Raw genomic sequence first — 144,179 nt, forward strand, 5'->3', positions numbered from 1 at the left:
CGAGTCCTGCATCCTATCTAGGTGAGGCCTGCATGCTGTTTTAACTTTTTCGAGCGCCGTCAAAAAAGCCAAAATTCAAAATGCATAAAAATTTGTGCGCGCTTCCAAGCTCAATTTTTGTTTTCTGGAGCATGCTGCGCCATAAAATTTGGGGCACCCCTGCCGCCATCAGCTCCGGCAGCACACTGTGCTCCGGCCATCGAATTACTCCCATTTTACCATTTTATTCGTCCTCTCGAACTGAGAAAAAAAAAAAAAAACATAAGAAAAGGAGAGCGAGCCCAGACCAGCAAAAGCTTTGCCAGGCTTAAACGAATTAAAAATAAATAAAAAAAAACAGCAGAAGCTCGAGATAAAAAAAAAAAACACTTTTTTAAAAAGCGAAAGAAGGCATTGAAAAACAAAACAAATAAACGAGGTCCATGTCGCAAGGCGGTCCACGCTGGCTTGAGAAGAAGTAAAAACCCGGAAGGTAGCATCCAGACCTGCAAATGAAACAAAACAGGAACGAGAACCAGAAAATAAGGGAACAGCAGCAAAACAACAGTCATACAAAATGACAAATAACATACGGAGAGAGAGGCAGACGTACAAAACCCAAAGCATAAAAAAAAGGAGACTGAGGTAGAATAGTAAATAGGACTGTCCCCAACAAATAAATAAAAATCGAGTGAACAATAGAAATTTACAGTCTCCTACGACATTGTAATCGTTGGTCCACAAATTCACAAAGAGGGAAAAAATACTAATTTTAGGAGCAGAAGAATCAAACAAAAAAATTGAGAAAGTGCCGACACCACATACAAGAGCGAGGGGATGAGAAAGAATTGCAAAATCTAGACAAAACATTCAGAGAAAAAAAAACTGTTAAATCTAGTGTGATGCGAAAGACGTCCGTCAATAAACCATATTATATTAACTGCAAAATGCACGGGTAAGAGAAACGATGGAGGAAAATACATAAAAAAAACCTACTTCACCACTATACCACACTCGTGTGACAACCGCAGCAGAAAAGACAAAAAAGTAAAGTATCACAGAGGAATAAGAAAAAAAATTAATAACTCCACTCATTTCATAGCAGTATGCATGCTGCCCATGCGGACCTGGCTCTGTAGGCAAGAGTGTCTGCAGTCACGGGCACATCCAGAAAAACTGAAATCTATGCCTTAAGCCCTCTGCTCAGCACAGGAGCACGGAGCCCTCCCCTGTGCAGAGCGTGGTAGGAGGTCTTCAGGACCCTCCGTCGAGACCCTCACCCCCCACCACCGTCAGGCTCAAGCACAGGGTCAGCAGGTCATTCGCTGGTGCTTGTAAAAACCAAGATGGACAGTTGGCGGCACCGAAGGGCACGCCACGACGAAATACCAATGGACACGTAGAAACGTGATCCAGTAGGCATAAGTGACCTGCGCACTACAGCCATAGGCGCCTCCATGCAAGCAAGTGGGCATGTCCGAATCAGACACGCTGAAAGGAAGAGCAATCTTCCTCCTCTGTACAGAGCGTGGTTGGGGGTCGGCAGGATACTTCGAGGAGTCCCTCATCCCCAGACTCAAGTACAGGATCTAACGGAAATCCACTGGTGTTTGCAGAGCCAAGGATGGACTGTTGGCAGCAGCAGCGTGCATGTCACAACAGGAAAGAGGTGAAAAATGCACCCAAGTAATAAGGCAGCCGGAAAAACAAAAGAGAGAAATAAAGGGTACCTAAGAAGAAAAACAATGGATTCAAGGAAAATATTAGAGAGAAAAGAAAAATAAATCAACTCTAAATGATTGCGTACGTAATTGGAATGCATGTTTTGAAAAGAATATATATATATATATATGTATATATATATAATGTATTAGGACAGATATAAAGAGAAAAAGAAAACAACATAGGTAACCTTTCAGAGGAGATACGTAGAGAAATAAACCCTAAGGCATATAATTTACAGAATGCGAAATAGCAAGAAAATAGTTCACTTAACAGAAGAATGTCAGCGACAATAGCCAGGTATAGGGCTACTTATGTGTGGAACCATTTGAATTAAAATTGCAGAAGCGACAGCATTCCGAAGCAACGTCGGGAATTGAGACGACGTTATATCTGATGAGCAAAAAGACTTCAGGCGAGTAACAAAAGCAGCAGTAAAGGAGCAGTCTTGGAAGTAGTGACGGACGTCATTACACATCTTGCCACAGGAACAAAGTGAAGAGGAGGATAGACTCTTTTAAAATAAAAAGGAAATCTGCCATGCCCTGTATTAGAGTTGTAATCGCATTACGGGGCGGACATATGTGTGGTATATTTAGGGTATCAGGTATCCAAAATAAATAATTCTGTGCCGCTATTATTTTCGCGCCAATATGTGCTCCACAAAACAAAGGAAGAACGATGTAAGCGTGAACGGACATAACGTCTTGAAAGGGTAGAAGGATGTAAACGGCCGTACTGGCTTGCGCTACCAGCTGCTTGGTCGGCCAACTCATTGCCATAAATGCCGGAGTGGCCCCGGATATGGAATAACATGAATGGAGCGAGAGACGATAAGTGCGACAGGTTCTTTTTAATGGTAAGAATTGTGGGGTTAAACGAATTTACTGAAGAGCTCGCAGAGAGCAGAGACAGAGAATCTGTATAGAAATTCATTTCTATACAGATTCTATACAGATAGGTGTAGTGGGAGGGTTGTTAAGTGCATATTCAACTGCAGAATTTGCGGCTACAAGTTTCGCATCATACGCACGAGAAGGTGGCTGCAAAGAAAGGCGATGAACAAATAATATGTTTTGGGTTGAGTTAAGCACTACAAAAGCTGCGCCCGCGGAGTGGAGTGTGAACGACCCATCAGTATAGATATGCAGGGCGCGTTGGGAAGAACAAAACATGACTTCCTGGTAGGTGAGTTTACTCAAATGAAATTTAAACTTCATTGAGGGATGATCAGTGCAGGGATTGAACGATGGCTGTGTTTCAGAAGGGTTGTATGTAACGTTGCCATATACTATAGGTTGCCGGAGTGTGAAAAGCTTGAACTCGGCACATAACTAGTTTAGATGAATAGAGAATGGAACAACATTTGCAAGAGCACGAGTTGCAGATGTTCGCGTGGGTGCGTAGGCGCCGGTAAGAGCGAGAAGTGGTATTCGTTGTTGTGATAGGACGCGATCTCTTAGTAGAGAGAGGACAGTGATACCACCATGCTGGGTCAGCATATGTAATCGAGGGAAGAATGACTTGGTGATAAATTTGACGCAAATGAGACGGTGAAACGCGAAAGTGTAAATTAAACCAATTAAGGAGCTTAGTTGTAGAGGCCAAAGTTTTAGTTTGCAAGTGATTTACATGGGAAATAAAGAAATAAACCAATTAAGGAGCTTAGTAGTAGAGGCCAAAGTTTTAGTTTGCAAGTGATTTACATGGGGAATAAAGGTAAGGTACGAATAAAAAACTACCCCTAGTAATTTGATAGTTGGCTCGCACTTAACGCTGTGAGATCCACGACGGATGGTGGGTTTGCGCTTATGTTATGCTAGTACTCCATTATGAAATAAAACATAAGAACATTTTTGTGCGTTTAACTGAACACGATTTTCGGTGCACCATTGCTGGACTAAAGTTAGAACGCTGGTTGCCGTTGTTGATAACTCGCGACTTATCTTACCAGGTACAAGGATAATGGTGTCGTCGGCATATGCCTGAATGTGAATTGGGGAAGGAAGAGATATATTTTGGAGGTCATAAAGGACAATGTTCCAAAGTAATGGGAAAGAGGCGAACCTTGCGGACTACCAAGAGAAGAAAGAGCCGAAATAGAACAAGAAGGATATTGATATGTTAAATGCCGGTCATCTAAGAAGGAAGCTAAAAGGCAATATATATTTTTTGACATCGATGCTGCCTTAGAAAACGTAAAATGAAAGGGTGCCAAACACTGTCAAATGCACCTTTAAACTCCAGAGAAATTAAAACCACAGTGTGCTTCTGTTGTTCGTAATCCTGTAATAATTCACGTAATTTATAAATGGCCTGGACAGAATTCCGGCCGTGAGTGAAACCATACTGATTCCTGTGAAGCAAGTTATCTTTTGATAAAAAGTAGTACAGTCGACCATAAAGCAAGCGCGCGAGTACTTTACCAAATGAAAAATTAATACAAATCGGGCAGTATGAGCTCGAAAGGTCCGGTGGTCTCTAAGTTTGGGAATAAAAATAGCTGCCTATTTTCGGTGGTTGAGGGAAGTGACCCAAAAACTGAGAAGAATTGAAAATGGAGGAAAAAAAAGGGATGAGCATTAAACAAGAAAACGACAAAACGAGGAGAGATAAGATCAGGGCCAGCAGAAGACGTTAAATCCATTGAAGTTATAAAGGCCTCAATTTCTTCAAGAGTGAACGGTGGATCCTGAATTGAGTTCATATAAGACTGCTTAATAATATCCCTAACGTCAGTATGTAAAGGTAGATCTAAAGAAGAAATGTCCACAGCGACATGCGTATTCAGCAGAAGCATTATAGTGTCTTGAAACGTCTCTGTATAGGTACCGTCTGGGTATCTCAGCATAGGAATTATTGAGGGGTCTTGAGCTTTCCAAAAGCATACTTGTATGGCTTGCCAAAAAGGAATTTCCTTGTAGCATTTGAGCAAAGTCCCTTTACATAACTGTCATGTGTGCGCCTGATGTTAGCTCTATAGACAGCAAGAGCTTTATAATAAATTGAGCGCTTGTAAATTATCTGTGTAGGGTCGGAAATATGTTGAAAACGACGTCGAAGAGCCGGAACACGTGAGCGCTCCAAGCGTGAATCAACCGACCACCAAACAGATCCCTCAGGAAATGTAGATTTAACAGAACGTAAGTTTTCGTTGTAGAGTTTGATAAGGATCTGATTAAATTTTGAAAGGACGCTATCAAGGGCAGGCGCTGGATAGATCTGATGATTGTAAAAATGCTGAAACAAATTCAGACGCTAACTGGGAAAATAAGCGACATGAACTGACTCTAGTAAGCCTCTTAGACTGTGATGAAGGTTGAGAAATGACAAAAAAAAAGAAATAAATATGTGCTCTGAAAGGGATGAATCTGGCATAACTAACCAAAAATAAGCCTCGTTAAGTCATTTTGGGGAAGCCAATGCGACGTCAATCCAACTTTAAGCGTACGGAGTTTCATATGTTGGCAAGGAATTTGGATTATAATTGTCAGACACGCATCGTAAGTGCGGTGGTAAAGGGAATGCCCCGCTTTATTCCGATGATGTGCAATATATACAGAAGCGCTAGTCACATGACTTTTGTGATAGGTGCTGGATGTCCGAGCCAACGAAGTGTGCTAGTTTTTTTTTTATCTGAAGGCTGACGTTACATCTTTCCCTTTTTTCAAGCTCGGTACAGTCAAATTGACTCAACAACACAGTTCAAAGTTAATCATTAACTTCAAGTCGTTTCGGCGTCTTGATTATGTGACCGTAACGGTTGGTTCTACGATGTCTGGTGGCTTCGCTCGCTTGTTGACCATCCGACGGCTGCTGCACACCGGCATACTTCACTGGCGTCGTAGCCGGTGATTTGGCTGGCGACTCGGAAACTTTCGGCTTCGGTGTTGCGTCGATCCCTTCTTGATGCCGATCCCGTTGAACCGCCGATGGAGCATTGTCGTCGTCTGCCGTCTCTGGCGTCTGTTCCGGCAAACGGCGCCGTTGTCGGTCCCAACCCAGTAGGACCGTGGTGTTTGGGACGGCCTGAGGACAGTTCCGGGAGGACGCTTGTCTTTCAGCCACACTCGATTTCCTGCAAAACGTCTGGGCAGAGACCTGGCAGCATGATGTTTGTCAAAGTATCTTTTCTGCCTATATGTGTATTCCTCATCCATTTTCTGCATCGAAGGACTAACGACACAGGGTTTTAATAGAGATTGAACACAAGGTACTCTTGAGCGTAATCGACGGCTCATCAAAAGTTGTGCTGGGCTGTAACATATAGGACTCGGCGAGTTCCGGTTGTTCAGCAAAGAAATGTAGGGGTCCTCTGCTTTCTGAGTCATGATTCTTTTATTTGAGCAGGAAATAGAATAGGCTAGATACGCCAATATTCAGTCACAGTCTGCGCATGAGGTGGCTGGAGGGTTTTTTTGGAGGTGGGGTTATGTCAAGTATAATCGCACACATCACACCATTAAAAGGTGCCTGCTGCATTTTTCATTGTGTGTAAGGAACAAAGCATTGCAATTTTGTTGTTTAAAGTTTCGCTGATTTTTTTGTAATAACTGTCACCGATACTAACCCTACCCTTCGATGCAGTCCATTCTTGGCTCTTAAGATAGAGCGCGTGGGTTTAGACTAAGACTTAAGGTATGGCGACTCTCCCGCGCGCTCTCATCATTGTAGGGCACCAAAAATTTCCACCCAGTCTTTATTACAGCAATAATTGTGGACATTGAACTATTTACAGTCCTAGCAGTGCAAGCATTTCAGATCCGTGCTTCGCATCGGATCTCGATGTTATTCGCTTCAAAGAATGAACAAATATACTTCAATCCTTCAATTGCTAGTCGTTCGCTGTTGAAAACATGCAGGTGTCGAAACGCTTAGCCTTTGTTTCTCTATAGATGCGTTCAACAGCATCACCTTAAATAACGGGGCATTATATTTCGCGACACAGGGGCACTTTGGTCGACAAAGTTCCTCACCATGGAGCTGTTGAACAATTACTGTTCCGCAAAAGGGCAGTAGGTAGGTACTGCACGCGTTCTATGCGCTTAACGCGCGCATAATCCAAAATCCCAAAGAATGTTAGTATAGCAGAGAAGTCGTTCATTTTGCTGTCATATATTTAACCTCCACTAGCGATGTTTCAACGCAGGTGAATCTTATTTGCTAGACGGCTCACATACTTCGCCTCGGTCTTCAGGTCGGGCACTAATTTGCAGAAATGCCTTCTTTATATCGGCAACAAGTGCTACCTCATGCAGGCGTAATCATGCGCACCAATCACTGATCAGTTTCGGCCCTTTTTCTAGAGGGTCATTCAGTGACTCTGCCGGGAACGTGTGATGAGGCATTGAATACTACGCGCAGTTTGGTAGTGTTCGATTCATTTCTGAAAACTGGTTGGTGTGACATATAATACACATGGCCGGTCTTCGTTCCCTGAGGTACCCTTTCCGCAGGTCCTGCTTCCATGTAGATTCTAATTGCTGAGTCATACTTTCCATCATTTCCTTGCTGCGACTAAGGCGCTTTGTCAAACTGCTTAGTCGATGCACCGCCATAGTTTTGTTATCCGCCAGCTCGGCACAGTCTTCTTTCCATGGCATCGCAATTATGCTTGTGCACGCTTGTGCGTGCAATATCTAGAACTGAAGGTGTACATGTTTGCTTCTCGGGCTTGTCATTAATGCCGATTGCATCCAACTCCCAAAATTTCTGTAGTGTAGTTTGGTCTGCGGATTCGATTCCAATTTTCAGCACACACACGTTGGTTACCAAAGTGAATGGGCTGGTGACGTTGAATGGACCTTGGAAACTCGACCCTAAGGTGGTGTTCACGGCAGTTATTCGTTCGTCCTCTTTGAAACGGCGAAGTTCTCCTGTTACGAATCTCCACAGGTGGTCTGACCCGATTAGTATTCCAATGCCAGGCACTGCTGGCATGCCGGTGCATAGAACTTTATTGGCTATCAATGCCCCATTCTTCTCCATCTCTCATACAAAGTTGCGCTGCCCCGGGACCTGCATAACATCGCTGCATATAAATGGTACCTCGACAGCGTCCACCTTCATTTCGTTTTAGTCGCATTGTCCCCGTAGGCGAAGCTCGACAACTCTGCATTTTTGGACATCTGTGTTAGCACCGCCGAATGTGTTTAGTTGGAAGTCCTTCTCTCCCAAGACTCTCAGTTTCAGCGTTCGTGAGACGTTTTCTTGGATCAAGGTGCGCTGACTTCCTTCATCCAACACTCCGCGTATGTATCCCTGCATACTGTCCCCAACAGCCCGTGCGCGGAACATCTGCAGAGCCACTTCTTTATTTTCTTCTTTGTCAATAGCAGCGTGTACGTTTGCTGTGATATGAGCAGGTGCCAAATTTGTCTCTCCTGCTTTCGTTATGCCGCTCCCCGATATCCAATTGGGATCGCAAACTGACGACGCGTGCCGTTTTTTGCAGTGCATGCAACTAATCTGTCGTCTGCAGTCTTTTGCTTGGTGGCCCCACTTTGTGCAGAGAAAGCATCGTCTTGCCTCGGCTAGTTTGTTCCTTTTTTCACCAATGGAGAGGGCTGATGGGCAGCCTTCTGTATTGTGCTTTTGAGATGCACAAAATAAACAGTTTTCGACCTTGGAAGAATTAGCATGCAGCACCGCGCCACTTGCAGTCGGGAAGAATTTCCGTACGCAGGTTTGGCGGTCGTCTTGGGCACTGCGCTGGGGTTTGTGATTTTCTTGCACACAATTGGCATTTCCCATGCATCTCTCTCTGCTTTCTGTTTTCAATACGAGAAATTCTAACCCTTCTTTAAGTCTTATCCGCGATGACGTCGGTATTATCCGCGATGACGTCGGTAGGTTCTCCAGAAGAGACAGAGCATTCATCTCTAACTGGAAACACTCCAGCTGAGTCAGCCTTATCCAGCATTTTTCAGCGTCACGTATCTCCGCTGTTATGAGGTATGCATGAGGGGTTTTATTTTCAGTGCGGCAGTTTTTCACAAATCTCATGACCCATGCACTGACTCTCAGCAAGCGAGTGTAATTGCTGAAAGTGTCTGCCTCTAACAAAGGTGGCAGATGCGATGCCTCAATCAGGAGCTGGCTCGACTGCTTCTTTCTTTCGTCATCTATAAGTACGTTGTCGCACTCGAGCAAACGTTTTGATGGCCAGTTACCTCCGGATTTTGCGAGCCAATCAGAACCTTTCCACCAATATCTACTTGTCAAGAGTGTCTCTGCTTTCATTCCTCGAGTGAGGCAGTCAGCTGGATTGTCCGCACCCGGGCAGTGGATCCATTGTTCTGGGTAGCTGGCACTTTGTATTTCTTCAACTTGATTCCGCAAGAAATGCTTTCAGTTTTTCGCTAAGCTCTTGATCCAATGTAGAAAAATTGTTGAAACAGACCAAAAATACGTTTCAACTTTCTGAGGAACAATATCTTGTAAATATGTTGCCATTCTTGTTCCAATCAGGGCTGCCACTAATTCGAGTCGAGGTAAAGACAGAGCTTTCAGAGGCGCCACTTCTGACTTTGGAAAAAGAAGGCTGACGCACACTTTCCCATTGTCGTCTTGAATCCTCAAGTAGGCGCAGGAGCAGTAAGCCTGTGGGCGTGCATCGCAGAAAATGTGCAACTGCCAAGAAATTTCATTACTGGGCACGTTGCAGCGTGGGAAATCAAGTTGCTTGAGCTTCACGAGATTTGAACACGAATGTGCTCACTCAGCTTCCGAATCAAGGGGCGAAGGCTCGGCCCAACTTAACCCCTTTTCCCACATTCTCTGAAACAATATCTTTGTCCGGAGGACAAATGGCGACACAAGACCCAATGGGTCAAACATTCTTGATGACGCCTGCAATATCGCACGTTTAGTTTTGTTGCCTGTGCTCACGTTAGTTAGCACGCTTGTGAGCGATATTGTCATGTTGTCATTCGCGGGCACTCAGTGAAGGCCAACTACCTTTTGTGTCTCGTCAGAGGCAGCGCAGTCCTCACTGCTCAGGGCACTTCGTACCGCGGCCGAATTTGAGGTCCAATTTCGCAGGCGCATTCCGGCATTCAGCTGCTTCCGTTGCAATCTTTAGTGCCTCGCCGTCTGATTTAGTTCCAGTTACCAAGTCGTCTACTAGAATGATTCCTTCAGTATGCTTGCTGTTTCTTTCAGAGCGCCCGTTTCCTTATCGAAGTGATGGAGAGTTGTGGCTGTGAGAAGGTAGGGGCTTGCTGTAGTGCCAAACGGCACTATATACATTCTCCATTCTTCTACACTTGGGCAATGGTTCTCCGGCAATAGGTAGGCTGCTGTACCAAAGGAATCTCAATGCATCTCGGTCTTCAGGTCGGGCACTAATTTCCAGAAATGCCTTCTCTATATCGGCAACAAGTGCTACCTCATGCAGGCGTAATCATGCGCACCAATCACTGATCAGTTTCGGCCCTTTTTCTAGAGGGTCATTCAGTGACTCTGCCGGGAACGTGTGATGAGGCATTGAATACTACGCGCAGTTTGGTAGTGTTCGATTCATTTCTGAAAACTGGTTGGTGTGACATATAATACACATGGCCGGTCTTCGTTCCCTGAGGTACCCTTTCCGCAGGTCCTGCTTCCATGTAGATTCTAATTGCTGAGTCATACTTTCCATCATTTCCTTGCTGCGACTAAGGCGCTTTGTCAAACTGCTTAGTCGATGCACCGCCATAGTTTTGTTATCCGCCAGCTCGGCACAGTCTTCTTTCCATGGCATCGCAATTATGCTTGTGCACGCTTGTGCGTGCAATATCTAGAACTGAAGGTGTACATGTTTGCTTCTCGGGCTTGTCATTACTGCCTATTGCATCCAACTCCCAAAATTTCTGTAGTGTAGTTTGGTCTGCGGATTCGATTCCAATTTTCAGCACACACACGTTGGTTACCAAAGTGAATGGGCTGGTGACGTTGAATGGACCTTGGAAACTCCACCCTAAGGTGGTGTTCACGGCAGTTATTCGTTCGTCCTCTTTGAAACGGCGAAGTTCTCCTGTTACGAATCTCCACAGGTGGTCTGACCCGATTAGTATTCCAATGCCAGGCACTGCTGGCATGCCGGTGCATAGAACTTTATTGGCTCTATCAATGCCCCATTCTTCTCCATCTCTCATACAAAGTTGAGCTGCCCCGGGACCTGCATAACATCGCTGCATATAAATGGTACCTCGACAGCGTCCACCTTCGTTTCGTTTTAGTCGCATTGTCCCCGTAGGCGAAGCTCGACAACTCTGCATTTTCGGACATCTGTGTTAGCACCGCCGAATGTGTTTAGTTGGAAGTCCTTCTCTCCCAAGACTCTCAGTTTCAGCGTTCGTGAGACGTTTTCTTTGATCAAGGTGCGCTGACTTCCTTCATCCAACACTCCGCGTATGTATCCCTGCATACTGTCCCCAACAGCCCGTGCGCGGAACATCTGCAGAGCCACTTCTTTATTTTCTTCTTTGTCAATAGCAGCGTGTACGTTTGCTGTGATATGAGCAGGTGCCAAATTTGTCTCTCCTGCTTTCGTTATGCCGCTCCCCGATATCCAATTGGGATCGCAAACTGACGACGCGTGCCGCTTTTTGCAGTGCATGCAACTAATCTGTCGTCTGCAGTCTTTTGCTTGGTGGCCCCACTTTGTGCAGCGAAAGCATCGTCTTGCCTTGGCTAGTTTGTTTCTTTTTTCACCAATGGAGAGGGCTGATGGGCAGCCTTCTGTATTGTGCTCTTGAGATGCACAAAATAAACAGTTTTCGACCTTGGAAGAATTAGCATGCAGCACCGCGCCACTTGCAGTCGGGAAGAATTTCCGTACGCAGGTTTGGCGGTCGTCTTGGGCACTGCGCTGGGGTTTGTGATTTGCTTGCACATAATTGGCATTTCCCATGCATCTCTCTCTGCTTTCTGTTTTCAATACGAGAAATTCTAACCCTTCTTTAAGTCTTCCTCGCTTTTTTCGCTTGTCGTAGCTGAGGAATCAGTAGCCAATTCGAGCTCAACATTTTTCCTTGTCGCTCGGCTAGCCTGCCGATGAAATTCGACACTAGTTCTCCCGGCAGAATCGACAAAATAATTTCAGTCAACATTGCCTGGTATGTTGACGGGCTGACTCCTTGTCCTTTGGGTCCGCTAACGTTAGCTTGCACGTGATCATGCAGACGGCGGAGCCCACGTACATCGCTTGACGACAAAACCGCTGGCAATGCTCTTAATCTTGAGAGGTGCTCCTGCTCAATTCTGCTCTTCTCGACGAACCTTCTTGTGATTATTTCTACAGTATCGCTGTAGCAGGCTTCTGTGGCCTGCAGCCCCTTGATGGCTGCCAAGGCGGGTGTAGAGAGCAACGTTCCCAAATAATGCATTTTCTCAGCTTTGGAGAGGCCCTCATTGTCATGCACAGCGCTCCTGCAGCATTTCCAAAATGGTTGCCAATTGCACAGCTCCCCGTTAAATGTCTTTAGTTGCAGCTTTGGAAGCTTGATCCCGCTTTGTGGCGGCGCTGATGTTATCGCTTGTGTCGTGGGCACGTCGCGCGATGAAGCTGTAGTCGTCTCCACTGCAGCTATTCATTTCAGCTGTCCGATGGCGTGAATCGCACTGTCGTCGTAATGGGTGGTCTCGATGCATTCCGACTCGAACGTCTCTTCTGGGATAGAAGCCTCTAACTCCTCGTTGATTCTTCGCAGTTTGTTATTATTGCATTCCAGTTGGTACAACAGAGTTGTCATGGTCTCGACGCTGGCATCCCGGCTCTGGACTGTTGTCGCGACCTCGTTGATCAGGACTGTATTCTGTCCCCGCCGCGCTCTCCTCTTCACTTTTAAGTTTCTCCATGGTTCTCGGTCACTTCACCGTTGTCTTCGTTGAGGCTTTTCCAAAGGGGCAGCCGGTACGATGTTGTCCGCTCACACACAATGATTAAAGGCTCACAAGGAATTTTGATCAAATTCACGGGTTTTGGCACCAATATGTGAGATAACTTTCGAGCTTGGGTTTGACATTAGATAAAAGTGAAGAGACAGCTACGTTTTTTGAAGAAAACAAAACAGAGGACTATATTACGCACGAATACATGGCGCGTCCGAAAAGGACGAGGTACAAAAAGCTTCTGGCTTGTGTCGCCGACTTGAAACGCTTGGCCGCCGTCTTCCTCCTTTTCCTGTTACTGCCGACGCTCGCCTCTTCAGCTCCGACAGTCCTGTGCCGGCGCCGCGGCCTCACAATGTATGAGCGCGGCTGTTTACAGAGCGGCGTTTGTGAGTAGCCTTCGTAGAAAGCGCTCCCGTTGCTCCCTATACGAACGTGAACGCCCTTTTCGTGTTCGAGGCTCCCTTTCGGCTTCGCTTCTTCTGAGGTGGTCGCTGCTGGCTGGAAAGATGGAGGCCTGCAGCTGTTACATGTGTCTGTTTCACAACAGTATCTGTCTTGCCAGTTAGAAACGGATGGCGAGGCGAGCTTTCTGCGGCGCTCGCACACGAGCTTCTATGTTGTTTGGAGGAGCAGACTTGAGATGCCAGTCGGGCTTTATTACACCCCCCCTTCTATTCCTTTCCCACGTCTGAAGAATCATGTATTTGAGCTTATTTTGTTTAAGTGCCTTATGATGTTTTTTATAGTGCTATTGGTCTGGGGGTAATGTGTGTTTTTTGTATGTATGTACGTAATAAATTCTTTTAGTGTAACATAGAGATAATGTTCAAGGGATATATGTAGAAATTAGAGAGTTACTGATAAGGTGAACGTAATGCATTTCGATGTTCTTTAGCGAAAGCTGACTAATATTTAAGACAGCACCTTTTTATCGCATATTTTTATCACGTAAATGCATATTTGTGACAACTTCTCTTTTCCTTTAGCTGTTCGATGAACTGCCACTGTCGTTTCCCGTTTCCCGACAGATTTCCTGGGATTGGCTTTATCTTTATCGCATACTTTTTCTTTTTAAATAGTATTTAAATAACCGGGCCTTGTTGAATAATACTACTAATGATAATATTGCCTTGATATATATTTTGTTGTCACATTCACTCTTAGAACCTACATATAAGCCCTACTGGTGATTTATACAGAATTTAAAGTACAGTGCAGAATCTGCATTGGAGTAATGCGAAAGAAACCCAAGCAGCATTGGCCGACTGCCGACCTATGGCCGGTCATCGGCAGCTGGTCGGCAACCGACCTGCCGGCATTCGGGGCTCGGTCGAATGACGGCCCATGGTTGGCCATGTGCCAGGTAGGGCGGAAGTCGGCCATCAAGCAAGGCCCAAGCTCGAGCACCCGACTGAACGCCGACCAATTTGGCCATGGTAGCTCGGCCATTCGGCGGCCCATGGTCGGCCATGTACTAGGTTGGGCAGAAGTCGGCCAGCAACCATGGCCCGAGCTTGTAACCCCAACTAAATGCCGACCTGTTTGGCAACGGTTGCTCGGCCATTTGGCAGCCCACGGTCGGCCGCGTGCCATGTTGGCCAGGAAGCCGGCTAGCAATTCCGACCCAATATGCTTGTAGTGGACGCTGATTACATTCCTGGATCTACTGAACCTCTAGTACAAATCCAGTTGTTAGTGAGAACGCGCATACAAAACGAAACCATGTGGCCATAGCACGATTATGTGACATTAAATTTGTGATTAGAAGGTAGCTTTTTCATTGCCGAGAAAGAAAACGTTGCCGCAAGTTGATCGAACAAATGACCGTTTTCTCAGCCGTTTTTTGTCCTAGTGCTTTTGCATTATCCATAAGGAACTACGCGCAGCATCGTCTGTTTACTTGGGGAAAGGAACGAATACGATGTGTGTACTTTCTAGACGCAATCCCTGGAAAATGAAAAGCTGGAAGACCCGAGTTTGCCATTTTAGTTTTGGGCATTCACACGGTGGTAAAAAAAGAAAAAAATTGCAGTTTTTCGCGCAGACTGCGAGCAGGACAAGCCCCGGTACATTTATATGGCGCGCAACATATATATCGGCAATAAATAACAAATTAGTTTGTTCCGCCTATTAGTTTAGAGTCCGATCATTCTAACCGCGCTAGGTGGTGGAAAAGGAAGAAAAAATAGTAGAATGTTTCCACGTAAGAAAAAAAAAGATTGTCGGCCGACCTTTTATATTTATTTCCAAACTTTATATAACATTGTCAGATAAATGGAAAGAAGAGATCTGCAATTGGTTTTGCTGCCAAAACATTTTTCCGGCTTCACGAAATTAATAATGAAGAGGCGGAGTTTCGCGCTTATCTTCTCTGCTCTTTTGGACAACTTTGGTTTTGCATTACGCAAAATATGTTACAGTTAATTAAAAATTATCGGACTAAATATATGCATGTTTTTATTCGTATTCAGTTATTTTTCGCTTTTCAAGGTAGTGTAGATATTTTTATAAATTTTCACAAAATCGGCCGAAGAAACGAAATTTTTCCACTTTGCAGACCTAATTATTTCAAAAAAGGTTTATGGCAGGGCAGCAAAAAATCCACACTATGTTCTCAGCATAGTTATGTATTAAACAGCTAAAGCTTATATTTATATAACGTTTCAATACAGATACGATCGCGCTATATTAAAGAAAACAGCGAACATTGAACATTTCTTAGGAAAGTAAAAATAGTTTAAACATTGTTTAAACTTTTACTACGTATTCTCCACTATACCCCAGCTTTTGAAATCATTAAAACACCTTACATAATTTTGTTGCGCAAGTAACTACGGCCACTTCAATAAGGCCCTGGTGCAAGGCGTAGCGCACCACGCAGATCTGAAGATTCTACGGCATTTGTGAATCGCCCACGACCTCATCGAGACAATGCTTCCTGAGGAGGGGGGCAAATGACACATAGAAGGCGAAGCAAAAGATGACATATGAGACGACAAGCGCGAGCCTGGAAGAGAAAGAAGCTTGAACGCAAGACTCGCTCTGGTCGACCATCGAAACCATCTATCGCTAGGCCCTCCTTGGCGTTCTACCGAGACGTGACAATATTATTGTAACAGGGAGAAATATATTTACAAAAGAGGAATAAAGATAAATACAATGAGAGACAGCCAAGGAGCTAGGCAATGGGGGCCCCCCGTTCGACGCACTTTTTTCTTAATCTTACGCAAACGAGCGCGCCACTTCGTCTTCATCATTCTCATCATCATCCAGTAACGTTTTGTCTCGACATTGCAAACTAGCTGTGACAGGCACGGCAAAGAATGGTTCGAAGTCGGGGCAACTGCACAGTGCAGCACAACAGCAGCGGAACAGCGCACGCGTGCGAGTCACGGCAGCAGCGTCGCCTTCTTTGTCAAAGCGATCGCGCCTCTTGTTCGGGCGCTACAATATGCATTTATTTGCTGTCACGAAGAAACGCAACACAAAAACACGCGTAACGGAATCCATAAGAGTAATATGACAACAGTTCAAACCCTGAAACGCGAAAAGGAGGAAAAATGCAAACTCGACTAAATAAGCGAATAAGCATCAATATCTATATATTACAGCCAGTAATAGCGAGATTATATATCTAGACAAAAAAAAAACGAAAAAAAAACGCACTCGGAGAGAGAACATAAAGGGACTACGGCGAAAGCGAAAGGTTCGGCGATTGTCGACATCGTGCGAGCTCGAAAGCGGCGCGCCCAGTAGGATGAAACGCGCTCCTCGGCGCCTGTAATTTGGCCTCAACGCGCCCGCAGAGTAAACATCCACCCTCTTCCTCCGCCTGTTTCCCACCGACTGTGCTGGCGCGTCTCACATGCGCTGTTGGCTTGCGCACGCTCTGCGCAGACTACCGGTGAACAGCAGGGAGGCGAGAGAGGCTGATAGAGGCAAGAACCTCCTTCGGTTTCACGTTCCAGCTTTAGTTCCCAGCATTGAACCAACACGTACAGCTTCGAGCAAACCGCTACGATTGCTTTTTTTTTATTTTATACAAAACAATGCGCCAGACAAAGTTGTTTGGGCAAGATGGCAAGTACATTTAGGAGAGTACCTTATACAGAAATAACCGCTTCACCGTCAGAAAAGGCGGACGTGCAGACTTTTCAAAACGCGTGGCCCCTCCACTTTTTCTCGCAGGTGTGCTTACCTCGCTAACACACGTCTCAAAAGGAAGGTCGTTTTGTCGGCTTGTGGCCACAAAAGTCTCGTAAATTGCCTCTGCTCAACTGTTTTTAATGCCTATGCTCAGTTGGTCCGTCGCTTCCAGAGTGAGGCCTATTGAGCCTTAGAAAGAACGGCGAGAAATTCCGCCTATGCATGCGCGCTTTCGCTTTCGGGACCCATGATAAGTAGAACATTCGCCCACAATCCACAAGGATTCCGCAAAATGTCTACAAAATTGATATGCGAATCTGAAGCATATAAGGCGTGATGGCTCAGTGGTTACGCTCGAGTTCTGAATACAAGTGCGAAGGTACTTGTATTCAGCCAAGGAGCCAGGCAATGAGTTCGACGCACTTCTTTTTTTTTATTCTTCTACAAACGAGCGCGCCACTTCGTCCTCATCATCCTCTGTCATTTTTTGTCTCTACGTTGCAAACTAGCTGTGACAGACACAGCAATGAATTTATCGGAGTCAGCTTTGTATGCGCAGAGTTCCTGATGCGCTGTGGCATAGGGCAGCCCACAGACGTTTTTCGCAATCACCTTCACCATTATTACAATGAAAATTTCTGAGGAGAATTTCACCATTATTACAATGAAAATTTCTGAGATAGAATAAAAAAAAACGTTTATGATATCTTTTTAAACTTTGTTCACGTATTCTTCTCTACAGCAATTTGCAATGTCAATAAAAACACATTGCACAATATTGGTGCACTAGTATTTACGACCAGTCCAATAAGACCCTTAAACAGGAATTTGCAATTGCTGTAGGTCTGACTTCTTGGCCACTAAGCGAATAAAATGCAAGCAGGATTGGATTTCAGGTTCTAAAAATATGTCCAACAGTAGGCAAAAGATGTCCACGGAAATGAGGACAGTAATGTTGAAATGTTGAGATGGCCGGAGCGGCCATGAGCGCGTGGGTGTGCTCACCCTAGACGTTCGTTTTAAGAGGCGGTGCAGTGAGAGCTCGTTTTTGCGTCTTCAGACCGACAGACTTCGATACATATATTATGGTGAAGCTACCCAAAACTAATAAAAAATACTTCCTTGTAGCAGTTCAACGCATCGGCACTAGAGCTTCACTATTCTATCCGCCTGTTGTTCGCACCGCAACCGGACGCCAATAACACGGGGTGAAGTTAATGAGATGCGACCACTGTCGGGAAGCCCGCTTCACCAGCGCGGGCGACAGCCTTTGCCGCATGAGAAACTGCTGCGCCAGATGCGATCGGTGGAAAGCATAACTGGTGCTGCAGTGGCAAAGCAAGGTATCGAATGCTAAAAAAGGCAAAAAAAAAACAATTGGTAACCGGATGCTCGTGCCTCTCTCAGATGACGGCATCCAGACGGCCTGAAGTGGGCCTTTTGCCGCGCGTTCGATCTGCTGATCACACTTCATGCAGGCACGCTAGCCAGGACTGCATGGAAGAAACTGTACAGGAATGAAAATAATGTGCGCTGTCGAGTCATTCGAAAAAATCTAATGCAGCCCAGAAACACTGTGTTTTACTGAGGCAGTTTTCCATGCCCTTCACAATTTTTCCATTCTACTAAAATGCTTTGGAATACGTTGCTTGCTCATTTAAGGTGAAGGTGATTGCGAAAACGTCTGTGTGGTGCCTGATGCCACAGCGCATCAGGAATTCGACGCGTACAAAACTGATTCTGAATCATTCATTGCCGTGTCTGTCACCGTCAATTTGCGAAGTCGAGACAAACAATAACCGAAGAAATACTTTTATAGCTGGAGAATGATGAGGACGAAGTGGCGCGCTCGTTTGTGGAAGATTAAGAAAAAGAAGTGCGTCGAACTGGGGGCCCTCATTGCCTGGCTCCTTGGCTGTTTCTCAATGCATATATCTTTAATCCTCTTTTATAAATGTATTTCTCCCTGTTACAATAATATGCCAAAATTTAAAAACCTTGAACGATTCACAAATTCCGGAGAACTTCAGATCTGCGCGGTGCGCTATAATTGGACAAAGGCCTTATCAAAGTGGCCATAATTACTAGCGCTACAAAATTATGTGCGGTGTTTTTAATGATTTTGATAGCTGAGGTAGTGTAGAATAGGCGGAAGAAGTTTAAACAGTTAAAACAGTTTTTTTTTTCCTAAGAAATTTTCAATGTTCGCTGTTTTCTGTAAATTAGCGCGATCGTATCTGTATTCACATGTCACAAAAATATAAGCTTTACCTGTTTGCGGATAACTATGCTGAGAACGTGGTGTGGAATTACTGCTGCTCTACCATGAACCTTTTCTGAAACAAAGGCCTGCAATTTAGGAAAATTTCGTTTCTTGGGCTGATCTTGAGAATTTTTATAAAAACATCTACTCTTACCCGAATAACGAAAGTTAACTGCATACAAATAAAAACATGTATATATTCAGTCAGATAATTTTCAGCTAGCTAACTTGAACATAGTTTGTGTAATCTATAACTAAATTTGGCCAGAACAGCAGAGAAGCTCGAAACTCCGCCTCTTCGATATTATTAATCAGTCATCATGCAACAATATATAATATTTTGAAGTAAATATAAAAGGTCGAACGACCGTCTTTTGTTCGATCATAGGTGGAAGCGGGACGGGAAAGATGACGTGCGCATTTGTCGATGCACCAACTGTATAGATTTACGCAACGTTGTGGATGGTAGATGGGGAGGCTTTCTATTTTTTTTAGAAAATGTTATGTCCGCGGTTGGCTTGAAGAAACAATGCTTTTGCGAACAGAAAAAAAAACTATGTATTAGACCTCGACTCGAGCGGTGCGCGCTGGCGGCCGCTCATCGGCGCGGTCCAATCTCTGGGCACGGCTGGCCGATGCAGACAGGAAAGGCTGGGGTAAAGGAGGAATGGAATGTCGAGAGGGTCGTTGGTCCTTCGTTCCCACGCGCAGCCCTTGCGAACACAACACCGCGGCAGGAATCGAAGCGCACTGGTTGAGCAGTTCATTGTTCCACCTCGTCTACGAATCCCCCCTGCGTGGCTGTGCGGCCTCCTCCCGAAGCGTTCATTTCAGAGCTTGATGAAGACGCTACAAGACTTGTCACTGCTTCTTATACCTTTCTTTAATTGCTTCCCTCATTAATTTTCTTATTCATTGTGCTGTGTATAATTTTTTTTCTTGCGCCTATATACGTTACATGTGCTTCGGTTTGTGCTTGCTACATATCTGTGAATAGTAGAGCTGTGAAATGTCGCCGGAGTACGGATTACAGCAACGGCGGGAAACCATCGGCATTCTCGGACTCAGTGAAAGCCGTGATCTTAGACCTTGAGCATATCTTTGCAGCATGCCATTGCTTCATAATTGCTTCTATATAATCTCCTACCAGTCCCAAATGTTCTCTTTCCGTATTCTCCTCGAAATAACTGCGCGAAACATGACTTCAAGAACAAAGCGAATTTTCGTCCGGGTTACATGCAAGCAAGTGCGTGGATTTGTTTACTGGCTGCGATATGAACAACATTTGCGCCGAAAATAGAGAAGCCGTGCATAACAGGTGTGTGTGCCACCAACGCGCGACAGAACACTGCAGGCAGCCATTTGCGAAGTTTTTTTTTCTGTGCAGCGTGCCACAATCAATTAGTAACCAGATACTATGCGCCCGGCTTTGTACATATATTTTGGACAGCGTCTCTTCTGCGCGCAGGAAGCCATGTTCGCTCAGGTTTTGGATTTTGTTAAGAGTTAAGGGCAGTTTTTTGTTTTCAGATGTACAGACGAAGTTTTGAAAACTGTTCGTGCCGTCTGTGCAAGCGAATTTTACAGTGGGGCGCACATTATGTGCGTGATGCCGCTTGATGATTAGCCTATAATTAAGTCATAATGAACCTCCACTTTTATAATGGTTAATATCATATTGAGGATTTGAAAGCCGTGAACAGCGCAAGTGAGCCCCTTTTCAAAATTTTCTTAATCGTCGCCCCCTTTCTGAGATCGCACCTTCAGGTGAGGGCGCGCTGTCATGAAGCGGCGACAATAGGAAAGCGGTTTCGCAGACGCGCTTCGAAGGTGGAGGAAAATAACAAAACAAGCAAAAAGGCGCATCAGCCGTGTGTGCACTGCGCCCCTGTCACTGGAAAGTAAACAACGTGCATGTGGGACACATTGTACAAAAAATTGACGGCCGGTATCAGGAGACCATATCGTTCGAGATATATAGCTCGCGAAGCGCTCGATCACGGCGCGCACTTTAAATGGCACAGGACGTCAGGTCCGCCTGTTCGGCAATTATAGCTCTTTGTGCCTCACGTACTGTATGCATGAAGTGCACGTCATAGCCATCGTACAAAAATTTTAAAACGAAGCAGCGACCCACGTATTCTAATTGTATAGGAAATCATTTGGGAGTAGAAAAGAGCAACTTAATAAGATGTGCATGGTTCTTTAATGAACAATATGTATAAATGGACGGTTGAATAGTTAGAGTAATGGAGTATTGTGCTAATTCTTTACGGCCGTGACCGCTATAAATATTACTCATATTGCTCTTAGCTTTAAGCTCTGGCATTGACAACCCTATCCAAAGAACCGACTAGTAGTGACAGGTTGTTTACAGCTGTTGATGAAAAGGTAGGTCATCATGCTATTATTGCAAGCATATTTGCTCCTTTTTGTACCTTTGTTTATTACAAGCAGAACTTAATTTTGTTCCCTATTCCTAGGGACGCTGCACCTCTTACAACACCCACTGTTCAGTCGCTTTCATTCAAGGTACAAAAAGGAGGAAATGCAGATGCACTCATAGGATAGCCTGTCTTACCGTTAACAGCTGCAAATAACACGCCGCAGCAACCTTGGATGAGGTTTTCAATGGGGTTACCTGAGATGCCTAGCAATTTCTGCGATATTTATACCAACCGCTGCAGTGAAACAAAAAAGGTAACACTGCATCACTGTAATTGCTGCATGCACCTTTAAATGTGCCATAATTTTATTGCCTATTCTTATAGACGCAGGACCTCTTGCTATTGACTTTGTTCAGTAAGCAACCGTCTTTCATTGCTTCAATTTCTATCTCTCCATCACTTTATTGTTGCTCCGGGTGTGATCATTTGATTTTATTGTTCAAATAATATTGTTTTATCATGTGTGAATGATTTAGCCTACACACACATGCTTTCATTTTTTTAGATGTGCATCGGAATGTTTTCTACGTAGAAATGGATCGATTGAGTTGTATCACTAGTGCGAAAACCGACAGTTTGGTACCCCCAGAAGATCTGTGTCCTCTGGTTGGAAGGGGAATAAAGAAGAGGATAATCAGCGGAAAAGCCTGCCTAGCAAAAGGTAGCACTGCATCACTGTAACTGCTGCATGCACCTTTAATGTGCCTTATTTTTATTGCCTATTCTTATAGACGGTGGACCTCTTGCTATTGGCTTTTTGCAGTAAGCAACCGCTCTTCATTGCTTCAATTCCTATCCCTCCACCACTTTCTTGTTGCTTCGAGTGTGATCATGTGATTTTATTGTTGAAATCATATTATTTTATCACGGGTGAATGATTTCGCCGAAAAATACATGCTTTCATTTTTTTTAGGTGCGCATCGAGAGTGTTTTCTACGTAGAAATGGTTCGATTAAGTTGTATCACTGGTGCGAAAACCAACAGTTCGGTACCCCCAGAAGATCTGTGTCCTGTGGGTGGCAAGGGTATATAGAAGAGGATAAGCAGTGGAAAAGCCTGCCTAAAAACTTACAAAGATGATGCAAAAGCGAAATGCTGATCAGGGTGAGTGTCTGATTAGTTCTGTTATCCCACTTCACTTGCTAGGTGATGTGACTATATATGAAGCACCTTAGTATATTTTGTGGTATACTCGCTGAAAATTGTGTAGACATTAAATTTTTCCTCGTTCAATTATTTTCAGTAACGCACGAATTGGAATAAAGCGAAGTCATCCACGCATCTAATGCCCATAGACATTAGATGCGTGAATGAGTTCATTAATTGTGTTCCTATGTGAACATGCAATAGTTTGTCGAATATATTAATATGGTAAAAGTCGACTTTTTTACTGTTAACCGGAGTAATACATATGCTCCGTATCATAGCCTTATTTTCCTATAGTTTGTGACTGCTCTTTCTTAAATTGTATTCTGCAGAGTACACGTGTGTCATGCCGTACGCCTATTTAACTCGCGAACAATTTGCAGTCGAATTCCTTTTGTGATGTTGTTTCAGCTACAAATAACGACTGACAGTTGTGACAATATACGTAGCTTTAGGTACAACGTGTAGCGCGGAAATCTTTAATATATATGATCATATTTTTATTCACCGCATTGCCTAAACCAGCCTGTTTGAAGAGACGAAATGAAAACAAATATGGATGTCTTTGGACAGGAACAGTAATCGTGGAGTCATGACCATTTTGTTTTAATTAAATTTCCCTATGTCGTGGGCTAATCTCTCGACACAAAGGTAGACCCTTAGGTTTGCAAGATGCGGCGTAGTTTCCTCAGAAAAAAAAAAACGCCCATCACTTAAGCTGGAAAACCCCGTTTTTGTCATTTCAAAATGTTGCACGTTTGGAGGCCTGCTGCTTGCGCACTAAACTTTTGTCATCCATTGTTTTTTACTCACCACATCAACATAACTTTTATTTGTATAAGAAGTATTGAAACCTTGTTTCATTGATGCAGTTGATTTAGTAAAATATTGCAAACTTTACTTCAAGCGCAATGCGCTACAAAAATGTTTATTTTCAACCTTACATACTGGCGTGATGCGTTACGTTGTTTGAACTAAAATATTCTGTCTTTATTACGCAGGTTATATTGTTAATTTAAGGCAGAATCTGGAGATCTAAGCTGGTATGTGTGTTTTATGTAACGCTGGAAAGCAATTTGCTTGTGATTGCATTATAAAAAATTACACATTTAAAAACCATCTTCAAAAATATAGTATTGTTAGTTATGGTCAAAGCTGAGAAATGGAATAATATATTAATAGACTAGATTGAATACTACTGTACCTAGAAATAAAAAGGTATGAAAGACAGAGAAAAAGTGCAGCCTTCACTTGCGTTCTGCCATGAAATTGACAGAAATAGCGAATTAATACCAATTTAAGCTAGATTATGTCCTTGCTGACAAGCAGAAAAAGGTTTTATTAGCGCTGACAAGGCTTTAAATTTTACTTACAGTAAAATGTAACCAAATTCAGCAAATACTAAATTGAAGTTTTGATGCCTACTCTATAAGGGGGAGTCATATAAGCAAATCTTTAGATTAAAAACAGGCATTTTTATATTTCTAATTTTACATTTTGCAGAATTCAATATATTTACAGACTCATATTAGCAAAGTACTTTGCATTGTTTGCAGAGATTTCGATAAAAATCGATGTTGCGGCATTTTCTTCAGTCCTAATCAGTTTTCCTTATTTTACCGCTTTTTTTTTTAATTTTGGCCAATTTAAATATTATATGTAGAAAAAAAAAACCTAGAGCTTCAAGTTTTTCCAGAAATAAAGAATGGAACCTAGATAATGCAGAGAAATAGTTTCAGTGCCAGGATAATATTGGATCTTGCAAGAATGCAGGCTGAATTTGGCCATTATCAGGACAAGCACTTGGTTTAATATTTAATGTTATATTTTTAAACAATATAACGCAACACATTTTAGTCCGCGATATTGTTGAGGTACTGAAGATTCTTGAGAGGTATTTGAAGATCGAAGATCTTTTTATTAATCGCAGCAAATTTACCCTTTACTGCTGTTTTCGAATTTTGGGCAATTTTTATGCGTTGTGTAGAACACACCTAGCGGTCTGGAGCTCCAAATATTGCCTGGAATTAAGAATATGTGTTAGGAAGTGGAAACATATTTAGTGCAACCGACCTCATGCATCACATTCCAGTATACAAGGTTAAAAATGCATATTTTTTACAGCGCATTGCTCCTGAACCAAAGTTTGCGATTTTTTTTAACTCAACTGCAAAAACAAAACGGGTTCCTAATACTGTTTGTAAATGTAAAACCTGCATATATTTAGTGAGTAAAAAATAGTAGATGACAAAATCATGGTATCCAAATTTGCAACATTTTGAAATGGCAAAAGCAGCGTTTTCTACCTCTAAAGATATACCGTAGTATTTTTTTTTGTTTTCGAAGAAACTACGCCGTATCTTGCAAAACTAAGGTTAATTCATTTGTGTCTAGATATTTGCCCACCACACATAAAAATTTCATCTGAAACGAAAGATGGTCATGGGACCTCTATTATGTTTCTTGTTAAGGCACCCATATACGCTGTGAGAAAGCCACAATCAAGGGCTTATTTTTAAAATTACATATTTCGAACGGTTGGGCCATCTAAGAAAATTTGAAAGCTAGGCACACCTTCGGTGTCGCCAGCCCTCACTTTCTGTTACAGCTGCACTTGCGAAGCTGAATTAATACGTTGAGTACTTTATTTTAGCCACGTATATTGGTGTCAATTTTAAAGAAAGACCGCAGTGACGCGATTCTCGTAATATATGTAAGTGAAATCTGTAAAGCTTACAAATATACCTATATGTATGATCTCATGCAGGTTTTATTCAAGTTACATTACACCTGCTGTGCTTGATAGCTTGAGCCAAGGGTTAGAAATAAACCATTAGAAACAGGCGATGGAAATCGATGACGCATTGCCGGCAGCCTCTTAGGACAGCACAGTAAAGTTTTATTTTGTACGTAGGGAAGTGAGGTTATTCGCTCCAAGTACTAAATATTCACTTCAGACAATAAATACGACTTACAGTGTCGGTGAGCACGTTCGGAAACCTCTGTTTCGATATTTGCGGTTAGAAACCTCATGTGTACCTTTGATTCTATCTTTAGTGTTATGTAGATACCGGTTATGTAGATACCGAAACCGTTACCAGCCCATTCTCACACCTCAATTGTGCTGCTCTCAACATGATTTTGAGCGGACGAAACAACCTGCCGCTATGATGGCTGGTCCCATGCATGAGTAAGGGTGATATGCTGGCGATGGTTGCCTCGCGTCAGCCCTTTGGCGCACATGAAGGCGCGAGTTACACTGAGCGCGCTGAACTTTGCAGTGCGGATAATGACTACAAAGCGGTAAGGATACAAATGAGTGGAACATTATTTTTCAGCTGTAAAGTACAAATACGGTCTTGTTGAAAGGTTGGGCTGGCGCGGACAAAGAAACCATCGGCAACTTATAGGTCTAACGCTACACAGGGATGTCGAGCCAAGCCAAGGCCTCAATTGTGTTGTCCGGCAATCTGATTTTTGTATTTTCGGGGTTTTCTGTTGTATCTGGGGAACGAAATGCAGACGTGATGGTTCTTTATCGCTAATAATGAAACGTGGTTTGTGCCGGTACTCTTCAAAGTAGCAACACCATTTATTGTGTAAGTCATTAATCGGTTATTTAGGTAAATAATGTCAATTAAGGATTCCAAACAAAACCTTTTCTCTGGCGCTCAAGGTAGCTTCCAGCAATATGTATCTGGTTTCCTTCCCCTGCCTCGGAAATGTCTTTTTTATCCCTTGGATCAAATTTGCTTGGACAAGCAGTATATGTGTAAAAATGGTGCACCTCATATTTCAAATGACTTCAGATATCATCGGATGACTACATCACTACTGATACCACTGAAGGTCCTTATAATTGCTTGAGTGACAGCCTTTTATCATTTTAACAGGCTAGGAAACTCATATGAATACGGAATGAAGGCTGATATTTTCTTTCGTATATTTTCTAGGATGCCTGAGGAGAGGCAGCATGTACCTGAGTGACGTCCTCTCCAGGAAGACCGCGGCAGCAATCAAGCGATGGCTCGTGACAGTGATGTAATAGGACGGCGGGCACAACGAGCAGGGAAACGTGACATCTTCAACTCAGTCTAGAAGCTGAAAGCCAGAATAAATTGATGTGAAGCCTCACAAACTTAGCTGTAAGTGCCATTTTTTTATTAGCAGGGCTTTGAGCATGTTTCGAATATTTAAGAAAAACCAATAAAAAGTGCTGTTTAAACCTACATTTACCGATGCTCAGGCTTTTTTGAGCTACATACGTATGGGTTGCTTTTCACCTGCCCGGAGTACACCATTACTGATGCCACAAAGTTAGCGCCCGCTTGGAGGAGAAGATGCGCATCTCAAAATACTGCCGCAGCGTAATTTTCCATGCACAATTGAACTGCAGATGTTTTAATGGATACACCATAGTCCATGGAAGAGTAGACCACTAATTATACATGGATAAACCGCCTGGCAGCGTGTACCGCCGAAGTGGTTGGGCCATGTGTGGGTAAGCCATGGCCTATATGCATGACCCTAGCGTGGCAGTAGGCTGGCCAAGTCGGCCATACTCGTCGGCCCGAGGTCCACTGCCAACGGTGGATAAACCACCGGCCAGCCAGTACCGCCGAAGTGGTTGGGCCATGTGTGGGTAAGCCATGGCCCATTCATGACCCTAGCGCGGCAGTAGGCTGGTCAAGTCGGCAAGCCATGGCCCATGCATGACCCTAGCGCGGCAATAGGCTGGCCAAGTCGGCCGTACTCGTCGGCCCGAGGTCGATTGCCGATGATCGGCCGTTCTTAGGCCATTGTCAATCCCCGACCTCGGGCGGAGGTAGGTGGCCTAGGTAGTCCCGGTGAGTTTCAGTCGGCCATATTGGCAAGGGCCGAGTGCGGGCCGACCATAGGCTTGCCGCTTGGGAAGGATGCCGCTGTTGGTTGGTTCTGTTCGCTTCTAGTTTTCTAATTCATTTCTTGTTACCCCATTTTAATCTTTGGAACTTTCAAATTGCGTGCCAATTCTTCCCTACGCCCTTTTTTGGGTCGACTTCAGGTTGCGTGACATCACATTCTTGACGTCACCTTAATTGACAAATTTAGTTACCGAGTTTAGTATTTGATACATCCAAATGTGACACCAAACAATTGAGTAATGAGACAATTTTCCTCTTTAATTTTACATTATTTGCCTTTCATCAATTACCTAATTACTTATAGGCAAATAATTTATTTTATACACAACATTATGTCACCCGTTTTCGACTGACACCACTCATTAGCCTCTATTGCTTCTCAATCACTCACAACTTATTTTGCTGATGCGGTCTGTGGACAGAAATCTGTGATCACTGCATCTTGCTTGATTGCGTGTAAAAAAAAACAAAAATTGCTATTAGCTAGCGGGGAGTGTCAGCTGTTAAAAGAACAGCGAAAATAGGTGAGGGACTGCCAAGATGTTTCCCTCGCCACGGAAGATGATGACGTAACATGGCGCTGCTCCTTGTCTTGGTTGCGGCTCGAGCGGTCACCTTCACATTGATTGTGACTGTACGTAAACATGGGTCCGTTAGAAGGCTTGGCAACCCAGGTAGCATATGCGACCGGCCCGATATTGTAAATTGATTGGCGACGTCTAGTCCACCAGTGGCCCGGCGTTGCCAATGCGCTACCAATAATGGTACAGCCATGGGATAATATTGTCCACTCTTGGACCAGTGATGTACATGTTCCCCCGTGATTGGCATTCATGGGCAATCAACGGGCCATAACGACCTTGCGTATAGAATTGCGTGCCAACATTGTATACACAATTATATAAGATGACCAATATTACCCAGCCATTGACAATGTCTTGCCCATAATTCGCAAATCATGGCATACATTGGTAAATCTTTTCCTGCCAGTATATATGGCTTGTCGACATTGAATATAACTTGCCATTCATTGGTCAACATCATTCCGCCAGTCTTAGTGGCTTACCAACATTGTATGCATTTTCAGTTCTATTGGCCGATATTGCCCAACGAGTGGTGCCCTTGACCTACATTAAACATATCACGGCATCGAATGGTAAATATTGTCCAGCCAGTATTGCCGGCTTCATTCTCGGTTTCATTCTTTCTAACTATAACCGAGGAGCAAGTGTCACAGAAATGAAAACTATTTTGCGTCTTCCATCATTGGCTTCACGACGAAAAGTTTGCCGGCTAACCCTATTCCACAAGTTATATTATCATTCCGTCTTACACAGCAATTTTTTTCAGACACCCTATTACATATTGCATCGCATTGATCATTCCTGCAAAGTAGCCATCCCTTTATGCAAAACAGATTCTTTCTTACGCTCATTTGTTCCCCGTACTTCCAAAGAATGGAACGATCTTCCTAATGAAATTATATCTAATACTGATACAAATAACTTTCGCAAAGATTTAACCTGCATTGTATAAGTACTACTAGTTTTGTGTCTACTAATACAATTATTGCCGATTTCATAGCTAATATTGTATATATAGGATGTATTATTTATGTACCCGATTTTTGCAGTGTTCCTTTTTTTCCTGTATTTCTTTTTGCCCACTCCCCTCTGAAATGCCTGTACGGCCCTGAGGGTAAAGACAAATAAATAAATAAATAAATAAATAAATATATCTTGGCATACCTTGGTCAATATCTTCATGCCAATCGTGACGGCTTGCCAACATTGCGTATATCTGCCAATTAAATTGTTGATGATGGCATAAAATGGTAAATATTCTCATGCTAGTATAGCTGCCTTGTCGACATTTAATATTTCTTGGCGTATATTGGTTAATGTTATCCCACAGGTCTTAGTGACTTCCCAAAAAATGTATACTTGTTAGTTCCAGAGGGAAATATTGCCCAATAAGCTCTGGCGACTGGCCAGAATTGCACCTATCATGGCATTCATTGGTAAAGATTGCAATGCCATTATTGATTGCTTGTCAACATCGAGTGTGTCTTGGCATACATTGGTCAATATCCTCCCGCCCGTCGCCTTGGCTTACCAGCATTGTATATCGGCAATTACAGAGGTCAATGTTGCCTGATAAAGTCTAATGGCTTGCCAAAATACCGTGCATATTTTTATAGGTTAATCAATATTCTCTTGCCTGGCCTGTCAACTTGAAATATTTACTGCCAAACGATAGTCAATATTTTACTACTAGTTGAGATGGTTTTTCAGTATTGTATCCATCATGGGTTATAGTGGTCGATATTTTATGGGCAGCTGCGATGGCTTGCCAACATTGCACACATCATTGTATGCATGGATTCATATGATCCTCTTAGTATAGCTTGGTTATCTACATTGAATACATGTTGGAACACAGTGCTCCATATGGCCTCGCCAGTTTTTGGGACTTTACAACAATGAATATGACTGGGTTATAGGGGTCGATATTGCCCACTGAGTTCTGTCGGCTGGAAAAACATTGCACACAACATGACATATTGGCCGAAATTGGCTTGCAGATATTAATGGTCAATTCTCAACCCGCCCTGATATATTTTAACGTCTCGAACGATACTGTCGTGTCCTTCGCGAGGGCTTTCAAGTATGTTTTATAGATTGTCAACAATATAGTAAAGTAGTAGAGAACATTTATTCAACAAAAATGGCTTAGGCGGTAAGGGCACGGTTGGTATAGGGTCCTCCCCGATTGCTCCGCTGGCTTAACCCCTGCCGGCGCACGACTTCATTTTCATGACAAACCCATGCCATGAGGTACAGGCAGAGATTCTTTAGCCAAAACATTTAGAAAACCCCGCAATGAATGATTGCGGGGCACTAGGTATGCAAGCAGGGCATGCTTCGTGCAATGTTGCCGTCGAGTCGGACGCGTGGCGTACGCTGTCTACGAAGCGCTTTGAAATACCCGACTGTTGCGCTATTCTCCACTGTGAAGACGTTTAGTACTGAGGTGGAACGCGCAGCCGTTACAGGCCCTGGCAGTCCTATACTTCTTCAGCGTGATGCATGAGACCACTTATACATCAAAATTTTTATGAATACTTCGCCGCCTTCCGCGATAAAATCACTACGAAACAGACACATAATTCTTTAAGGCTGACAACGGTTGCTGCCTATGTATAGAAACATAATACGGCGCAGTATACAAGCATATACACTTCTGCAATCAGCAGTAGGCCAGTAAGACGTAGCACCTTCAAAACCATATATACTATAGGCTGTTATCCCGGCTTAAATTGTTTCGATGAGGTTTTACATCCGCAATCGTGAAAACTTCTGTCCATGACTAGAAATAGACACATAAATGCTCTATTTATGCATTAATTTATTTGCGTGGTGAAAGAAAAGATCATATGCTGGAAAACAGGTCGAAGAAATTGTGCTAGTGGAGGCAAATGCTGCTTGGTTACGTCATGTACGCTAGCGGACTCCTCAACGAGGCGAGGCGCCAGCACCGACTGATTGCGCCATAGTTGGCCTTGTAAGTACAGAAGACGGGATAGCTGAAGCATATTTTGTGTTGTAATTTACATCAGCCAGAAACTTGCCCTTGATACCTATATGCCGGCGTGCTCTGCTTTGAGCACTTCAGCAAGGGGCGATTGATGAACAAACCCTTTATGCTGTTGATGCATAGTCAAAAGGTAGATCCCCCCACATAAAAAAATAAAAGCATTATTTTCTATACGCTTTCTACCTTCGCCTAGCAGAGAAAAAGTCTAGCTTTCTCAGATGTTCTGGAATGAAGTGCATTTAAATTCAACAGCATTGCACGCTGCCCAACCTTTTACTACAAGTTGTGTACTTGCAGTAGCAGCTGTTAACTACCTCGAACTTAACATTTCCTGGCAAACACTTAAAAGAGAAAATATTGAAGAAGCTTGAGGCATAGCAACTCCGCAATTAGAGACTGGAATTAAGTGTCAATGAATTTTTTGTTTCATGAAACAGAAAAACATAAATGCGTGCTCACCACCAAAACTATTTGTCATGAAAATATTGTTGCCTGGTCATGCTGCTCTTCAAGGAAGTTATTTTGTCTGAAAGCTGTATAAGCGCGTGCGTGTATAACTCTCATGACCTGCCTTCGAACATTTTTGATAAGTCGGCTTAACATCACGCGCTTAAATGCTTGGTCCTATGCAGTATTCTGGGAAGATTCCCCATGCTTTTTAGGAATATTATCAAAACACATCGCAACCACAGCGAGGTTATTTCAATCCAGAAATTACGTTAGTTCGCTCTAACAGTTTAGAAAAAACGTACCCCGGCGGAATTCCAACTTGCGGTGTCATATGAAACCATGCGGACAGCGCTGCCGCGCTCACACGACTGGCGCTGGCGCGGTCTCTCTCTTCGCTCTTCCCTCCTCTCCAGCAGCGCAGGTGCGTGCCTCGCGGCTTGTCTGCTGCAGCTCCACTCGCACTCGGAGAATAAACAGTAGAACCACGATATGCCCCGTCCCATCTCAAGGAACAGTCTGCACCTCAGTGGGAGTACCACTGACACTTTATTTTAAGATATATGTTCGTAACAGAGTAGGGTTTTGGGAGCCTTTGTTGATTTATTTGCCTCCCATGTTGCTACACTTCCCTGTAGGAGGAAAGACTCGAGATTACTAGGACGGACCTTTGCGTGCCAATTTCCTATTGGGCTGCTTCGGCTAATGCTGCATGCAAGGCTGTGCTGGACGACCGGTAAGATATCAATTTTTTATACAATGCGGCGTATTAACTGGAAATTAATCATTTTGTCAGCCATTGGCACCTGATAATTAAGGTTAACAGAATGTGCGTATCTGCTGTTTATGTAAGAGTAAGAAAAGCTTTTGCTCTAACTCTATTGCGCCAAACAGAAATTATGCATTTTTCATGAATTCCGATTTCAGCACACTGACTTGGACGAACTAATTTTGTAGTAGTGGCAAATTTTACTGCTCATGAATAGTTTGCCCAAGTTGTACTAAAAAAACAAATCTGCACAATATTGTCTCCTATTTTTGTTTTCGCTTACAGATGTTTGTACGAAAGAAAGATGGTGATATGCAAGCTGCTTGAGCATACATAGGCAAGGGCTGCTGAAAGCTACTGTCCTTATAACTGAGAGCAAGAGGCGCATGCTAGAGATGCTGGCTGGGCAGACACCTGAAGCTGCCTTTAATGCGGCGTCTTCATACAACCTGGAATCTGCCGACACCTTGTCAATGAACCTAACCAGAGGTAAGTCCCGGAAGTCTGAAAGAATTCTGCTTATAGTTTTGAGTTTCACTCTGTACCACATGCGCACGTAATAAATATCCGTGAAACTAACAATTCTGGCTTTTTTGTGTAAATGCATGTATACTTTCAGGATACTGTATGTATATTATTAGTTGCATGTAAAATACCTGCACAAAAACAAACTCAACCCTGTGTTTGGCGCATGATGGCCTTAGCTTCCTCTGCGCCGTAACACCCATGAAATCAAGAAATACTAAAAAAAGCAACATTAAGCAATACTCTGATTGCCTGGATGCCAATTATGCAAAGCCAGTAGACAAGTTTGGGTGGGCTATGTTGGGCAGCCGATGAGCCTAGCTGGATAGCAGTTATTAAACGCCAGTAAGTAAGCTTGGTTGTAAGTATTGGATAGCCAGTTAGAGTGGCTGGATGTACGTTATATAGGAGCAAGTGGGTATGCTTGGGTGGAAGTTATTGGGTAGCCGTTGAGTGAGGCTACATGCCAATAAGTAACCTAGTCTGCCATTGGTGGCCATTGTTGAAAAGCCAGTCTAGTAGATTGGATTAAATCTTGGCACGGGTAGCGCCCCAATAAAACACCATTATTGGTCCCAATATTGGGGCCGGTTTCCCCAATATTGAGCTGATGGCGGTCCAATGACGGCGAGCTACTTGGGAAATGGAAGCCATTACCCACTCGCGTCATAACATTAAAGGTGGAATGCAGGTCTCCCTCAAGATTTGACTCTGCCTACCGCAGATCAAGAAAAAGAGAGCCATCGCGGAAGGTCTATCTAATGATAGCTTTGAATTCTTGAGGCACACATTAACGCTTTGGCCTCCTGTACGCAAAGGCCGAGCTTAACTCTACCGCCATAACGGGGCCATCGGGGGAAATTTCAGCGTGGGGCAAGTTTCCCAGTATTGAGTATTGCAATCGTAATTCTACCCTTTATTTCCCTGAAACAGCTGTCACACTAGTCTGCAGAAATGAAAGTTTAGTTTTATGTTTATTGAGGACGGACCCTTAGAGCTACGGAACAGAAAATGGCGAGTTTAATGTTAAGAGATATAAACGTGAAGGCTGAGTCAATATCTCAAATTAATGACATTCTAGTCGAAATCAAGAAGAAATGACCATGGACAAGACATGTAGTGCGAATATAGGACAATGGATGATCGTTAAGCTTAATAAAATGGATTCCAAAGGAAAACAAGACAGCGGGGGGGGGGGGGGGGGGGGGCAGGAAATTTGGTGGGCGAGTAATGGTAATAAGCTCGCAGGAGTCACATGGATGCGGACAGTCAAACACATTGTTAATTGGAGGAATAAGATACAGGCCTTCACCTTGAAGTTCGGTATATTCAGTTGAAGATGATAATTTTATCTTTTTAAGATACACTCATTGATCCCAAGACAGAAAATGAAGATTTTTTTTATTCGCGCCGATGACCACAGTTAACCCGCAAGACAATACTGAGATTGATGGCGCAGCCAGCTCAAAGTTCAGTCTTTATTTAGTCTTGCAGTAACTTTTGCACCAGTGAGCTCCGCTGTCGCAGTAACAGTCTTTCGGGCAGGTATTTCGAACGCCGCAGAGCTGCAAAAGCGGTGTTGTAACAGTAAATGCGGGCTAAGAAGTGTTCGCTTAATAATTGATAACGTCACGTTGAGGGAATCGGAAAAACAAAAAGCAACCTAAAGAGACTGGTAGTTCTATCCTCCGCTCAAAATGTGAGGCATAGAACTCTGTACACCAAATACAAACAACAGAGAAAGCATTCGTCCTAGCATCTCTAAAATATGCCCCAATACAAATTGCAGTGCCTAAAAAGCTCCTAAAATAATGGTTAAACTATGCCTCTTAGATAATTTCGCTAATGATGAAAATGATATAATTTTTAAGTTATCGTCATCGACAGAATAAATTCAGTCACTGCAGAACAAACAGAAAATGTAGAACTTAAGCCTCCCTACGCACTGTAAATGCGCCAGCATTGTTCGCGATCATGTTGCCGTTTTTAAAAGCGAAAGCTTTCACTACTCTCCTCCGTAGCTTCGCAGTGTGGGCGTATTTCACCTTGAACCGAGGAGGAACCACGTGGAAGCTATGACGTCACTCAGTCACCGCCACCGAAATCGAGGTAACCGCACGGTAGCTTCTTCCTAGTCATGTGACAACCAAGATCTCACTTAACTGCAGTTACGCCGGAGCTGTGGCGCTTGCTCTGCATGATTCCTTTGCGTCCTGTTAGTCATTGCCAAGGCATCACCACAGCTCTCGACAATATACCTGCAGCAGTTGTCATGGATGATCCAGGCGAGACGCATCGGGAACTGTCTGCATCTCAGCGGTTGTTAAAGCGACAAGCCGAATCCGTTTACCAGTGCACGTAGGTCGCCGAAAGGTGGCCGCCCAGAGACGAAGAGAGGCGGGACGAGCGAAACATGCGTCGAGATCTCGGATGAAAACGAAGTTCGTCTCGCCAGATGTCGCAATTACAATGTCGAATGCCGCCGAAGACGAGCCGTATCACCTAAGCCATTATCATCAATCACAATCAAGTCTAGCCAAGCTTTATCGGGTTTCATTTTCAAGCTTACGATTTGGCGGTTTAGGTTTAGCGAGGTTAAAACTTTGCCCTAATTTTAACTCATTGCTCCTACATTTCAATTTGTAATTGTATTGGGCAACACCGGAATTCTCGTCTTCCCGTTTCTCGCAGTACTTGCGATTTTAAAGCACAATCGTTAGTATGCCCTTCCGTAGCTTGGTCTGCGTGTTTCAGATAATCGAGCATAGCGCTCTAAGTTAGTACTGGCAGGTGACATGACTACGCACTGACTGGATGTCAGAATCAGCCTCCCATAACATTTGAATCCACGTTACAGCTAGGCTGCGCAGGCGGGTTCACACGGCTTGCTTAAACATACTGGGTGGTAGCCTACGCAATCACATCATATCCTTAAAGGCGGAATTCACTTCTTCTGTTGCTTCGCGTCTCCTACATTGCACACCTGTTTCATGTCTGGCTGCGGTGTTTCTTATACGTGAGGTGTATTCGGTGATACCAGAATTCATATTGTTACCTCATGGTATTGTCCCCATGGTTTTGTGATGCACCGCTAGTAGCTGGCTTTGGCGGTTCCTTTTTAAGTGCTTTTAATTGCCCGTGCTTCGACGACGGCGTCTAGCTGTGCGCAAGCTGACGCTTTATCGCCCGGCGCAGATTGATGTTTTACACTATATATATATATATATATATATATATATATATATATATATATATATATATATATATATATATTTGCCCACTCCCTATTCATATTTCAATGGCGATACATCATCCTGTTCCGATCCCTACACATTCCTTTCTCGGTACAACTGTTGAACGGCCATCATCATTTCCTTCGTATTTTGCGGCCACACACCGCTCACTTCACAGAATGGTCTAGCAATGCTTACGCACTGAAATTTCAAGTAGACTTGAGCTCCGATTTTGAGGCTCTGACTCGACAGCTCGAATGACTGCAATTTGCCGCTGCTCTTCTGGTTCTTCGTATTCGTGCACTCTGCTTTCCCCGTCATCCATAGCCCCTTAATTTGCGTCTTTGTTATCTCGCACAAATTTATTAGTCTAGAAAGGTCATCTACCGTGTTACGAGAGACACTGCCTGGCATAGATATAAATCTCGGCTTTCATCTAATTATACGAATGTGCCTACAAAGCCTAAATGAAGCATGTCAGAGCCGGGACGCAGCAGACCTGATTTCGATTTTCATCTTGATAGAGTTGCCCGTGTTGGCAGGTTCTGACAGTTCACCCATTTCGGGTGGTGTCGTGATGCCACACAGGTGAACCACCACTCAGTGGCCGCATTGAAAGCATCACTTAGCATGCTCGGGATTTTTCGCTCACAACGCCGATAACGCTGAATCTAGATTACGTGGAAAGGGCTGTCTTCTTTAAGGCACTCAATATCATCATCATCATCATCAGCCTGATTATACCCACTGCAGGGCGAAGGCCTCTCCCATATTTCTCCACTTAACCCGGTTCTGTGCTAGCTGCATCCACTTGACCCCTGCGAACTTCTTAATCTCATCCGCCCACCTAACTTTCTGCCGCCCACTGCTACGCTTTCCTTCCCTTGGAATCCAGTTTGTTACCTTTAGCGACCATCCGTTATCCTCTCTTCGCACTACATGACCTGCCCATGTCCATTTCTTCTTCTTAATTTCTACTAGAATGTCGGTAACTTGAGTTATTTCTCTGACCCACTCTGCACGCTTTCTATCTCTTAATGTTACCCCTACCATTTTTCGTTCCATAGCCCTCTGGGTTGTCCTCAACTGAAGTAGAACTGTCTTGGTTAGCCTCCACGTTTCAGCCCCATAGGTGAGTACAGGCAAGATGCAACTGTTGTATACTTTCTTCTTGAGCGATACCGGTAAGCTGCTAGTCATAATCTGCGAGTGCTTGCCAAATGCGCTCCATCCCAATCGTATTCTTCTTGTTATTTCCTTTTCGTGGTCCGGATCTGCGGTTATTACCTGTCCTAAGTAGACATATTGGCCAACTACTTCCAGTATTTCGCTACCTAATGTAAACTGCTCTTCCTTCCCGAGGCTGTTGAACATTACCTTAGTCTTCTGCATATTGATTTTCAAGCCTACCTTTCTACTTTTCCTGTCTAGGTCATCAATCATTATTTGCAGTTCATCCCCTGAGTTGCTTAGCAAGGCAATGTCATCAGCAAATCGCAGATTACTGAGGTATTCTCCATCTACCCTTATCCCTAACTGCTCCCATTCCAAGCCTCTGAATACTTTCTCTAAACAAGCTGTGAATGGTACTGGGGAAATTGTGTCTCCTTGCCTAATACCTTTCATTATGGGAATTTTGTTACTTTCTTTATGCAGAACTATGGTTGCTGTGCAGCCACTATATATATATCTTCCAGCTCTCAATATAAGCAGCTTCTACTGTGACCCTTAATATATCTTCTACCTAGTGGCAGCTGCGCTCCCTTTAGCTTCTGCCGCCGCGAATGATGTTTTCCTTCTCGTGAAGCCTTCTTATTTACACTTAATGACTGTTCATTATCGTGCCATCCTTTCATCATTAATAATGATAATAATAATAACATTTGCTTATGCACGAAAGCGTATGGGACTCGCTGGCCTGAAGATGTGTCACCATTGCCTTAGACCAAAATTGAGATATCGAGTAGAAAACGTGTCGGAAGAGTTCTGTGCCGCTGGCATGCGGCTGCCACCGGAACTCGGTTGACATCTGGTACGTTATTCCCACAACAGTGGGCGCCCGCATGATATAATTTTGAAAGAGGCCTTCTCAGTGCACACTGCGCGTCTAGGGAAGTATTTCAATGCGGAAGCGCCCATGAGGGCAAGAGACTGGTATCACGTCACACTGTTAAGACTAAGCTTAAATGATCCCTTAAATTTCTAGCAATTTGATGAGTTTGCGAATTTCCTCTGAACTACCATGATTTTCACTGTCTCCCAACGGAACCGATGTCATTTTAATTTCCATTGCTGCCTGCGTCTTTCAAAACTTAAGATCGATTTTTTTCTTCAACCTAGATGTTTTTGCACCATATAAACGTACTGGTAATAGACAGCAACTATACACTTAAGCCTAGAAGAATAATGGTAAACGGCTTTTCATCACCAAGGACAGCTGCTAAATTCAACTTCACCCTAATTGTTATTTGGTTAATGTTTTTAACTTTCATCGCACAAATCTGCGAGTGCTACCTGTCCTATACAACTAATTCCTTTACTCTTGAAGCGTTTAGCTGCCTATATCCTCCTACCTCTGAAAATTTGAAGCACAAGACTGCCATTTCCTACATAAGGGTTTTACACTAATCACTCTCTTCTCCTCTTGTAGTTTCAATGTCACTGCAATTTCTTTGGTGTGGTACCGAAAATGTCAGTTAATTAGAGAAATAAAGATGATAGAAGTATCCTTGATTAATGTTTACTCATAGTGTTTAAAAAATTATAATCCGCCCCTTGCAACCACGCGGTAAAGAGCTGCAAAGAAATCCTGTCCCCTTGCCTAACGCGCTTCTTTATTGGAGCAAAACAAAAGGGTTGAGGGTAAGGACGTCCCACCGCTGGAGAACTTTTCCACTAAAGGAGCGTATCAACGTTTTGCTTGAGTTCTTGGCCAGTTGATTTTGGGTTCTGTTAGACTCCACATGTAGCCGCCATCTGTGTACTATAAAATATTCACAATAATTATACTATCACCTTTAATAGGGCACTTTGAGTCCGCTGTTTACGTATTTACCGTATTTAGTTAGGCAATGGCTGCATTAAAGCAGACATCTGCTCAGATTAAGTACTTTCTCTCATTCTATAATAGGTGGCATACATATACCAGGTGTTTTAGTGAATCTTTCACAATTTCCAGATAGCAGTGAGTTCAGGACAGAAAAGTAATCAGAGGAACAAACTATCAGCCACGGTGGGAACAAATGAAATCAAACTCTTCAATTTATTCTGCTGATTAACAAAAACCAACTAACTTTTTATATGTCAGAGGTGGTCAGTTAAAATAAATAAGGACTTCAAGCCCGTTAGCAAGACGATCTTATATTAGTTTTTGAGACGAAGAAAAACTGATTTTATAGCACCCTGCTGCACGATAAACCCGATTCTTTTTTCGTACAACATCCAAACCAAGCGTAAGAGACGCCCACAAAGCTCGGCGCAGACGTGACATCCGCTGATGACTTGTGCGAGAACTACGGTGCCAATTCTGAACTGCCTGCTGTGCTATGACGCGCGACGCTCATTTAGTCGCACCGTGCTGTCACTAACAGCGGCCACGTAGTGCATATGACTGTCCCTTCCCGTGCAACAAGCTGCAAATGAAAACGTAGTTGCAGCACGGGCTGAGCGCCATGGCCATTTTACACGCCGTCACTGGACGTCGCGCCTGTCCTGACCTTCCTGTGCTTCTCTTGCGCACATTTTCCGCTTAGTATGGACAAAGCGTCGGATATTATCGCGCGAGAGGACTTCAAACAATTACTTTTCCTTCATTTCGAAAATTGATATGGCATCGCCCTGCCCAGGGCTTCAAACTAGCCGTTATGACTACCTCCGAACTATAATAATTAAAAAGTGAGTCGTGGAGTTTTGTTAATTAGCTTGGTAATTAGCAGAACAGTGTAGCGTACTGGGTCCGCCGTAGCTTATGGTTTGTTTCTGCAAATCATTTCTTCCAAATTTCATTTCCTTCTTCAAGAATTTTTGAAAGCATTTACTGAAGCCCCCGGTGTATACAGGTGTACGGCGTATTTCAGAGAACACTATCATCAATCATTGCCAATAGAAGATAAAACATGATGTATATATTAAATTACTCATCTGGCGCACAACACGCGGTAATCGTAGGTCGAGATAAACCAGGTGTTGCATCCTATAACTTTGCATTTAGGAGCCTCAGTTAAGAGCTAAACTGCACGAGTTAATTGCTAGGAGTTAGCAACTAATTGGCTTGAAATCTGTTTCTACGGGCGAAAACTGTAGGGACAATCAAAGAACTTCGTAATGTTTGATGACGTCCGTAAAATGGAGGCCACATTCCTGGCCTCGCTTTCATTCGGGTACACAACTAGTGACTATGAATTGCTGCTTTGTCGAGGTGGCGTTTAGTTGTGAGAGCCATGGTGTGCTTGCAACCATTATGCGCTGCACACGCCTGATGAATCTTAAGGGCTAGTAATGAGCATTAGTCAAAGGTGTTTCGAGGTAATGTGGGACGGTAAGCGACTGTATATATTTATAACTTACTCTAATCGAAACTGAAATAGGACACTGAAGCAAGGGTCTACACCGTTTGACCTCTGGTCGACGTTGCGCAGAATTATTTTTATTTCCTACGCACGGCATGAGTAAGTCATTACCAAATTCTTAGCTAAAATTCATTCTACTGTTAAACATTGCGTGAGCAAAATTGCCACTTCCGCTACTGTTCTGTGGACCTCATCACTGATTAAGAATTTTGTAAATCTGTGTTTATTTGTATTCCATATAGGAGGGAAGTCAGGCAGGTCCCTTGCTCTGCCCCTCTGGCATTCCCCGACGAAGCTCGACCACACTTGGCATATCTTGATTATTAGGAATTTATTTACATATTGCGCGCATATGACACGTATCACTCGGTGTGCGGCCTCTCCGCACGGCACTCCGGTTCAGTCCCCTCTGTCGTCTTCTCTCCTCGTTGCGTCCACCGTGCTCCCTCCGATCCTTCTCTCCCTCCGAGAGTCCTCCTCGCCAGGTCCACGGCTGTCTTCGCGTCCCAAGCTCCCAACACCTCGGAGGTTCGAACGCTTCCCAGAAGCCGGCGACCGTTGCAGGCTGCCGCCCCCAGCCGCGAGCAGCGGCCAGCTCGAATGACACGGGCAGTGCGCCTTGCGGGAGCCCATAAATTTCTCCTCCTCGCCGTCCTCCCGGCGCCGATTCTCCGGTCCCCACCGTCGCGTCGCTGCTCTGCTTTCGGGAATGTGTTTAGTCCGCCAACACTTCGCGGGATGCACGGCATACACAAACACTCAAAAGCCGACCGTTCGTTCTCGCGGTGCTTGGGGCAACACACAGCGTGCACGACACCCCCATTGCCACTGTGATGCATGACTTCTAGGAATGCAGCACACTTCAGCACCGGTCGCGCGGCACTCAAACAGGGTAGATGTCTCGTGGCTCCATATTCAGCGCACCATGGCACCCCAAACAAGGCGGACACACAAAACACAAATAACAGAAAAAGACGACCAAGAGGCATTCGTTCTCCCTTTCGCCTTCTACTCTCAACAATGGCACTGTCGTCACCAGCATTGGTGCTGACCGTTACAGTTCCAGCTGCGTCTACGCTCTCCTCTCTGTTGTCATCCTGCCCGCTTAGTGCGGTCTCCCCTACTGACGCTACGGTTGCACCCTTTAACTGCTCCGGATGTGTATCATTATCAGAGATCGCATCAACCCTGGATGCCTGCTTACCCGTCACTGCACAGATACTTACAGTGTCTAACACGTCTGAATCAGTTCCCTTCAATTTACCCTTTTCTACCGCGCCGTGGCCAACCGCTCCGACCTGCCTCCGCACGCCTCTCAACATAAAGTCCTCCGTGTCAGTGCGACGAAAAACCTCACGTTCAGTAGCACCATGTGGCTCGCTAGTCGTAGTAATAGCCTCGGTCGCCGCCACGACTCCGTAAAAATCATCACCACTGCTGCCCGCTGGCGTGGTCTGATGCGTTGTCACTGTGGTTTCTCCCAGCAACTGCGCGTGCGTGTCTGGGCTGATAAGTGCGTCTATCCCTGGGGCTAACCTGTCTGTCAAAGCGCAGAGAACTTCTGTGCCAACCGTGGCTGCACCGACGTCTTTAGGAGTAGCCAACAGTTTCAAAGGGACGCATACCAATTTTGCCAGCACTTGCTCTCCAAACGCACCAGTTAATTTTATGCTTGAACCGGTAAGTGACACATGGTCTCCCAGAATTGATCGTCTGATGACACTGACCTCCGCTCCTGAATCCAAGTGCCCCACGAATTTGGCCTTTCCACAACAGAGTGCGATCGTTCTGAGGGCGCGAAACGGGCGTTTTCCACTATTTACGTTTGCATTCCCGAATTTAGTTCCCGCAACACGCGCCACCAAACCTCCGTCATCTGTTGTCATTTCCACGAGGTTCGCCTGTGCTGACCGCCGTTTCGAACAATCGCGGGCAAGATGATCAGGAAGGCCACACTCGTAGCACAGCCTACGCGCCCTGGCATAAGGAGCCGATCGTCCGGCACCGTCATAGCGCGTCCTAGCCGAGTCAGTTGTTTTTCTCTCTCTCCTTACCGTGCTCGCTGTACCACCCACCGATTCTCCTGTGCTGCTATTAGGGTCTTTAGCGATCTGGCTTTCATCAAATTGTTCCGCGAGGTTGGCTACTTCATCCGGGCACATTGCCTTCCCTGTAGTCTCATTTTGAACAATAAAGGCCCGGGCATCGGGACTTAACATCTCCTTCAATTTGTCTACCACTACGAGCTCTTGCAGCTCTTCCAGGGAAGTAACGTTATAACTGTTGCAATAATAGGCAAAATAATTTTGCAGTCGCGTTGCGAACTGGTCCCATGATTCATTTGAACCCTTTTTTGAGTAGTTAAAAAGTCGCCTGTATTCAGCTGACGACAGCCTGAGCCCTTTGAGAATCGCTTCTTTGAGCGCTGCGTAATCCCTGCGCTTCTCCGCCGAGAGCCGACCGAGCAGTCCCCTAGCCTTTTCGTTCAGTCTGGGCAGTACCAAGCCCGCTCTCCATTCATTTGGGACGCTGTAGGCATCCAGCGTTGCTTCAATGTCATCAAACCAGCCTGGGACAAGCGCCTCTTCCGCTGGCATGTCTAACAGCACTCCCTTCAGCATGTTTGTGTATTTTAGCCTCCTATCTTCCTCCGCGCTCAGAGGCGCCCTCAGCGCAGCACCGGCACTGCCGTTGTTAGACAGTCTTGCGTGCTCTAATTTTGTTTCCGCAATTTTTAATTTCATTTGTAACAATGCCATCTGGTCAGCGACGGAAACTACTGACCCTTCGCTGACGCTTCGCACCTCGGCAGTCGACACCAGCTCCATCTGCTTCTCCCCCTCTTCGCTTCGGGCCCCTACTTCGGCCTCGCGACTCCGCAGGTTATATCCCGTGGTTGCCATAGTGCCCTCAAAACAGGAGCCAACAAGACACCCACCTGTCCAGACTTGCGCTGCAGGAGAAGACTGCAAATTCGTCGACGCCCCCGGTGCGCGCTCAGCTGTGGGCCCACATCCTCCGTCCGGTTCCCGGCCGGTTCCGCTTGACGTCGGAGATCCTGTTGGCTGCGCCAGTCAGGCAAGTCCCTTGCTCTGCCCCTCTGGCATTCCCCGACGAAGCTCGACCACACTTGGCATATCTTGATTATTAGGAATTTATTTACATATTGCGCGCATATGACACGTATCACTCGGAGTGCGGCCTCTCCGCACGGCACTCCGGTTCAGTCCCCTCTGTCGTCTTCTCTCCTCGTTGCGTCCACCGTGCTCCCTCCGATCCTTCTCTCCCTCCGAGAGTCCTCCTCGCCAGGTCCACGGCTGTCTTCGCGTCCCAAGCTCCCAACACCTCGGAGGTTCGAACGCTTCCCAGAAGCCGGCGACCGTTGCAGGCTGCCGCCCCAAGCCGCGAGCAGCGGCCAGCTCGAATGACACGGGCAGTGCGCCTTGCGGGAGCCCATAAATGTCTCCTCCTCGCCGTCCTCCCGGCGCCGATTCTCCGGTCCCCACCGTCGCGTCGCTGCTCTGCTTTCGGGAATGTGTTTAGTCCGCCAACACTTCGCGGGATGCACGGCATACACAAACACTCAAAAGCCGACCGTTCGTTCTCGCGGTGCTCGGGGCAACACACAGCGTGCACGACAAGGGAGAACACAGCATTCGGTTCGGGTAAGCGTGCGTACTATATTTTTTAAACGCAGATTACTCCTAACCACTTCCCATCCCTTTACAGTAGATCTCCTTGCAATCATAACCGTTTTATTTCTGAGGGCCAGCAGCAGACGTGTATACTTTCGTGGTGTTTGTTCCTAATTTCGTATGCAATGCTTTGAACGCAAGTAGTTGCATTGGATTAAATATATTAGGCTCCACTAAACTTTGTTGCACGTGCCAGCATCTGGGCGAGCGCGCCTGGCAGTAACACTAACAAACTATTAATGCTTCAGAAAAAATATATAAGAACCACTGCTGTTTTCAACTCTATGGCTGACGCTACAGAAAGTTTTCGGCAGTATCAAATTGTTGCATTAATGTATTTCTAGAATAAAGGTTACGACACATTCTTAGATTCTCTACTTGCTACAATACTGGGTTCATTAATAATTTTGCCAAATGGAAAACCTAGGACGAATTGCTTTTTTACCTATTCCAGTTATAAAGTGATTATACAACGTACATGAACTAACTATGGGAGACAATCGCGTGACTATTTGATTCCATATGTATGTATTCAATAAAGCAGTGATGAAATGACCTGTTTTGCTCATCTCCTAAAGGTCTAAAATAGTTTATTGACTGCAGAGTTTCAGGATGATGGTATGCTCACGACGGCTCTGTGTGCTGCATGTAACTTAAAATGCATTTTGGTTGCTTTTACTTATGTGTCGGCTGCCTTGCAATATTTTACTTCTGAGGCAAATCATGCTCTTCGTGCTCTTTCAAAGTGGTAAATAAAGGAATATGCATTCATTATTCTTTCTGTATTTTATGCCTAAGTGTGTGACGTATACCAATAAATATGCCAAAAATGTGTACGATTTTTTTTTCTAGCGCAAAATATATTTATTGTGATAAGTAAGCATTTAAGAAATTATTTATGTCTGCCAGTTGTAAGAGGTCTCCATTCATTCCGCACTCTTGTCAGCTAAATATTTCTAGGAAAGTTCAAGTATAGTGCTGGTGCATTTCTACATGACGTTTGTCTCACCAATTTCACCGAGGTGAAACGCAATTCGAGATTGTGCATATATTTCTCTTCTACTGCACACCCTGTGTTTTCATTCCGTGCTACACTGCTTGATGGCGCAACAATACCTCATGCAATGAACATTTTATCGTGAAAAAAGTAAAGTTAGCAACTTATATGCGTAATTTTGGCAACGGGTTTCGCATCCCTTTATATGCTGTGGCTTCATGCAGTTATAATTGTGAATTATCGTACTTTTTCTGCAAACCACTTATGGTTTTCTTCCTAAACTCAGACACTTAACACAGACTGCCTGTTAACGCGGTAATCACTGATGTCGCAGTGGCTATGTTGTGACGCAAATCATATAACACCACATGTGCTCCTCAACTCATGTATAGTGCGGTGCCCGCAATGTTGTCTGAGGTTTTTATACTTCGCCAGCGCCGATATTCCCCATTCATTGCCTTCAAACAATGAATTGGAAGCCGCCAGAATAAAAAAAAAAAAAGATAGCGAATGCTGTCTCATCAGGTGAGCCTAAAATTTGCAGATGCCTTACTTTCACAGGAATGCATATTTTAGGGCATGCAAGAAAGCACGTGATCTTGCTGAATTTTTAGGCAGCTTTTCTTGAATATAATTTGGATGATTGTGATTCTCACGTGTCACCTCACTGTTCGCCTGGGTTCGCTTATTTATTGCTCGAAAGATGTGCCTCATACTGAAAACATTAAACACCTGTGATTATAAATTCAATTTGCATTCATAGGACAAATTAAAATAGACACATACTTCTCCGCCACACTCATTTATGTTGCTAGGCTCTTCGGGACAGTGGGTGCTGGCTGTCGCACTGAAAAGGAGCAGAAACAGTTGAAGCGAAATTCGAGGATATACCAAACATTCATGATTGTGAAGACTGTGGCTGAAGCCGCTAGTATTTGTAATTTTATTATCATGAATTTGTTTGATATATGCGTTTTCTCATCTATCACTTGGTAGCGGGCACCAATGCAATTTTATTCCTCCTAATAAACCCAGCGGAGAGGTTTCAGTGCTTAAAACCGTGACGAACACGCGAGGGGCCAGAGTATCCCGAAGAGGAAGAGGGGTGTGTCGAGTGTAAGAGCACAGTATGTGATGTGCGTAAATTCTGACAGGTATAAAATATGGGACTGTGAAGGCATGGAAGAGGTTGACAGAAAGAAGGTAACAATAAGTCGAGCTATCAATGGAATACTCGGTTGGGTTGCAATTGAGAAAAACGTCATCTAAGGCATCTGATGCTACAACACATAACCTAACGTTATTATTCGAATTTAGTCCACGAACTGTAATTTAATATATAGGGGTAGCTTATGAGGCTGACGCATTCTTCAATATCTTGTTGAAAGTGTTCCAATTTAGCGGCCGGGTAGTTTTACCACACCTTGCAATCGCTATACCAAAGTGTTTATTTGAAAAAGTTTCGATCATTGCTTATCTGACCTCTTGTCTTATTAGCCTCGTTTCCTGTGTTGCGCATAACCGGATAATGGATATTTTACACGGATCTTTTAAAATGTTTGGTGTTTATTATTAAATTTAAAAACAATTCACCAAGGGGTAGAATCTATAGCTGCTCTAAAATATAGAATGAAAAACGCCCTGAACTGCGTATCAGGGGTCCAGTAACAGAGTACATGCAATTTTTATACAGTATATTGACGAATGTGGCATAGCGGATGAGTATCCATATTCTAAGACTACAATCTATACCCTTCTTTTCTACAAAAAGGGTCTAGCTTCCACAATATACGTGCTTAGCTAGTTCGGCCAACTGTACATGCAATGGAGTAGATGCAATTTTGCTACAGTATAGTGACGAACGCAGCATAGCAGATGAGGGTGCAGATTCTAAGACTAAAATGTGTACCCTTGCCTTCTACAAAGAGGGCCTAGTCTCCAAAGTAAGTGCGCATACCTTTCGTTCGCCCAACTGTGCATTTCGTTAAGTCTCGGCGAACAGGGAGCAGAGGAGAACCCATAGTCATGGCCATGAAAACATGGCGACCACTCGGCAAAAAAAAATGCCGGAAATGATGCATTTGGGTAACCACGATATATATCGCTATCTCAAGAAGCGTAAAATCCCCATCCTGTGCCTGTTGTCGCTCAAAACAAATTAATCTTGGATCCCAACTTTTATGTTTTGCAGAACAAAAGCCAACAACATATTGAACCTGCAAAAGGCATAGAAACACAAGGAGAAAACAAGAACAGAAGTACAACTTTTCTTCTATTTATGTCTCTTGCGCTTGTTCAATATGTTACATTGGAACCAACTAGCCCAAATGGTCATCATGTTGAAAAAACCAAAACGACCGCGATAACAAAAACTGCCATAAAACATAAGCAACAGCAAGTATATTGATGATGTGCGCCTCAAAAGAGCTACACATGTAACAGCACCGCAACCGGCTCAGCAGACATGACACCTCAACTTTTAACGCCATAGCGCTAAAAGCTGTTAGGAACATTTCCGGGAAGTAATTTTTGTTTAAAATATGGTCCCTTTGTTATAAGAGAATCCGGCAAAAAATCCAGTGCCGGAATTCCTTGCTGCATTTGTGACACAAAGTCAAAGGACGAAGCGACCTTCCTCAATAGCAAGTAGTGCAAGGGCTCCCTGCGACTGTTTATTACCTCTAAAAGCTCATCCAAATATAAAAGCGCGTTCGAAAAATGTACCTACTTTATAGTGGCAGACAACCACGCCGGAAGCAAAGCGGAGACAAAAGCAAAACAAAAACTTTACTGCACTCCAAATGAACACTCCACCGACGAAGTCAAAATGTGAACTGACTTCCAGAAGCTACCGTTACTGAGCTACATGGATGTGAAGACGTCTACCTTAGCACGGAACAATAACGCTTATTTGGTAATGGAATTATTTCTAAGCCTTGAGGTTTCGCCATTTTCATCTCTTCTCTTATGGTTTTCATGTCCAGCGTACCTGCGCAAAGTGGCGCCCCGCAATGCAACACTTGAAGTTTCCGAAACAAACCACTGAGGTCATGGAGTACATATATTGAACAGAACGATGTAGTCAATTAACGTACCAAAAGCAGCAACTATCTTCGGTCCTTCTCCCGCTACCTCCGCTTAGGTCGCGGTAAACAAGAAAATGGCTGCTTAGCATTGGTTCAACACACCGGTCGATGCAGATTTTGTTTTATTAGCACATGGGGTGTTCCCGTGTTGGAAATATTGACATTTACTACGTTGCGAGCAGTTTCAAAAAGCCTTCTGAGGTTAAACGATAGCTCGCTTGAGGATAATATTGCTCCGTTCCTATCTTATGATGTCAGCGCTTGTAGTCATGTCATTATCAGGATGGATAGCTCTTTTATGGCAATTGTCAAGGCGGAAAACTGGGTGTCGGGTCTGCTTTTTGTAAGGTTATTCACCTTAATCTTTTCCGCCTTAATAGGCCGAGGTGGCATAAAAAAACCTTTTCAACTCTCGTTTGAAAATCTCTGCCTCGAAAAGTTTAGGATGTGCCTGGCAAGAGGTAGGTAGTAATTGGCAGGTAATATGACGAGCACTGATTGCAAAACGGTGCAATTGTGTGCTTGCGCTCATTTCAGATTCACTCGTGAAACTAAAAGGTCATGCTTTGCTAATTTCTTTGTCGTCACGAAGTCAGACGGCATGACCAAGAAAGAAGTAGCTGCCAATTTTGGCGACCTCGTTCAGTGGAAGGATGAGATCGGATTCGAACATACGAATGATTAAATCAAAGATGGCCAGAAGGGTGTGTTCTGACTGGCGGTGATCGTAAAGGGCATCGGTCGGAGAGTGCTAAGCTCTTTCTGTGGCTCGTACGGCGACACGTTGGTTTGAAAACAGGCGCTCTATATGGCGTTTATCGATGAAAGGACCAAGTACAGTGCAAGTCACAAAGAAGGCAGACAAGACGCAGCAGAATATCGGCGCAATGCTCTCTATTTCGCGGTAAAATATCCCCTTAAATACCTTTGTGCACGATTCTCGGTTACCTTTAACACGTCAATCAGAATCAAGCTTCTTATGCACAATCAGGGCGTTTAAGCGTAGGTTCAGTAGGCCAATAGCACGCTGGTGCAATCAAAATTGGTTTTACTTTGCATCATATGCAGTCCCCAAAGCCATTAAGAGTTTCCTTATAAGACTACAGCCCCACGAGCAGACCCTAAAAAGTGATATTCTAAACAATACAGCAGGCAGCAAGGGTGGTACGGGCAGCAGCAGTCGCTGTCTTCATTCTCTATTTGTTTCTGGGGTATCTGTTCATCCTTGCGCGGCGAATCTGCGAATGCCTATAGACCAGAACCCTTGTCAGAACACAGAGGGCTCGTACTGCTGACTAACCGTGTGGCCTAATTCACACGCATCAACACACAAATAGCTCAAGCGATGAAATTTGGATAGCCGGTGGTATCTCGCTGGACGCGCATGACAACAGTGAACAAAACGGGAAAACAGGAGCCCCTGTCTGATGTCTCGATGCCTTTAAAATATCTCGAATATATCTCTCGAAGGCGACACGAGAGTGGCCACTTCTGCGACTACAATGCTATGATTAAATGCTTAAGCTGGAAACCTTGATATGAAAAGTTCGACGGCTGTAGCAGATCCGATGTGGCTTAGGGCTCCGAAAAAGAAATGTCATGTGCACAAAATGTTTCAGAATCGACGAATAAAACCTCCATCATTTCTTTATAGCAAGGACACAGTCATGTACCATGCTGGAAAAGGAACGTTCTCGCGTATATGACACATAATTATCATTTGATCTGTGAAATGTGTCCTCTGGGTTAGTCCCTGCAATACTGACTTGACACCCATACGGGTTCTTTGTGGCGACGGTCACTCTGCCTTGTCCAGATCGATCCCACAGGAGGACGAGCTGAGTACTTTATGGTCACCCCCCCCCCCCCCGTTGTAGCCTTTGAAATACATGCCATGAACTTAAATGTACCAGTACTTTAGCGTGTTCGTGCATATTTAGGAGCACCGAATTTGTGCAGAAACGGGCCATTAGCAATTTCGACCTATTAGGTGGACGGCTGGACCGCAAGAAAGCTGTAAGCGAAAATACAGCAGCTAGACGAGAATGGGCGGTTGAGGAGGAACAGGCAAGTATTCTCCAGGCAAAGAGGATAATGAGAATACAGCTAAAAAGCGTTTTAAACAAAATAAAATAAGGGGTCGAATATCTCAGAAAAAGGCTGGCCTTGAGAGATCACGTTCAACTAGCACTAGCATGCAGTCACCAGATATTAGGTGTATGACTTTCTTAAGTTTAAGTTTTGTTTCGTGCTTTCCCTATTTAACTACTGGCTTGTTTTACACAAGGGTTTCCGGCATTTAAATCATGAGATGCGCATGTAGCTGATTTTGCACATTACTTATTAAAATTAGTGCCAAGCGATTCCATAGCGAAGTGTTGAATTTGCATCCCAAATTACTGGGAGTAAGAAGAGTGGAGTATTGCAATGATGGTGCAGTGTAGGCCTTTTTACCACGATTGTGTTGTGTGAAGGGCGTGACATCCAGAAAATCCGCATCGCCGGTTTCGGCGTCAGCGACGTGGGCGAAAATCACGGAAATTGCTCTGGCAGGTCTTAGTTTGTGCCTGGTATGGCCGAAAATTCGATAATCATACAGTTCCTGGACACAAGGCGACTACATGGCATGGCCGACACGGGTCTGTCCTTACAGATGGAAAGATGAAATAGAATATGTTTCTCAGGGCATTAAAGTCTCAGTTAGGCACTCCCGCCCAGGCCACGCAGACGCGTACGTCCGGCCTAGTTATGCGGGGCGTTATACCGGTGTCATGTGGCCGTTCATATATTACCGTATGACACAGAGTTTGTGTGACACAGAGGAACAAATAAAGGCATTTTTGCTAGGTGAGTAAGAAAGTTTATGTACGCAAACAAGAATTCGAAAGAAGAGTTGGCAAAAGAAACCCAATAAATCTGTCGCAACATGTCCTTAAAAATTGCTTATTGTTTTACCAACTATTTAGTATTGGAACAGGCAGATATTTCTACATCCCGGGACAAGTCGGACAAGAACTAGTTATAACAAAAAGTTATGATGCTTGTCACTTTTGGCCTAGAATAAAGCTGGTGGCGTCGGGCAAACATTTTGTATAGCACAATAACCGTACTCATCATCATCATCATCATCATCAGCCTGATTATACCCACTGCAGGGCGAAGGCCTCTCCCATATCTCTCCACTTAACCCGGTTCTGTGCTAGCTGCATCCACTTGACCCCTGCGAAGTTCTTAATCTCATCCACCCACCTAACTTTCTGCCGCCCCCTGCTACGCTTTCCTTCCCTTGGAATCCAGTTTGTTACCCTCAGCGACCATCGGTTATCCTCTCTTCGCACTACATGTCCTGCCCATGTCCATTTCTTCTTCTTAATTTCCACTAGAATGTCGTTAACTTGAGTTATTTCTCTGACCCACTCTGCACGCTTTCTATCTCTTAATGTTACCCCTACCATTTTTCGTTCCATAGCCCTCTGGGTTGTCCTCAACTTAAGTAGAACTCTCTTGGTTAGCCTCCACGTTTCAGCCCCATAGGTGAGTACAGGCAAGATGCAACTGTTGTATACTTTCCTCTTGAGCGATACCGGTAAGCTGCTAGTCATAATCTGCGAGTGCTTGCCAAATGCGCTCCATCCCAATCTTATTCTTCTTGTTATTTCCTTTTCATGGTCCGGATCTGCGGTTACTACCTGTCCTAAGTAGATATATTCGCCTACTACTTCCAGTATTTCGCTACCTAATGTAAACTCCTGTTCCTTCCCGAAGCTGTTGAACATTACCTTAGTCTTCTGCATATTGATTTTCAAGCCTACCTTTCTACTTTTCCTGTCTAGGTCATCAATCATTATTTGCAGTTCATCTCCCGAGTTGCTTAGCAAGGCAATGTCATCAGCAAATCGCAGATTACTGAGGTATTCTCCATCTACCCTTATCCCTAACTGCTCCCATTCCAAGTCTCTGAATACTTCCTCTAAACAAGCTGTGAATAGTACTGGGGAGATTGTGTCTCCTTGCCTAACACCTTTCTTTATGGGAATTTTGTTGCTTTCTTTATGTAGAACTATGGTTGCTGTGCAGCCACTATATATATCTTCCAGCACTTTCACGTACGGCTCGTCTACCCCCTGATTTCGCAATGCCTGCATCACCGCCGAGGTTTCAACTGAGTCAAATGCTTTTTCGTAATCAATGAATGCTATGTATAAGGGCTGGTTATATTCCGAGCATTTTTCTATCACCTGATTGATGGTATGGATATGATCGATAGTAGAGTACCGTTTCCGAAACCCTGCTTGATCCTTTGCTTGATTGCAATCTAAGGTTGTCCTGATTCTATTAGCGATTACCTTAGTAAATACCTTATACGTAACAGACAGTAAGCTGATTGGTCTGTAATTTTTAAGGTCCTTAGAGTCCCCTTTCTTGTGAATGAGGATAATGTTTGCATTCTTCCATGCTTCCGGTACCGTCGATGACACCAGGCACTGCGTATACAGGGCGGCCAGTTTTTCTAGCACGATATCCCCCCCGTCCTTCAGCAAATCTGTAGTTATCTCATCCTCTCCAGCTGATTTCCCCCTTTTCATAGTTTCTAATGCTTTCTTGACCTCGTCCTTCGTCACTGGTGGAACGTCTGACTGTTTTTCCCTACCGCCAATCTCATTACGGTCCTGACTACTTTGGCTACTGTAGAGATCTGTATAGAACTCCTCGGCTACTTTGACTATCTTGTCCATATTAGTGATGACGTTGCCCGCCTTGTCCCTTATCGCATACATCTGGTTTTTGCCTATGCCCAATTTCTTCTTTACCGCTTTAAGGCTTCCCCCGGTCTTTACAGCATGCTCAATTTTCTCCATGTTATACTTCCTTATATCGGCCACCTTGCGCCTATTGATTAGCTTTGATATCTCGGCCAATTCGATCTGGTCTGTTGGATTGGAAGCTTTCATACTCTGCCGTTTCTTAATCAAATCTTTCGTCTCCTTAGACAGCTTACCGGTATCCTCTCTAACTATCCTACCGCCTACTTCTATCGCGCACTCAGTAATGATATCTCTGAAATTATTGTTCCTTGCCTCTAGGGTAGTGTCGCCATCCTCAGTTAGAGCTGAATACCTATTCTGTAGCGAGATCCTGAACTCTTCTGCCCTCCCCCTCACCGCTAATTCGTTGATGGGTTTCTTTCTTACTAATCTATTGCGTTCCTTCTTCAGATTTAGGTTAATTCGGGACCTCACCATCCTGTGGTCACTACATCGAACTTTCCCGATTACCTCTACATCCTGCATAATGGCGGGGGTTGAACACATTATGAAGTCGATTTCATTTTTAGTCTCTCCGTTAGAACTTTTCCATGTCCATTTTCGGTTCTTCCGTTTGCTGAAGAAGGTATTCATGATTCGTAAGTTATTGCGCTCTGCAAACTCAACTAGTAACTCCCCTCTGCTATTCCTAGAACCAATGCCATAGTCACCTACTGCCTTGTCTCCTGCCTGTTTTTTCCCTACCTTGGCATTGAAGTCGCCCATTAGTACAGTATACTGCGTCTTTACTTTTCGCATTGCCGATTCTACATCTTCATAGAAGCTTTCAACTGCCTGGTCATCATAACTACATGTAGGTGCATAGGCCTGTACAACCTTCAGTTTATACCGCTTATTAAGCCTAATTACGATGCCTGCAACCCTCTCATTAATACTATAGAATTCATCTATATTACCCGCTATATACTTATTGACAAGGAAACCTACTCCTAGTTGTCGCCTTTCTGGTAAACCTCGATAACACAGTACATGCCCATCTTTCAGTACAGTATATGCCTCATTCGGCATCCTAACCTCACTAAGCCCTATGACATCCCATTTCATGCCCTCTAGTTCCTCTAACAGCACTGCTAAACTAGCTTCACTAGCTAGAGTTCTAGCATTAAACGTTGCCAGGGTCAGTTTCCAATGGCGGCCTGTCCAGCGGAGCCAGGCGTTCTTAGCACCCCCTGCTGCGTCACAGGTCTGACCGCCGCCGTACTCACGTTGGCACAAAAATGTGAAGGCCAAGTAAACAGAAAATTAAAACTTATCCGTGAATCATTGTATTCATTTTTGACGCCTTCAAAATTACTTGCTTCCGTTACTGCAACAAAATGCAGTGCAACGTAATTCATAAATTCGCTTATCCCAAACGAATATATAATCGCCTACGGTTGTTCTTAAACTGTATTACAATAGCAGCAGCGAAGGCTATTGAACAGCAATGAAAGTGATTATTGTGATGTCATCTTGTAATTCAGAATAATAAGGCACTCATGAGCAGTATTCATAGCTAAAGTGATACAATATCTAGCATGATTCCGCATGTTTCTCTATATCTCGAAAGGTCCTTACCCCTTTATCATTGAACTGGTAAGTGTTCTACACTGGACAAGCACGCACTGACACGGGTGCTACCAGCTGGTATTAGAATTAGCGAGCATATTATAAAAAGAGAAAAACTGGTAGCTCTCTTGTCTAAATCCCAAAACCCAGAGCGACCTACTGGTACGGCTAAACGTGGGAGGAAGTTTGCCCCATGTGCTGAAACACCAGCTACAATTTCTAACAGGAGTATGTATATTGTTACAATCGTAATGGTTCATGAATGCTATCGCGCTTTTCCAATCCGCCAGCCAGCGTGAATAAGTTTTCAAGTTAGTTGTATAAAAAAATATACATTACCTCTCATGAAGTCCCGAGGGGCAATCTTCTAACGCCGAAGCAACGGGCAGCTAAAATTATCGTAAGTCGAAATCCTACAGATAAACATGCGACACTGCGTGTGCAGGCGAGTAGATCGTCGACATAAATACTGACTGTCTTGCACTCTCACATTTATTACATGGCACATGTTTTTCGTCTTTCCGCTAAGGCAGCACCAAATGAATTTAAAATACAACATTTCGCTTTTGTATACCCGGCGGACAATTGCTAATTAATGATGGTAGCTGGCTGATGTGAGCAGTGCTGAAATAGGAAAAGCAAAATGTTCGCTACAAACAGCATTAAATTAATAATATATGTAATAAATTGGTAGGTTTCGTTGCATATCTAATGGGTGACATGTACGATGTACTGTCAGGAGCAAAAATATTGCATGACGCTCAGTCTTTGTGTAGACTTCATTATGCAGACCCGAGGCTTTTATGGGTATCTATACCCGGGAGGGATGCGACAAAAAAAGAGGGGAGAAAAAAAGGAGAGGGTTTGATATCCACGTATATCAATGAGCAGAGACGGAAAAAATGAAATTACCTTCCAAAGAAAACATGAGGGCTTTAGGAACAGTTGCAATGAGAAGTGCTTTACGGTCCATAGCGACAACGCCAAGTGGCAATAAGAGCTAGCGGTAATTTGGGTTCAAATCGACCATTCCATATAAATCTGCCTTAATTCGAGATTTCCAGGATAGGTTATTTATTGAAAGAACAAACGTGTTAACTATATACACTTGAGGTATGTAAACGAACTTGTTTTAGTTCATGTTATAGTTTATGTAGATAAAGTATTTATCTTTACAAAGGCACATAGGCCATGCGTCGTGACGAAGTAGGGGGCTCCAGTGGCTTTCCAACCCTAGATTATCTTTACAGCGCACCTTTTCAGGGAGAAGTCTACTTCATTGGGTTTAATGATAAACGCCATGGAGAGCAAATTAGAGAAATCGAGATCGATTAAATAATGAGTGCTCGATGCTCACTTATATTTCGCTTCATACTATGCCTGGCCCCACTGACAATACCTAATAGTGTGAATAGCCAAAACTCGTATGCTAGCGGTCATAGGCGGCAATAGCCGCGGTTAAAACCAAAAATGCTCGGAAAAACAAATATTGCCATTCAATCTCTTCTGCCTCGCATGGAGCCTATTTTAAATAGATGCAGCCATATATTGTTCGGTCAGGGGTGCCTGCTACGATATATTGTTTGCTTTTTGAAATAGTATTCCCTCAGTGCACATTAAGTCGAAATGAGTGATTTCGCGAAATTTCCTTGCCGGCAGGTTCTGTGAGACAGGCTAGTTTGTGGAGTAAAAGCCACAGTTTCTATCGCTGTAAGGTCACTTCGGCGGAATGCATAACAATGCGGCTTTCTGCAACCTTTTCAAACTACCCGCTCACCTCTAATGTGAAATTTTGGCATTTGCATAGGTAAAGTGAAATTGTTCTAAATTATCAACACCAAAACTGAGGCGCTCGTGAATTATTATATCCTGTCCTTACTTCAGGGACGCTTCTCCCTCATTAAGCCAGACACAACTCAGGAGGGGGTGTTTAGTTTTTTTTACGTATACATAAACAGCAGTGTTAGCCAAGGTGTTAAAACATGTCTAGTTAATTGCGTCATTATCACTATGTGAAGACTGAATTTGTTCTTTTGTGTGTAAAGCCATTCCTGCAATGAAGCTTTATTTCTGAGTATGAATGCTTAAGCTGTGTCTAAGATGTTTAAAATATACGGTGAATGCACATAACGCAAACCGCTTCTCTAAGATAGCCCAAACGCATGATTCTGGCAGCTCTGAGCTACGTGCGTAATATCTAGCAATAAATCCTGGTTCTAGATGGGACATTCATTGCCATCATAGTCGTTCGCTGTGTAAACATGCAAGTGTCGAAACGCTACTGCTGGCTTTTGCTTCTCTATAGATGCGTTAAACAGCATCACCTTAAGTAACGGGGCATTATATTTCGCGACACAGGGGCACTTTGGTCGACAAATTTCCTCATCATGAAGCTGTTGAACCATTACTGTTCCTCAAAAGGGCAGTAGGTAAGTACTGCACGCGTTCTATGCGCTTAACGCGCGCACAATCCAAAATCCCAAAGAATGTTAATGTAGCAGGGAAGTCGTTCATTTTGCTGTCATATATTTACCCTCACTAGCGATGTTTCAACGCAGGTGAATCTTATTTGCTAGACGGCACACATACTTCGCGTATTTTTGCACGCACTCGGGTTGATGTCTGTTTGCTAGAAACTGCGCACGTAATTCATGGTGCATCGACACGCCCCATAGCAAGAAAAAAGAAAGAAAGACTGAACTCACAAGAGCTGTTTCAAACCTGACCCTAGCGACGTTATAGTTTCGATAATTCAGTGGTGGCGTGGCACGTTGCTAAGTTGGCAGGCAGCTGAGGAGGTCAAGTTGTGCCTTGAAGGCAATCAAAAAGATAATTTCTTCAGAACATTGAACGTGCGATAAAAGGATTATGCACGAAATAGAAAACTCTCAATCCGCTGATGAGCGCAGCCATGGCACGAAAAGCGGCGTGCTCCGTCATACTGTCGGCTTGCTTATTTTGAAACTAGGCGGCGCTGAGTGTCTGATTTTAAGCACGCCCCCTGGGCAGCGCAGGTCCCCATAGCAACGAATTAGTACTGAATGGCCAAATTGCCGGCGGCTTTTCGATTACGCGGGAATTGCGTCAGGGATGCCCACTCTCGCCGGTACTCTTCATACTTTCACTCGGCCCGCTCCTGCGTAAAGTCGCCGCGGACAGGCGTATTCGAGGTTTTACATCAATTGGACAAGAGTCAGTTGTATCTGCATACACGGACGACATTTCATGCTTTTTGTGTGAAATTGACGGTTTTATTGTTTTCTTTTTTTAACATCTTTTCAGAATACGATGCTGCGTGGCCAGAGATAGTTGCTCGCTAGCAGCGGTGGCTACCATCCCCGCCCTGCAACTGCAGAGACAGCTGCACCTGTCATTCCTGGGTTCTTCCACCACGGCGGAGCTGCTGGGCCTACGCCTAGCCCTGGATCTACTGCTTAAACTGACACCGCCGCCACCCAGGTGTGCTGTGCTATGTGACTCCCGCGCTGCCCTCAGCCGCCTTCAAACCACCGGCCGGGGAACTCCGGTGCTGTGTCAGAATTCGCGCGCGTTTCAAGCGCTTGGCGGAGCGTGGCTGCGCTATACGGGCACAGTGGATCCCTGGGCACTGCGGCATAGAGGGCAACGAACGTGCCGAAGAGCTCGCGACCGCAGCACATGAACTCCCTCCTAGCGATGCACATGAACTGCAAGTCGATGCACCGCCATAGTTTTGTTATCCGCCAGCTCGGCACAGTCGTCTTTCCATGACAGCGCAATCTCGTAGCGGTCGCTTGTGCGTGCAACATCTAGAACTGAAGGTTCACATGTTTGCTTCTCGGGCTTGTCATTAATGCCGATTGCATCCAACTCCCAAAACTTCTGTAGTGTAATTTGGTCTGCGGATTCGATTCCAATTGTCAGCACATACACGTTGGTTACCAAAGTGAATGCGCTGGTGACGTTGAAAGGACCTTGGAAACTCCACCCTAAGGTGGTGTTCATGGCAGTTATTCCTTCGTCCGCTTTGAAACGGCGAAGTTCTCCTGTTACGAATTTCCACAGGTAGTATGACCCGATTAGTATTCCAATGCCAAGTACTGCTGGCATGCCGGTGCATAGAAATTTATCGGCTATCAATGTCCCATTCTTCTCCATTTCTCATACAAAATTGTGCTGCCCTGGGACCTGCATAACATCGCTGCATATAAATGGTACCTCGACAGTTTCCCCCTTAGTTTTTTTTTTGTCGCATTGTCCCCGTAGGTGAAGCTCGACAACTCTGCATTTTCGGACATCTGTGTTAGCACCGCCGAATGTGTTTAGTTTCCTTTTTCTCCCAAGACTCTGTTTCAGCGTTCGTGAGACGTTTTGTCGGATAAAGGTGCGCTGACTTCCTCCATCCAACACACCGCGTATGTATCCCTGCATACTGTCCCCAACAGCAAATGCGTGGAACGTCTGCAGAGCCACTTCTTTATTTTCTTTTTTGACAATAGCAGCGTGTACGTTGGCTGTGATATGAGCAGGCGCCATATTTGTCTCTCCTGCTTTCGTTATGCCGCTCCCCGATATCCAATTGGAATCGCAAACTGACGACGCGTGCCGCTTCTTGCAGTGCATGCAACTAATCTGTCGTCTGCAGTCTTTCGCTTGGTGGCCCCACTTTGTGCAGCGAAAGCATCGTCTTGCCTTGGCTAGTTTGTTCCTTTTTTCACCGATGGAGAGGGCTGATGGGCAGCCTTCGTTATTGTGGTCTTGAGATGCACAAAATAAACAGTTTTCGACCTTGGAAGAATTAGCATGCAGCACCGCGGCACTTGCAGTCGGGAAGAATTTTCGTACGCAGGTTTGGCGATCGTCTTGGGCACTGCGCTGGGGTTTGTGACTTTCTTGCACACCATTGACATTTCCCATGCATCTGCCTCTGCTTTCTGTTCCAAATACGAGAAATTCTAACCCTTCTTTAAGTCTTCCTCGCTTTTTTCACTTGTCGTAGCTGAGGAATCAGTGGCCAATTCGAGCTCAACATTTTTCCTTGTCGCTCTGCTAGCCTGCCGATTAAATTCGACACTAGTTCTCTCAGCAGAACCGACAAAATGATTTCAGTCAACATTGCCTGGTATGTTGACGGGCTGACTCCTTGTCCTTTGAGTCCGTTAACGTTAGCTTGCATGTGATCATGCAGACGGCGGAGCCCCCGTACATCACTTGACGACAAAACCACTGGCAATGCTCTTAATCTTGAGAGGTGCTCCTGCTCAATTCTGCTCCTGTCGCCGAACCACCTTGTGAGTATTTCTACAGTATCGCTGTAGCATGCTTCTGTTACCTGCAGCCCCTTGATGGCTGCCAAGTCGGGTGTGGAGAGCAACGTTCTCAAATAATGCATTTTCTCAGCTTTCGAGAGGCCCTGATTGTCATGCACAGCGCTCCTGTAGCATTCTCAAAATGGTTGCCAATTGCACAGCTCCCCGTTATATCTGTAGTTGCAGCTTTGGAAGCTTGATCCCGGTTTGTGGCGGCGCTGATGGTATCGCTTGTGTCGTGGCCACGTCGCGTGATGAAGCTGTAGTCGTCTCCACTACGACCGAGCGTGAATCACTCTGTCGTCGTATTGGATGGTCTCGATGCATTCCGACTCGAACGTCTCTTCTGGAATAGAAGCCTCTAACTCCTCGTTGATTCTTCGCAGTTTGTTACTATTGCATTCCAGTTGGTACAACAGAGTTGTCATGGTCTCGACGCTGGCATCCCGGCTCTGGACTGTTGTTGCGACCTCGTTGATCAGGACTGTATCCTGTCCCCGCCGCGCTCTCCTCTTCACTTTAAGTTTCTCCATGGTTCTCGGTCACTTCACCGTTGTCTTCGTTGAGGCTTTTCCAAAGGGGCAGCCGGTACGATGTCGTCCGCTCACACACAATGATCTAATTCACGGGTTTCGACACCAATATGTGAGATAACTTTTGAGCTTGGGTTTGACATTAGATAAAAGTGAAGAGACAACTACGTTTTTTGAAGAAAACAAAACAGAGGACTATATTACGCACGAATACATGGCACGTCCGAAAAGGACGGGGTACAAAAAGCTTCTGGCTTGTGTCGCCGACTTGAAACGCTTGGCCGCCGTCTTCCTCCTTTCCCTGTTACTGCCGGCGCTCGCCTCTTCAGCTGCGACAGCCCTGTGCCGGCGCCGCGGCCTAACAATGTATGAGCGCGGCTGTTTATAGAGCGGCGTTCGTGAGTAGCCTTCGTGGAAAGCGCTCCCGTTCCTCCCTACGAACGGGAACGCCCTTTTCGTGTTCGAGGCTCCCGGTTGGCTTCGCTTCTTCTGAGAAGGTCGCTACTGGCTGGAAAGACGGAGTCCTGCAGCTGTTACATGTGTCTGGTTCACAACAGTATCTGTCTGGCCAGTTCGAAACAGATGGCGAGGCGCGCTTTCTGCGGCGCTCGCTTACGAGCTTCTATGTTGTTCGGAGGAGCAGACTGGAGATGCCAGTCGGGCTTTATTACATCCCCCCCTTTTTATTGTTTTGCCCTGTCTGAAAAAGCATGTATTTGAGCTTATTTTGTTTAAGTGCCTTATGATATTTTTATAGTGCTATTGGTCTGGGGGTAATGTGTGTTTTTTGTTTGTATGTACGCAATAAATTCTTTTAGTGTGACATAAAGATTATGTTCAAGGGATATATGTAGAAATTAGAGAGTTACTTATCATTCGAGCAGCTAAGTTGATGTACAGTCGCAATCACTATGAAGATGATTACAGGAGCCTCGACTGGTGGGCCTTTCAAGCTTCATAGCGGCCGATTTTGGAACTGTGAAGATAATGATTTCGCTGCCTTTTTGCCCTCCTACACTCTTCCGGGCTTCAAGCATCACACTACTGACTAACTCGCTGGCATTTTTTTTCTGTTTTCTTATCTATCATAACAATCTTGTGTGTCTGTCGTTGCTTCATATATTGGCTAACAATGACGCTTCTGTGCGCAAGCTGATAAGGTGAACGTAATGCATTTCGACGTTCTTTAGCGAAAGCTGACTTATATTTAAGACAGCACCTTTTTATTGTATATTTTTATCACGTAAATGCATAATTGTGACAACTTCCCTCTTCCTTTGGCTGTTCGATGAATTGCCACTGTCGTTTCCCATTTCCCGACAGATTTCCTGGGCTTGGCTTTATCTTTATCGCACACTTTTTTCGTTTTCATGAGTATTGAAATAACCGGGCCTTGTTGAATAATACTACTAATGATAATAATGCCTTGATATATATTTTGTTAACACATTCACTCTTAGAACCTAAATATATGCCCTACTGGTGATTTATAGAAAAATTATTGAGCACTGCAGAATCTGCATTGGAGTAATGTGAAAGAAAGGATGCTGCTGCTGGTTGGTTCTGTTCGCTTCTAGTTTTCTAATTCATTTCTTGTTACCCCATTTTATTCTTTCGAACTGTCAAATTGCGCGCCAATCCTTCCCTATGCCATTTTTTGGGTCGACTTCAGGTTGCATGACATCACATTCTTGATGTCACCTTAATTGACCGATTTAGTTACCTATTTCAGTATTTGATACATCCAAATGTGACAGCAAACAATTGAGTAATGAGACAATGTTCCTCTTTAATTTTACATTATTTGCCTTTCATCAGTTACCTAATTACTTATAGGCAAAATATTTATTTTATACACAACATTACGTCACACATTTTCGATTGACACCACTCATTAATCTCTATCGCTTATCAATCACTCAACTTATTTTGCTGATGCGGTCTGCAGACAGAATCTGTGATCACTGCACCTTGCTTGATTACGTGTAAAAAAAGAAAAATTGCTATTAGCTAGCGTTGAGTGTCAGCTGTTAAACGAACAGCGAAAATAGGGGAGGGACTACCAAGATGTTTCAATCGCCACGGAAGATGATGACATAACATGGCGCTGCTCCTTGTCTCGGTTGCGGCTCGAGCAGTCACCTTCATATTGAGTGTGACTGTACGTAAACATGGGTCTGTTAGAAGGCTTGGCAATCCAGGTAGCATATGCGAGCAGCCCGATATTGGAAATTGACTGACGACATCTAGTCCACCAGTGGTCCGGCGTTGCCAATGCGCTACCAATAATGGTACAGCCATGCGATAACATTGTCCACTCTTGGACCAGTGATATACATGTTTCCCCCATGATTGGCATTCATAGGGGATCAGCGGGCCATAATGACCTTGCGTATAGAATTGCGTGCCAACATTGTATACACAATAATATATGATGACCAATATTACCCAGCCATTGACAATGTCTTGCCCATAATTCGCGAATCATGGCATACATTGATAAATATATGGCTTGTCGTATATATGGCTTGTCGACATTGAATATAGCTTGCCATTCATTGGTCAACATCATTCCGCCAGTCTTAGTGGCTTGCCAACATTGTATGCTTTTTTAGTTCCATTGGCCGATATTGCCCAACGAGTGGTGGCCCTTGACCTACATTGAACATATCCCGGGATGCAATGGTAAATATTCTCCAGCCAGTATTGCCGGCTGGTTCACGTCGAATATATCTTGGCATACCTTGGTCAATATCCCCATGCTAATCGTGACGGCTTCCCAACATTGCGTATATCTGCCAATAAAATTGTTGATGATGGCATACAATGGTAAATATTGTCATGCCAGTATATATGGCTTGTCGACATTGAATATAGCTTGCCATTCATTGGTCAACGTCATTCCGCCAGTCTTAGTGGCTTGTCAACATTGCATGCATTTTCACTTCCGTTGGCCGATATTGACCAACAAGTGGTGACCCTTGACCTACATTGAACATATCACGGCATGCAATGGTAAATATTGTCCAGCCAGTATTGCCGGCTTGTTCACGTCGAATATATCTTGGCATACCTTGGTCAATATCCCCATCCCAATCGTGACGGCTTCCCAACATTGCGTATATCTGCCAATAAAATTGTTGATGATGACATACAATGGTAAATATTGCCATGCTAGTATAGCTGGCTTGTCGACATTTAATATTTCTTGGCATATATTGGTTAATGCTATCCCACCAGTCTAGTGATTTCCCAAAAATGTATACTTGTTGGTTCCTGAGGGAAATATTGCTCAACAAGCTGTGGCGACTGGCAAGAATTGCACCTATCATGGCATTCATTGGTAAAGATTGCAATGCCAGTATTGATTGCTTGTCAACATCGAGTGTATCTTGGCATACATTGGTCAATATACTCCCGCCCGTCGTCTTGGCTTACCAGCATTGTATATCGGCAATTATAGAGGTCGATGTTGCCTGATGAAGTCTAATGGCTTGCCAAAATACCATACATATTTTTATAGGTTAATCAATATTTAAAATATTTACTGCCATACTATGGTCAATATTTCACTTCTAGTTGAGATGGCTTTCCAGTATTGTATCCATCATGGGTTATAGGGGTCAATATTTTATGGGCAGATGCGATGGTTTGCCAACATTGCACACATCATTGTATGCATGGATTGACATTATCCTGTTAGTATCGATTGGTTATCTAGATCGGATATATGTTGGAACACAGTGGTCCATATGGCCCCGCCAGTTTTTGGCACTTTACAACAATGAATATAACTGGATTATAGAGGTCGATATTGTCCACCGAGTTCTGTCGGCTGGAAAAACATTGCACACAACATGACGTGTTGGCCGGAATTGGCTTGCAGATATTAATGGTCAATTCTCAACCTGCCCTGATATATTTTTAACGTCTCTAATGATACTGTCGTGTCCTTCACAATGGCTTTCAAGTATGTTTTATAGATTGTCAACAATATAGTAAAGTAGTAGGGAACATTTATTCAACAAAAATGGCTTAGGCGGTAAGATCACGGTTGGTATAGGATCCTCCCCGATTGCTCCGGTGGCTTAACCCCTGCCGGCGTAAGGCTTCATTTTCATGACAAACCCATGCCATTAGGTAAAGGCAGAGATCCTTTAGCGAAAACATTTAGAACGCCCCGCAATGAATGATTGCGGGGCACTACGTATGCAAGCAGGGCATGCTTCGTGCAATGTTGCCATCGAGTCGGATGCGTGGCATACACTGTCTACGAAGCGCTTTGAAATACCCGACTGCTGCGTTGTTCTCAACTGTGAAGAAGTTTTGTACAGAGGTGGAACGCGCAGCCGTTACAAGCCCTGGCAGTCCTTCTAACGTCTTCAGCGTGATGCATGAGACCACTCATACATCAAATTTTTTATGAATACTTCGCCGCCTTCCGCGATAAAATCGCAACAAAACGGACACATAATTTATTTAGGCTGACAACGGTCGCTGCCTATGTATAGAAACATAATACGGCGCAGTATACAAGCATATACACTTCTGCAATCAGCAGTAGGCCAGTAAGACGTAGCACCTTCAAAACCATATATACTATAGGCTGTTATCCCGGCTTAAATTGTTGCGATGAGGTTTTATATCCGCATCCTGAAAACTTCTGTCCATGACTAGAAATAGACACATAAACGCTTTATTTACGCACGAATTTACTTGCGTGGCGAAAGAAAAGATCATATGCTGGAAAACAGAGGTCGAAGAGATTGTGCTAGTGGAGGCAAAGGCTGCTTGGTTTCGTGATGTACGCTAGCGCACTCCTCAACGAGGCGAGGCGCCAGCACCGACTGATTGCGCCGTAGTTGGCCTTGTAAGCACAGAAGATCGGATAGCTGAAGCATATTTTGTGTTGTAATTTACATCAGCCATAAACTTGAGCCCTTCAGCAAGGGGCGAATGATGAACAAACTCTTTATAATGTTGATGCATAATCAAAAGGTAGATCCCCCCACATAAAAAAATAAAAGCATTGTTTTCAAAAAGCTTTCTACCTAAGCCTAGCAGAGAAAACGTCTAGCGTTCTCAGATGTTCTGGAATGAAGTGTATTTAAATTCAACAGCACTACACGCTGCCCACACTTTTACTACGAGTTGTGTCCTTGCTGTAGCAGCTGTTAACTAGCTCGAACTTAACATTTCCTGGCAAACACTTAAAAGAGAAAATATTGAAGAAGCTTGAAGCACAGCAGCTCCACAATTGGAGACTGGAATTAAGTGGCAATGAATTTTTCTGTTTCATGAAACAAAAAAACATGAATGCGGGCTCACCACCCAAACAATTTGTCATAAAAATATTGTTGCCTGATCATGCTGCTCTTCAAGGAAATTATTTTTGTTTGAAAGCTGTATAGGCGCGTGCGTGTGCAACTCTCATGACCTGCCTTCGAACATTTTTGCTAAGTCGGCTTAACATCACGCGTTTAAATGCTTGTTCCTATGCAGTATTCTGGGAAGATTCCCCATGATTTTTAGGAATATTATCAAAACACATTGCATCTAGAGCGAGGTTATTTCAATCCATAAATTACGTTAGTTCGCTCTAACAGTTTAGAAAAAACGTACCGTCTTTGCCAAAAGTTACCAGGCTCCAGGGTTTCCTTCTCAACCGTGTTTGGAGCCCTTGATCCATTTCAAAAGGCAAGAATTTGTCTTTACAGATAAAAGTGATGGGCTTTTTTTCGCACAGGTGATTACTAATTTGGTATGTCCTGTAAAAAGCTTAACTACAGGACTAAGAAGCAAACCGGTCAGCCTGGTTGCTTTTGGCAAAGACGGTACGTTCTTTCTAGCAGTGTTAGACAGGCGGCTGTTTGCGAGGCAGCGGCGCCAGCCTTCGCCGTGACAGCGTACGCAATCTTCACTCCCATGCCTCAGCAGCGTTCACTGAACCCCGGCGGAATTCCAACTTGCGTGTCATATGAAACCATGCGGACAGCGCTGCCGCGCTCGCACGACTGGCGCTGGCGCGGTCTCTCTCTTCGCTCTTCCCTCCTCTCCAGCAGCGCAGGTGCATCCCTCGCGGCTTGTCTGCTGCAGCTCCACTCGCACTCGAAGAATAAACAGTAGAGCCACGATATGCCTCATCCCGTCTCGCGGAACAGTCTGCACCTCAGTGGGAGTACCGCTGGCCCTTTATTTTAAGATATATGTTCGTAACAGAGTAGGTTTTTGGGAGCCTTTGTTGCTTTATTTGCCTCCCATGTTGCTACACTTCCCTGCAGGAGGAAAGACTCGAGATTACTAGGACGGACCATTGCGTGCCAATTTCCTCTTGGGCTGCTTCGGTTGATGCTGCATGCAAGGCTGTGCTGGACGACCGGTAAGATATCCATTTTTTATACAATGAGGCGTATTAACTGGAAATTAATCATTTTGTCAGCCACTGGCACCTGATAATTAAGGTTAACAGAATGTGCGTATCTGCTGTTTATGTAAGAGTAAGAAAAGCTTTTCCTTCTACTGTATTGCACCAAACAGAAGCTATGCAATTTTCATGAATTCCGATTTCAGCACACTGACTTGGACAAACTAATTTTGTAGTAGTGGCAAATTTTACTGCTCATGAATAGTTTGCCCAAGTTGTACTAAAAAACAAGTCTGCATAATATTGTTTCCTATTTTTGTTTTCGCTTGCAGATGTTTGTACGAAAGCAAGACGGTGGTATGCAAGCTGCTCGAGCATACATAGGCAAGCGCTGCTGAAAGCTGCTGTCCTTATAACTGAGAGCAAGAGGCGCATGCTAGAGATGCTGGCTTGGCAGACACCTGAAGCTGCCTTTAATGCGGTGTCTTCATACAACCTGGAATCTGCCGACACCTTGTCAATGAACCTAACCAGAGGTAAGTCCCGGAAGTCTGAAAGAATTCTGCCTATAGTTTTGATTTTCACTCTGTACCACATGCGCACGTAATAAATATCCATGAAACCAACAATTCTGGCTTTTTTGTGTAAATGCATGTATACTTTCAGGATGCTGTATGTATATTATTAGTTGCATGTAAAATACCTGCACAAAAACAAACTCAACCCTGTGTTTGGCGCATGATGGCCTTAGCTGCGTCTGCGCCGTAACACCCATAAAATAAAAAAATTGTAAAAAAAGCAACATTAAGCAATAATCTGATTGCCTGGATGCCAATTATGCAAAGCCAGTAGACAAGTTCGGGGGGGCTATGTTGGGCAGCCGATGAGCATAGCTGGATAGCAGTTATTAAAAGCTAGTGAGTAAGCTTGGTGGTAAGTATTGGATAGCCAGTTAGAGTGGCTGGATGTATGTTATATAGGAGCAAGTGGGTATCCTTGGGTGGAAGTTATTGGGCAGCCATTGAGTGAGGCTACATGCCAATAAGTAACCTAGTCTGCCATTGGTGGCCATTGTTGAAAAGCCAGTCACTAGACTGGATTGGATTAAATCTTGGCGCGGGTAGCGCCCAAATGAAACACCATTATTGGTCCCAATATTGGGGCCGGTTTCCCCAATATTGAGCTGATGGCGGTCCAATGACGGCGAGCTACTTGGGAAATGGAAGCCATTACCCACTCGCGTCATAACATTAAAGGTGGAATGCAAGTGTCCCTCAAAAGTTTACTCTGGCTACCGCAGATCAAGAAAAAGAGAGCCATCGCGGAAGCGGAAGGTCTATCTAATGATAGCTTTGAATTTTTGAGGCACACATTAATGCTTTGGCCTCCTGTACGCAAAGGCCGAGCTTAACTCTACCGCCATAAACGGGGCCATCGGGGGAAATTTCAGCGCGGTGCAAGTTTCCCAGTATTGAGTATTTCAATCGTAATTCTACCCTTTATTTCCCTGAAACAGCTGTCATACACTAGTCTGCAGAAATGAAAGTTTAGTTTTAGGTTTATTGAGGACGACCCTGAGAGCTATGGAACATAAAATGGCGAGTGTAATTTTAAGAGATATAAACGTGAAGGTTGAGTCAGAGACATATCTCAAATTAATGACATTCTAGTCGATATCAAGAAGAAATGACCATGGCAAGACGTGTAGTGCGAATATAGGACAATTGATGAACGTTAAGCTTAATAAAATATGGATTCCAAGGGAAAGCAATACAGCCGGGGGGGGGAAGGAAATTAGGTGGGCGAGTGATGCTATTAAGCTCGCAGGAGTCATATGGATGCGGACAGTCAAACACATTGTTAGTTGGAGGAAAGATACAGGCCTTTATCTTGCAGTTCGGTATATTCAGTTGAAGATGATAATTTCATCTTTTTAAGGTACACTCATGATCCCAAGACAGAAAATGAACATTTTTTTTTATTCGCGCCGATGACCACAGTTACCCCGCAAGAGAATACTGAGATTGATGGCGCAGCCAGCTGAAAGTTCAGTCTTTATTTAGCCCTGCAGTAACTCTTGCACCAGTGAGCTCCGCTGTCGCAGTAACAGCCTTTCGGGCAGGTATTTCGGACGCCGCAGAGCTGCAAAAGCGGTGTTGTAACAGTAAATGCGGGCCAAGAAGTGTTCGCTTAAAAATTGATAACGTCACGTTGAGGGAATCGGAAAAACAAAAAGCAACCTAAAGAGACTGGTAGTTCTATCCTCCGCTCAAAATGTGAGGCACCGAACTATGTACACCAAATACCATCAACAGAAAAAGCATTCATTCTAGCATCTCTACAATATGCCCTAACACGAATTGCAGTGCCTAAAAAGCTCCTAAAATAATGGTTAAACTACGCCTCTTAGGTAATTTCGCTAATGATGAAAATGATATAATTTTTAAGTTATCGTCATCGACAGAATAAATTCAGTCACTGCAGAACAAACAGGAAATGTAAAACTTAAGCCTCCCTACGCACTGTAAATGCGCCAGCATTGTTCGCGATCATGTTGCCGTTTTTAAAAGCGAAAGCTTTCACTACTCTCCTCCGTAGCTTCGCAGTGTGGGCGTATTTCACCTAGAATCGAGGAGGAACCACGTGGAAGCTATGACGTCACTCAGTCGCCGCCACCGAAATCGAGGTAACCGCACGGTAGCTTCTTCCTAGTCATGTGACAACCAAGATCTCACTTAACTGCAGCTACGCCGGAGCTGTGGCGCTTGCTCTGTATGATATCCTCTGCGTCCTGTTAGTCATTGCCAAGGCATCGCAACAGCTCTCGATAATATAACCGCAGCAGTTGTCATGAATGATCCAGGCGAGACGCCTCGGGAACTGTCTGCATCAGAGCGGTTGTTAAAACGACAAGCTGAATCCGATTACGTAGGTCGCCGACAGGTGGCCGCCCAGAGACGAAGAGAGGCGGGACGAGCGAAACATGCGTAGAGATCTCGGAAGAAAACGAAGTTCGTTTCGCCAGATGTCGCAATTAAAATGCCGAACGCCGCCGAAGACGTGCCGTATCACCTAAGCCATTATCATCAATCACAACCAAGTCTAGCCAAGCTTTATCGGGTTTCATTTTCAAGCTTACGATTTCGCGGTTTAGGTTTAGCGAGGTTAAACCTTCGCCCTAATGTTCGCGCATTGCTCCTACATTTAACTTTGTAATTGTATTGGGCAACACCGGGATTCTCGTCTTCCCGTTTCTCGCAGTACTTGCGGTTTTAAAGCACAATCGTTAGTATGCCCTTCCGTAGCTTGGTCTGCGTGTTTCAGATGATCGAGCATAGCGCTGTAAGTTAGTACCTGGCAGGTGACATGGCTAAGCACTGACTGGATGTCAGAATCAGCCTCCCATAAAATTTGAATCCATGTTACAGCTAGGCTGCGCAGGCGTGTTCACACTGCTTGCTTACACATACATGGTGGTAGCCTACGCGATCACATCATATCCTTACAGGCGTCATTCGCTTCTTCTGTGGCTTCGCTCCTCCTACATTGCGCACCTGTTTCATGTCTGGCTGCGGTGTTTCTTATACGTGAGGTGTGTTCGGTGATACCAGAATTCATATTGTTACCTCATGGCGTTGTCCCTATTGTTTTGTGATGCACCGCTAGTAGCTGGCTTTGGCGGTTCCTTTTTAAGTGCTTTTAATTGTCCGTCCTTCGACGACGGCGTCTAGCTGTGCGCAAGCTGACTCTTTTATCGCCCGGCGCAGATTAATGTTTTACACAATATATATATTTGCCCACTCCCTATTCATATTTCAATGGCGATCCATCGTCTGTTCCGATCTCTACACATTCCTTTCGCGGTAAAACTGTTAAACGGCCATCATCATTTCCTTCGTATTTTGCGGCCACACACCGCTCACTTCACAGAATGGTCTAGCAATGCTTACGCATTGAAATTTGGAGGAGACTTGAGCTCCACTTTTGAGGATCTGACTCGACAGCTCGAATAACTGCAATTTGGCGCTGCTCTTCTGGTTCTTCGTATTCATGCACTTTGCTATTCCCGTCATCCATAGCCCCTTAATTTGCGTCTTTCTTATCTCGCACAAATTTATTAGTCTAGAGAGGTCATCTACCGTGTTACGAGATACACTACCTGACATAGTTATAAATCTCGGCTTTCACCTAATTGTACGAATGTGCCTACAAAGCCTAAATGAAGTATGTCAGAGCCGGGACGCAGCAGACCTGATTTCGATTTTCGTCTTGATAGAGTTGCCCGTGTTGGCAGGTTCTGACAGTTCACCCATTTCGGGTGGTGTCGTGATGGCACACAGGTGAACCACCAATCAGTGGCCGCATCGAAAGCATCACTTAGCATGCTCGCGATTTTTCGCTCGCAACGCGGACAACGCTGAACCTAGAATACGTGGAAAAGGCTGTCTTCTTTAAGGCTCTCAATATAAGCAGCTTCTACTGTGTCCCTTAATTTATCTTCTACCTGTGGCAGCTGCGCTCCCTTTAGCTTCTGCCGCCGCGAATGCTGTTTTCCTTCTCGTGAAGCCTCCTTGTTTACACTTAATGACTGTTCGTTATCGTGCCATCCTTTCATAATAATAATAATAATAATAATAATAATAATAATAATAATAATAATAATAATAATAATAATAATAATAATAATAATAATAATATTATTATTATTAATAATAATAATAAAGTCATAATAATAATAATAATATTAATTATCAATCAATCTTTATTTCATGTGCGCAAGAACAACTATGTGGTCTTCGGGCTGCAGCACAAATAAAAAAAAATAAGAAACAAAAATGAAAATGCACAAACATGTTTACACACACAGAGAGAACACAAAAGAAGAAATAAATCATTCATGCAATGAAACTGAGACGAAAAGAATCACGGAAAGTAAGCAATCAATGAGTAGCATCACTTATATACACAGTGAGAGAATTTTTGAGCACATCAGGAAAGAAAAAAAGAACGGTAGATAGAGCAGAAAAAAACAACAAAAAACTGACATTGATTACAGTAATATAGAAATATACATAAAATAAACAGCCATTTCAGGCGCAACAAGTGCATGGTACCTAAAACACAGGCTAGAAATCCCGAATAATACAATAAAGAAATAGAATTGAACATGGGACAGTAAGATTCGAATATAAAGTTTAAAGTGGAAATAGAAGTAAGAAACGGATAAAAAGCAGTTCAAGATACAGACAGCATTGAACAGGAGAAAAAGCAAAAAGTGAAGTAAATACAATATTAAGGCTAGAAAGCGGGAGTTATTTGTGATAAAGTACTATTTAGAATACAACGCTACGAACATCCAATGTAAATGAACAGAGCGAGTTTTGGAAGATGTCAAGGTGAGGACAAAAAGAGTTAAATAACCACTGCATCCTGTCCAGAGGGGAGTGGGAATGAAGATGAGAAACTTGAAATGGTCTGAATTCCCTCATGCTCTTTCGCGGAACGCGCAATAGGATATACTCTAAGAGCTGAGGGCACATGAAGGAGTTTGTACAGAAAAATGATATCAACTCTGATACGACGGCAATGAAGAGAAGGAAGATTCAGTTGCGCGCTCCTGGTGGAGCGAGAGGGGGAAGTTACGCAAGGAAAGCGATAATGAAATATCCGTAAAATTTTTTTTTGCACTCTGTAAACCTTGTCCAAGTTCGATTTGCAAGTGCCTTTCCAAACAACCGACGCGTACTCCAAGAGCGGCAAGCATATGGACAGGTACAGTTTTAGGAGCGGAAGTGAAGTATGGAACTCTCTCGAAAGTATGCAAACGAATCCAAGTGTGCGCATAGCCCGCTGAGCAATGCGTTTAGTGTGAGAGGAGAAGCTGAGGGTGCGGTCAAAAAGAACACCAAGGTCATTAATTTCATCAACCCTGTCCTACAGCACAGAATTCACAGAATAATGGTAGAGAAAGCTGTGTGTTTTATGGGTAAAGGACACAACCCTAGTTTTGGAAGAATTGAGGGTAAGTCGATTCTTCGCACACCAATCAGAAAAAGCAGATATGTCCGATTGCAACAACAAGCAATCTTGAAAAGAATGTATTAACTTGAATATTTTTATATCATCAGCATAAAGAAGAAACGAGGAGTTTTTTATCGCCGAGGAAACATCGTTAATAAAAACGAAGAAGGGAAGCGGGCCTAGTACTGAACCTTAAGGAACTCCACTCGTTGCAGGGTAAACGAAAGAAGTATGTCCATTGACACTGACAAAGCAGAAGCGATCAAGGAGATAGTTGCGTAGGAGGGCTACGAGAGAGACTTCAACGCCAGAGAGTAGAAGTTTTTCAAGAAGTAGTGAGTGAGTAACGACGTCGAAAGCTTTGCTCATATCACAGTACACAGTGTCAACCTGACCCCTCTGAAGGACTGCTGCAGAGGCATACGTCATAAACGTGACTAGGTTGGTAGAAGTAGAGCGACCCGACATGAAGCCATGTTGATTCGGTACTATGATATGTTTGAGATGGAAGGAAAGTACGTTGTGCCAAGATATTCGAAAAGCTTAGAGGTTGCACATAAAAGAGAAATCGGACGATAATTGGAAACATCAGATTTGTTTCCAGACTTGAAGACAGGAAACACGCGTGCCATTTTTCACACGCGAGGAAAGGCAGCATTTTTTAAATGCTGCCTTTAATAATAATAATAATAATAACATTTGCTTATCCGCGAAAGCATGTGGGACTCGCTGGCCTGAAGAGCTGTCACCATTGCCTTAGACCAAAATTGAGATATCGAGTAGAAAACGTGTCGGAAAAGTTCTGGAACTCGGTTGACACCTGGTACGTTATTCCCACAACAGTGGGCGCCCGCTTGATATAATTTTGAAAGAGGCCTTCTCAGTGCACACTGCACGTCTAGGGAAATTTTTCAATGCGGAAGCGCACATGAGGGCAACAGACTGGTATCGCGTCACACTGTTAAGGCTAAGCTTAAATGATCCCTAAATTTCCTGACTTCGCCTAGCAATTTAATGAGTTTGCGAATTTTCTCTGAACTACCATGATCTTTCACGGTCTCCTAACGGAACCGATGTCATTTTAATTTCCATTGCTGCCTGCGTCTTCCAAAATTTAAGATCGATTTTTTTCTTCAGCCCCGATGTTTTTGCACCATATAAAAGTACTGCTAATAGACAGCAACTAACAATTAAGCCTAGAAGAATAATGGTAAACAGCTTTTCATCACCAAGGACTGCTTCTAAATTCAACTTCGACCCTAATTGTCATTTGGTTAATGTTTTTAACTTTCATCGCACAGATCTGCGAGTGCTACTTGTCCTATACAACGCATTCCTTTACTCTTGCAACGTTTAGCTGCCTATGTCCTCTTACCTCTAAAGATATGAAAAACAAGACTGCCATTACCTACTAAGAGTTTTACACTGACCACTCTTATCTCCTCTTGAAGTTACACTCTCACTGCAATTTCTTTGGTGCGGGACTGAAAAGGTTAGTTAATTAGGCAAATAAAGATTATAGAGGCATCCTTAATTTATGTTTGCGCACAGTGTTTAAAAAAAATTATTATCAGCCTGCTGTAACCACGCGGTAAAGAGCTCCAGGGAAATCCTGTCCCCTTGCCTAATGTGCTTCATTATTCCTAATGTGCTTCATTATTGGAATGCAAAACATAAAAGGTTTGAGACATCCCACCGCTGGAGAATATTTCGACTAAAGGAGCGTATGAAGGTATTGCTTGAGTCCTTGGCGGGTTGGTTTTGGGTTCTGTTAGACTCCACATGTAGCCGCCATCTGTGTACTATGAAATCTTCACAATAATTATTCTATCACCTTTAATATGACACTTTTGATCCGCTGTTTACGTGTTTACCGTATTTAGTTAGGCGATGACTGCTTGATTGCAGACGCCTGCTCAGAGTAAGCACATTCATTCTTAATAGGGGGCATACATATACCGGGTGTTTTAGTAAATCTTTCACAATTTCCAGATAAGTGTGAGTTCAGGACAGAAAAAGTAATCAGAGGAACAAACTATCAGCCAGGGTGGGAACAAATGAAATCAAACTCTTCAATTTATCCTGCTGATTAACAAGAACCTATTACATTTTTATATGTCAGAGGTGGTCGGTTTATTTAAATAAGGACTTCCAGCCGGTCAGCGTGACGATCTTATGTAAGTGTTCGAGACGAATAAAAACTCATTTTATAGCACCCTGCTGCGCGATAAACCCGATAATGTTTTCGTACAACATCCAAACCAAGCGCAAGAGACTCCCTCAAAGCTCGGCGCAGACGTGACATCCTCTGATGACTTGTGAGGCGCTAGGCTGCCAATTCTGAACTGCCTGCTGTACTACGACGTGCTACGCTCATTTATTCGCACCGTGCTGTCACTAACAGCGGCCATGTTCTGCGCATGACTGTCTCTTTCCGAGCACCAAGCTGCAAAGGAAAATGTACTTGATGTACCGGTTGCAGCACGGGCTGAGCGCCATGGCCATTTTATACGCCGTCACCGGACTTCGCGCCTCTCCTGACCTTCCTGCGCCTCTCTTGCGTTCATTTTCCGTTTCGTATGGAAAAAGCGTCGAATATCATCGCGCTAGAGAGCTTCAAACAATTAGTTCTTCTTCATTTCGAAAATTGATACGGCATATGAAAATTGATAGGGCTTCAAATTAGCCGTTATGACTACCCACCAAACTATAACAATTAAAACGTGAGTCATGGAGTTTTCTTAATTAGCTTGTAATTAGAAGAACAGTGCAGCGTACTCGGTCCGCCGCAGCTAAGAGTTTGTTTGTGCAAATCGTTTATTCCAAATTAAATTTCCTTCTTTAAGAATTTTCGAAAGCATTTACTGAAGCCCCCGGTGTATATAGGTGTACTGCGTATTTCAGCGAACACTATCATCTACCATTGCCAATAGAGGATAAAACATGATGTATATATTAAATTACTCATCTGGCGCACAACACGGGGTATTCGTAGGTCGAGATAAACCAGGGCCGGCTTGCAGGATAAAGGCCGAGCTAAGTCCAGACTTAAACAGGTGTCTTTAGTAACACCAGACTTCTTTAAGACGGCTCGGGTTCCGATCGCTTTGGTTCGGCTTGTGCTCACCAGAATGGCTTCCCTGAATGTCCTCAAGAACCAGTTGGGGCATTTTACCTCGTAACACAATATTAAGCCGCAAAAAGAAATGGCACGGATTTTACGCAGCGCAAGACTGACGGAATGTTTACATCTTACAGCGGTGACAGGGCCAGCGCATCACTGTATTTCCCTAATTTCTCTACTGAGGTATACCTGGCGTCCTCGTGTCCTAACTAAGACGGCACTACAGTCGTAATCGTGCAAGTGACTTATTTAAGCCAAGACTGAAGCCCCGCCTCGACTCCAGCCTTAAGTGGCCATGCTGGCGGCCTATCCTTTAGACTAAGTCTGCACTTAGCTAAGACAGTTTTAAGATCATTTCGTGCATGGTGATGCATCTTATAACTGCATTTAGGCGCCTCAGTTAAGAGCTAAACTGCACGAGTTCATTGCTAGGAGTTAGCAACTAATTGGCTTGAAATCTGTTTCTACTGGCGACAACTGTAGGGACAATCAAAGAACTTGGTAATGTTTTCATCGTATTCAGATATGTGGCGCAAACAAAGACAAACATAGGAGAAGATCCACAACACACGCGCACACTACCAACTGTAAGAAGAACCGGAAAACACTTCCTCTTCTACACTCAGGCACGTCTCAACTTCTTCTTCTTCTCATCTCCCTCTTCTTTGCCAAGGGGAAAATGTCACACTCTTCATCGCACACCATAACCTTGTCAAAACATGGCGGTGACCAATTTCTTCTTTCTTTTCTTCTATTCTTTCTCTTCTTTACCAAGGGGAAAGTGACACTTTCTTCCTCTCAGCCCAAAAACATCGACCAAACATGACAGTCACAAATTCTATACTGTCTTGTAAATCCACACCACTGCATTGCCCAGTAACTCCTACCACACTGGACAGGTAAATATCACCACATAGTCACAAATCATTCACTTAAAACACCACCACACAAATACAGCAAATACAGTAGGACATGTCCATCTACACACCATAACTTAAGTAGTCCCTATCTATTGAGAATTTATATCTTGCCAACATCTAAGAAGCCACGAGGCCCATGTACTTAAGGGGGAAAAAATTCTGCAAACTCCTATGGCCCCAAAAACGTAAGATGAGTTCAAGAATAACAACTTTAGGCCAAGAATAACAGCTTGAGGCCCGATAATAATCTCATTCTTTGCATAACTCAAGAGAATTGCTCAATAAAATTAAATTCTTTTCTACGTAAACTCAACGAAGCTTCACTAATGCATCTTTCATTCTTCTTCTGTATCCAATACGCCTCTAAAATTTCGCGTGCCATCTTATCCCGACTCTTGCCTAATATGTTTAACCTAGTAAACAACGGCTCACACTTGCACTTTTGGCAGTGCAAGGCTAAATTTGACCCTTTGCCATTTTCTATGGACTCCTCATGTTCCCTCATTCTATCATTAATACATATTCCTGTTTGCCCAATATATAGATTACCGCACGTCAGAGGAACCTCATAAATCACCCCCACCCGGCATCCAATAAAACTCTTAACATGCTTCTTATCGCATTGCCCTTTGTTTTTTCTCCCTATTATTGCACATAACCCACCCAGTTTATCGGGGGCAGAAAACACAACTGGCACCTCAAACCTACTAGCCACCTTTTTCAGGCCGTGTGCAACTCTATGTATATAAGGGATCACTTGTGGTCGTTTATTCCTCAACATATCTGGCGATCTTTTTTCCCTTTCATTTTTTGAAGCAAAGACTCTGCCACCCCACATATAATCATACCCGGGAAACCAGCCGCATCAAGTCTTTGTAATTGATTATTAAAGCTTTCCTCTGCCATATGTACACATGATTTTAACAAGGCCGACTCCAAACAAAGGGAAGCTATCCCTCTTTTTATAGTCTTTGAATGGGCTGATCCATATGGAAGTAGCTCTTTTTTAGCCCTGGGAAAATATTTCCAACACACTTCGCCATTACAAATTTTTATATTTAAATCAAGAAACTGCAATTTGTTGTCCACCGGTAGCTCATGAGTAAACGTAAGCCCTTTTCCTTGTATCTTAAAAATAGAAAGCACACTTTCCACACTTTGACTCACTGCAGCGCCCTTATCCACAATGACTAAGAAATCGTCAACATATCTAAATATTTTAAAACCTGATCCATTAAGGGCTGTATAAATTGCTCTGTCAACACAGGATAAAAAGATGTTACATAGAACTGGGGCAACACATGACCCTATACAAATGCCCCTTCTCTGCACATACAAATCAGACCCAAACGATACAACAGTGGACTTAAGGTAAAACTCAAGTAGGGCTAGAAAATTGTCCACATTGACACCAGCAGAGTTCTGAAAGTCTATAGTCCCATTACTTTCAATGCATTCCCGCACCGATTCAAACAATTCTAAATGTGGCACCGAATAAAACAAATCCTCTACATCAATAGAAAAAAAGTACCCAAGATTGGTTTGATCTTTTAAAAAATTGATCACTTCAAAAGAATTCTTAGTAGCAAAGGGATCATGAACCTCCAAACCTTTTAAATGTTTAAGAAGATACCGGCTGATCTGATGCTGCCACGCATCACGTTCAGGCACAATACACAAGGTTTGGAGGTTCATGATCCCTTTGCTACTAAGAATTCTTTTGAAGTGATCAATTTTTTAAAAGATCAAACCAATCTTGGGTACTTTTTTTCTATTGATGTAGAGGATTTGTTTTATTCGGTGCCAGATTTAGAATTGTTTGAATCGGTGCGGGAATGCATTGAAAGTAATGGGACTATAGACTTTCAGAACTCTGCTGGTGTCAATGTGGACAATTTTCTAGCCCTTCTTGAGTTTTACCTTAAGTCCACTGTTGTATCGTTTGGGTCTGATTTGTATGTGCAGAGAAGGGGCATTTGTATAGGGTCATGTGTTGCCCCAGTTCTATGTAACATCTTTTTATCCTGTGTTGACAGAGCAATTTATACAGCCCTTAATGGATCAGGTTTTAAAATATTTAGATATGTTGACGATTTCTTAGTCATTGTGGATAAGGGCGCGTGCAGTGAGTCAAAGTGTGGAAAGTGTGCTTTCTATTTTTAAGATACAAGGAAAAGGGCTTACGTTTACTCATGAGCTACCGGTGGACAACAAATTGCAGTTTCTTGATTTAAATATAAAAATTTGTAATGGCGAAGTGTGTTGGAAATATTTTCCCAGGGCTAAAAAAGAGCTACTTCCATATGGATCAGCCCATTCAAAGACTATAAAAAGAGGGATAGCTTCCCTTTGTTTGGAGTCGGCCTTCTTAAAATCATGTGTACATATGGCAGAGGAAAGCTTTAATAATCAATTACAAAGACTTGATGCGGCTGGTTTCCCGGGTATGATTATATGTGGGGTGGCAGAGTCTTTGCTTCAAAAAATGAAAGGGAAAAAAAGATCGCCAGATATGTTGAGGAATAAACGACCACAAGTGATCTCTTATATACATAGAGTTGCACACGGCCTGAAAAAGGTGGCTAGTAGGTTTGAGGTGCCAGTTGTGTTTTCTGCCCCCAATAAACTGGGTGGGTTATGTGCAATAATAGGGAGAAAAAACAAAGGGCAATGCGATAAGAAGCATGTTAAGAGTTTTATTGGATGTCGGGTGGGGGTGATTTATGAGGTTCCTCTGACGTGCGGTAATCTATATATTGGGCAAACAGGAAGATGTATTAATGATAGAATGAGGGAACATGAGAAGTCCATAGAAAATGGCAAAGGGTCAAATTTAGCCTTGCACTGCCAAAAGTGCAAGTGTGAGCCGTTGTTTAGTAGGTTAAACATATTAGGCAAGAGTCGGGATAAGATGGCACGCGAAATTTTAGAGGCGTATTGGATACAGAAGAAGAATGAAATATGCATTAGTGAAGCTTCGTTGAGTTTACGTAGAAAAGAATTTAATTTTATTGAGCAATTCTCTTGAGTTATGCAAAGAATGAGATTATTATCGGGCCTCAAGCTGTTATTCTTAGCCTAAAGTTGTTATTCTTGGACTCATCTTACGTTTTTGGGGCCATAGGAGTTTGCAGAATTTTTTCCCCCTTAAGTACATGGGCCTCGTGGCTTCTTAGATGTTGGCAAGATATAGTTTCTCAATAGATAGGGACTACTTAAGTTATGGTGTGTAGATGGACATGTCCTACTGTATTTGCTGTATTTGTGTGGTGGTGTTTTTAGTGAATGATTTGTGACTATGTAGTGATATTTACCTGTGCAGTGTGGTAGGAGTTACTGGGCAATGCAGTGGTGTGGATTTACAAGACAGTATAGAATTTGTGACTGTCATGTTTGGTCGATGTTTTTTGGGCTGAGAGGAAGAAAGTGTCACTTTCCCCTTGGTAAAGAAAAGAAAGAATAGAAGAAAAGAAAGAAGAGATTGGTCACCGCCATGTTTGGACAAGGTTATGGTGTGCGATGAAGAGTGTGACATTTTCCCCTTGGCAAAGAAGAGGGAGATGAGAAGAAGAAGAAGTTGAGACGTGCCTGAGTGTAGAAGAGGAAGTGTTTTCCGGTTCTTCTTACAGTTGGTAGTGTGCGCGTGTGTTGTGGATCTTCTCCTGTGTTTGTCTTTGTTTGCGCCACATATCTGAATACGATGATGCACCAACTAGCCTCTCAAGCCGTTATTTTGGTAATGTTTGATGACGTCCGTGAAATGGAGGCCACATTCCTGGCCTCGCTTTCATTCAGGTACACAACTAGTGACTGTAAATTGCTGCTTTGTCGAGGTGGCGTTTAGTTGTGAGAGCCACGGCGTGCTTGCAACCATTATGCGCTGCACACGCCTGATGAATCTTAAGGGCTAGTAATGAGCATTAGTCAAAGGTGTTTCGAGGTAGTGTGGGACGGGAGACGGCTGTATATATTTATAACTTACTCTGATCGAAACTGAAATAGGACACTGAAGCAAGGGTCTACAACATTTGACCTCTGGTCGACGTTGCGCAGAATTATTTTTATTTCCTACGCATGGCATGAGTAAGTCATTACCAAATTCTTAGCTAAAACTAATTCTACTGTTAAACATTGCGTCAGCACTGCCACTTCCGCTACTATACTGTGGACCTCATCACTGATTACGAATTTTGTAAATCTGTGTTTATTTGTATTCCATAATGGAGGGAGAACGCAGCATTCGGTTCCGGTAAGCGTGTGTACTATATTTTTTTAAACGCAGATTACCCCTAACCACTTCCCATCCCTTTACAGTAGAACTCCTTGCAATCATAACCGTTTTATATCTGAGGGCCAGCAGCAGACGTGTATACTTTCGTGGTGTTTGTTCCTAATTTCGTATGCAATGCTTTGAACGCAAGTAGTTTAACTGGATTAAATATATTCAGCTTCACTAAACTTTGTTGCACGTGCCAGCATCTGGGCGAGCGCGCCTGGGAGTAACACTAACAAACTATTAATGCTTCAGAAAAAATATATATAAGAACCACTGCTGTTTTCAACTCTATGGCTGACGCTACAGAAAGTTTTCGTCAGTATCAAATTGTCGCATTAATGTATTTCTAGAATAAAGATTACGACACATTCTTAGATTCTCTACTTGTCACAATACTGGGTTCATTATTAATGCTGCCAAATAGAAAACCTAGGACGAATTGCTTTTTTACCTATTCCAGTTCTAAAGTGAATATACAACATACATGAACTAACTATGGGAAACAATCGCGCGACTATTTGATTCCATATGTATGTATTGAATAAAGCAGTGATGAAATGAACTGTTTTGCTCATCTCCTAAAGCTCTAAAATAGTTTAATGACTGTAGAGTTTCAGGATGATGGTATGCTCCCGACGGCTCTGTGTGCTGCATGTAACTTATTATGCATTTTTGGTTGCTTTTACTTATGTGTCTGCTGCCTCGCAATATCTTACTTGTGAGGCAAATCGTGCTCTTTGTGCTCTTTCAAAGTGGTAAATAAAGGCATATGCATTCATTATTCTTTCTGTATTTTATGCCTAAGTGTGTGACGTATACCAATAAATATGCCAACAATGTGCTAATAATGTACAATTTTTTTTCTAACGCAAAAATATATTTATTGTGATAAGTAAGCATTTCAGAAATTATTTATGTCTGCCAGTTGTAAGAAGTCTCCATTCATTCCGCACTCTTGTCAGCTAAATATTTCTAGGAAAGTTCAAGGATAGTGCTAGTGCGTTTCTACATGACTTTTGTCTCACCAATTTCACCGAGGTGAAACGCATTTCGAGATTGTGAATATATTTCTCTTCTACTGCGCACCCTTTGTTTTCATTCCGTGCTACACTGCTTCATGGCGCAACAATACCTCATGCAATGAACATTTTGTCATGAAAAAAGTAAAGTTAGAAACTTATATGCGTAATTTTGGCAACGGGTTTCGCATTCCTTTATATGCTGTGGCTTCATGCAGTTATAATTGTGATTAATCGTACTTTTCCTGCCAACCACTGATGGCTTTCTTCCTAAACACAGACGCTTAACACAGACTCCCTGTTAACGCGGTAATCACTGAGGTCGCAGTGGCTATGTTGTGACGCAAATCATACAACACCACATGTGCTCCTCAACTCATGTATAGTGCGGTGCCCGCAATGTTGTCTGTGGTTTTTATACTTCGCCAGCGCCGATATCCCCCATTCATTGCCTTCAAACAATGAATTGGAAGCCGCCAGAATAAAAAAAAAAGATAGCGAATGCTGTCTCATCACGTGAGCCTAAGTTTTGCAGATGCCTTTTTTTCCCAGGAATGCATATTTTAGGGCATGCAAGAAAGCAGGTGATCTTGCTGCATTTTTAGGCAGCATTTCTTGATTATAATTTGAATGATTGTGATTCTCACGTGTCACCTCACTGTTCGCCTGGGTTCGCTTATTTATTGCTCGAAAGATGTGCCTGATACTGAAAACATTAGACACCTGTGATTATAAAATTCAATTTGCATCCACAGGACAAATTAAAATAAAGACACATACTTGTCCGCCACACTCATGTATGTTGCTAGGCTCTTCGGGACAGTGGGTGCTGGCTGTCGCACTGAAAAAGAGCAGAAACAGTCGAAGAGAAATTTGAGGATTTACCAAACATTCATGAATATGAAGACTGTGGCTGAAGTCGCTAGTTGTAATTTTATTATCATGAATTTGTTTTATATATGAGTTTTCTTATCTATCACTTGGTAGAGGTCACCAATGCAATTTTATTCCTCCTAATAAACACAGCGGAGAGGTTTCAGTGCTTAGAACCGTGACGAACACGCGAGGGGCCAGAGTATCCCGAAGAGGAAGAGGGGTGTGTTGAGTGTAAGAGCATAGTATGTGACGTGGGTAAATTCTGACAGGTATAAATTATGGGACTGTGAAAGCATGGAAGAGGTTGACAGAATGAAGGTAACAATAAGTCGAGCTATCAATGGAATATTCGGTTGGGTTGCAATGGAGAAAAACGTCATCTAAGGCATCTGATGCTACAACACATAGCCTAACGTTATTATTTGAATTTAGTCCACGAACTGTAATTTAATATATAGGGCTAGCTTATGAGGCTGACGCATTCTTCAATATCTTGTTAAAACTGTTCCAATTTAGCGACCGGGTAGTTTTACCACATCTTGTAATCGCTATACCAAAGTGTTTATATGGAAAAGTTTCGATCATTGCTTATGTGACCTCTTGTCTTATTAGCCTCATTTGCTGTGTTGCGCATAACTGGATAATGGATATTTTACACAGATCTTCTAAAATGTTTGGTGTTTATTATTAAATTTAAAAAAATTCACCAAGGGGTAGAATCTATAGCTACTCCACAACATACAATGGAAAACGCCCTGAACTGCGTATCAGGCGTCCAGTAACAGAGTACATGCAATTTTTATACAGTATATTGACGAATGTAGCATAGCGCATGAGTATCCATATTTTAAGACTACAATCTATACCCTTCTTTTCTACAAAGAGGGTCTAGCCTCCACAATATGCGTGCTTAACTTTAGTTCGGCCAACTGTACATGCAATGGAGTAGATGCAATTTTGCTACAGTATAGTGACGAATGCAGCATAGCAGATGGGGGTACACATTCTAAGACTAAAATGTGTACCCTTGCCTTCTACAAAGAGGGCCTAGTCTCCAAAGTATGTGCGCATACCTTTCGTTCGCCGAACTGTGCATTTCGTTAAGTCTAGGCGAACAGGGAGCAGAGGAGAACCCAAACTCATGGCCATGAAAATATGGCGACCACTCAGCAAAAAAAAAATGCCGGAAATTATGCATTTGGGCGACCACGATATATATCGCTATCACAAGAAGCGTAAAATCACCATCCTATGCCTGTTGCCACTAAAAACAAATTAAGCTTGGATCCCAACTTTTCTGTTTTGCAGAACAGAAGCCAACAACATATTAAACCTGCAAAACACACAGAAACACAAGGAAAGAAGTACACAGGAGAAAAGAAGAATAGAAGTGCTACTTTTCTTCTATTTATGTGTCTTTCGCTTGTTCAGTATGTTACATTTGAACCAACTAGCCCAAATGGTCATCATGTTGAAAAACCCAAAACGACCGCAATAACAAAAACTACCATAAAACATAAGCAGCACCAAGTATATTGATGATGTGCGCCTCAAAAGAGCTACACATGTAACAACAGCACCGCAACCGGCTCAGCAGACATGACACCTCAACTGTTAACGCCATAGCGCTAAAAGCTGTTAGGAACATTTCCGGGAAGTAATTTTTGTTTCAAAAATGGTCCCTTTGTTATGAGAGAATCCGGCAAAAATTCAGTGCCGCAATTCCTTGCTGCATTTGTGACACAGAGTCACAGGGCGAAGCGACCTTCCTCAATAGCAAGTAGTGCAAGGGCTCCCTGCGACTGTTTATTACCTCTAAAAGCGCATCCAAATATAAAAGCGCGTTCAAAAAATGTACCTACTTTATAGTTGCAGACAAGCACGCCGGAAGCAAAGCGGCGACAAAAGCAAAACAAAAAATTTACTGCACTCCAAAGGAACACTCCACCGACGAAGTCAAAATGTGAACTGACTTCCAGAAGCTACCGTTACTGAGCTACATGGATGTGAAGACGTCTACCTTAGCACGGAACAATAACGCTTATTTGGTAATGGAATTATTTCTAAGCCTTGAGGTTTCGCCATTTTCAGCTCTTCTCTTATGGTTTTCATGTCCAGCGTACCTGCGCAAAGTGGCACCCCGCAATGCAACACTTGAAGTTTCCGAAATAAACCACTGAGGTCATGGAGTACATATATTGAACAGAACGAGGTAGTCAATTAACGTACCAAAAGCAGCAACTATCTTCGGCCCTTCTCCTGCTATCTCCGCTTATGTCGCGGTCAACAAGAAAAAAGCTGCTTAGCATTCGTTCAACACACCGGCCGATGCAGATTTTGTTTTATTAGCACATGGTGTATTGCCGTTTTGGAAACATTGAACTTTACTACGTTGCGAGCAGTTTAAAAAAGCCTTCTGAGGTTAAACGATAGCTCGCTTGAGGATCATATTGCTCCGTTGCTATCTTGTAATGTCAGCGCTTGTACTCATGTCATTATCGGGATGGATGATACTAACTCTTTTATGGCAATTGTCAAAGCGGAAAACTGGGTGTCGGGTCTGCTTTTTGTAAGGTTATTCACCTTAATCTTTTCCGCCTTAATAGGCCGAGGTGGCATAAAAAACCTTTTCAACTCTCGTTTGAAACTCTCTGCCTCGAAAAGTTTAGGATGTGCCTGGCAAGAGGTAGGTAGTAATTGGCTGGTAACATGACGGGCACTGATTGTACAACGGTGCAATTGTGCGCTTGCACTCATTTCAGATTCACTCGTGAAACTAAAAGGTCATGCTTTGCCAATTTCTTTGTCGTCACGAGGCCAGACGGCATGACCAAGAAGGAAGTAGCTGCCAATTTTGGCGACCTCGTTCAAATGGAAGGATGAGATCGGATTCGAACATACGAACGAACAAATTAAAGATGGAAAGAATGGCGTGTTCTGACTGGCGGTGATCGTAAAGGGCATCGGTCAGAGAGCGCTAAGCTCTTTCTGTGGCTCGTACGGCGACACGTTGCTTTGGAAACAGGCGCTCTATATGGCGTTTATCGATGAAAGGACTAAGTACTGTGCAAGTCAGAAAGAAGGCAGACAAGACGCAGCAGAATATCGCCGCTCTGCTCTCTATTTCGCGGTAAAATATCCCCTTAAATACCTTTGTGCACGATTCTCGGTTACCTTTAAAGCATCAATCAGAATCAAGCTTCTTATGCACAATCAGGGCGTTTAAGCGTAGGTTCAGTGGGCCAATGGCACTCTGGCGCAATCAAAATTGGTTTGCTTTGCATCAGGAGGAGGAGGAAACAACTTTATTTAACGCATTACATTAAGCGTTAAGAATGTCCTGAGCCAGGGTCACCAAGGCCAACTGATCTTGCAGCTGGTCAGAGGCTAACCAAGCCCGCCACGTTGGGGGAGGAGGGTGTGGAAAGTGAGGAGTATGCAGTCCCCAAACCGTTAAGGGTGTCCTTTTAAGACTACAGCCCCACGAGCAGACCCTAAAAAGTGCTTTTCTAAACAATACAGCACGCAGCAAGATGGTACGGGCAGCAGCAGTCGCTGTCTTCATTCTCTATTTGTTTCTGGGGCATCTGTTTTTTCCCTGCGCGGCGATTCTGCGAATGCCTATAGACCAGGACCCTTGTCAGAACACAGAAGGCTCGTGCTGCTGACTAACCGTGTGGCCTAACTCGCACGCATCAAAACACAAAAAGAACAGCTCAAGCGATGAAATTTCGATCGCCGGGGGTGTCTCGCTGGACGCGCATGACAACAGTGAACAAAACGGGAAAACAGGAGCCCCTGTCTGAAGTCTCGATGCCTTTAAAATATCGCGAATATATCTCTCGAAGGCGGCACGAGAGTGGCCACTTCTGCGACCACAATGCTATGATTAAATGCTTAAGCTCGAAACCTTGATATGAAAAGTTCGACTGCTATAGCAGATCCGATGTGGCTTAGGGCTCCGAAAAAGAAATCTCCTATGCACAAAATATTTCAGAATCGACGAATAAAACCTCCATCATTTCTTTATTGAGCAAGGACACAATGATATACCATGCTGTAAAAAGGAACGTTCTCGCATATATGACACATAATTATCATTTGATCTGTGAAATGTGTTCTCTGAGTTTGTCCCTGCAATACTGACTTGAGACCCATGCTGGTTCTAAGCGGCGACGGTCACTCTGCCTTGTCCAGATCGATCCCAAAGGAGGACGGGCTGAGTACTTTAGGGTCACCCGCACCCCCCCCCCCCCCCCCGTTGTAGCCCTTGAAATACATGCCATGAACTGAAATGTACCAGTACTTTAGCGTGTTCGCGCATATTTGGGAGCACCGAATTTGTGCAGAAACGGGCCATTAGCACTTTCGACTTATTAGGTGAACGGCTGGACAGCAAGAAAGCTGTAAGCGAAAATACAGCAGCTAGACGAGAATGGGCGGCTGAGGAGGAACAGGCAAGTATTCTCCAGGCAAAGAGGTTAATGAGAATACAGCTAAAAAGCGTTTTAAACAAAATAAAATAAGGGGTCGAATATCTCAGAAAAAGGCTGGCCTTGAGAGATCATGTTAAACTAGCAGTAGCACGCAGTTACCAGATATAAGGTGTATGACTTTCTTACGTTTAGAATTTGTTGCGTGCTTTCCCTATTTAACTACTGGCTTGTTTTACACAAGGGTTTCCGGCATTTAAATCATGAGATGCGCATGTAACTTATTTTGCAAATTACCTATTAAAATTAGTGCCAAGCGATTCCATAGCGAAGTTGGAATTTGCATCCCAAATTACTGGGAGTAAGAAGAGTTGAGTATTACAATGATGGTGCAGTGTAGGCCTTATTACCACGATTGTGTTGTGTGAAGGGCGTGACATCCAGAAAATCCGCATCGCCGGTTTCGGCGTCAGCGACGTGGGCGAAAATCACGGAAATTGCACTGTATTTCCCTAATTTCTCTACTGAGGTATACCTGGCGTCCTCGTGTCCTAACTAAGACGGCACTACAGTCGTAATCGTGCAAGTGACTTATTTAAGCGAAGACTGAAGCCCCGCCTCGACTCCAGCCTTAAGTGGCCATGCTGGCGGCCTATCCTTTAGACTAAGTCTGCACTTAGCTAAGACAGTTTTAAGATCATTTCGTGCATGGTGATGCATCCTATAACTTTGCATTTAGGCGCCTCAGTTAAGAGCTAAACTGCACGAGTTCATTGCTAGGAGTTAGCAACTAATTGGCTTGAAATCTGTTTCTTCTGGCGACAACTGTAGGGACAATCAAAGAACTTGGTAATGTTTTCATCGTATTCAGATATGTGGCGCAAACAAAGACAAACACAGGAGAAGATCCACAACACAAGCGCACACTACCAACTGTAAGAAGAACCGGAAAACACTTCCTCTTCTACACTCAGGCACGTCTCAACTTCTTCTTCTTCTCATCTCCCTCTTCTTTGCCAAGGGGAGAGAGAGAGAGAAAACTTTTAATGAGCATATAATCAGTAAATATTCGCAGGAGCTGGGTGGTCGGTGCCCCTAGTCCAGGGCTCCGCTGGCAGCAGCTGACTTGCGGACTAGCTGGATAATCCAGGCTTGCTGGTCCAGGTTGTCGCTGGTCAGGGCCGCCTCCCACTGCTCGTGTGTCGGGCATGGCACTATTAACGTTGGGTCAGGTTTGCCAAGGGGAAAATGTCACACTCTTCATCGCACACCATAACCTTGTCCAAACATGGCGGTGACCAATCTCTTCTTTCTTTTCTTCTATTCTTTCTCTTCTTTACCAAGGGGAAAGTGACACTTTCTTCCTCTCAGCCCAAAAAACATCGACCAAACATGACAGTCACAAATTCTATACTGTCTTGTAAATCCACACCACTGCATTGCCCAGTAACTCCTACCACACTGGACAGGTAAATATCACCACATAGTCACAAATCATACACTAAAAACACCACCACACAAATACAGCAAATACAGTAGGACATGTCCATCTACAAACCATAACTTAAGTAGTCCCTATCTATTGAGAAACTATATCTTGCCAACATCTAAGAAGCCACGAGGCCCATGTACTTAAGGGGGAAAAAATTCTGCAAACTCCTATGGCCCCAAAAACGTAAGATAAGTCCCAGAATAACAACTTTAGGCCAAGAATAACAGCTTGAGGCCCGATAATAATCTCATTCTTTGCATAACTCAAGAGAATTGCTCAATAAAATTAAATTCTTTTCTACGTAAACTCAACGAAGCTTCACTAATGCATCTTTCATTCTTCTTCTGTATCCAATACGCCTCTAAAATTTCGCGTGCCATCTTATCCCGACTCTTGCCTAATATGTTTAACCTACTAAACAACGGCTCACACTTGCACTTTTGGCAGTGCAAGGCTAAATTTGACCCTTTGCCATTTTCTATGAACTTCTCATGTTCCCTCATTCTATCATTAATACATCTTCCTGTTTGCCCAATATATAGATTACCGCACGTCAGAGGAACCTCATAAATCACCCCCACCCGACATCCAATAAAACTCTTAACATGCTTCTTATCGCATTGCCCTTTGTTTTTTCTCCCTATTATTGCACATAACCCACCCAGTTTATTGGGGGCAGAAAACACAACTGGCACCTCAAACCTACTAGCCACCTTTTTCAGGCCGTGTGCAACTCTATGTATATAAGGGATCACTTGTGGTCGTTTATTCTTCAACATATCTGGCGATCTTTTTTTCCCTTTCATTTTTTGAAGCAAAGACTCTGCCACCCCACATATAATCATACCCGGGAAACCAGCCGCATCAAGTCTTTGTAATTGATTATTAAAGCTTTCCTCTGCCATATGTACACATGATTTTAACAAGGCCGACTCCAAACAAAGGGAAGCTATCCCTCTTTTTATAGTCTTTGAATGGGCTGATCCATATGGAAGTAGCTCTTTTTTAGCCCTGGGAAAATATTTCCAACACACTTCGCCATTACAAATTTTTATATTTAAATCAAGAAACTGCAATTTGTTGTCCACCGGTAGCTCATGAGTAAACGTAAGCCCTTTTCCTTGTATCTTAAAAATAGAAAGCACACTTTCCACACTTTGACTCACTGCAGCGCCCTTATCCACAATGACTAAGAAATCGTCAACATATCTAAATATTTTAAAACCTGATCCATTAAGGGCTGTATAAATTGCTCTGTCAACACAGGATAAAAAGATGTTACATAGAACTGGGGCAACACATGACCCTATACAAATGCCCCTTCTCTGCACATACAAATCAGACCCAAACGATACAACAGTGGACTTAAGGTAAAACTCAAGTAGGGCTAGAAAATTGTCCACATTGACACCAGCAGAGTTCTGAAAGTCTATAGTCCCATTACTTTCAATGCATTCCCGCACCGATTCAAACAATTCTAAATGTGGCACCGAATAAAACAAATCCTCTACATCAATAGAAAAAAAGTACCCAAGATTGGTTTGATCTTTTAAAAAATTGATCACTTCAAAAGAATTCTTAGTAGCAAAGGGATCATGAACCTCCAAACCTTTTAAATGTTTAAGAAGATACCGGCTGATCTGATGCTGCCACGCATCACGTTCAGACACAATACACAAGGTTTGGAGGTTCATGATCCCTTTGCTACTAAGAATTCTTTTGAAGTGATCAATTTTTTAAAAGATCAAACCAATCTTGGGTACTTTTTTTCTATTGATGTAGAGGATTTGTTTTATTCGGTGCCACATTTAGAATTGTTTGAATCGGTGCGGGAATGCATTGAAAGTAATGGGACTATAGACTTTCAGAACTCTGCTGGTGTCAATGTGGACAATTTTCTAGCCCTACTTGAGTTTTACCTTAAGTCCACTGTTGTATCGTTTGGGTCTGATTTGTATGTGCAGAGAAGGGGCATTTGTATAGGGTCATGTGTTGCCCCAGTTCTATGTAACATCTTTTTATCCTGTGTTGACAGAGCAATTTATACAGCCCTTAATGGATCAGGTTTTAAAATATTTAGATATGTTGACGATTTCTTAGTCATTGTGGATAAGGGCGCTGCAGTGAGTCAAAGTGTGGAAAGTGTGCTTTCTATTTTTAAGATACAAGGAAAAGGGCTTACGTTTACTCATGAGCTACCGGTGGACAACAAATTGCAGTTTCTTGATTTAAATATAAAAATTTGTAATGGCGAAGTGTGTTGGAAATATTTTCCCAGGGCTAAAAAAGAGCTACTTCCATATGGATCAGCCCATTCAAAGACTATAAAAAGAGGGATAGCTTCCCTTTGTTTGGAGTCGGCCTTGTTAAAATCCTGTGTACATATGGCAGAGGAAAGCTTTAATAATCAATTACAAAGACTTGATGCGGCTGGTTTCCCGGGTATGATTATATGTGGGGTGGCAGAGTCTTTGCTTCAAAAAATGAAAGCGAAAAAAAGATCGCCAGATATGTTGAGGAATAAACGACCACAAGTGATCCCTTATATACATAGAGTTGCACACGGCCTGAAAAAGGTGGCTAGTAGGTTTGAGGTGCCAGTTGTGTTTTCTGCCCCCAATAAACTGGGTGGGTTATGTGCAATAATAGGGAGAAAAAACAAAGGGCAATGCGATAAGAAGCATGTTAAGAGTTTTATTGGATGTCGGGTGGGGGTGATTTATGAGGTTCCTCTGACGTGCGGTAATCTATATATTGGGCAAACAGGAAGATGTATTAATGATAGAATGAGGGAACATGAGAAGTCCATAGAAAATGGCAAAGGGTCAAATTTAGCCTTGCACTGCCAAAAGTGCAAGTGTGAGCCGTTGTTTAGTAGGTTAAACATATTAGGCAAGAGTCGGGATAAGATGGCACGCGAAATTTTAGAGGCGTATTGGATACAGAAGAAGAATGAAAAATGCATTAGTGAAGCTTCGTTGAGTTTACGTAGAAAAGAATTTAATTTTATTGAGCAATTCTCTTGAGTTATGCAAAGAATGAGATTATTATCGGGCCTCAAGCTGTTATTCTTGGCCTAAAGTTGTTATTCTTGGACTCATCTTACGTTTTTGGGGCCATAGGAGTTTGCAGAATTTTTTCCCCCTTAAGTACATGGGTCTCGTGGCTTCTTAGATGTTGGCAAGATATAGTTTCTCAATAGATAGGGACTACTTAAGTTATGGTGTGTAGATGGACATGTCCTACTGTATTTGCTGTATTTGTGTGGTGGTGTTTTTAGTGAATGATTTGTGACTATGTGGTGATATTTACCTGTCCAGTGTGGTAGGAGTTACTGGGCAATGCAGTGGTGTGGATTTACAAGACAGTATAGAATTTGTGACTGTCATGTTTGGTCGATGTTTTTTGGGCTGAGAGGAAGAAAGTGTCACTTTCCCCTTGGTAAAGAAGAGAAAGAATAGAAGAAAAGAAAGAAGAGATTGGTCACCGCCATGTTTGGACAAGGTTATGGTGTGCGATGAAGAGTGTGACATTTTCCCCTTGGCAAAGAAGAGGGAGATGAGAAGAAGAAGAAGTTGAGACGTGCCTGAGTGTAGAAGAGGAAGTGTTTTCCGGTTCTTCTTACAGTTGGTAGTGTGCGCGTGTGTTGTGGATCTTCTCCTGTGTTTGTCTTTGTTTGCGCCACATATCTGAATACGATGATGCACCAACTAGCCTCTCAAGCCGTTATTTTGGTAATGTTTGATGACGTCCGTGAAATGGAGGCCACATTCCTGGCCTCGCTTTCATTCAGGTACACAACTATTGCTGCTTTGTCGAGGTGGCGTTTAGTTGTGAGAGCCACGGCGTGCTTGCAACCATTATGCGCTGCACACGCCTGATGAATCTTAAGGGCTAGTAATGAGCATTAGTCAAAGGTGTTTCGAGGTAGTGTGGGACGGGAGACGGCTGTATATATTTATAACTTACTCTAATCGAAACTGAAATAGGACACTGAAGCAAGGGTCTACAACATTTGACCTCTGGTCGACGTTGCGCAGAATTATTTTTATTTCCTACGCATGGCATGAGTAAGTCATTACCAAATTCTTAGCTAAATCTAATTCTACTGTTAAACATTGCGTCAGCACTGCCACTTCCGCTACTATACTGTGGACCTCATCACTGATTAGGAATTTTGTAAATCTGTGTTTATTTGTATTCCATAATGGAGGGAGAACGCAGCATTCGGTTCCGGTAAGCGTGTGTACTATATTTTTTTAAACGCAGATTACCCCTAACCTCTTCCCATCCCTTTACAGTAGAACTCCTTGCAATCATAACCGTTTTATATCTGAGGGCCAGCAGCAGACGTGTATAATTTCGTGGTGTTTGTTCCTAATTTCGTATGCAATGCTTTGAACGCAAGTAGTTTAACTGGATTAAATATATTCAGCTTCACTAAACTTTGTTGCACGTGCCAGCATCTGGGCGAGCGCGCCTGGGAGTAACACTAACAAACTATTAATGCTTCAGAAAAAATATATATAAGAACCACTGCTGTTTTCAACTCTATGGCTGACGCTACAGAAAGTTTTCGTCAGTATCAAATTGTCGCATTAATGTATTTCTAGAATAAAGATTACGACACATTCTTAGATTCTCTACTTGTCACAATACTGGGTTCATTATTAATGCTGCCAAATGGAAAACCTAGGAAGAATTGCTTTTTTACCTATTCCAGTTCTAAAGTGAATATACAACATACATGAACTAACTATGGGAAACAATCGCGCGACTATTTGATTCCATATGTATGTATTGAATAAAGCAGTGATGAAATGAACTGTTTTGCTCATCTCCTAATGCTCTAAAATAGTTTAATGACTGTAGAGTTTCAGGATGATGGTATGCTCCCGACGGCTCTGTGTGCTGCATGTAACTTATTATGCATTTTTGGTTGCTTTTACTTATGTGTCTGCTGCCTTGCAATATCTTACTTGTGAGGCAAATCGTGCTCTTTGTGCTCTTTCAAAGTGGTAAATAAAGGCATATGCATTCATTATTCTTTCTGTATTTTATGCCTAAGTGTGTGACGTATACCAATAAATAAGCCAACAATGTGCTAATAATGTACAATTTTTTTTTAACGCAAAAATATATTTATTGTGATAAGTAAGCATTTCAGAAATTATTTATGTCTGCCAGTTGTGAGAAGTCTCCATTCATTCCGCACTCTTGTCAGCTAAATATTTCTAGGAAAGTTCAAGGATAGTGCTAGTGCGTTTCTACATGACTTTTGTCTCACCAATTTCACCGAGGTGAAACGCATTTCGAGATTGTGAATATATTTCTCTTCTACTGCGCACCCTTTGTTTTCATTCCGTGCTACACTGCTTCATGGCGCAACAATACCTCATGCAATGAACATTTTGTCATGAAAAAAGTAAAGTTAGAAACTTATATGCGTAATTTTGGCAACGGGTTTCGCATTCCTTTATATGCTGTGGCTTCATGCAGTTATAATTGTGATTAATCGTACTTTTCCTGCCAACCACTGATGGCTTTCTTCCTAAACACAGACGCTTAACACAGACTCCCTGTTAACGCGGTAATCACTGAGGTCGCAGTGGCTATGTTGTGACGCAAATCATATAACACCACATGTGCTCCTCAACTCATGTATAGTGCGGTGCCCGCAATGTTGTCTGTGGTTTTTATACTTCGCCAGCGCCGATATCCCCCATTCATTGCCTTCAAACAATGAATTGGAAGCCGCCAGAATAAAAAAAAAAAAGATAGCGAATGCTGTCTCATCACGTGAGCCTAAGTTTTGCAGATGCCTTTTTTTCCCAGGAATGCATATTTTAGGGCATGCAAGAAAGCAGGTGATCTTGCTGCATTTTTAGGCAGCATTTCTTGATTATAATTTGAATGACTGTGATTCTCACGTGTCACCTCACTGTTCGCCTGGGTTCGCTTATTTATTGCTCGAAAGATGTGCCTGATACTGAAAACATTAAACACCTGTGATTATAAAATTCAATTTGCATCCACAGGACAAATTAAAATAAAGACACATACTTGTCCGCCACACTCATGTATGTTGCTAGGCTCTTCGGGACAGTGGGTGCTGGCTGTCGCACTGAAAAAGAGCAGAAACAGTCGAAGAGAAATTTGAGGATTTACCAAACATTCATGAATATGAAGACTGTGGCTGAAGTCGCTAGTTGTAATTTTATTATCATGAATTTGTTTTATATATGAGTTTTCTTATCTATCACTTGGTAGAGGTCACCAATGCAATTTTATTCCTCCTAATAAACACAGCGGAGAGGTTTCAGTGCTTAGAACCGTGACGAACACGCGAGGGGCCAGAGTATCCCGAAGAGGAAGAGGGGTGTGTTGAGTGTAAGAGCATAGTATGTGACGTGCGTAAATTCTGACAGGTATAAATTATGGGACTGTGAAAGCATGGAAGAGGTTGACAGAATGAAGGTAACAATAAGTCGAGCTATCAATGGAATATTCGGTTGGGTTGCAATGGAGAAAAACGTCATCTAAGGCATCTGATGCTACAACACATAGCCTAACGTTATTATTTGAATTTAGTCCACGAACTGTAATTTAATATATAGGGGTAGCTTATGAGGCTGACGCATTCTTCAATATCTTGTTAAAACTGTTCCAATTTAGCGACCGGGTAGTTTTACCACATCTTGTAATCGCTATACCAAAGTGTTTATATGGAAAAGTTTCGATCATTGCTTATGTGACCTCTTGTCTTATTAGCCTCATTTGCTGTGTTGCGCATAACTGGATAATGGATATTTTACACAGATCTTCTAAAATGTTTGGTGTTTATTATTAAATTTAAAAAAATTCACCAAGGGGTAGAATCTATAGCTACTCCACAACATACAATGGAAAACGCCCTGAACTGCGTATCAGGCGTCCAGTAACAGAGTACATGCAATTTTTATACAGTATATTGACGAATGTAGCATAGCGCATGAGTATCCATATTTTAAGACTACAATCTATACCCTTCTTTTCTACAAAGAGGGTCTAGCCTCCACAATATGCGTGCTTAACTTTAGTTCGGCCAACTGTACATGCAATGGAGTAGATGCAATTTTGCTACAGTATAGTGACGAATGCAGCATAGCAGATGGGGGTACACATTCTAAGACTAAAATGTGTACCCTTGCCTTCTACAAAGAGGGCCTTGTCTCCAAAGTATGTGCGCATACCTTTCGTTCGCCGAACTGTGCATTTCGTTAAGTCTAGGCGAACAGGGAGCAGAGGAGAACCCAAACTCATGGCCATGAAAATATGGCGACCACTCAGCAAAAACAAAAAATAAAAAATGCCGGAAATTATGCATTTGGGCGACCACGATATATATCGCTATCACAAGAAGCGTAAAATCACCATCCTATGCCTGTTGCCACTAAAAACAAATTGAGCTTAGATCCCAACTTTTCTGTTTTGCAGAACAGAAGCCAACAACATATTAAACCTGCAAAAGACACAGAAACACAAGGAAAGAAGTACGCAGGAGAAAAGAAGAATAGAAGTGCTACTTTTCTTCTATTTATGTGTCTTTCGCTTGTTCAATATGTTACATTTGAACCAACTAGCCCAAATGGTCATCATGTTGAAAAACCCAAAACGACCGCAATAACAAAAACTACCATAAAACATAAGCAGCACCAAGTATATTGATGATGTGCGCCTCAAAAGAGCTACACATGTAACAACAGCACCGCAACCGGCTCAGCAGACATGACACCTCAACTGTTAACGCCATAGCGCTAAAAGCTGTTAGGAACATTTCCGGGAAGTAATTTTTGTTTCAAAAATGGTCCCTTTGTTATGAGAGAATCCGGCAAAAATCCAGTGCCGCAATTCCTTGCTGCATTTGTGACACAGAGTCACAGGACGAAGCGACCTTCCTCAATAGCAAGTAGTGCAAGGGCTCCCTGCGACTGTTTATTACTTCTAAAAGCGCATCCAAATATAAAAGCGCGTTCAAAAAACGTACCTACTTTATAGTTGCAGACAAGCACGCCGGAAGCAAAGCGGCGACAAAAGCAAAACAAAAAATTTACTGCACTCCAAATGAACACTCCACCGACGAAGTCAAAATGTGAACTGACTTCCAGAAGCTACCGTTACTGAGCTACATGGATGTGAAGACGTCTGCCTTAGCACGGAACAATAACGCTTATTTGGTAATGGAATTATTTCTAAGCCTTGAGGTTTCGCCATTTTCAGCTCTTCTCTTATGGTTTTCACGTCCAGCGTACCTGCGCAAAGTGGCACCCCGCAATGCGACACTTGAAGTTTCCGAAATAAACCACTGAGGTCGTGGAGTACATATATTGAACAGAACGAGGTAGTCAATTAACGTACCAAAAGCAGCAACTATCTTCGGCCCTTCTCCTGCTATCTCCGCTTATGTCGCGGTCAACAAGAAAAAAGCTGCTTAGCATTGGTTCAACACACCGGCCGATGCAGATTTTGTTTTATTAGCACATGGTGTATTGCCGTTTTGGAAACATTGAACTTTACTACGTTGCGAGCAGTTTCAAAAAGCCTTCTGAGGTTAAACGATAGCTCGCTTGAGGATCATATTGCTCCGTTGCTATCTTATAATGTCAGCGCTTGTACTCATGTCATTATCGGGATGGATGATACTAACTCTTTTATGGCAATTGTCAAGGCGGAAAACTGGGTGTCGGGTCTGCTTTTTGTAAAGTTATTCACCTTAATCGTTTCCGCCTTAATAGGCCGAGGTGGCATAAAAAACCTTTTCAACTCTCGTTTGAAACTCTCTGCCTCGAAAAGTTTAGGATGTGCCTGGCAAGAGGTAGGTAGTAATTGGCTGGTAACATGACGGGCACTGATTGTACAACGGTGCAATTGTGCGCTTGCACTCATTTCAGATTCACTCGTGAAACTAAAAGGTCATGCTTTGCCAATTTCTTTGTCGTCACGAGGCCAGACGGCATGACCAAGAAGGAAGTAGCTGCCAATTTTGGCGACCTCGTTCAAATGGAAGGATGAGATCGGATTCGAACATACGAACGAACAAATTAAAGATGGAAAGAATGGCGTGTTCTGACTGGCGGTGATCGTAAAGGGCATCGGTCGGAGAGCGCTAAGCTCCTTCTGTGGCTCGTACGGCGACACGTTGCTTTGGAAACAGGCGCTCTATATGCCGTTTATCGATGAAAGGACTAAGTACTGTGCAAGTCAGAAAGAAGGCAGACAAGACGCAGCAGAATATCGCCGCTCTGCTCTCTATTTCGCGGTAAAATATCCCCTTAAATACCTTTGTGCACGATTCTCGGTTACCTTTAAAGCATCAATCAGAATCAAGCTTCTTATGCACAATCAGGGCGTTTAAGCGTAGGTTCAGTGGGCCAATGGCACTCTGGCGCAATCAAAATTGGTTTGCTTTGCATCAGGAGGAGGAGGAAACAACTTTATTTAACGCATTACATTAAGCGTTAAGAATGTCCTGAGCCAGGGTCACCAAGGCCAACTGATCTTGCAGCTGGTCAGAGGCTAACCAAGCCCGCCACGTTGGGGGAGGAGGGTGTGGAAAGTGAGGAGTATGCAGTCCCCAAAGCCGTTAAGGGTTTCCTTTTAAGACTACAGCCCCACGAGCAGACCCTAAAAAGTGCTTTTCTAAACAATACAGCACGCAGCAAGATGGTACGGGCAGCAGCAGTCGCTGTCTTCATTCTCTATTTGTTTCTGGGGCATCTGTTTTTTCCCTGCGCGGCGATTCTGCGAATGCCTATAGACCAGAACCCTTGTCAGAACACAGCAGGCTCGTGCTGCTGACTAACCGTGTGGCCTAACTCGCACGCATCAAAACACAAAAAGAACAGCTCAAGCGATGAAATTTCGATCGCCGGGGGTGTCTCGCTGGACGCGCATGACAACAGTGAACAAAACGGGAAAACAGGAGCCCCTGTCTGAAGTCTCGATGCCTTTAAAATATCGCGAATATATTTCTCGAAGGCGGCACGAGAGTGGCCACTTCTGCGACCACAATGCTATGATTAAATGCTTAAGCTCGAAACCTTGATATGAAAAGTTCGACTGCTATAGCAGATCCGATGTGGCTTAGGGCTCCGAAAAAGAAATCTCCTATGCACAAAATATTTCAGAATCGACGAATAAAACCTCCATCATTTCTTTATTGAGCAAGGACACAATGATATACCATGCTGTAAAAAGGAACGTTCTCGCATATATGACACATAATTATCATTTGATCTGTGAAATGTGTTCTCTGAGTTTGTCCCTGCAATACTGACTTGAGACCCATGCTGGTTCTAAGCGGCGACGGTCACTCTGCCTTGTCCAGATCGATCCCAAAGGAGGACGGGCTGAGTACTTTAGGGTCACCCCCCCCCCCCCCCCTTCCCGTTGTAGCCCTTGAAATACATGCCATGAACTGAAATGTACCAGTACTTTAGCGTGTTCGCGCATATTTGGGAGCACCGAATTTGTGCAGAAACGGGCCATTAGCACTTTCGACCTATTAGGTGAACGGCTGGACAGCAAGAAAGCTGTAAGCGAAAATACAGCAGCTAGACGAGAATGGGCGGCTGAGGAGGAACAGGCAAGTATTCTCCAGGCAAAGAGGTTAATGAGAATACAGCTAAAAAGCGTTTTAAACAAAATAAAATAAGGGGTCGAATATCTCAGAAAAAGGCTGGCCTTGAGAGATCATGTTAAACTAGCAGTAGCACGCAGTTACCAGATATAAGGTGTATGACTTTCTTACGGTTAGATTTTGTTGCGTGCTTTCCCTATTTAACTACTGGCTTGTTTTACACAAGGGTTTCCGGCATTTAAATCATGAGATGCGCATGTAACTTATTTTGCAAATTACCTATTAAAATTAGTGCCAAGCGATTCCATAGCGAAGTTGGAATTTGCATCCCAAATTACTGGGAGTAAGAAGAGTTGAGTATTACAATGATGGTGCAGTGTAGGCCTTATTACCACGATTGTGTTGTGTGAAGGGCGTGACATCCAGAAAATCCGCATCGCCGGTTTCGGCGTCAGCGACGTGGGCGAAAATCACGGAAATTGCTCTGGCAGGTCTTAGTTTGCGCCTGGTATGGCCGAAAATTCGATAGTCATACAGTTCCTGGACACAAGGCGACTACATGCAATGGCCGACACGGGTCTTTCCTTACAGATGGAAAGATGAAATAGAATATGTTTTTCAGGGCATTAAAGTCTCAGTTAGACACTCCCGCCCAGGCCACGCAGACGCGTACGTACGGCCTAGTTATGCGGGGTGTTATACCTGTGTCATGTGGCCGTTCATATATTACCGTATGACACAGAGTTCGTGTGACACAGAGGAACAAATAAAGGCATTTTTGCTTAGGTGAGTAAGAAAGTTTATGTACGCAAACAAGAATCCGAAAGAAGAGTTGGCAAAAGAAACCCAATAAATCTGTCGCAACATGTCCTTAAAAACTGCTTATTTTTCTACCAACTATTTAGAATTGGAACAGGCAGATATTTCTACAACGCGGGACAAGTCGGACAAGAACTAGTTATAACAAAAAGTTATGATGCTTGTCACTTTTGGCCTAGAATAAAGCTGGTGGCGTCGGATAAACATTTTGTATAGCACAATAAGCGTACTCACCTTGGCACAAAAATGTGAAGGCCAAGTAAACAGAAAATTAAAAGTTTTCCGTGAATCATTGTATTCATTTTTGACGCCTTCACAATTACTTGCTTCCGTTACTGCAACAAAACGTAGTGCAACGTAATTCATAAATTCGCTTAACCCAAACGAATACATAATCGCCTACGGTTGTTTTAAACTGTATTACAATAGCAGCAGCGAAGACTATTGAACAGCAATGAAAGTGATTACTGTGACGTCATCTTGTAATTCAGAATAATAAGGCACTCATGAGCAGTAATCATAGATAAAGTGATACAATATCTAGCATGATTCCACATGTTTCTCTATATCTCGAAAGGTCCTCACCCCTTTATCATTGAATTGGTAAGTGTTCTACACTGGACAAGCAAGCACTGACACGGGTGCTACCAGCTGGTATTAGAATTAGCGAGCATATTATAAAAAGAGAAAAACTGGTAGCTCTCTTGTCTAAATCCCAAAACCCGGAGCGACCTACTGGAACGGCTAAACGTGGGAGGAAGTTTGCCCCATGTACTGAAACACCAGCTACAATTTCTAACAGGTGTATGTATATTGTTACAATCGTAATGGTTCATGAATGCTATCGCGCTTTTCCAATTCGCCAGCCAGCGTGAAATACATTACCTCTCTAATCTTCATTACCTCTCGCAATCTTCTAACGCCGAAGCAACGGGCAGCCAATATTATCGTAAGTCGAAATCCTACAGATAAACATGCGACAGTGCGTGTGCAGGCGAGTTGATCGTCGACATAAATACTGTCTTGCACTCTCACATTTATTACATGGCACATGTTTTTCGTCTTTCCGCTAAGGCAGCACCAAATGAATTTAAAATACAGCATTTCGCTTTTGTATACCCGGCGTACAATTGGTAATTAATCATGGTAGCTGGCTGATGTGAGCAGTGCTGAAATAGGAAAAGCAAAATTTTCGCTACAGAAAGCATTAAATTAATAGTATATGTAATAAATTGGTAGGTTTCGTTGCATATCTAATGGGTGACATGTACGATGTACTCTCAGGAGCAAAAATGATGCATGACGCTCAGTCTTTGTGTAGACTTCATTATGCAGACCCGAGGCTTTTATGGGTATCTATACCCGGGAGGGATGAACAAAAAAAGAGGGGAGAAAAAAGGAGAGGGTTTGATATCCACGTATATCAATGAGCAAAGACGGAAAAAATGAAATTACCTTCCAAAGAAAACATGAGGGCTTTAGGAACAGTTGCAATGAGAAGTGCTTTACGGTCCATAGCGACAACGCCAAGTGGCAATAAGAGCTAGCGGTAATTTGGGTTCAAATCGACCATTCCATATAAATCTGCCTTAATTCGAGATTTCCAGGATAGGTTATTGAAAGAACAAACGTGTTAACTATATTCACTTGAGGTATGTAAACGAACCTGTTTTAGTTCATGTTATAGTTTATGTAGATAGAGTATTTATCTTTACAAAGGCACATAGGCCATGCGTCGTGACGAAGTAGGGGGCTCGAGTGGCTTTCCAACCCTAGATTATCTTTACAGCGCACCTTTTCAGGGAGAAGTCTACTTCATTGGGTTTAATGATAAACGCCATGGAGAGCAAATTAGAGAAACCGAGATCGATTAAATAATGAGTGCTGGATGCTCACTTATATTTCGCTTCATACTATGCCTGGCCCCACTGACAATACCTAATAGTGTGAATAGCCAAAACTCGTATGCTAGCGGTCATAGGCGGCAATAGCCGCGGTTAAAACCAAAAATGCTCGGAAAAACAAATATTGCCATTCAATCTCTTCTGCCTCGCATGGAGCCTATTTTAAGTAGATGCAGCCATATATTGTTCGGTCAGGGGTGCCTGCTACGATATATTGTTTGCTTTTTGAAATAGTATTCCCTCAGTGCACATTAAGTCGAAATGAGTGATTTCGCGAAATTTCCTTGGCGGCAGGTTTTGTGAGACAGGCTAGTTTGTGGAGTAAAAGCCACAGTTTCTATCGCTGTAAGGTCACTTCGGCGGAATGCATAACAATGTGGCTTTCTGCAACCTTTTCAAACTACCCGCTCACCTCTAATGTCAAATTTTGACATTTGCATAGGTAAAGTGAAATTGTTCTAAATTATCAACACCAAAACTAAGGCGCTCGTGAATTATTATATCCTGTCCTTACTTCAGGGACGCTTCTCCCTCATTAAGCCAGACACAACTCAGGAGGGGGTGTTTAGTTTTTTTTACGTATACATAAACAGCAGTGTTAGCCAAGGTGTTAAAACATGTCTAGTTAATTGCTTCATTATCACTATGTGAAGACTGAATTTGTTCTTTTGTGTGTAAAGCCATTCCTGCAATGAAGCTTTATTTCTGAGTATGAATGCTTAAGCTGTGTCTAAGATGTTTAAAATATACGGTGAATGCACATAACGCAAACCGCTTCTCTAAGATAGCCCAAACGCATGATTCTGGCAGCTCTGAGCTACGTGCGTAATATCTAGCAATAAATCCCGGTTCTAGATGGGACATTCATTGCCATCATAAAGGTAGGGCTGGAAGCCTGCATCAGGCAAGGCGAAATTTGGGATGCTGCCCTTGGTTGGCCACAAGAGCGACTATATACGACGAAAATCAAATGATTGTAGTAGTATCCACTCATGACCAATTCTTCAGTGCTCGATTGCTTCGTGATATGCTAACCTTTATTGCATCTATTGATTTGGTGTGGAACAGGCTGCATGCAGCAGGTATAAACAGAATTGCTTCGCAGAAATCACAAAGGTACCGGGTGACATGCACATGCGTCTTGAATTCGTGTCAGTTGTGGAGGACTCGACACCAGACAACAAGAAGGGCTGCTGGCTTTCCCGATGAAGCCACTTTCTGCAGATGCTGCATGGGGCCAGCAGAAAGGGCTATATCGCATCCAATAAACCCTAATAACATTTACCGGAGTTGCACGTAAGCCTGTAAGTCGCAGAATATTATGGACTACGTATAATTAGACAAATGGCTTGGTGAAACCTGTATAGGCTGCGAGGTTGCGAATTGTTTAAACTGAAAGCTTTCTTAGACTAGGTAACTGAAGAGTATGCGAAATTGAATGTTCTCAACTATTGCAATTTATCCTTTTTCGTAGGTCGATATCTAAAGTTAAGCTAAGTAAAGCTAATATCGCCTGTGTGTAGAAAGCACAACAACGCTTTACTGCTCCATTTTCCCCACTGAAATCACATTGATTTCACTGGCGGAGCCATCACTTCCCTACAAACATATCTCTCATTTTAGTTGTTAATTTGAAAAGAGATTTTAATCCATAATTCATTTAGCAACACGACACATAAATACTGGACTTGTTTTTAGTAGTCATCAAACATTCATTGAAAGAAGCGAAAAAAAAGGACTCGGGGAAAAAACTTTATTGGACCATGTAGATTGTGTGGAACAGTGTACACGGATCTATGACATTTCTATCGCCAGCTTGCTCTAGCGAAACTTGTAATCCTTTGCTGAGCAAAGTTCAGGATTCAGAAAGTGCGCCTTGCGTTTCAGAGATGGTATATGCAAATATAAAAGCAAATCACCAGACATAGAAACAAAGTTTATTATTTACACAGCGAAACGGAGGAATCAGAAAGTTGGTAACGTGCATGTAAACACAGAACATGATTCCGGCAATGCATGAATTATGCATCAGGCAAATATACTTGTTGTATTTCAACGTATTTATTGCAAAACAAAGAAGTCTTAAAGGGCCACTGTCCAGGGAAGGACCTTTTAAGCGAAGGAGCCCAATGTTTCGATCAGGTACCGGAGATAGTCTGTGCAAAATGCTACAGTGACACACGCGCAGCAAAGCAACGAAAATAGAAATTAAAGCTCTCTGATGCTCTCCTTCGGGAAGCCAGCTTTCCCGTTCCCTGCGCTGGCCCGTCGAGCCGTAGCTTTGACGTATTTGTCGGGAACAACGTCCATTGGTCCGACTCGCGGTCTGATGTGAAGGATGGGTGCCTACAGCTCGCTGCGCGCTTTTCCCTCGCCAGGGCCAGATTGAATCCAGCGGCGCGCGCTCCCTCGCCCGTTTCTTTTTTTTTTTTTTTCGCGCACACGGAGTGCCCCGCCCCACCTGCCGCCAAACGCGGAGGAGGAAGGGGAATTTGTCTTGCGGAGACTAGACGACCTCGGGTAGGATAGTGAAAAACCTTTACGAGGGAACGGAAGCAGATAAGCACGACACAATCGGGTGATTGCGGTGGCTGTAACTGCGGTATTAGTTACTCGTTTCAAAAACACTTTGCGGCCTTGCGTTCTGGGGGCGAAGTCTCGCAGTCACCGGGGAAGAAAATATTTTCGACCGGAGCCTTTTAACAAACAGCTGTGTTCACTACTTTTCATGACGTCGCAGTGGAACGGTATACAGACCACTGGCATATGCTAAACAGCGGACTGCAACACCTTGGCAACAGTTTAACACAAATAGTTCTAGAGCCTCTGTTCTGAATGAAAGGCAGCTACTTTTTCTTTACTAAATTGTACCGAAATGTGAAGTTTCAGGTAACTAACTACAAACTAATTGGCTCAGCGGCATATTACTATCGCTTATGAAAAATTATGATATAGGAGGGTGAGAAATGAGACAGAAGATCAAGCTGAAAGTTCCCCTAAAGTTTTAAATCAGCACATTTTGATATTATGGCATTGTTAAAGCTTCAGCGATTGTTAAAAAAAACACAAGAAAGTGCGCGTTGTCTTGTACCTAACGACTCTGATTATAGTCAAGAAATTTGGCAAGTTTCAAATGCAAATGGTACTGGCGATTTCCGCCACCGTTTCGGAAGAATTAGTTACGAGCTGTTGCTGCCACTAAACCGGGAAAAGCAACGACATTTGAGTGAATTACAAATGTTTCACTTACGACATCAACGCCTCTTTACAAAGAATTCGCTAATTCATTTGCATGTGAAATTGCCCTGAGAGGTCTTCACCTGTAGAATAGCAAGCACTCCGGATTTCTCTCCTCAATGAACGACTAAGGAGCAAATAGTTTACGAACGTACGGCACATATGAGGCGACAGAACAGTTACTTGGCTTTCGATGGAATGAGAAAAAATAAATTCCTACTTTTCGGCTGGAATTGCTACGTGCACGAAGCAAGGCTTGAAATTTCGCCATTCAGAATGGTGCTTTGTCTCTCGCTATCGTCCTGCCGCAACAATTAAAGCGAAATGTAGTCCATAGCCACTTCAGGAAGTATCACATGTTAAAATAACAGTGGTATTCAAAAGAAGCACTCGTGCTAGCCAGACTGAAGCCCTCTTCCTGTATATAATCGAGATTTCCGCCTCCAAAGACTGCAAACGGAAAGAAATCCGGCGTGCAAACTTTTTCTTTCAGGTGGTTGTGTGGTTCGGTGACAGCATCTCCGCCACTGAGCGAATGCCATGAGGACGGCAAGAGCATTGTCGAAGAGGGGAAGGTATTTAAGAACGGCAGAGTGAGCCTGACAGCAGGTCGAGAGTAATGGGGGGGGGGGGGGGCAGTTGAAATGCATAAAAAGCTTTCGGCAGGAAGAATGGGAGGGGAGATGCACTGTCAGAGGTACCCTATGAACACTACGTGCCTCATACCCTCCTTCCTGCGCTCCGCTCGCTGGGAAGCGTCTTTTCCTCGATGGGAATAAAATCATCCGAGGAACTCTCCTCCCCCCCCCCCCCCCCCGAACTTGACTTCTTACTGCACGTGCGGACGCTGTGCGAACAATTGCTGCACAATCGGAGTGACGAGCGTGTTGTGTTAAGACAATCGCGAGCGGTTGCGGTGGTCTTGTCACTGTTTTATGTCTCTATCGTGTCTACTCTCCCTATTGTTCCTCTCTTCATTGATTTTTCTTTCCACTCGCTTACCCTTTTATTACCGCAGCCACAGCTAAGGAGCTTTATACTCTTGTCACTTGTGCAGTCTATCCATGGCTAGGCTTCACTGCGGTTAATGCTAACCGCACTTACGGACATCCACACGTTATACCAAACCGTAGTTTGCAAACCACGGTTACCGCGAAAAGGGGTTGGCCACCTCAGTCAGGCTCACTAACTCAGAACATGGCGGCCCACATGTCCGGCGCATGTGTCTGACCTACGTGCGAAACGTCCTCCCAAAAGCGTATTAACTAGTCTCTAGCTGGCACAGAGGCAATGCAATCAATTTACGAAACAATTTTGGCGCACTGATCTCAAATACATGCATTGCACGCGTATACCACGTTATGGTGGAAGCGCTCTATTCGCCTGCCCGCGGTTGAAGACCCGCATATGCCGAAACAAGTTGAGCTGAATCTAGATTACTCCCTAAACATGAACTCATCCAAACTGGAACAAATGGGCTGTCCCATATATTCCTCAATAAATAAGGATCCCTTTAGAACAAAAAATGTGGGGTGGAATTTTACCCCCCAAAAAACGGAGAATATGCGGGTGGCAGCGGGAGTTCCTTTCGGGTAGCATTTCGTTCTCCAAAAAAAACAGAGTTGTTACGGCTGGCAGCGGAGGCTGATATTGGGTAGATTTTTGCCTCAAAATAAATGTAGCACTAGCAGTCGGTAAAAGGAGCCGATGCTGACTGAAAAAGAAACTGTTCCATTTGCGCTCATTATGAGACGATGTTTACCGCGGCATTTACCAATCCTACTAGGCTCGCTTAATTTCTCAATAACTGAGTGCAGACAGCCACTACGTATCACAGTTTGTTTCGGCCGAATAAGGCGATACGCCGAGCATTGTAATATAGCGGCATCGTGTTTTCGGACGGCTCCGCGATCTCGCCTGACCGACGACCAGAAGCAGGAAAACACAGCGGTCCGATGCACTGTACTTTTGGAGTTATCACTGTGTTCGTAAAATATAGGCAGAACTGTGCAATCAGTGGCATTGTGTTTGATTGAAAAGCACGGCATTCATCATTTTCGCTCATGACAGTAAAGTGTAATTCAGAAAAACAATTTACCACAGTCAGGCAGGTCCCTTGCTCCACCCCTCTGGCATTCTCCGACGAAGCTCGACCGCACTTGGCATTTCCTGATTATTATGAATTTATTACAGATTGCGCGCATTTTGTACGTATCACGTATCACTCGGAGCGCGGCCTCTTCGCACGATACTCCAGTTCAGTCTCTCCTGTCGTCTTCTCTCGTCCCTGCGTCCACTGTGCTCCCTCCGATCCCTCTCTCCGTCCGAGAGTCCTCCTCGCCAGGTCCACGGCTGTCTTCACATCCCAAGCATCCAATCCAACTACTCGGAGGTTCAAACATTTCCTAGAACCCGGCGACCGCGGGCAGCGGCCAGCTCAGATGACACGGGCAGTGCGCCCTGCGCATGCCCATAAATTTCTCCTCCTAGCCGTCCTCCCGGCGCTGGTTCTCGGATCCCCACCGCCGCTTCAGAAGGAAGGCTGCTCTGGTTTCGGGAACGTGTTAAGTCCGTCAACGCTTCACGGGACGCACGGCACACACAAACACGCAAAACCCGACCGAAAAACCCGTTTTACCGGTGCTTGGGGCAACACACAGCGCGCACGATAACCACCGAAAACAGTCAACCAAGATTTATGATGAATGAAAAGCTAAATGTATTTCTTACCAGCGGCGTGCGTAACAGTCTTTACTTGAAAGACACAAGAACACGCTTTAGAAACGTCTGGCACGAGAATAGTCACTTGGGGTAACGGGCATGTTAGCTACTTTTTGCAACCGGACTGTGGCTTTTAAACAAAGTTATGAGTTATATACAATAAGGTTTTGTAAGTGTGTGCACCCAGTTGTAAGGCAAAATGAATGCTAGTGGTTGCAGATGTTACATCCACGCAAGGAAACAAAATTAGAATCACTTTTGAAAGCATCTAATTGACTAAAATGCCAATAAGCTATCTCCACTATAAACAGAAATCATCAGTGCACACATACAAGAAGTCTAGGCAGAGAATGCGAGCTATGCTCGGTGAAATGTATCGCAGGTATTTCACTGACAGTGCACTAACAATGTGTCGTTCGAGCGCACATGTATAATCATACAAAATCCAAAATCAAATGTTAAAACAGAATACCTGCTCTAATATGGCATACTAAGATGCAAGACGCAAAAGTACTTATGGTGACACTTTCCGCTCAGACATAAGACTAGGTTTTAGGCATATCCTTGAGGGCCGGCGTATCTAGGTAGAAATATTCCGCAGGTAAGGGTCACTCAAAGCATGCATAATAACTTGTATCGATGCGCTAACAACGCCGTCCTGTCACAGCGAAGTAAAATGCAACACACTATTCAAAACGTCGACTTTAGTGAACAATTCGCGCAGGCGTCTTCTCATTCGCACTTGGAAACTGTAGGGGGCAGACGCGAAGTTTCACTTACATCCATTTCAAACTAGACCGAAGGAAACCATTGCAAACTGTGCAATTTGGTGGCACTTTGAATGTTCACATGGACATAGAAGGTGCGATATATCAAATTGCAATATTCTGCCTTCACCATCAAGACGTAGTGGCGCAAGGAATAGGACGAAAACGTAAAACAACGTATCAGATCGCTGCATTTACATTTTTCTGGATGCCAGTTTTGCGACATATTGGTGCCATATGTACACAAGACACCGCTGGCATGCACAGCGTATCGGTGAATCCAGCGGGAACGTAAAGAGACCCACGACGGCAGTGTACTCCGTGTAATTACGAAAATCAGTCGAACTTACCAACAGTAACAGTGGCATTCGTCAAAATATCACATATTAATAATTGACTCCTCTGTGCCATGCCTACTGCACGGCTGTAAAAATGAGAAAAACTATACTAGGAATCAAGAAAGCAGCTTTAGAAGCCATGTAATAAGTGCTTTTATTATAACATTCCTTCACAATGAAATTTATTGAAACAAATATCCCCGCAGAGAATAAACACAAGTCCAGGCTCCGCAAAACTTTTTCATGACACTGAAATACACATCTTCCGCCCATTATACGCGGTCCGTCTTTAATATAAAATGCACCATTCGTAGCACAAGAATCAGACAGACAATACAAAAACCTAAGAAAAAGCAGGCAGAAAACACACTTAAACATGAGACGTAGCAGCATTTTAGAAAGCATACCCCGGAATTCGAAACTTTTTCATACATTCCGTACAGAAAAGTTTGCTGTTTTTTTTTTTTTACTCTCATGCGCAAATACACGAGCGGCATAAAGTGACAAATGTATGAAGTGCTTCTTAGTTTACTTTTGGAAAGCCGCAATAACGTTTTGATCGCTACAGCGCGTTCCCGAGACTGTGGACTTGGATTTCAGAGCTACTTTGCAATACCTGACGCCCAAACGTAAGAGTCGATACGGAAAACAGAAACGCTTGAAGAAGGAAGGGCCGTAAGCATGCTATTCTGTTTGGCAGAAAAGCAAGGCATTTATCATTTTCACCCTTGGCAGTAAAGTGTAGTTCACAAAAACATTTTACTACAGGAAACAATCAGCTTTAAATTATAATGAATGCAAAGCTAATTGAATTTCTGACCACCGGCGTGCGTAACAGGCTTCACGGGAAATATATATCGCGCGTCCGTTCACGCCTTTCGAAGCGGTCGACATCTATTAGTATGGACGCCTGCCATTGTTATCAGCGGGCAACCGCTGAGTCGTTAGTGAGGTCGACCATCTCACCCGATACGCTGGAACGGCAGTTTCGGCTCTGCTTCTGAAATCGCTCACACTTTTCTTCCCACCATACTCCTTCTCCACGCCGCCCCACGTTTCCTACTCAGTGATCGTGAAAAGACGTTCCTCTCCTCCGTATTCGCAGTAGTGTTTCATGCTTCGGTCGTGGTGCACAAAACTACGTCCGCTTACTACGCACGGACAAATGGCCTCACAGAACGCTGTCATCGCATTCTTTCTGGCTTGCCGTCCACTTTCGTGCTGGGACTCTTTCCTGCCTTTTGTTACCTTTGCCTACAACGCTCCCTATTTTCTCGCTCGAAGCATCGTTTTTCTCAGCTACCACACCTAATGACGCACCTTCCCAAGAACAATTCATTTCTCGCATTACTCACTGCCGTGAGCATGCCCGCCTCGAAACTGAAGCAACTCAAGCTTCTATAAAAAGCACTTGTGATTTGACCCACCGCTCAGTGTCCTTCTACCCTGGCGACGAAGTAATGCTCCGCACACCCATTCGCATCCCCAGCTTATGTGAAACATTTCTGACCCGATTTATTGGTTCGTATAACCTCCTGAAACAAACATCACCTGAGAACTCTCTAATCGCCTCTGCATCGCCTTTTTGTAACCGTCGTTGTCGCAGCACCGTCGTAGGGCACGTGTCTTGATTGAAACTCTTTAAGCGCCGACCTTCATCTATTACCTGGGACCAGGATGGTCGCTTTCGTTTGGGAGGTGGAAGAGCGTAAGTCTTTTCCGCGAAAGGATTACTGAGCTAAAATATACACGGACAGAAAAAAAAGTGGACAGGACGTGAGCAGGCTCACAACTGAATTTTAATGGATGAAAGATGACACATATACATTGGACAAAAAGACAACATCATGCCGCCCGGCCACCAAAACACAAATCAGCGCTGTAGTTGCATCCAAATACTTCATTTCACAATCTGCAAGTGCGACCGAAGGATCACTAATACACCCACGTGCTCTCTTCTTGATAGTGTATGCCTCGAAAAGCTCACGTGTGCGGTGGTCCCTATGAGAGTACAAAACCCTTGTCTTCTCTAGAAGCGGAAAGCATACCTTCTTTGTCTCTTTTTTGCAGGCCCTATAGTGTTTTGCCATGTTGGAATGCTCATCAGATGACCTGTTGTTAGAATGTTCCAGTAAACTCATATTAATACAACGTCCCGTCTGCTCAACATATACACACCCACAGGAAAAAGGAATTACCTACACCACAGTGCACACGCAGGGCACATAGCGTGACTTGTGGTTTGCATTGCAGACAAATGGTCTAAGAATAAGTTTGTCTTCAATTTTTCGCATCACACGTGCACAGAAACGACCCATTTTCAAGGGCACAGAAAACACAACATTCACCCCATAACGCTGCGCCACATTCTTTAATTATGGGCCACCTTGTGCTGGTAATCTATCACAGCCAATTTCTTCCCAGTGGCCAGATTCGCCTCTACTTTCTTTCCGAAAGCAGAAATGAGTTCGATTGTCCCATATGTGTTTACAAACTCTTCAGGTACCGTGCTCTCACGCACGACGGTGATGTCAGCAGCAGTGGCCACCATGGCATTGATAACGGCTTCATGACAGCTGAGTTTATTGTCCCTGAGCGCAGGACGCGTGCTTTGCCCGTCGTGGGTCGACACGCGGGCCTTTAGCTTATCCTCGCGTCGCGGATTATCTTGCTTGTCAGCTGGGTTCTCACCACTGTATGGGCAGTTCACAACAAAATGTCTCCAGCTCCCGCATCGGAAATTGCCACTCTGATCGCGATGCCCTTTTCTTTTCTCCTCCTGTCGTCCCTGCAGGTCTGTTAGCTTGATCCGACCCTGAATTCTGCAAAAGTGCGGAATCGCTTCCCACCATCGGACACATGTCAGGGGCTTTCAAGCTGTTTCTTTCCTCTGAGCGCTACCCTTTCCAGCGGCTTCCTCATATGTTTGTAGCAGCGCGGCTATCTCATCCACATTCAGCTATTGCTAGCCTTCGCGCAGATTAACATATTTGTTTGCTTCATCTGACAGCCCCGCCTTGAGCTGATCGGCTACCAACAGCCTTACTAGTTCATCAAAGGCTGACACGCAACGAGATTGAAATGAAACGGTAGATAACTCTGGAGGCGGGTGACAAATGCCTTCCAGGTTTCTTCGCGGCGCTTGGTGGTCCCAGAAAACAGACTTTTTTACTCTGCGGCTGAAAGTTTCAGCTCCTCTAGGACCACCGCCTTCAGCTTGTCGTAGCCCCGTGCTGCTCGGCGATGAACGGAGTTTACAAGTAGGTCACTCGCTCAGCCAGTATCGGGAACTCGAGCTGCGCCCAGTTTGCCTTCGGAACGCTGTAAGCCTCGAGCGAGCAATCCATCGACTCAAACGAAACCGGCTCTTCATCATCCGCTGGCAAATTAGGGAACGCGCCGGCGAGTAGTTTAGCGTACTGCCTTAGACGCTCGTTCTCCGAAGGTACCGCACCTTGCCCAGTAGCCAGCACGAGTTGCATCTGAAGCTCTAAAGCCCTTATCTTTTTTTCATACAATTCCAGCTCCTTTTCAATGTTCGGCCACACGGAGGTCTCGGTGCCTTAGTGCTGCCCTTGACGCCACCGCCCCCATCGTCACCGTCACTTTCCATTGTCAGTGCCTTGCCGGGGTTAAGGTGCCTGAATCTTGTCAACATGAACTGCACCAGCCACATAAAATAGTGAACGCCAAAAAAAAACAAAGGGACCAGGGAACTAACTCTGCGCTGCTCGCCGGGTCCTCTTTTCGGAATGGACTGGCGTCGATCGTCAGAGTGGCGCCGCTTGAAGTCGCCAGCTGCTGTCGCTGCTCGAGGGCTCCGCTCACGTCCGTCGACTGCTGTGTCCACTTGCGCTTGCAAGCTTCTGCGTCGCTCGTATCGCTGCTCGTTGACGTCCTTGTCTTCGGCGCCTTGACGCCCGATGTTTGACGCACCCTCTTGTACCTGCTCGTTGTCTTCAGCGTATCGACGCCCGATGCTTCCCGCACCTTGTCTCCCGGTTGAGCTGCAGCGCACCAGTCCTGTCGCGACTGCGCCAGTAAAGTTTTTTTTTTTGGTTAGGTGTTGATGGGTGACTGGGTGGTGGAGCAAGCCGGTAACTTGGTGGAGCAACTTTGTAAACAACCGGAGAACTTTATACAAAACAACAAGAGGTGGTACAAGAGATATTGCCAAAGGAAAACTAGCCCCGGTCGATCGCGCCGATCACTAAACAGAGCAACAAGGGACTCCGCGTCCCCGTAGTCGAGCTGGCCCCTCTTGCCCCAGCTCCAAAGCAACAACTACTCCAGGCGCTCGACCAGCGCGAGCGGCCTATCGCAAGGCGTAGCTCCAGCAAACGACACTCGGGCGCCGTCCCGCGCTCTAGAGATGAGCCGAGAGCGCACCCCTTTCGACATGTAAAAAAATAAAATTACAAATGCAGCAATGTAGCTTCTGTTTCCCGCAAGCGCATAGGTGTCCTACTCGTCGCAGCCTGTCCGATCGTTTCTCTTACTTACGTTGGTGTACTAGTAAGCTACACGTTATGCAGTGGGACAGAAGCCAGACCTTTCTCGCGGGATTTATGGCCGCGGGCCGTTCTCACTCGGGCGATGGGACCCAGAGTGGCCACGTTAATGGGGGTCCGCTCGAAAGAAGCAGTGGCCCTCCCATCTACCGTAGCAAAGGGAACCGCGTGGCGGGCAATCGAAAGAAGAGCCTGCGCTCTTGAACTAAAGGTCTCTTTCTAGGATCCAAGGTTTTGAAAAGAGACCAGATGTGACGCGCAGTTCGCACTACGGCACCCCACCGAGACATTCCTTTACAACCAAGCATGCCAAAAATACAAACAGCAACGCGCCGCACCTTACAGTAGGATGGGCAAAAAAGAGACAAAGAAGGTATGCCTTCCGCTCTAGAGAAGACAAGGGGTTTGTACCGTCATAGAGACCGCCGCACACGAGAGCTTTTAGAGACGTACACCATCAAGAAGAGACCACGTGGGTGTATTAGTGATCCTTCAGTCGCACTTGCAGATTGTAAAACGAGGTATTTTGACGCAAACATGCAACGGCAGCGCTGATTTGTGTTTTGATGGCGGGGCAGAATGATATCTTTTTTTTTAAATGTATATATGTCATATTTCATCCATTTGAAATCACTTGAGCCTGCACACGTCCTGTCCACTTCTTCTTTTGTCCATCTATTTTTTAGCGCAGTAATCGATTCGTGGAAAAGATGAACGTTAATAAACAAGCCCAGCTTACCGTTCTTCTACAAGAGCGTAAGCACTGTGCGTGCGTGTCATTTTCATCTGTGCTGTCCATCTTAATCACCATCGCTCATCTCGTCGGAGAGCAGAGGAAATGTGAATGAAACGCTGCTGGTTTGTAGCTGCTGCTTCTGGGCTGGCAATAGAAAAGTGAACCTGCTGGTGCTTCCACCTGTCTCACAATATGAACCCGCTTCAGAAATGTAGAATGAATACTTTCTCAGCGGACAAAATACAGGCAGGATGAAATAATGAAATTGCGGTAATTTTCCGGACTACGCGGTACAAATACCTAGGTGTCCACCTCACTCCAAATCTTTGTTGGGCAGATCATATAGCAACCTTTTCTGCTCATGCTTCCAGGTCCTTAGGATTTCTTCGCCGCAACCTACATCTCATGTTCGTAGATTAGCTTACAAACTTTTGTTCGTCCGCTCCTAGAGTACGCTTCCTCTATCTGGTCACCTCATCAGCAATATTTACTAGAGAAGTTGGAAGCAATACAAAACAGGGCTTGTTGTTTCATCTCGAGTAATTATAATTTCCATTTCAGCGCAACTCAGCTCAAGCGTGAACTATCACTTCATCCGTTAAACGTCTGTCGTGATATCGCCCTTCTATCTCTTTTTCATAAATACGCCCATGGCACTCGGTCATCCCTAAGTCATCTACAATGTCCCTCCTACCTATCGCATATATTGCATAACGACTACAGCTATGCTCGCACTTACGGCAGTTCTAACGCTTTTAACTTCTCATCACTCCCGCGCGCCAGCCGCCTGTGGAATGATCTTCCGAATAGCATCGCATCGCTCCACAATCACGAAGCGTTTCGCGAAGATATGCTGAAGCACTTCATTCATAACGCTTAACATATCATGTATGTTCCCGTCATTTATGTAACTAATCCTTGAAGGGGCTTTTTTGATGCGCAGTAGTTCTGTGGCATAGTTCAATCTACATTTTTTTTTTGTTTTTGCACCTTCTTGCTTGCCTTATATGATTTGTGCTTCGTAGTTCTTATAACTCCTTCTGCATTGCAATATATTGCTTATAGATTTGTATAACTACCACTGTTTTCCTGTACTTGCGATATTAATTTGGTTTTTTACCCACTTTGCGGATATCTTTGTATTTGTCCCCCTTACACAATGCCTCTCTGGAGGCCTGTAATATATATGTAAATAAATAAATAAACAAGGTTGAGGACTGGGCAAGTTGGCAAGGGTTCATTTTTAATCAGCCAAAGGACGAGACACAGGAAAGAAGAGGACAGGACAAGGCTCGACTAGCAACTGCATGTCCCATGTCCTGTGCGCATACACTGGATTCGCGGCCATGCTCGCGATCCACATAGTATTCAAGCGGATGCTATGACGCACATAAACACATAAGGCGATCCACAACCTTCCCCTCCTTCCCCATATCCGTTCATGTCCCACGTTTCCCATTCGCAAGTTCTGCGCCAGCGAACACGCGCTCTCATTCCTCCGTGTTCGCACTCTCTCCCCCGTAGTCTTACAAGGCAGGAGGAGGTAAGAGTGCGCCGGATCCGGGCAGGGGCGGCTCTGACCCGATCTGTTCGACATCGATGGCGGGAAAAAGATCTACCAGTGACTGACAGGTGCCCTCACTGTGACACTCCACCTGACGTCTGCGATGTGCGTCACTTGTTGTGAACGTGTCCATCAACGACTCACATTAGACAACGGATAATCATGAAGGTGGGCCTGAGGCGGAATCGCGATTGTGATTATGAGAAAGGTACAATGGAAAATCGCTACACTGCCAACCTCTGCTAATACATAGGCGCAACTGGACTTCACTCCTTCTTTTAACTTTCTATCTCCTGCATCCCATTTCCCCTTTCTCAAGTTATGCCTTGTGGCAAACTTAAAAAAAAAACAACTGAATGTTTCTTGAACGGAAGAAAACAACGAAGACTCCTTCCGAAAAGCACGCGCATAACCTAACAGGTGAAATGGCAGGAAATTGAGAAGGTGAAGAACAAAATTCAAGGCCTAACTAACGACTTTTCTAATAGAGCGAATTCCTTACAATGGAGGCTGACCGATTCCTTAGCCACACACTTGTCCTCAGCCTTAGCAATGCAATATGCCTCAACCAACTCTCGACAGAATTGTTTACCATTGGTGTAAACTACCCCGTATTACTTAAATCAGGCATACAAAGAGACGGGTCATCCTCCGATCTACACTCCCGGGATTGCACATGTAGCGTCAGATTAGAATTCGCCTTCCCTTCCAGAGATTTAGAGTGCTCCGTCAGGCGCACTCAGCTAAGCCCACTCTGCCCGTAGTAGCACCGGCCACAATCCGCCTTTTGCGCGAGTTTTCTGCGCATGCGCGAAGTCGTAGCGGCGACCGATAAAAACATATTGAGCGGCGTCGACGGCGTTTCTCGGCGCCGCCAGTGCACGGGGGCTGGCGGCACAGGGCGGCACGGTGGCCGTCATAGGCTTGGCAAAGCGATGCCAACCACATCTGCCGCGTACGGTTGTCACTCTCTAAGCGCGCCAAGATGCAAGACGCGGTTTTTCAGGTTTCCTTCGCCGAGCCGCGGCCAACAACGACGTGAAGCTACAATTAGGGCCACCAAGCGTCAAGATGTGAATGGCCGACCTTAGCTACCTACTGCGTACTCTCGACTGTGCGAAAAACACTTCGTTACAGGTATGTATGCATCTAAAGGAAATGTGCATAATGAAAAGTATCTACCGGAGTTTGCACCAAGCCTGTAACCCACCAGTGATAGCCGCAATGAGCATTTCTTTGGCGCGCGAAGGGGCCGGGTAGCGCAGATATCACAGGTGGCTGTGTGCGCTAGACCGTAATATATAGCATGTTTAATCGCGACTGCCGCGTCACTAAAAAGAAAAGAAAAAATTGGGCGTTTGTTGTGATGCACCGCCGTTCGCGAGCCGAGTGGTTGAGCTGGTCATGAGGCTCGCGAACGGCAGTGCATTAAAACGCCGTATTTTTTTTCTTGTTAGGCAGTCACGATAAAACATGGTAAATATTACGGCCTAGCGCACAGAGCCGCCTGTGATATCTAAGCTACCTAGCCCTTTCGCACATAAAATACACATAAATACATCGCCTTCAGGCCCCGGCGCAACTAAAGCAATCACGCACCGAAAAAATCCTCGGCCCGCTTGCACGAACGTGAGGGTATAAGTCCAGTCTTAAGACCGAGTCTAGTCTTATCCGAATCTAAAATAAGACTGGGCTTCCCGGCGGCCGTCGGGCGCTTTCACGAACCGATAAGACTGAACTACAGTCCAGACTTATTGAAGACTGTAGGTACTTTTGGTCCCAAGGCGAGTATTTTAGCCACCGGAAGTCGGCCGCGAACGCGGCCGGCGTTAGCGCCGACCAATAGCTGATCACAGTTCCATGTAAACATCCGGCTGCTTTTCTTACGCGCGCTTTTCGAAAATTGAAAACGGAACATTTTGACAGCGCTGCCTGTCTGATCGTGTATAAAATTTATATAACAGTGCGAGACACTGGCTATGAGGTTTCGCTCAGTTGCGTTCTACAATTCCATGACTGATTTCAAAACGAGGATAATGTATTTAATCCCAGCTGAAATGCAGAGTCGAAGCGCGCAGGAGAGTGAATAAATGTCTCCAGCGCTCACCGACCTCTTGAGTTCGGTGAGCTTCCCTCGTTTGATCTCAGGCACTTCCCTCCGTAGGTCGTACAAATTCATCAAAGCAAGCCCCCCCCTCCCCCCCTTTTTCCGTGCCCGCATTTTAAGCATCGCAACTTCTTTTCTGCCTGCTTTGTCCTGAAGGTTCGCTTTGAAGTCAAATTCGCTCTGTACTCAGCCACGCAGTGCGAATGAAGTAGCATTATTTTTTTTTTAACACTATGACGCAGCAATCGCGCCAAACGACTGGTAGCAAACCATCATATCAAAAGCACATTTCCAAAATGCAGTGGGCGTCTCCAGGCTCATATTTTTAACCCTTTCTAATTTTAACAATGACTTTGCCTTTTCCGAGAAAAAGAAAAGGTAACAACAGCGTGAGCACCCTTGGGAGCATTTGCCCTCAATTCCTGTTTTAAAGGGCTAAAGGCGTCCGTCTAATTATTAATATATTTTTTATTTCTAGTCGGCCAGTGGTGTTCAGACCAATTGCCATTCCATTGAGCAACAGGCATCCCGTGCGTTTCGGCGTTTTGAAAGTGCGAGGCATGCGTGACTGCGCCGAGGATCGAGAGAGGCATAGGAGATAAATGAAAAAGACAAAAGACTGCCGGAGGGTCCTCGCTTGGGAAAGGAGAGTGAACTGCATATACACAGAGGCGATGCGGCGCGGCCGCTGACGGGTGTCGTCTGACACCCTCCCGCGCAGGCGTTTGCGATGGGTATCGGGTTGGGTGTTTCCAGGGTACACGCACGTACACAAGCCCGGTCCAACGTCAAAATCCGCACGTGAGTGCCGTCGATCGCACCCACAAAGCGCGAAAAACTGGCGATCGCGTAGAAATCTTCTTATACATCTCGCTGCTCGTTCTGCGACGGCCAACTGGAAAATAAAAAAGAGCGTAGTGATGTTTAGTTCCCCGGCTATGTCATGCGCAGGCTTGCACACCGTCGCGCGCGCACATATGAAAAAACACGTCGGCCGAACTAAGTCGCGAAATGCGCACGGTGAGTGATACCTTCGCGTTACTCTGCACGTCCAGTATATAGGTTCAAAAAGCAGGTACTACATATATACACACTGGAGAGATCCTAGGTACAGCACGCTTGCTCAGCTGCTCCGACCGTACGCTAACGCGCCGAGTCAAGATAAGCAAGCGGCAATGAAACAAGCGAGGGAAGCAGATAAAGAGGCTTACCGGATCCAGTCTTTGCTGCGGTGGACGAGAACGAGAGCAACTCGACATACTATGCGGCTTTCTGTCGATTCGTGGGCCCCGATCATATATCCGGCAGTAATCAAACGGAGGCAAAAACTTTGAGCGCCAGCATCACCTGCAGCTCGGCGCTCAAAGCACCGCTCCGGCGCGTCGGGCGCCCGATTTCAGGGCGAAGCATGTCGGCAATGAGCCGCCCCGCCCGAAGCATAGACGCCGCTGCAACTGGTCCTCGCTGAACGTATCGAGGGGATTCGTGCTGTCACGGAACACACACGTTCGCGGCGCAACAAGAGTTCGGCGAGCATATCGAGGCAGACCAAGCGCAGGGCAGCCATGTTGGACTGACTATAAGACTGGGATAAGACTGCTCGAGGCAGCCTAGGTTCCAGTCTTATTCCAGTCTTAAGTTTCTGTCTTATTCCAGTCTAGTTTGTTTCGTGCAAGCGTCTTATCGGCTAGGGAACGTTTAGACTGCAGTAAGATTTGATTAAGCCTGAAGATCAGAAAAAGACTAGACTTAAATGTTTCGTGCAAGCGGGCCCTCGTTGCAGCTATCCCTGGTGCGCTACAGCCTGGGTGAAAACTCCAGTAGGTACTCTTCATCATGCATATTTCGTTTAGATGCATACATACCTGTAGTATATGTGTTTTTGCCGCTCGAAGCATATGACGCACTTAACACTCTTGCACAACGCACAGTATTTTTTTTTTTAATTAAAGGCTCGCCTTCGTGCACGCCAAAGCATCCGGATTTTGTTCCTTTGGTGTACGCAAACAGATGCACTTCTTTAGGGAGCTTGATAATCGTCGTCTACGTCCAACCGTTTGCAACGACAAGGAAACCGCCCGGCACAATAAATGAGTCTCTTGGAAGGTTCATGCTCGTTCACTTGCAGAGTGGATTGCTCTGGACGTAGAACAGGGTTGGTTCCTGGCCGAGATGCGCATCCGATATGTAGGAGATTCACATGTGTCACCAAGTTGTTGATTCCGCAGAAATCGCGGTGGAGGCAGAAATGAACGTTGGAGATCCTTTCACAACAGAATGACCATTCTCTGCGCACCGAGAACCTTTTCACCACTGCGACCACATCCGTTCTGACTCCTGAGGCCAGAAACCGGCTACAGCTCTGAATCATCCATTGCCAGAAAAATGCAGCGCGTTTCCTGCAGGTGTGTATTCCGGCCGGGACAATGCCCTTTTCACGGAGTGTGTATATGTGCCTCTCTGCCGATCTTCGTGGATTAAATCCTATAGCTGCACGGTTGTAGATGACGCGAGGAGGAAGCGACGCCCATTGCACCATGCCGGCGCCGCGGTGACCGCATTGTGCTCGGTAACTCAAGACACCCCGCGCATATGCGCCGCTCAAAGTCGCAGGAGACGATTCCACCTAGCTCTGCAGCATCAACAAACCCCTGGCTGCTTTGCCTTTTGAGATCTCTCTCTCTCTCTCTCTGCCCCACGCTCTCCTGTCTGCCGAAAACCCGCACGCTGAGAGCGTCTCATTCTGTCACGTCGAAGACGGCCCGCGCTACACGCTCTTACAATACGAAGATAGTATATGCGTACGTGCGTTATGAGTGGATTGTGAAAACGCTCTACCTTCCCCCATACTGCGTGAACATGATATGCTGCAATCACTGTCACTACTTTCCGCTCCGAGGCTAAAAAAGGGGGGAAGCTTTCGCTTTCTACCAGCGTTGGCGTGGCCATTTCGTATGGTGCGCTTTCGCGTCGTCTGCTACACTGCCGCTCAATGTGTTTCCCGCAGCTCCCGCATGATGGCGCCACATCCTCGCGCAAAAGGCGGATTGAGCGGAATACGATAAACCACATCCTTTCTACAGGTGGTGCACCTTTTCTTATGTGACACTGCACAACGAAAACTATCACAAGCTACGTTGTCGAGCCCCTTTCTAACTCTGGCGCACAAGCCTCCTTTCTTGCTTTCCGCTGTAATTACAACACCAACATCGTACCTCATCGAGAGTTTCTTGAGTCGATGCAAGACGCCATGGAGGTAGAGTATGGCAGCTACCTTCTTTCGCCGCATCGCCACACCAAAATCAACCTGCCCTGTTTTGCTCTTCCCCGAACGTGTTAAAACACGTTCTGACAGACGAGCGACATGGACAGTTGCAAAGCCTGCTGCCAACAACTTGGAAATTTGTTGTGATAATGTATCTTCAACACGGTGCTGGCAAGATTTACGTAATGCGGACGTGATGCATGCGACCGCCAACACATCCTTTACCAACCTCGAGTGGTCCGATTCAAAGCTAAGCAGTGGCTTCCCTGACCGATGGCTGTAGCCCCAACACACGTGATTGTCTCCAAAGCACAGGTCCAAATCCAGAAACTGTATATGTTGATGTTTAGCAAACTCATACGTAAAAGACAGGCCCTGACCTTGCTCTTTGATCATTAGTAACACATCTTGCGCCAACCTATCAAAGCCATCCTTATCCAAGAAAAATAGGTAGTCATCAATGTAGCGAAACGCTACTCTACCGAAGGCATCCAAACATGGCTTCAATGCGGTCTAAACTTTAGACCGAAAAATGTCGCTGAGTACAGGGGTGGCCTGCGACCTATTGCATACCCCTGACTGCTGGATGTACAGTCTTTGTCAAATATATACAGCCCAAGGCGCTTTCTTCTAAGCCCCGTAACGGGGCACAGTACGCATCTGAACCGTTCGAAATCTAGTAGACGAAAAATTTAGTCCCCATTATTTTCTATTCAGTTCAGTTCAGTCGTTCAGTCGTGTCCGACTCTTCGTGACCCTATGGACCATGCTACGCCACGCTTTTCGATCTCTCACTATCTGACTAACATCACATAACTTCATCTGCAGTGCCTAGAGGATGCCGTCTAACCATCGCGTTCGCTGCCTACCACTTCTGCGGCGACCCTGAACCTTTCCCAACATCAAATCTTTCTCCAGCGACTCCTCTCTTCTCATCAGATGACCAACGTAGCTGAGCTTTATCTTTACAATTTGACCCTCCAATGAGCAGTCAGGGTTTATGGTCGACAATATCGACTGATTTGATCTTCTGGCAGTCCAAGGAACTCTCAAGAGTCTTCGCCAGCAGCACAATTCAAACGCGTCAACTCTTCGGCGCTCAGCCTTTTTCACAGTCTAACTCTCGCATCCATACATCACAACTGGAAAGACCATAGCACGAGTTATACGGATCTTGGTTGGTAGACTAATGTCTCTGCTCTTTACTAGGCGGTCAAGGCTAACCATTGCCCTCTTTCCCAGAAGCAGGCGTCTCCTAATTTCATGGCTGCAGTCTCCTTCCGAGGTAATCTTGGAGCCCAAGAAGAAAAAATCTGTCACAGCTTCCACTTCTTGTCCATTGATGATCCAGGACTTGATAGGGACCGATGCCATGATCTTTGTCTTTTTAATGTTCAGTTTAAGCTCAAACTTCTCACTCTCTTCTTGTACGCGCATCAGAAGTCTCTTGAATTCCACTTCACTTTCTGCCATTAAAGTGGTGTCATCCGCATATCTAAGGTTGCTGATACGTTTTCCAGCAATCTTCACTCCAGCTGAAGACTCGTCCAGACCGGTCTTCCTCATGATGCACTCTGTATATAGGATAAATAGGCAGGGCGACAGTATGCAGCCTTGCCTCACTCCTTTCTCAATCGGAAACCAATCACTAAGACCATGTCCAGTTCTGACTGTGGCCTCTTGCCCTTCATACAGGTTCCTGAGGAGACATATGAGGTGAATTGGAACTCCCATCTCTTGGAGAGCTTGCCACAATCTGCTGTGACCTACGCAGTCAAACGCTTTCGCATAATCAATAAAGCAGAAGTAGATGGGTTTCTGGAACTCTCTTGCTTTTTCCATGATCCAGCGAAGGTTGGCAATTTGGTCTCTAGTTCCTCTGCCCTTGAGAAACCCAGCTTGCACGTCCGGAAGCTCCCGATCCACATACTGCTGCAGCCTACCTTGGAGGATTTTTAACATTACCTTGCTAGAATGCGAAATAAGCGCGATCGTGCGGTAGTTGGAACAATTTGGAATGGGGATGTAAACTGACCTCCTCCAATCCTGTGGCCACTGCAGGGTTGTCCAAATCTTCTGACATAATGTATGCAGAATGTTAACAGCGTCATGGTTGATGTTTCGAAGCGGTACAGTCTAACACCAGTATGTGACTACCTGGTTGACAACGGATTGCGTCTGGTGGTATCTGATAAGGAAAGCTTCTTTGTAATTGTACCCGACAATTGTTTCTCTAGAAAAACCTCGGCCGCGATTGCCAAGAATTTTAAGAAGGTGAAAGCGAAGCCATCGTCTTACAGGCAGCACCCTATAGCTTGGTTAGATGATCACAACCTGAAGGTTTTAAAAGGGTGAAGGCAGCTACAGACGCCAACTTGGATGTTTTCTTCTCGGCGAAGCCGCACAAGACGGACATCCTTTCAGGAGCATTGTTTCGGAACGTCGAACCTGGCAGTATGAGATTTCGGGATTTTTGAAGAAGCATCCAAGGATGTTGAAAGTTCAGGACCCGTTTTTGATTCCGAGTTTTTCTAAGGTGCTATAGTTTTTAATGGACAGAAATACGGGTAGGTGCTATGCTATGAGCATTGATGTGGAGGACTTATATTATTCTTTGCCACAGGACAGACACCTAAGGCTGTGCAAGACTGCATCACTGTGGATAATGATGAATTGGCTTTTATTATTGCGTGCGGTATACCGGTTGGTAGTTTCTTGACGCTGTTATCATTTTACCTTAGTTCCATTTTCGTCTGTTGGCAAGGCAGCCTGTACATCCAGAAGTCAGGGGTATCCCTATTGCAAAACCAAGCGTCTCCAGTGCGAACCCAGCAAGATTTACGCGCTGGTTTTGCAGTGGATATGCTGGGCACGCTGGAGGTCTGCGATATTCACTGGAGCAGTAAGGGGAAGACACTGGCTGCACTGGTGCGATGGGAGAAAAACGCTGGGATTAGCCTTTTGATACTGGGTGTTTCGCTGGCATCCGCGATGCACTGGGAGAAGCGCTGTATGTGCTCTGGGGCCGCACTGGTCCCAGTACCCCAGTATAGCCGGTGCGGCCTGCGGCGTCAGCCGGAGTAGCATCCCTCAGGGGCCAACAGAGCAATAGCGTACTCGCAATCGACCATCGGGGCGCATATGAAAAATATGGTTTAAGCAAGCGCTTTTTGCTGCGAAGTCGTTGCGCATCTGTATGAAAACAAAAGCAGTATCTTTTTTCTAGAGTTTACATGTTTCGATAGGTCGTTTCGAGCGGTTCGAGAGAGACCACGACCGCCGCGCCTCTATCTCATGACACACTGACGATTAACGCACAACTAAAGCTGGAATTGAATAATGTGGGCTACCATGCATAACCAACTTCACAGCTGATCTTAAAGGCACTCTAACACAATGATTACTGCCAAAATGTTCAATGCGGGCTCAATCGCAGGCGAGCGTAGCCCACCCCACGGCCCAGTATAAGCAACAGAAAGAAAAACTAAAACGAGAAAGAGAGTAGTTTACCGAGCGATGGGCTCATGAGAGAAAAAACAACATACAGCGCTTGTAATGCATAATATTTGGCGTGTTTCTCAAATTTTTGCGCTCCTTCTTACTCTGCGTATGAACCAGCCGAGCCCTCGGTCATCGAAACGCTTCCCGAAATGTTTACATACAAATAAGGTTTAGTTACACGCAATATAGGGTCATCGCTGCTGCGCTTGCCGGTATTGAAGCTTGGTCGCACTTTTTTCCTTGAAGGTTTGTACTAAAGCCCCGTGTTCAGCGGAAATTACGCCCACGGTAGCAGAGCACCACCGAAGAGCCGGCGTTGGTAAATTTGCCAGCGATGTCAAACTCCACATGTTAAAATGATTCCAGTGCACAAAATAGCGCGCATAGGCACTCAACATTAGTTGCAGGTCGTGAGAGCAGACAGTAAGCACCAATGATCAATAAGTCGTAATTGTTACAGCGGTAGCGATGGGGGGGCCTGTAGACTGCGAAACATGAAGTCCCAACCTTATAAATACGGGTCATGTCATAAAATGCAGAAATGTTTCAAAGAATTCCAGTTCTGTTAGCGTGGTGAGCTACTGATTGATATGTGCCTAGGGACTAAGTTCGAAGCGCGAATAGTGCAATTTCGTTTACTTTTTTAGGTTTTTTTATGACCTAACTTGTTTCTTTACTTTTTACATTTTAATTTTTATCCCACGCCTTTTCATCTCCGGGCGAACAGTGCCACCAGTGCTGAGCGTCCCAGCATGCCGCGTCCCAGTGCGCCGTTTCCAGCGTCATATATATACTGGGACCATAATCAGGTATGGCGCTAGAGCGCTGGGACCCTATGGCACTGGTTTCTGCAATAGGCATGCATTGGGTCTTTGCTCGCTCCTGTCCTCAGAGACAATTTTCTGTCTAAAGTTGACACCGCATTGAAGCCAGGTTTGGATGCCTTCGGTATAGTAGCGTTTCGCTGCGTTGATGACTACCTAATTTTCTTGGATAAGGATGGTTTTGATGAGTTGGCGCAAGATGTCTTACGAATGTTCAAAGAACAAGTTCAGGGCCTGTCTTTTACGTATGAGTTTACTAAAGATCAACATATGCAGTTTCTGGATTTAGACCTGTGCTTTGGAGACAATCACGTATATTGGGGCTACATCCCCAGGTCAGGGAAGCCTCTGCTTAGCTTTGATTCGGACCACTCGAGGTTGGTAAAGGATGGTATAGGATTGGCGATACAGCGAAAGAAGGTAGCTGCCATACCTTACCTCGATAGCGTTTTGCATCGACTCAAGAAACTTGCGGCAAGGGACGACGTTCACGTTGTATTTACAGCGAAAAACAAGATAGGAGGCTTGTGCGCCAGAGTTAGAAAGGGGCTCGACAATGTAGCTCGTGATAGTTTTCGTTGTGCAGTGTCACGTAAGAAAAAGTTCACCATCTGGAGAAGGAATCGGGTTTATCGCATTCCGCTCAATTGTTACGGGTGCTACAACGGGCAGACAGGCAGATGCCTAAATGTGCGCCTGACGGAGCACTCTAATTCTCTGGGAGGAAAGGCGAATTCTAATCTGGCGCTACATATGTGCAGTCGCGGGAGTGTAAATCGGAAAATGACCCGTCTCTTTTTACGCCTGATTTCAGTAATACGGGTGTAGTTTACAGCAATTTTAAACAATTCTGTTTAGAGTTGGCTGAGGCATGTTGCATTGTTAAGGCTGAGGACAAGTGTGTGGCTAAGGCATCGGTTAGCCTTCATTGTAAGGAATTCGCTCTATTGGAAAAGTTGTTAGTTAGGCCTTGAAATTTCATCTTTATATTCTTTTCAATTCCCTGCCATTTTACCGGTTGGGTTGTGCGCATGCTTTTCGGAAGGAGTCTTCGTTGTTTTCTTCTGTTCAATAAATATTGAGTTGCTAGTCCAGCCTTGTCCTGTGTCTCGTCTTTTGGCTGGTTAAAAATGAACGAAATAATGATACAGACAAGGGACGAAGGCTGAACGCTGAATGCTCATCTCTTGTCTGTCCTCTTATTTCCTTCTGTTTGTATTTTTTGTGCTGGGAAAATATTCACTCTACCTACTTACCAAGACCAACTAGCCCGTCTTTTTACGTTACCAAGTCTGCTTTCTAGTAGAATGGGCCCTGTGTTTCCTTCTTTCCTTTGTGGCAAACCTTCTGTTGTGCTAGTCAACCTTCTTGCCATCACTTCATTCGGGTGAAAGTGTGCTCGTTCGCTTTCAAACGACCGGTTCCGCCGGACATCTAGAAACTATTCTTCTATTCTGCAAGACGTGCTAGGCGAGGGACGAAGATCTTCCGGTCTGAGCTGTGGCGTCAAGTCAAGTACTATCGGCGTCAAATGGAGCGCGAACAGCGGAACGCGTGTCGATAGGCCCAACTGGGCCGCCTGCATGTCGTTACCAGATTTAAGCGCTAATTTCCCGTTCGCGATAGTTTGCTTCTCGTTCGTTTTCTTGTTTTGCCACTGGAGTGCGACATTCATACTTACCAGCGATCGCAACGGCCGCAGCGCGGTTTCTTTGGCGAAAGAGGCCTATCAAAAGAAAAAAACAATTGAAAACGTCACGTAGAGCTCCGACCGTTCCCGATCGGCCGCCTGCTCGGTTGTGAGACTGTAGCGGCATTTTTACCTCTGAATATTAGTAAAGCCGTAGATGCCGGCAATATTCACACGAAGCCTGTAAAGCACGTAATCAATCTACTGGCACCTTGTCTCACCCATATTTTTAATATCTCTTTGTCGACAGGACATTTTCCCCGCAATATGCAAGTAGCAAAGGTAACTGTTGTATCGATTTTACCCCTGTTTTCCAAAGGTTTGAAGGTAAATAATTTTCTAATGCCTGACTTCTTTCACTGACCGCTCGAACCTGATAAATTCTTCACAGTATGGTTTACGTAAAAACAAATCTACAGAACTCGCATTACTTAACCAAACGGAACACATTTTAGAAAACTTTGAATGCAGAATTATGGTACTTGGGCTTTTTCTGGATTTTTCAAAAGCATTTGACTTAATTATTCATAAAATTTTGCTTGAAAAACTTGATCATTATGACGTAACAGGTATCACACAAATTAATTGAGTCCTACTTGCAATATCGTTCTCAGTTTGTCAACATTCGAGGATAGGTGTCCCTCAGGGAAGCATTTTGGGACCCCGTTTCTATTCATCCTCTACATCAATGAGATAGTCCGCCTTAATGAAACCGCACATTACATAATTTATGCCGATTACACTGTTTTTTTCAGGTAGATTATGTGCCGATTTGGGTGGCCAAGCTAGTAGCGCGCTTTCAAAAATTAATGCATGGGCTCAAATTAACTGCTGAAACGTAAATAATAAAACGAAAGCTGTTTTATTTCACCCTCTCCACCCACATGTACAATTGCTTCACATTTTGTAAAATAGCTCTAAAATAAAAGTGGTTGAAATTTTGAAATCACTCAGAGTGTACTTTTCAAAAGCATAACATGGAATGATCACGTGAACATACACTATTTTTAAACTGTCAAGGACGATCGGTATTATGCGCCACCACTGCTTCCTCCCTACCTCTTGTAAAATTCTCATATATAATTCTTTATTCTCTTCTTTATTAAGTCACGCGTTTCTGGTTTGGTCAACAACAACAGCGGGAAGCATTAGCAAACTTGCTGTCTTACAAAAAAGAGCTTCACGCCTAGCGTGTAAAGTCCCATATCCTTTTCACACTGCAGGTTTAAGAAGCACAACATAATTCCAGTTTCATCCTTGTATGATCACAAGCTATGCCACATGTATAAACTTGATCTATTAAAAAAAATTATGCCATAACAAGCCTCGCATAGCTAACAAAAAACTTCCTGGTTTATAATATACGCCATCCTGAAAGGTGGCCTGTAGCCAAATGCAGAACACATTATGGGCATCAGATGGTGAAATTCCAATTGCCCACATTTATAAATCGCATAATTCAAGAAACTGACACTGACATGTATCGTATATCGCCAAGAGAAGCGCGCTAAGTATTTGCCACCGATTCCTGCCTCTGGGTCTGTATTTAGTTTGTGTCGTTATCGAAAGTGCCGCTGTCTCTCTCGCATCGAGTCTTCTGATTGGAGATGTAACACAGTTACTTTGCTTTCTTTCCTTTACGACGTTCCTTTTTTAAACAACGTTCTATGGATCCTGTGTGTTTTCGTCATATTATACCGTTGTCCCTTGGCCGCACGCTCCTCTGCTGCCCGTGGGGTTGGGGGTTAGGGCTCCTCAAGCTGTTCTGGCAGCTTTTTTCCTGTCCTCCATGTAAACTTTTCTTTGCAGAATCAAAATTTGAATTTGAATGTGGAGCTCCAGTGGCAAAGCAGAAAACGAACGCCAGAGAAAATAGAAGTAAACTATCGCGAACAGGAAATTCGCGCCTCTCTCTGATAACGACAGGCAAGCTGCCTCAGTTGGGCCTATCGCTACGCGTTTCGCTGTTCGCGTTTTATTTGACGCCTATAGTACTACATAGCTTCACATATATCTACGTGTCTCATGCTTCTCTGCACGCCGACTGCCAAACTGTCAAGGAGAGTGTATCGACCGGTCAGCGCTCAAGCCGCCAACATGACAGAGGTCGTCTGGATGACGCACCTGAAAGGATTGTATGCCTGGAGGAAGACAAAGAAGGAGGAGGAGTAAACGTCTGTAAAGGCGACGTGCCTTTGACAGTGTTCGTTGCCGGATGATGTAAAAGCTGTGCTGAGACGCGAGCCGATTTTCGCGAATGAAGTGAGGCAGTCGCTGTCGCAATGTTCTCGCTAGTCAGGACGGTACCATGCAAGGCTGATCAGCAACACAGAGAACAGTGCGTTTCTGAATTTGGGGACTGTGTTGTCAAAAGCCCGGCTATCGAAGAAGAACACGGCATTGATAACAACTACTCAATACCTTCAGAGCAATAATCTTGCCCTGGCCAACAAGGAAGCCGGTTTCACCGCCATGCCAAAAACGTTGTACGAGGCTAATGCGAGCGATGCAATCGCCAAGAATTTTAGAGCTGTAAAAGCCGCCTCTGCTACTTTGATAAGCAAGACAATGGGCTTGTTTGAAAATTTGGTTATCGTGCTTTCAAAAAGCTGTGTCTGCAGCGGGGAAAAGGCCCTTGACATATTCTTCACAGCAAAAACACCCGAACCGGATGTCTTCCCGAGCAATTGTGACAGAGCGCTCTACATGGCAGAATATTTCTAGGTTTCTGCAGAAGCACCTCAGCTCACTGAAGACAGACGAGCCTTTCATAGTGGTAAATTTGGGCGAGGTTACAGGCTGCTTCCAGCAGTGTAGCAGTCATTCGGAGGCACTGATGCCTTTTCGAGGGATGTAGAAGACCTGTTTTATTTCATTCCCCAGCCTGACCCATTAGTGGCAGTTCGTAGCTCCACTGAGCAATCTGGAATTCTGCAATTCCAGAATTCTTCAGGCTTATCTGTTGACGGCCCTACGGAACGCCTATGATTTTATTTTTGTTCCACGTTTATAGATTTTAACTGCAAGCTTTTCATTCAAAAGGGGAGATCTGCGTCGGCTCTTGCATAGCGTCTGTTTTAAACACCATCTTTCTAGCCCAATATAACAAGGTCATCAACACGTGCATTGGCGCAGCTATAAGAGCTAAGATTTTTAGATATGTTGAAGACTACCTAGTAGTTGTCAGGTCAAGCAAGGTCATGTCAGTTAGTAAAAATAGAAACCGCTGTTAACTGTCTACGGGCTGCTCGCAAAGTCGTGTGCACACTTCATGGCCACCAGCGTAGCCAAATCATCGGCTCGCTATCAGCGGATCCCGGGGCGTACCTCTCAAGCCGAAATGCAGAGCCACGCTGTCTTGACTCGCTAGCGGGGTCGGTGGTGGTGGTGGTGAAAACATTATATTACATAGAGGTATATACACTAGGTGGAAAGCCTATACAGGCACTCCATTGGCGTTTGCCCCAGCTCGGGCGCGCTGCGTTAAAACCTTTTGGTCCTCTAGGGTGCAGCAACCGGACAGGGTCGCCTCCCAGTTTTCTCGGGTGGGGTTGGGGACAGGGGGCAAAGATGGGTTTTTCTGGCAGACCCACACCATGTGGTAGATGTCAGACACCTCCCGACAGTGCGAGCACAGCCCGTCGAATTGCGGATCAAAATGTTTAGAGTAGCCGGGCACAACATTGTATTGGTGAGCAAGCGCAGGAGCACCCGCTCGTTAGCTTTCCCCAGCCCTTTGCATAGGGGGGGAAGAGTATGGTGCGTAGATCTGTAATATTCACATATTTCTTTAAATTTGTAAACTGGGCTGAAATCAAAATCCTGGTCCGCGTCGGTTCCCGAGGGAAATGCCCGGAGAGAGAGTGCGCGGGCGGCGGCGTCGGCTGCCTCATTCCTTTGGAGACCTTATTGACCTGGAGCCCAAACGAGAGATCGGTATACGGGATCCGGATCTCGACAACAATTTTGGTATATGCGCCTTTTATGCCGTGTGGCAAACTCAGCGCCATAAATAAATAAATAAATTTTGGTATATGCGGTAAGCTAGGGGAGCAGTCCACCCTTGCTGGACGTTCCGACAAGCCCTTCGCGAGTCGGTTATGATGTATTTGGAGGAGGAGTCAGAGGCTGCGAGGGCGATGGCAACCTCTTCTGCGTGGGTTGGAGACTGGGCCTTTAACGTCAGGCCATCTATGCTTGGCCCTTGTGGATGACCGCGGCTCTGTACCAATCGCTAGGGTTCGGGCCGTAGACGTCCACATAGAAAACTCCTGGTTTTCTTCCATAATGGCGGTACAAGGCTTCCACCGGTGCCAGGCGATGACCATTATGGTCCTCTTTGCACATGTTGGCGGCGAGAGGCCGCACATGGAGGGCGCGTCTCCATTTTTCGGGAATGCGACACCTCTCCTCTGTGAGCTGGGTGTGTTGGATGTGAAGTCGGGCAAGAAGACGGCGACCTGACTCTGTCTTTGTTGGACGCGTGTACTGATTGCTGAGGTGGGCCTCCCGAAGCTCCTTGAAAGTATTCGCCACACCCAGCGCCATGAGACGGCTGGTAGAGGTGGAGACCGGGAGGTCCAGTGCTTGTTTCGAGATAACTTCGAGGATAACTTCGAGAGTGCCCTCCTCCTGTTTTCGCAGGTGGAAATTGGAAGTCGAATACAAGATTCGACTGGTCACGAATGCGTTCGCCAGCCGCAAGGCGTCCTCGCATCGTAACCCAACGCGCTTGTTGGAAACCCGGCGGACCATGCGGCCCACCTGGTCCGCCACCTGCCGGAGCTTGGCGAGTATTGTGTCGCATCGTCTCTGGTTGTGTATAATGAGCCCAAGAACTCGGATTACCTTAGATTCTTGAATGGGACCGCTTTGCAAGGTGAGATTGATTTCAGTCGAGCATGAGCGCGAGGGGCGCACATGCACGAATTCAGGTTTCTGCGGTGAGCATCTGCAGCAGTTTGCAGGCTGGTCTCCATGCCCCCAGACGCTCTTGCGTGGCCCAAAGGGTGATGTCGTCGGCGTACAGGGCGTGTTGCACCCCTTCGACCGCACCCAACAGAGCAGGTAAGCGCATCATTGCAACGTTGAATAGCAGAGGGGACAGCACTGCGCCTTGCGGAGTGCCCCACTTGCCGAGCAAAAAAGGTCCGTGTCCTTGATCCTCTATTCGGATATAAGACAGTCTGAATTGTTTGATATAGTTGAAAGTGTTCGTACCACAGTGCGTTTGACTCAAGTGCGGCGTCGGCTGCATCAGTCACTCGCTATCTTTTCGCCACGCGACCTTCCAATGGGCCCAGTTGCTGCCTTCCGCAACTTCCTAATAACTTAATTGTTCTCTCCATGTCTCCATGTGTGAAGAATTAAAAACAGTGTCTGTCATTGTACATACATGTCTTGCTCGGAATCTTTGACTCAATTTATCGAAAAGGTGAAACAGCTAGCTGATGAGTTTCGCTCTAATTTCGCATTAGGAAGTAATTTAATTGTCAGCAAATTTTTTCTCCCCGGAACTCGGGCTTTTAGAAAACGCGATGAGTTATACAATACGTAATAGCAAGTGCGTGCACCCAGGTATAAGGGAAAACGATTGCGAGTGGTTGCAGATGTTATCTCTATGCACGGTAACAAAATTACAAACACTCGAGAGCACTTTATTGACTGCAAATTGCGAAAAACTGTCTCCACAATAAGCAGCCAACATCAGATCACAAATATGAGAAGACTAGGCAGAGCACGCGACCCGTGCTCGTCGGAATTTATCGTAGGTATTTAATTGACACTACACTACCGATGAGTCGTTAGAACGCAGGCGTATCATCATAAACATTGCAGACCAAATACATTCTTTAAACATTATACCTGCTCTAACATTGTGCTTTGTTCTGCAGCACAGCAAAACGCTCTTGACCGATGGCATGAGGAGAGGCAATACGCAAAACTTCTTACGGTGACATTTGCCGCCCAGAGAGGCACAAGACCGGGCTTCAAGCATATTCTTGAGGGCTACAATATTCAGAATGAAATATTTCACATGTCAGGGGCGCCACAAAGCAACTACAAGAACTTGCATCGGTGCGTTAAAAACGCCGTCGAGTCACCGCGAAGCGAAAGCCAAAACAACGTTCACCATGTCCACCTCAGTGAACAACTTGCGCAGTCGCCTTCTCATTTGCAATTGGAAACCGTATGGGGCAGAAGCGAAAGTGTCTGCCTATCCATTTCAATAGAGGCCGCAAACGTAGGGCACCCGTGCGGGTTTCCGAGCTCGCAACGAAGGCGCAATTTGAAAACTCTATGCGTACGCAGCTCTCCGCAGCGTCCATCGCCCTCGGCGGAACACGATCCTTAGCATCACTCTCTCAGGCGTCTTTTTACTAGATACTTTTAGTATAACGTACACAGACGCACGAAAAGGAATAGCGCACGCAAAAAATATCGTGACGCGCACTGTGCATGCGGTATACGATACCCGAGACCGAACTCCTTCGTAAGATCGGCCAGCGTACGCTGAAACTTCAGTTTATTGTGTCCGGCTCTCACGTCCGATGGGAAATCAGCATTGACAAGATGGCGACGTTCACGCCGCCCGCTTCAGAGTGAATTTTTCTTTACCGCGTTTTTGGGCGCGCTGCCGTCTATAAATGGCACATCGGGTCTTCGCTTTGCCTCGTGTAGCAGCTGAAATAATTAGAGAATAATTTCCTTTTTTTTTTAAACGGCGGCAGCGCATTCCCTAAGCCTAACGGGTAGCGTTGCTTTGTTGGCATGGCAATGCCATGAAGTAGATTGTCTTGGCTTGACTGCTTACACGCGTGTATCCCTAAAAATATGCTTGGCAGTGCGGGGCTGAAAGGAGGCCGGTACTCACCATGACGGCAATGCAAGGTAAAAGTATTCAACACGGGAATACCAACGTTGGGAAGTGCAACAAAACTGTCGCAGCAAAGAAACTGGCTAAAATCCATGTGCGACTTGGCTAATTTTGGCTTGGGAGTAAAAAAAAGCATGAATGTGTTTTATTTTTATTTTAAGTATAGGTGTCGCCACCGTAGTTTGCGTTCGCGCTTTCGTACGGAGCGTCCCATAATTTGCTGTCGTTTATTGTACGAAAGCGTCCATACGCTATATTAAAAGTCTCTACTCTCACTTGCTCGTCGAACTTGTGTGACAAGAACGTTAAGGTGCCGCTCACGATAACCGTTTCAATGGAGGCTGCAGGCAAACCGTGCAGGCTACCGGGCTCCAATCAGCTATGCAATTCGAGAAGGTTAGGCTTACTCTTCAGTGTTGCTGCGCCCCATTGATCGGCGTAGTGCGATGCTTGCGCCGCCTGCTGTTCAAAACTTCCTGCTTCGAATGCGAAACTGATAAAACAAACACGTACAGAAGCACACTTTCCACGAAACACTGTATTACTTCGGCCTTTTCGCTCCTTAACTTCTATGCGCTGTTGTTTTTATATACCGATATATAGAATTGTGGATTCTGAGCTTCACTCAAGCTCCACCAGGGCTCCGTGGAAAAGCAGACGGAATACCTTTCAAGCTCACGACATTCTGTGCTCCGTTTTAACCGGAGTTCGTTCCCGTAGTACAGAGTTCAAACACAGGTTGCTGCCGTCAGAGCTCCTATTTCGCTAAACTCGTGTTTAATGTAAATCTTATTAAGCAGTACGGGCGAGTAATATATGCTCCTATTTTTGTGAAGGAACGAAAAATGCTGTCGCGCTTTGTGTAAGGCACCCCATAATTTCGCCACTAGTGCAATTCAGGACACGCCCGCCGTCTAACATTGCGCTGAGAAGTTGAGAACGGAAGACGCGCAGTTTTTCTGGAAAGGGTTTTCTTGTATTTACAGATTTATTATCATTGCCCGATCATTTTGAGGCGTTTGCACCTGTTTCATTGCTTTAAAGACAGCCGTCAATTCGCTCACTGTAGTTAGCTCGATGTGAGATCGTACGCGAAATTCTTGCGAATAAGACGAGTGCGGTGCCCTCGCAGCGACAGATACGCATAACCGGAAGACTGCGCTGCTTGTCACTTGCCGTCGTAATTTGCGCATACATGCAGCTGTGCTTAAAAGTGCGTGACGATGTCAATGCATCGGTGCACCAGTCACAAGTTGTCGATTTCACGTACTGTAGGAATCACTACAGATTTTGCTATTCCTCCCCTGTAAATATTTAGTGCACTTTTAGAGGTAACGAAATTCATACTAAAAAAAAACATGTGATCTATATTGGAATGCGTGATGTTTTGAAGTTAAAAAATTGAATTTGCTAACTGTTTCTGCATCGCCAAGGTATTGTCTTGCATTTAATGAACTCTATTTTCTCCTAGCGTAAAATGTAGGCGGGTTTATCCCTCCTTTTAATTACTTACATACATGCAGCAGTGGGTGGCCCATCGCATGCCACCAGCAGCGGCAACACAATCACATGAGCAAGGACAAGCAGAAAAAGAACGGCTACTTGAGTGTTCAAAAGCACGCTGATGCCGCACCAGTAAGGAGGGGAGTGTGGGGCCAAGGCAGCCATGAGCTGAAAAACAACTCATAAACGGCTCAGAGAATCCGATGATATTGACACATGCCATATCATCCGCGAACACCCCCCTCTTTTCATGACGACGTGTTCGAGGACGCCGAAGACTGGCTTGAGAACTACGAACGAATTGCTCGTTACAACGGGTGGACTGATGAGCGCAATCTCCACAACGTGTACTTCGCTCTTGAAGAGTCTGCACAGACATGGTTTGAAAACCATGAGGCTTCCTTTCCATCCCGGGCAGCCTTCTGTCGTGATTTCAAAGCCGCCTTTCCTAGCGCGACCGCCGGGAGCGAGCTGAAGCTGCGCTACACTCGCGCAATCAGCGCCAGAACAAGAGCGTGCGTATGTTCTTTGAGGACATGACACGCCTTTTCAAGCGTGCAGACCCACAAATGCCTGAAGATAAGAAACCGCGTCACCTGATGCGGGGCGTTAAACAAGAACTTTTCGCGGGACTGGTGCGCAGTCCACCGCGCCTGTGGCGGAGTTTCTCAGCGAGGCAGCGACCATGGAGACAACGCTGCAACACCGAGCCCGTCAGTAGAACCGTGACGTGAACATCATTGGGTCCGACGCACCCCCTGTGCATGTCGGCAGCGACATGGACGCACTACGAAATTTCATCCGTTCTGTCGTGCGGGAGGAACTGCAAGAGCTCCGGATGCCTTGCAACACAACAGCGTTTCCTTCACTGGCTGAAGTCGTACGGGACGAGGTGCGTATGGCAGCTCAGCAAGTTGCTGACGTTCCCCAGCAGCGCGTTCCGCACCAGACGTTCGACGCGAGGCCCACCTACGCGTCCTTCTTACGTAGTGCTCCCCCGCCGGACCATAGTATCAACGCCGCAGCTCCAGCAAAGGAGCCGCAGGGTCCTCGCGTGGACGGCCTCGCATGGAGTCGCATGGAGCCTCATGGAGCCTCACTACTCGCCTCCGCCAATCTATCAGCGACCCCGTAAAAGTCAAGTATGGCGGCCCCGGGACCGTCGGCCCCTGTGCTATCATTGCGGGGAAGCCAGTCACCTTTACCGGGCGTGCCCGTACCGCCGCGTCAACATGCGGGTTTCGCCTCGGAGGACCCCTACCCTCGGAATGCCGAACGGCCTACTGAGATTGCAAGCGACCTTGCAGCGCGACAGTATCCCGTCACGTCCGGTTACCAAGAGCGTCGGTCTACGTCCCCGACGAGCTACCGTTCGACAAGTCCCCACTCTTCCCGACGCCGCTCCTCTCCCAGCCCTAGCCGGGAAAACTTATACCAGCGGCCTTCGGAGGCAGGGTCGCTGATGTCGGGAAGTGTGAAGATTCCGTCATCATCAGGCCGACCCGACGAAATTTTGCTTTTGTCAGGTAGCGACAGCATCCGGCATACTACCTCCGATTTATGTGTAACGATTGATCGAGTGGATGTCACTGCGTTACTCGACACTGGTGTCGATTATTCAGTAATGAGCCGTGGTCTCGCCCGAGAATTGAAGAAAGTTTTGACACATTGGTCCGGCCCGAAAATTCGCACGGCGGGAAGTCACTTGATCGAACCTGCAGGCAAGTGCACAGCGCGGGTCGGCATCCGTGGTTTTGTGTATGTCGGAGAATTTATCGTGCTTCCTGAGTGTTCGAAAGACTTGATCCTTGGTCTAGACTTCCTGCAGACCAACGGCGCTGTCATTGACCTGAAAGAAGCGCGTGTTTCCTTTTCGACGAAACGAGCCGTGGCGCGCATTGAAAACGAAGATCCGGGTCTGAACGTTTTGCGTATAGTCGACGATGACGTGAGGGTTCCGGGACGTTCTAGTGTGTTGGTTCTTGTAAAGCATGACTTATTCCACGATTACGAGGGCATCGCGGATGGGCACCTTCCGCTACTACTCGAGAAGGAATTAGCCGTTGCTCGAGGACTCGTACAACTCCAGAGCAGATGTGCTACTGGCCTCCTGACAAATTTTGCTAAGGAGATGCGGCATCTCGCCAAGGACACTGCTGTTGCCGTCCTTCAGGATGTTACTGCCTTGCCTCATTTATGCACCGCCGGAGCAAACCCTAAAGAAGAGGCCGCGCCTTGTCATGCTATGCAAACCGTTGAAATTAACCCCGACCTGAGGCCCGATCAGAGGAATCTCCTCTCGGCTCTTCTGAGCGATTTCGCAGACTGCTTCGCCACAGGCTCTAAGGTCGGTCGTACTTCTGTCGCCAGGCACCGCATCATCACCGATGAGACCACGTTACCGGTATGCCAGCGCCCGTACCGGGTTTCTCCTAAGGAACGTGACGCCATTACAACGCAAGTGGATGAAATGCTTTCGGACGACGTGATCCAGCCTTCGACTAGCCCACGGGCGTCGCCAGTGGTCCTTGTCAAAAAGAAAGATGGCACCTTGAGATTCTGTGTCGATTACCGAAAGTTAAATAACGTGACTAAAAAGGACATCTATGCGCTGCCCAGGATTGATGATGCCCTCGACCGACTACGCGACGCCAGGTACTTCTACTCATTTGACCTCAAAAGCGGATACTGGCAAATCGAGGTGGATCAGAGAGACCGAGAGAAGACTGCATTTGTGACGCCCGACGGCCTATACGAGTTTAAGGTGCTTCCGTTTGGGCCTTGCTCTGCACCGGCCGCGTTCCAACGTATGATGGACACGGTTTTATCAGGTCTGAAGTGGCAGTCGTGCTTGGTGTACTTAGATGATGTCGTTATTTTCTCGCCTACTTTCGAGCAACACTTGGACCGCTTGCGCATCGTGCTTCCAGCACTCAAAGGCGCGCAACTAACGATCAAGCCTGAGAAATGCCACTTTGCTTTCAAGAAACTACGCGTTCTCGGCCATGTTGTCAGTGCGCAGGGCGTTCTCCCTGATCCCGAGAACACTACCGCAGTGTCAAAGTTTCCACGCCCCACCGACAAAAAGGCACTTCGAAGATTTCTAGGTCTTTGTTCCATCTACTGACGCTTCGTCCAAGATTTTTCCAAGATAGCTGAACCACTGACAGCACTGACCAGAGAAGACATACCCTTCCTGTGGGGAGACGATCAAGAACAATCCTTCAAGGAGCTTCGAAGCGCCTACACAGACCCCCAATGCTCGCCCATTTCGATGAAGACGCCGCACCCGACGTACATACTGATGCCAGCAACGTTGGCCTCGGCGCGGTACTCATTCAGTGCCAAGGCGGAGTAGAACGGGTTATCGCCTATGCGAGCCGAACACTCTCACGATCGGAGGCGAACTATTCGACAACGGAGAAGGAGTGCCTTGCGGTAATCTGGGCCATCAGCAAGTTTCGACCATATTTGTATGGACGACCCTTCCGTATTGTCAGTGACCATCATTCCTTGTGCTGTCTAGCAAGCCTTAAAGACCCGTCTGGACGCTTAGCTCGTTCGAGCCTCCGTCTTCAAGAGTATGACGTAACTGTTGTCTATAAGTCGGGACATAAACAACAAGATGCGGATTGCTTGTCACGCGCGCCATTGGGCTCCGCTGCAGTGGAAAACGGACAATTTTCCCTTTATTGGAGCCATTACCCAATCCCATATGGCTGACCTTGAACGCAAGGACCCGGAGCTGGCGCCGCTCATCGATTATCTGGAAGTACGCGGTGGTAGAGTACCGCGTGTGTTTCGTCGTGGCTTGCAGTCATACGCTTTACGAAGTGGAGTTCTCTACAAGCGCAATTTTGAAAGATCAAAAGAGACATTTCTACTCATAGTGCCTACGAACCTACGGCCTGACATCTTAAGCGCTTGTCACGACGAACCGTCCTCCGGCCACTTGGGAGTTAGTCGTACGCTTGCGAGAATTCGGGAGAAATACTATTGGCCGAAATTATTACCTTCAGTGCGATCTTTCGTTAAAACCTGCCGTGATTGTCAACGCCGAAAGACTCCACCCGTGAAACCAGCTGGATTTCTTCAGCCGATGCCTCCACCGAAAACTCCTTTCCAACAAGTGGGGATGGATCTTCTTGGTCCTTTCCCGAAGTCAAGTAATGGAAAGCGTTGGATTGTTGTCGCGACAGACTACTTGACCCGATATGCTGAGACCGCGTCGCTCACAAATGGAACTGCCACCGAAGTCGCAGGGTTTTTTGTCCACGACATCGTATTGCGTCATTGCGCTCCGGCTGTTATCATTACCGATCGCGGGGCAGCTTTTACGGCCCGCTTGACTAAGGCTGTACTGAACCTTACACACACTAGCCATAGACGGGCCACGGCATACCACCCGCAAACTAATCGCTTGGTGGAACGGCTAAACAGAACTGTGGCCGACATTCTGTCTATGTACGGGGATATAGAGCATAAGACCTGGGATCAAATCCTCCCATATGCCACGTTCGCATATAATACGGCACTTCAGGAGACGACGCGGCTCACACCCTTCGAGCTTGTCTTCGGCCGTCGAGTGACCACTCCACTGGATACAATGCTGCCCGTATACACCGACGAAAAAGATGAGCTTGACCTGGACATCGCTAGTTCTACCCAGCGTGCGGAAGAAGCGCGGCAGCTGGCAAGCAGCGCATATACCTACAACAGCAACTAGACGCTGACCGTTACAACAAGGGACGGCGCTTCGCTGCCTACGAGCCTGGAGACTATGTCTGGATTTGGACGCCCGTTCGTCATCGTGGGCTCTCTGAAAAATTGCGGCGCCGGTACCTCGGCCCATATCGTGTCCTCCGCCGCCTGAGCGACGTTACTTACGAAGTTGAATCCGCGACCCAAGATCCATCAAGCCGCAGACGACGCAAGTTCACTGATGTTGTACACGTCGTCCGGATGAAACCCTACCACGATCGCCCCGCTGACTATTCTTGAGACTGATGGCGCCCCGTTTTGTGCTGTGGTATCCCACACCAACCTAGCATAGTATCTGTCAGCTCATCGCATCAAGCAGCATTTGCAGCATCGAGGCGATGTTGCCAAGAAGGGGGGAAATGACACATGCCATTCATAGACGACGAAGATTTGAACGGGCGATTCGGAGAAGACGACGAATCGAAACGTTGCTCCGCTTTTGTGCTGCCCTGACTGGCTGTTAGCGTTCTTCGGTGCCAGAGTGCCAGAGCGCCTTCTGTGTAACGTTACGTTACAATATACAAAAATATGCCGAAGATGATGCAGTCATATTTTGCTGTTACGCGGAATGAAGAATAAATTTTCCTTGCATCATCACCTTTATCTACTATATGAAACAGTATGAGCTACAGTACTCAGAAAAGCAATCTGAGAACATCTTTCTGTGTCACTGTAGGATATTGTCATTACTGTCATTAAAAAAAAAGATGGGACTCTGCACATTTGCGTCGATTACAGGAAGCTGAATGCCACTAATAAAAAGCACGTTTATCCCCTACCGCGGATAGATGACTCACTAGACAGACTGCGCCACGCGAAGTACTTTTCCTCGATTAAACTAAAAATGGGAATTGGCCCATTTAAATTGATGAACGTGATCGTAAAAACAGCTTTCACCACACTCGATGGTCTATACGAATTTAAGGTACTGCCTTTCGATATATGCTCAGCAGCGTCGACGTTGCAGCTGATGATGGACACTGTTCTTGTTGGGCTTAAATGGAAAAGCTGTTTAGTGTACCTGGATGATGTGTTTTCTGAAAGCTTCGAACATCTACAGCGCCTCACAACATGGTTAGATGCTCTGTTCTCCGCTAATATAACGCTCAAGCCTGAGAAATATCACACTTCGGATATGAACAACTCGTTTCGCGGTCACCTTTTGAGCGCCAACAGTGTACGCCCTGGTCCCGACAAAACTCCCGCCGTAGCCGACTTTCAAATTCCTGCTACAAGGAAAGTCCTGAAACGCTTTTTGGGTCTGTGCGCCTACTACCGACGATTTATCTCCGATTTCTCCGAAATTGTCGAACCCGTCACTAGTATAACGCACAGCGATATACCATATCTGTGAACTGGGGAACAATAAGAGGCTATTGTAGAAATGCTCCGACTCTTACAAACTAAACCTACGCTGATACACTTTGATGAGGACGCCGACACTGAAATGCACATTGACACAAGCAGCATCGGTATCTAATTGTGTCTGTCCCCGTCCGACAACAAGACAGCATCGAACGCGTGATCGCTTATGGAAGTTAATTTCGCTCAAGTCCCGAAATTAAGTACTCGACATCGGAGAAGAAGTGCCTCGCAGTCGTGTGTGATACGATAAAATTTCGCCCTTACATCTTCAGCCACTATTTCAAAGTGGTCGCCGATCACCATTCTTTGCCCTGGCTGGCGAATCTCCAAGACCCCTCCCGCCGCCTAGCATGATGCAGCCTACACTTACAGGAAGTGGACTCACGATTGTATGCAAATCTGGTCTTAAGCATGAAGACGCAGACACGTCCTCGCGCACGCCTGTCGAGTTAGTGGACGATAAGTCTGAGGACGCCAGTCGCTTCCTTCGTGTAATCAGCGATACGGACCTTAAAGCAAGGCAACGAGCTGACGCGGACATACGACCTGTGATGGACCATGTCAAGGGCCGCACTTCCAACATAACCCGACAGTTATGCTGAAACCTTTCTTCCTTTTGTATGCGCAGTGGCATCCTATAAAAGAACTCGAGCAGTGGCCACCGAGTTTGCCTTCTAGCCATGCCGTCAGACATACGGGACGACATCCTCGTTGCCTGTCACGATGAGTCAACATCTGACCACTTGGGGTTTGCGCACAATTTAGCAAGAGTGAGTCAATCCTGTCATTGGGAGAAACTTTCAGCTGCCATCCACCGGTAGCTGAGAGGTTGCCGCGAACGCCAGCGCCGCAAGTCCCTTCAGTAAAGCCTGCAAGTCTGCTCCAACCACTTGCGCCACCACGGAAACCTTTTGACCAATCGGGATGGTTCTTCTCGGCCCATTCGCATTATCCTCAGCTGGTAATAGGTGGATTGTAGTAGCGACATATTATTTAACGCGGGTTGCGGAAACGAAGGCTGTACCACGAGGGTCATCGTCTGAAGTCGCACAGTTTTTTATGCACTAGATTATTTTACGGCAAGGCGCCCCATCCTACGTCATCACAGATTGAGGCACCGCCTTCACAGCGCAGTTCCTGAACGACGTCTTCTAGATGAGTCACACGTGCCGTCGGAAACCTACTGGCTACCACCCGCAGTCTAATGGTCTCATGGAACGATTAAACAAAACCATAGAGGACATGCTGACAATGTACGTCGATATACCACAGAAATCTTGGAATGAAGTTCTCCCGTGACATTTCCTTATAACACGGCCGTACAGGAAACCATTCGTTTTGCGCCGCCTCGTCTATGGCCGTGACGTGCAAACCACGTTAGATGCAATGCTTCCATATGCAACCGGCGACCGGCCGCTCAAGCCGCACGCTGAGGAATTTACCAGCACGCAGAGGATGCGCGCCAAGTTGCCAGCATGCACATCCAGCGACAACAGGCGACCTACGCACGTCGCTATAACCAAGGCTCCCGACATGTCGAGTACCACTCCGATGACCAAGTGTGGGTTTAGACCCCAGTCCGTCGGCCAGGATTGTCAGAGAAGTTGCTAAGTCGCTACTTTCGGCCTTACAAAGTGCTAAAGTACTTCGCCGTCTCTCTGATGGGGCTCATGAAGTTCTCCCTATGGCACAATGCCCAGTCTACGCCGTTAGCCTCAACCTGAATAGTTAGTGCACGTGCTTCGCATGAAGCCCTACTTGACACAGTGACGGCCGGTGCTTGCATTTTAAGTTTTTTTTCTTTGGAGCGCTCAGCCTTCCATTTATGTTAGGTGACTTGTTCTCTCTCTTTCGTTCACAAGGACGCTGACTCTTACCAGTGCTTACTTATTTTTTTCCGGATGGGGGATAATACTACCAGGTGTCAGTAGGTGGCACCTGAAGACGAT

At 44.8% G+C, this 144,179-nt stretch overlaps 1 long non-coding RNA gene across 5 annotated transcripts; it reads right to left on the bottom strand.

The window, feature by feature from the left end:
* Positions 1–34,262: 34,262 nt before the first annotated feature.
* Positions 34,263–101,605, bottom strand: LOC146200439 (uncharacterized). Of its 5 annotated transcripts, XR_014705235.1 has the most exons (5): positions 101,445–101,604; positions 100,794–100,894; positions 95,186–95,246; positions 83,102–83,162; positions 68,919–69,103 (listed from the first exon to the last, which is right to left on the bottom strand). It is a non-coding gene; the product is annotated as an uncharacterized LOC146200439 (long non-coding RNA). The 5 variants fall into 5 exon arrangements; XR_014705234.1 differs by lacking the exons at positions 68,919–69,103; positions 83,102–83,162; positions 95,186–95,246 and adding exons at positions 34,263–34,388; positions 46,103–46,163 and having other exon boundaries at positions 101,445–101,605; XR_014705232.1 differs by lacking the exon at positions 95,186–95,246.
* Positions 101,606–144,179: the final 42,574 nt, after the last annotated feature.

Source organism: Amblyomma maculatum, chromosome 2 (genome assembly GCF_055883805.1).
Source record: "Amblyomma maculatum isolate TAMU_Amacu chromosome 2, ASM5588380v1, whole genome shotgun sequence".
NCBI classification, from domain to species: domain Eukaryota; kingdom Metazoa; phylum Arthropoda; class Arachnida; order Ixodida; family Ixodidae; genus Amblyomma; species Amblyomma maculatum.